The following is a 139,510-nucleotide window of genomic DNA, read 5'->3' as shown; positions in this document are numbered from 1 at the left end:
CAGTTAAATTATGATAAACATTTTACAACTCTAAGCTTGTTATAGACATTTCTGTAATCAGTTGTGTTAGGCTCAATAATGCAGTTGTCAATAAATACTGTATATATTTCAAGGACCACACCCAAGTTTAATCAAAATCATCAGCAACCATATCTTCTTCACAGAAATTAATAAGAACCTAATGAAGAACCTACCTAGCCTAAATTGCCAATAAGTACCCCAAAATACAAGAACCTGTTTTTTCAGACTTCCAAAAATGTAGGTTCTTACATACGGTTTTAACTGTATCTAACATTAACAATAATAATTGTTGTCTAGCATTATATATTAATATTTAATAGCTTATGTGACTAACCTACATAAACAACAAAAAATTAAAAGAACACACAAAATTAAGTTGTAAACATAGGTTCAATTTTTGTGCTCTTGCAAGACTTGACTTATTTACTTAAGTTTACATTTAATGCTAATCTGGATCCAACTTACAGTAAGTTTGCTTTCTGACACACATAACTCTGTCAGGTTTGGTAAACAGTCAAGATTCTCCAGTACTGCAATCTGCTGTCCCATCAGTGTCAGGCTTTGGAGGTTTGGAAAGTACTCCATGCCGATAATCTTAGGGAACCCGGAGAAGAACATCTCCAACTTGGTGACATTCTTTCCGGATCCTTTCTGCAGCTTGTCAAACTTCACTCCATTTATTGTGCACTGGCAAAAGAACAAGGAAAATACCAAATGAATGATTTAAATTGTAATTATAATCAAACCTGATATGATAACAAATAAGACATCATCTACGTGGATTTATGACAAGTGCTGCTATCTCTTGTGGTATAAGGTGAGCATGGATCTGAACAGCTTAATATGTTTTTCTACCAGATAATCTGGGATTCTCACAAACATGGAATGTACAGTGTAACTGACTCTAAGAAATAAATATGTTCCATAACATTAATTTCATGTGGCATGTTTTCAAAGTGAAACATACCACCTTTGAAACAATGTGCACTTCCAGAAAATGTCCATTCCCAATCCATGGAGGGTCAATAAAAATTCCAAGTGGGTGGGTGTTTAAAATGGCAACGTTTCTCAAGGCAAGTACATGTATGAAGCTAGACTGGGATTTCAAGAGGTGTGGAGGAACGACATTCAAACCAAAAAACTGATGGAAGGATATTTTCTGGATCAAGATGATGATGATAATAATAATAATAATAATAATAATAATAATAATAATAATAATGAAATTTATAGAGCCATTTCCCAATGGTTCAATGGCGCTTCACAAGAACGTTTTTACTGAATAAACCACTATATGAGATTTTTTTTTTTCCTTTTAAAATTAAAAAAACAAAAACATGCTAGATGTAAGATCAAGATAACATTTCTATAAAACCCCTTAGGAATTTTCCATTTAAATGCTTGTTAAGGCATGGCATTTCAAAACAAGTCATACATACCATGGACCATATGGTGAACCACTGTTGCACTGAAGCAATTTTTGAACACTGAGACATGTCTTACGATACATGTAAGACTCAGTCATGTAAAATTATACAGTTTTGATCTATTTTTAGACAACAAGCTTGCATTTGAGAGTAGCACATAGAGTAAACACAATGTAAAGACAAATGATAGGCAATCAAATTTTTCTTGCCTCTTCAGCCATGCAGTTGTTTAGCAGAAAATTGATGATCAAAAACATTATCTTGCAATCAAAACATTTGTACAATGTTACACAGTGTTCCGATACTGATACAAAGATATGGAATAAAACTACAAACCAGCTTAAGATAACTCACTGTGAATTATTAAAGAACTATTGTAAGGGAACAAAAGTGATTCTTTTCAAATGGCTTCTGAAGACAAAACAATTTTTTTGTATGGAAAAATAAAGACTTTTTGAATGGCTTTCTCTCTAAGCCACATGCAGAGCAAGGTATCTAAACAACAAAACTATTAAACATTATTTTGATAACAAACTTCAATAGAAGCAATAATTTGTAGATACATATGCATATCGGCAAAAGCTTGTACACAAAAACATAAACATCCATACTATTTGTATGTGGATTATATTTTGTTTTTGATTGAAGTTTTTTCAAACTTGTGTGATTGTTATTTTCCTTTTGTGATAATAACATTATTATAACTTGAGACAAAAGAAATCAAATTACATTTATTTAATACTGGTTTCAGTCATTTAACCCAAAGAAAAATGTACACCACCAGATATGATCATTTTTATGAGGCATTTAACATTTGAATAAATATGTTACAAATGAAAGTACAGATCTCTATTTAATTATAACTAATTATACAAATTAAAACTAATAATAGCATTAAAACTAATTAAAAATTATAACTAATCAAAAATTATAACTAATTAAAGATTGAATTTATTTTTGAAAATACAAGAATAAGTATCAATGATAATTATTATGACATTGAACAAACAAATCTTGTACATGTACAAGGCTTCGTGTTACCAAAATAAAGTGCAGAAAAAAAAAATTGGTGAAAGAAAACAGTGAAAACAAATACAATGCAAACTGTTTTTGATCTGTACCAGTCCACCATAAACTTTCACTGATATTGATTTACACATGTGATGTGAACATAAATTTATCACAACCTTTTACAAGCTGTCTGCAATTCTTCTTTTCTTCATATAGTCATAGAATACAAATAAATATTTATTTCAGCATGACTGTGCACGGTGTTACCACAAACAAAATTGTTACCAGTTCAGCAAGGGAACTTTTCTTTTTGATCCTTTTTGCTCCTCTATTAGAAGACTGAACTGCTTGTTTCTTCGTGTCCCAAAACAGAACAAAACAAAAGCAAAAATGCAAAAATAATAAGAAAAATAAATTTAAAAAAATAACACATAGCTGCAACCATTGAAGCAAACTAAAGCAAAGTAACCATTGTACCATTACAAGAATCTTAGTTACTGTCAGTAATGTGCTTTGATAAATCAGTTGGTTAACCTTTCTAATTCCTGACTTAAATTTCCCACATTATGCATTTGTACAAACTGGCTTGAGTGCCAGGTCATAAGGCAACGTTTAAAGTTATATACCAGTGGCTAGTTTGAAAACTGATTAGTTTTCAACACTCGCATTAAGTTGCAATTTTGGACCCTGTATTAGAATTGAACCCACACAGTCTCAAACAGTATCATGAGAGTAGGCATCTCATACCTCACATGTAGGTCCTACACAAGTGTCTCCGGCTAATAATTTATTTATTATTATTCCAATGCCCAGGGATGACAATTAACTTTTCCAACTTTATGTCATTACTGTTGGAAAAAGCCAACACATCCAACTTCTGTGAATATGACTTGAATGCTTGCAAATACAGTCGAACCTCTACGAACAGCCACCTCTCCACAAAGGGCACCTCTCCATAATGGCTCCTTTTTTGTCCCAGCGGATGGTCTTTACATTCACTTTTATTTTAACCCCTCTACAATGGCCACCTCTCCACAATAGTAACCGCCACAAAAACACATACCAACTGTCAAAAAAACCTCTTGATTATGACCAGTTCATCAACAACAGATGAATGGTGGTGTATACAAAACCCTATTTTTGTGGAAAATGGCCATGAAACTTGAGCAGTGCCAAGCCGTTTTGGTCTCTGTTTGTTTGTTGGAATGATACCGGTTTCGCCCCATGGCGAGTTCGCCCCCACTGAGTTTGCCCCCACTATAAAATTTCTATTTTGAGTTCGCCCCCAACTTTTAGTGTTCGTGTTTATGTAGTTGTCATCGAGTTATTGAACGTTTTCGAAGAACCATTTCAGTCTATGTATGTTTGATAAGCTGAGATGATTGTTCGCCTGTTCGTGAGCGCATAGCAACAAAGTCCAACAGTTATCGGTCATCTCGCCACCAGGGAGTCTTGCCACCAATGAACTCTCCACCATGCGAAGTCACCTCACCACCAGTAATCTAATGAGGCAGTGGATAAAAGAACAAGGAATGATTCCTATATACGACTTGATCTGGTTGGGGGCGAACTTGATCAAGTTGAGTTGATGTGGAGGCGAACTCGGTGGGGGCGAACTCGCCATGGGGTGAAATCGGCAGCTACCGTTTATTGATATATTTTGATCGTGTTACATACTTATATGTATATGCTACATAAGCATTTTTTTAAGACAAAAATGTTACACTCCCTGAAAAATGACAGGTGTCATATTACACTCCTACCTCCCCATAACGACCACCTCTCCACAACAGCCACTTCCTCCCCAAGGTGGCCGTCTTATAGAGGTTTGACTGCAGCTAGTCATGACCTCAAATAAAGAGAAACTATATGACCCTTAGTGATTTTTTAAGGAGAACAACTTCAGTCATAATGTACGCTGTACACTCCAGCACTGAGCATTATTAGAAAAGAGAACAGTTCATATTTTCTTTATTAGATCACTGAAAACGTATTGTAAACATTGTGCAGCTGAAGGTTAAAATATAAGCTCAAAATTATATGTGCTGCTGTTGATCTTTACAAGTTAATTTTTAATGCGTTGTCAATAATATTTACTGTTCATTAATCTTTCAATCGGCCATAACATGATAGGAACACAAGGGAACCCACAGCAAAAACGATCACAAAAGCTACTCAAGCATTACAACAAGGTCCCACAGTGAACTTGACCACAGACAAAACATCTGGGAAAATTTATACAAAATTTCGCGTGCACGTTGAAAGCTTACCAGCTCCCTCAAAGATTCCTCGTCTTCCCCCGAGGAAAACTCGTCCGATTTTCCTTCTTTAGGGCCCGTCATTTGTTCATCTCATTCGCATTCGTTCTTAGAAAGATAAAGTTGTTTGTGAACAGTTCTTCTAGTTGGAAGTGAAATGGGGCCAGGTAACTGAGACGACGTCGCCATGTTTTCTCGAAGACTCATGATCGAACAATCTGATTGGATAACAGTTGCTCTTAGAAACTTACTCGTCCCAGGTTTGGGCCAAGTATTTTGAGGGTCTAAAGAGGGGCTGATCTTTGTTGCAAAATGGCGCTTTCTCTTTTTGCACGTCGAATTCGACCACAGGCTGTCAAGATTCCTTCTCTGGTAGCCTCTTCCAGAAGATTGAACAGCACTTTGGTCGAGACTGATCAAGATGGCAAAATATTTTTCGTTTCGATCGCACGGCCAGAGAAGCGCAACGCGGTCAATGCAAAAACCGCGGAGCTACTTGCAGAAGCGTTTCGCAATTTCGAGATCGACGATGAATGCGCGGTGGCCGTGTTATACGGGAAAGGAGATACGTTTTGTGCTGGATATGACTTGGAAGAATTATCTCAAAGGGGCCCAGATGAGTATCTTAAATCAATCGCACCACCTGGGGAAGGAGATGCACCCATGGTGAGATATTTTGCGTTGTTTATCTTGGAAATAAAACAAGAAAAACAAGTGTTTGCTCGAAATTAAATTAAGTTTTACTCACAGAAGGATTTCTTTATTATGAAAAATACTTTCGCTTTGGTATTTCCAGTTGGTTATGGCTGTGTTCTTATAATGTTTACATGATCGCCATAGCGTGATCGTGTGCACGAGCTTTGCATAATCATATGTACGAACGTGCCATGTTGGCTCGGCGGGAAGCTTGAAACCAACTAGTGTCGATTGATTGCTTGGCTCTTATTCCTCTGTTTTCTGGTAAAAATCGGTTGTTTATTTCGCCATCTCGTGATCTCGTGCACGATGTACTGCAATTTGTGTGTTCCCAGTAAACTCCTGCAGCAAGAATAAATAACCTTGTATAAATATCACGTCGACGATTAGCGCGTCTAATGAGCTTGTTCGGTCGACTTCGCGCGAAAATCCATTTAAGCAATCAGGCTACTCTTAACTTTTCCAGTGTTGTGACTGAAAAATAACTTCATTTGTCTATTTTTTGGTAATTTGTGGGCATTCAGGTTGCAAAGGTGCAAGTCGTTCTGTACAACATGCGCACTACATGTAGTAATCTACAGAAAATCGAATTATTTCAAGTACATTTGATTGACCCATTTGTCACAGGTAATTTCAAGATATATATAAACAATAGCCTCCAATTGGTACAAAAATGTGCTCGGATACTTGTCTGTGGGCATTATCTGTTCCGAGAAGCAAACAGTTTTCCAAGAGAGTAACTCGAGGAAAATTGTGAGCTTTAAGGAACAGATAATGTCCAAGAACAAACATCCGTGCATATTGTGGCACCAAGTAGAGGCTATTGTGTTTAATGTTAAGTCTGCATATGAGCCAAGGAGCCCACCAGGGCGGAGCTTATCCCGGTTTCTGTAGTATGAAGCAACTAGGAATATTTCTACTCCCCCCCCCTGGATGGGATGCTAGTCCATCGCACGGTTACCCCCAGCATTAAATTAACTGGTACCCAGCGATGAAAGTCATCTGTCTTGCCAGCAAATATTTTCTTGTGACCACCTTTATGCCAAATGTTGTTGTGAGTCACTGTGTATGTCTATCTACAAATTCAAAATACATGTAGCTAAAAGGAACTGCATAATAAATTTAATACATTTTTGCATAGTTTTTTGTTGTTGTTGTTCTTTGTAGGGCCCATCTCGACTTAAGCTCAGTAAACCAGTGATTGGTGCCATTGAAGGATATGCAGTTGCTGGAGGAATGGAGTTAGCTTTGATGTGTGACCTCAGGGTTGTTGCAGAAGATACAGTTATGGGAATATTTAACAGGAGATTTGGTAAAGTACTGGTGTCATTCCAGGGAGGGGAACTTCCATGTGGAAAGGTTGGGGATACTCTTTGTCTCCCTTAGGATGTTCAGGACAAAATATTTTTAGTGGTCAAGGTATCCTTTAGGGTTGCACCGGGAGCATTTCTCTGATGAGCATTTTTCTGATGAGCATTTCCGACCTTTTCTCCTGGGAGTTCTCCCCACCCCTCCCTAACCTCCCGAGTGACATTTCAGTGTTCAGCCATCTTGACCAAACAAGCTTGTGATTAAATAAGAGAGTTGTTATATGGCATAAAGAACATCATTTTCATGAAGGACGGAAACGTGGGCAAGACACACCAGCCTGTCTGCTCGGTAGCCAATTGCAGACCAGGATTAGGTTCATCTTTCCTTCCCATTGAGCTAGCCATGTAATAATAACCAGTCTTACTAACCAAACATGAGGGTTGTACTGGGGAATATTGGCCCGAGGTCTGTACAAAAATGATCGAGGGCCCATGTTCCCAGTGCGGCTCAAGTTAGTTAGGTTAGTGAGTAGCTTATCAATTGCTCTGCTCCTTTTCTAAGAAGCAATTAACAGGTTAAGCTTGGATTTACCTCAAGTCTACCTTGCCGTGTAATAAAAATCATTATTTCATTTTTAAGAAGATTACGACATTTTTTAATTTATAAGACATGTTTTGATGTTGCAAACATCATCGTCAGTTACAGAATATTTGAAAAACTGTTAGGACTATATAACAACTAGGCAAAACATGCATAATTAATTGAGTCGTCTGACTATCTAAGGTCAAAATAACATGGAACATATATACAAGAGTGTGTTACACTGTTGTTTAGTCTTATAACAGTTGTCTATAATAAATCTTTAGTACACTGGTATACAGACAATACCTGTGCAGACATCATAGTTTTCCTTGTACCATTTACTTCATTTCTGACAAATTTTAAGCAACATGTAAAATATCTGAGTGTTAACAATTAATATCTAAAATGGTGTATTTTATATAAATGTTATTATAAATTATATAAATATATCATCATCATCATCATCATTCATTTAACTTCAGGTGTTCCTCTTCTGGATGGCGGTACTGTAAGGTTGCCATACATTGTCGGCCTATCACGTGCATTAGACCTGATAATGACAGGCCGAGCAGTGGATGCTAAAGAAGCTTATAGCATGGGCTTAGTGAACAGAATTGTTCCTAAGGGAAAAGCAGTTGAAGAGGCTATCAAGCTTGCTAAACTAATTGCTCGTTTCCCAACAGAGGCGCTCACTGCTGAACGCAAGGCTGTGTTCTACTCTATGTTCAATGCAGAGTCTTTTAATGATGCCTTGACATACGAGCACGCAAAGGGAGTGAAGCTGAAAACCATGAAAGATGCCATTGAAGGGGCTAAGGATTTTTTAAAAGGAAAGGGACGTAAAGGGTCTTTTGAAGATTATCTTGATTAAAATCTTTCTGACCAAATTATAGATATTTACACAGACTGAGGGGTTGTTAATTACACTGCATCATTGATTGTGTAGTTACTAGCACAAGTATGACGTGACATTTCAGTGTTTACAACCTTTAGTTAGGTGTGATAGGGGCTCCAAACGGTAAGACCCAAGACTTGCTAAGACAGCAAAATCCTTGTCTGAGCTTGAAAGACTTAATTAAAAGTTTTAGACTCAGGGACGGAAAGAAACATAAAGTCAAGACTGAGGGATTGTTAATTACACTGTGTCCTTGATTGTGTAGCTACTAGCACGAATATGAGGTGACATTTCAGTGTGACTCGTTTACAACCTTTAGTAATTAGGTGTTATTAATGGGTTACAAATGGTAGGGTCCAAGACTTGCCAAGATGGTAAGATCCTTGTTTGAAATTCCAGGACTACGACTTAACACAGTTTAATCCCAGTAACAGAAAGAAAAACAAAAACGAGACTTTTGTGACTCATCACAAAGGACTGCGAGACATGTATGAGATTGGATCAAAAATTTTCAAAACCTGCAAGATTTTCTATACCATTTGTGGTGAACAGTAAATTCAAGATTTTGCAGGAGGTCAAGATTACCAAAAACATCTTTTCTGCAAATCTAAGAAATTAGTCTTTAAGAAGAACTGAAGACTTGCAAATGTGGTTTTGTGAAAGAAAAAAAAACAAAAAAAAAAACAAAAAAAACCCAGTAAGAATGCAACAGTAAGAACCGTGAAAGTAAACTAAAATTCTGTAGGCTTTTTTTTCGTATTCCCCCTACGGTCAATATTTCTTATCAAATTGGTTGACAATTGGCTGCCAAAGTTGACTGTTGATTGTTACTAATAATTATCATATTGAAAAAATATTATTTTAATGACATTACTAATTAAAATCAGAAATTATATTGCAGTATTTTTCACTTCATTGTTACATGAAGCTTAAGGAAGCTTAAAACCATACCGTAATAAAGATAAGTACAAAGTTAATGTAATAAAAAGTTTACTGTGTAAAATAACTGTAGTATTGCTTCATACGTAGTATGTAACATGGAATTACGATCTAGCGAACATCAGTATCATTCTTAGCAATAGAGCAATAGCTACTATTATTAACGCCTTTTCAAGTTACCAGCATTAGCTTTCCCCTTCACTTCCATGGCAGTTATATGTTTGTTTTTCTTGATGTGTTGATAATCTCGTAATTTATGTATTTATAATTATCTTGTACAGGCTCTCGATTGGCCTCTAGTCCTATCGTAGTTTATTTCGAAGATTGTAATTATAGAATGAATCATTTTCCGTGCTGTTCAGTGTGTGTGTAGGATTGAAATAAACTGCCTGATCCCAAACACGCGGTTCGAGGATGAGTTCCTGTGATACATACTACTTCCGCAACGGTCGCTATATGTAACATGCAATATTCGTTAGATTTAGAACAATTAAGATTACAGAAAATGGATATAAGAGGATGTGCTCTAGTGATGGTTTGGAGATCAGGTGCTTTTCCCTTGTCAACTCTCAGAGAGTTCACACGTATTTTATCGCGCTCCGCTATTTTGTGTTTTAGTCGGTTTTCAATTCGTTAACAATGGCTCTTGCAAACAAGAATTCATCATCAATTGCATCTTCGGCTAGTCGACTCAACTACTTGGACACAAAGGATCAATTCAATTCAGTGGTATGGGGAATTTAAAGATTTGATATGTCTGGTCAAGACATCACTCGAGTTTACGAGAAGATCCAGGCGATAAAATGTTCTACTACAATAGGTATTATGAAGTTACAGTCCACTGTGACATTTCTTAACTTAACCAGAGAACGGCATTTGTGAATGAACGCTAGTAGATTTATACTAATGGCTGATAGTAGATGAGTAGCTCAGCCAATCAGGTTGCAGCACTTGCATTAGTAGACTAGTAGAGTCCCACTAATCGTTGTTAGTATAAATCTACTAGCGTACTATCATGAACGCCGTTCTCTGATTGGCTGCGCTACTCACTATCTATTCTGTGATAGTAGCGTAGCAGTGTCCCCTTGTTATCAATAACGGCCGCTTCTTTGCGTTTTCGAGGTGTCTGTGAAGAGGATTTAGACAAAGTTTTGAACGACTAGTGGATTTATACTAAAACAACCAGATTATTCGCTCTCGATTTCTATACGTGATAGTTGACTCGGGCTGCGCCCCGCGATAAAAATCTCGAGCTCATAATCTAATTGTTTATTAGAATGCAGTGACTGTCAGTTGTCAACGAAATGTTGGCGTTTTCCGACTTGTCCGTCAGTCTTGTGTGAAAGGATTTCTCCAGCCAACTGTGAAATGATGATGATGAAATAAAAATATACAGAGAGAATAATCACTGAGGCTTTCTTTTTATGTATGAAACCTTTGATATCTCTTTCCCGAAGCTTTGAAACCTGAGGTAAACATCAAAATATCAATTCTCATAATCAGTTCTGACAATTAGAAAGTACATCAAGACAATATAAGCTCCAATATATTGAGCCGTGTCGTTATTCTCACTATTTTAATAACAACATGAAAATCTATTAAAACTGTAAGGTGTTGATCACTTGTTAAAAAAAGTTCACAAAGACGAACTCAAGCTATTATAAGCCAGGTTAACTGGTGTAATTCTTAAAGGACCTAGTCAATCTCCGCCATTTTTGATGTTATCGAAATTATTGATATTGCATGGTGAAGCGAAATCTTGTTGCTTCACTGTGAGTTGTGTTCCTGAAAGTATGTTTAATTATATTTAGTAGTTTCACAGTGACTTCCTTCGTTTCGACATGCTCCGAATAAAATATAATAGCCAAACTCTTGTATGTAAACAAAGACAAAGGTGTAGCTGACTAGGGTCCTTTAATCTAAGTTGTAAAACATATTATGTACAATTGCAGATTCAAACTAATATAAAAATAATTATAATGGTATAAAACGTTTGTTATAACTAACACTTACAGACACCTGCTGGCTCACAGCCCCAAGAAACAAGCAGCAAGCTAAAACATATTTTACACAAAACGTTACAAAGATCTGGAAAGTTAATCTGGAAAGTTAATACTGGAAAAGATAAAAAGTCAATCACCATTATGTGAATCAGTCGGATTGAACTAAGCCATCAAGCCATGTAATAGTGTGAATTTCACAGCCAGCTGCCGAAGTTGCTTACACAGTAAGAACACAAGGTGGAAGGAATGAGTGAACGTTTTTGACAATAGGCCACTTCCGAGTTGCCTTTTACCTGTGTCAAAACGAGGCTTCGTGCCAAACCAGTCATATGAAAATGTGTAGCCCGTACAGGTTTTCTTTTTCATGCAAATCAACCTCATTTTCTTATGAAAGATTTTGCACGAAGACTAGTTTTGAAACAACGGCACAAGGTAACTCGGAAATGATACTAGTATATTAGGATATTCTTCTAACTACACTTCTAACCATCATTACCTAAAACAGTTGTGAGTGACAGCCACGTTATTTTCACGAAGAGAACGGAACTCTCTCACTGACCTCTCCAGGTAATTGCCAGGCTTCTTGCTGCGCAAGCTAAGTTTTTTGTTTGGATCAGACGAAGAAACTGGTGTCTTGCCTTTTGGAAAAAAGCTTTGCGTAGTTGTTGTCTCCGTGGTTGACAGTTGTTTTTCTCTTCTGGAAGATGGTTTAAAAGGCAAAGTGTTGGTCCCAACGGAACATACCCGCGCTTTCTCCTCCTTATTCGACCCTGCGGATGCTTGATCAGAGAGGGAATTTTGTTCCATGGCTAGACTAGATTTCTCTTTAAAATGATCACAAATAGTACCACTTGTGCTACTGACGGTGGTGATTTGTAAATCCCTGGTCTTAGCGCTCGTTGAAAACTGATGGAAATCACAGTAAATTTTCGGATTGCAGCATTCAAGGAAACACTTCATACCAAACTTGTCATTGCCAACAGGACAGGGCTTCTTCACGACGTTCGTAATAATGCAGGAATCGTCATCACTGTCAACACCATTTTGCTTGCTGTCTGAAACTGGCAAATTGACTTCTGATCCTGGCTCTGTACCTTCTTCGACCTTGACAGAAAAAGCACTTGAATCTGCCTCTACAACATCTATGCCTCTCTTTTCTGTTGTTGTAGATAGACCTTGTTTTCGTTCGCTAGGGCTTTCACTACTTGCCACACTAACTGACGTTTCAGAGCTGGTATAGTTTTCTGATTTGATCTTTTTCTCACGTTTAGCAATGGGTCTTCTTTTCAAGTCCAGCAGCTCTGGTTTTCTCTCGGTCTTAATCAGCTCTACGCTGGCTTCTGATGCTGTATCCGAGTCTATGGAAATTGTTTCACTTTCCTTCGAACTTGTACTTGTCTGTGTCCATTGCTTTATGTCACCAGACCCTTGACTTGTAACTGCAACTCCACTAAAAATAGTGTCAGATATGGCAAATAGCAACTGAGGTGTCATATCTTTAAATTGAGTACCACTACAGGTTGGAGTATCTAGTGATGTTTTTGAGTGGCCTTCTTTGTTACTGCCGGAACTTGGAGATTTACCACCAGTGCACTCCAGGGAAAGTCGGCGACGTTTCCTCATGGGTGATGCCCCCTCTTTAACAAGCTTCTCAACACTGCCCTCACCCCTAAGGGTGTGTCTTGTACCAACAGCATCGCAGTCCCTGACTGTCTCATAAGAAATTTCATCATCGGACACAGAACACACATTGACATCAAGGTCCTCAGCCGACGAGCTCTCGTCATCATCATCAATGCAGGAAAGATCCATTGAGCGATCACCGATCTTTCTCTGTCGGGTACAGGAGAAGGGATTAATGTCTCCACATACGTCACAGTACCACTCTCCTGGTGATCTCCTCCAGTGTTGGCATTTCACGTGTGTTCCAGCCTGGCCACAGATGTCACATAAACGTATATGCCATTCTCTGAAACAAGAAAAAGTTAAAGTCTGTATACGAGCCAAGTGGCCCATCAGGCCAGCGCTTATCTCCAGTTTTAACCCTTTGAATGTCAAATTTCGCCAAAAAAAATACCGTCTTTAACCGTTTAGTCAGGTTTTTTGGCCGCCATGATGCTAAATAAGCCTAAGTTTTGCTAAGCGAGCTTTTATTACCAAAAGGAGAGATTTTTCGAGGATTAAGTACAAAATTGAACAATATTTCAATTCTGGGCATGCGCATAAGCCAAAATTTGGACTTCTTAAAGTTTTTTTGGCCATTACCCGTTCTAAATTTTGTTTGTTGCCCCTTTCCTTTCTCTTTTTTCTCAGCCCTTTCACTCTGGCTACCTTTTGCGTTGCATGTTCTTTCTGGCTGCCGCGAAAAGTTGGATGTTAATTACTGGCGAAGCCTAGAAATGGACCTTGATCAATCATAGGCGTAGTGGACCATTTTACCACCGTTTTTGCACCAAAACTGATAACGTTGTTTTTCGATTTGCGACGTCGGAATGTCGTCGAGATCTAAACCTGACCATTGTAGGGAAAGGCCTAGCCTAGTACTACTATCTACTTATCAAGAATATCTGATGACATTTAAATTGATGTCGTCACAAGTGGTACAAAGAGCGCAACCATTAATTACATATATATGCGTAATTGGTATTCAAAGGGTCAATAGCATGAAGTGACTAAGAGTATTTCTACTCCCTCCTGGATGGGATGCTAGTCCATCTCAGGGTTACCCAAAGCAATAAATTTGCCCCATACCCATTTTTATACCTGGGTGGAGAGAGGCACTTGTGAGAGTAAAGTGTCTTGCCCAAGAATACAACACGATGTCCCCAGCCAGGACTCGAACTCGTACCGCTCGGTCCTGAGGCGAGTGCACTAACCTTGACGCCACCGTGCCTCCCTTTGAATGAGAGGATCAAGGAAAACATTGGCCAAAACTTACAGTTTACAGAGGCCTCACTTCCAGCTGGCAGACCAAGCTTTGATTCAAAGGAACTCTACCAAAGTTGTCCAGTGCTGTTTACTTGGCTCATATGAAGAGGCTCTAAGAGTCAGCCCAGGCCTTAAGCCAAATGGGTGTCCAAGCGTCCTGTGGACGGCCACTTTTTAAAGAAAATTGTTTTATTTTTCATGTTGCCTTATAAATTGTTCATTTGAGCAGGCTCTATAGCACATTTTGGACGCCCACTTTTCAAATCCTGGCAGAAAACCTGAGTCAACCACACAATTATTAATATTCAAGTAACTATACCCAGAAGTTTCGTTATGTTCCCTGCCATTTGGACAGATGCACCTCTTTGCATCACAGCGACTGTACTGTAAATGAAGGTCCGCAAATGCATCGCCTTTCTCCCAACTGGCATCTCTGCAAACAAGTTTAATGAAACATTCATCAAATGAACACCAGTGATGCAGTAAAAAAAAAAAACCTATTTCCAGGATATTAGAAAACAGCCCAAAGAAAGTTCGCACGCTAATTCTAATAACGATTTCCTCGTGCTACTTTATTTCAATTAGAAATCTAAGTCAGAGCTTAGGCCAAGTTGAGCCAAACAGAGAAAGTGTATACTGGTTTTTTATGCCGAAAGCAACTGAAGGATACAGATGATTCCTCAGGGGTGTTACCCTTACTCACTTGACTCAGTGATTTCAATTTGAAAATACACTGGAATCTCAATTTTTTGAAACCTCCTTGGGGAGCGGAAATTGTTTCGAAAAATCCGTAGGTCCAAAACATTGAGGGTAAATTAACCCCTAATACTTTTGCAAGGGGAACAAAAGTTGCTTTGAGTATTTGGGAGGTTTGAAATTTAATTGGGATTCCACTGTATGCACATCTTTCACTCAACTGTTCTGGAATGAAGATGCCCATTCGCTTCATTTCCTCTTGAAATTCATCCATGTTTTTACAAATTGGACAACGGAAATAATACAAGCCACTTGACTGTGCATGTTTCTGTAATTATAAAATAAATTGAACAGATTTTTGAATAAACATTGTGTGGTTACAGAAAATACACATACCCACCCCAAGGAGGGTTATTGAAAATTCCGAGGGGGTGGGGGACAGAGTGTGAAAGAGCCAAAATTGTTAATTAAAGGACAGTATGAACCAGGAATGTTAAATTTCCAGAGGGATGGGAAGCTTCAAACAAAAAAAATCCTCATTAATAATAATTATTACCACAAGTTTACAAGTATAATTAATCATTATAACTACAATAATTCTAATTGTTTAAATTAATCTTTAGGTTGTCCTAGCATTTACAAATGTCTGTAACTAATATAATCTTGACAATATTGAAGACACTTATTCAACCCTTCACAATATTGTAAATGCTTAATATTGTAAGAATGTAAAAACCAAAAATTCCAACCTAGGTGAAGAGAAAATAGTGCTTCAGAAAAGAAATCCTTGTTACCTGAAGGCAACTGCTGTGGAACCAGGTCTTTTTACAGCAGGGTGTTACAAGTGGAATATCATTGACTGGCGTCTTACTGTTCCATTCTATTTTGCAGAAGCAGATTGGACAAGTTTGGTTTGAATTTAACTCCAACTTTACTCCCTGGGTGGGACGATGCACCAGGCAAAAAGAACTGCAATAATGCATGGAAAGAATCATTAGTTCAGCTGGCTGTTGGTTTAACTTCAGAGATGAGGAAGAAACATTGTCATAACATTGTCTGGCTGTTAACGCTCAACAGTGATTTATCTAACAATTATTAGTGTCATCGACATTTTACTCAAACATGTTCATGAAATCAAATGAGATTATCAATAAATCATTGCTGTCAGCCAGTGGGTGATTGCCGGATGCATGTGTATTTCAGTCATTGCCAGATAGATTTGCCCCCACTCCTGATTTTACCTTGAGTAGCTAGGCCGCTTTATGCCTGTGGGTCCCCCCCCCCCCCCCCCCCCGCCCACCTGCCTCTTGGTTCCTGGAAGGTCACATGTTCAGGTAAGTTCTCTATCTTCCTTTTTCTCCACTGAAAGATCAGCAGGGGGAGGAAACCTGTCAGTGGTTGCCATGTTTACCTCCTTTATTTGCATTTTGCAACATTCTAAATTGACTGCGTTGAAAGTGCCCTTGTTACAGGTATACCATAAGTGACTTTTGGAAAACGTTGAGGTAACCGCATTGAAATTCCTCCCACCAATTCATACAGTTTACTCTTGTCCTCATTATTGTCTGAAAAGAACTAGTTAAGTAATCACTTTTTGAGACAATAACTAAAACCAGAGTAAGCTGTGAAAATTGCTGGCAGGTATTTCAATGCTCATCACCTCAAAATTATCGACAAGTTAAACATGTATCACTGAGGATCAAAGATTTTTAAAAGCCTTTGCAGATGTGCCGTTGATTTAGACAGTTATTGTGTAGTAATTGGCATGCTCAATCTGATTGGAATCATGTTCAAGATTGGTCTGTACACTCAAATTTCACACTGACCAAGATAAGGCATTTGGCAGGAAAAACACTGTAAAATTCTGATAATTTAATAGTCCCCCCAAAAATTAATAAGCCACATTAATCTTAGAGTCAAAAATCCTTCAAATAATCAGTCTTCCTAAATATACGTCTGCATTTAACTCCGCAGACTGCAAGAACAATAAAATTTGTTCAAACACAATGCCTTCAATTGCAGGGACTGCACATGTCTATATTTTTACAAGCTGACACAGTTTATCAAAAACTTTTTATGTTCATCTGATGATGATTGTCATCTAACTTGAAAAGCAGTAGTAAAAAGTCTGCATACGAGCCATGTGGCCCATCTAAGAGTAAACTACAGAATTTCTACTCCCCATTGGATGGTATGCTAGTCCATCACAAGGTTACCCCGTAGCATTGAATTCGCAGGTACCCATTTATACACCTGGGTGGAGAGAGGCACTGTGCAAGTTTAGTGTCTTGCCCAAGAACACAACAGAATGCCGCTGGCCAGAGCTCAAACCTGGACTGCTCAATCTGGAGACGAGTGCACTAACCATGAGGCCACTGCGCCTCTCACCAAAATGCAGTAGCATGGAGGTGTAATTGTAAGGAGAATTTTCATGTTGATACAGTCAAGAGCTTGTACTTACTTGAAGCTATCAAAGAACTGAAATAAGCCTCCTTTTTGTCTTCCACATTTGTAGTGAAAAGTTTGGGGACATCCTTTATCACAACAGCCAATTGTTGCACCAGGCTTTCTGCAGAAATTGCATCTCTACCAAAAATATAATGAACATACAAACTGTCAAGTTGGAAGACCTGGGGCCAAAATTCTCCCATGATGGCCCTTGTGCCTTGTTAATTTTCAACAAGTCATCTTTTTTATTTTGTAAATATTTATACGAGGCCGGAGGGCCATTGGTTTTTCAGTTATTACTTTTGTGTGCTACCCTCAGTAAATAAAGTTGATGATGATGATGATGATTATTATTACTATTATTACTATTATCATCATCATCATCATCATCATCATCATTATTATTATTAATAAGATACTTATAACACTATATACTGATAGTAAGGAAGACTTCAATAACAGTAACTAATTTGACTGACCAGCCTTCTTGATCTTGATATTTCCTTTTTGATGTCGTGAATTAAAAATCCATCAAATCCTTCATCATCTTCCCCTTTCTGAGCTAACCCTGAGGCAAAAAACTAAAACAAGACAGCTTCATCAACACTGACCCTTGCTGGGTAAAGTCTGCATATGAGCCAAGTGGCCCATCAGGCCGGTGCTTATCCCTGTTTCTGTAGCATGACGCGACTCTAGAGGAGTATTTCTAATCTTCCCTGGATGGGATGCTAGTCCTTCACAAGGTTACCGCCAGCACTAAATTCACCAGTACCCATTTATACACCTGGGTGCAGAGAGGCAATATGAGAGTTACGTGACTTGCCCAAGAACTTAACATAATGTCCCCAGCCAGGGCTTGGACCTGGACCACTCAATCCAGTCGCGTGCACTAACCATGAGGCCACCACACCTCCCTTCCACTGAACCTACATGCAGCTAAATAGAGCAGAATAAAATCAGCAGGGGTTTCATTACGCACTGTACACCAGGCAAATTGACCGGCTGTGAGGATGAATTTACCTAGACCTAGTTTGACCATCTAGAGGAAAGCTTTTCTTATGAAGAAGTTCCGTTCAAAAAGTTTTGGTGCAGAAATTCTGGCCCTGATTGTACATTTGATGCCACCCTATGGATTAATATGCACTACAGGGTAAATAAGCCAAACAAAATTTGTTTTGATAGTTAACACTCATGTGTACACTGTACATCCTGGGTAGTGATTAAATTAACTGTGCATAGCATCAGACAGCCTTTGAGCAACAGGTCCACATGGTTTGAAAAAACCTGAATTCCAGCTTGCCCTTGGGACAAGTATCTCTCAAATTTTGCTTGTCCTGGGCAAGTCTTAGTTTGCTCTTTTAATGATTTAGTTGACAGATGACTTGCCCGATCCCTTGCCCATTGGGCAAGTGAGAATGAAAAGTTACTTGCCGAAAAGGAAAATCTACTCGTCCCAGATGACCATATGGCACTTTTTTTGAACCCTGGTCCAGAGGCGAAGTATACTCTCTCTGTTAGTTAACATATATAATGAAGGTAGAGTGGGAGCCATGTAAGGTGTTGGCCTACATGTACCGGTTAGCACACTTGGGCAGGTTGTTCAAAGCCCGAGCTAACCCAGGATTAGTGAGAATTTTGATTTCAGTTTTGTTAATTCTCGGTAAGTTTGTCATTTTATATTGTATGTCCTTCTGTTTTGAGTTTAAAAAATTTCAAACTTTACAAAACATAAGCAGTGAGAAACATTTTTATACAAGAAAAAATAATACTTTCGTTATTGTGGGTTAGCGTTAACTAACTTTTGAACAACCCGGCCCTGGACTCTGGGGTCATTGCACTGTTTTCTCAGTGCCTTTCCTCTCCCATTTTCTTCTCATTCTCAATGCTTCTCATATCTTCAGGAACTCCAAGATGTCTGGGTTACATAGGATTTTTTGGTTAATTTCATTCTTCCAAGGCTAAAGAAAGAATTATTATTAATAGTGTATTGTTATGACCTCTTACCATGCAATACTGGTGCACTGAAAAACCACTGCTTTCATCCACAAAAAATTTCCCAAACAATTCTTCATCTGGCCCTTCTTGGCAGAGCTTGCAAACATTTCGATCTGTTTAGGAATCAAAATACTCATAAGTACAGTAAATCTCACAGTAAATTAAGGTTTCTGTAGGATTTAGACCAAGTTTTTCCTTGTCAATTTATGTACAGGTCAAGTTAAGCCTCAATTTTTCAAATTCATTTGCAATCTGTGTCAATCTTCTCCATCCTTAGCCATCCTTGTTCCTTTATGGTTTATCACTATCTCTTTGGTGTTTTTCTATCTTATTGAACTGTTACTTTCAGGTTTCCTGCCATTGAAAGGTAATTTTGTATGTGGCCAAAATAACTCAAAATACTGTGACTGAGCTCCTTTAAATTTGCAGGTTAAAATGAAGATCCATATATTACAGTATGGAACAAGAAAATGAAGTTAATCCCTCCCTCTCTTTCCACTGTTTCATCAGTGTGATGGGTGTCTGTTTTCTCCCCTCTGCACAGGGATCCAAGACTGGGTTGTCAGGATTTGTCACCCATAGGAGCAGTCTTCAATGATGAATACCTCAGGGCTCTCACCAACAGATAATTTTTTTCAGGCCTAAAATTTTACTGCTGCTTAAGTTGTGTTTATAACTGCAATGATCAATGATGTCTTCACATCTTTCTCTGCAGTTCACATGTATGATATTTCATATGTTCATTTGCATCCTTCATCATTTACAGGTATTTGTTTCATACTTACTGAGATTTTCAGATAGAATCAATCACATGAAAAACTCATATGGAAATTTCTTCATCCAATCACAATCGCGAAACGACTTTCTCAGATGTGGAAAAAGTGTTTAATCCAATCAGAAATCAGCTATCAAAATGAATCAGTCAGTTCTCAATGCGTTCATGTTGTTGTTGGCACCTTTTGAATCTTCATTCACAGAAGTTCGTAGAGTTTCCACAAGTTTACTCCAGTTTTCTCTACAAACCACAGACAATGGCGGAAAGTTCAAACAGGTTTATTGCTTCAGATAAACCCATCAAAAAGAACATCCAGGAACAACAGAACAAAAAGACTCAAGGTCCTCAAACAGAAGGAAGAGGCAAGAAAAGTTTTAAAGAAGGCAAATATGTCGTAAGCATTATCGACGACAAAGAGTTTTACCAAGCAAGGAAATGTCTGGAAGCTTGAAGCAAACGACTTAAAAAAAAGCAAGGCAAGGGAAGCAAATCAAACGCAGCTGAAGCGTTGACTGATGACGAGGTAAACATTCTGTACAAAAAATATTTACACTAGGTTTTTGAAGAAGTGACAAAGTGCTTGCACTCAGATGGAAAAGAAACATAACTTGACATTTGTTCCGCCAAATAAACGGTGAAAATCTGGTTGAGGGTGAAAATCTTAGTAAGTATCGAATAAACAAATTACAGCATGGAAAGTGCTTTGTACGGTATTTACGCACTCGTTGTTTTTGTATCAGAAAACTTGTGCGTAAATACTGTACGCACGCACTTTCCATGAATTAATATATATATTACGAACTCACAAAGCGACCAGCTCCCAGTTGGCTTGATACAATATACCTCAGTTGGATGTGCACTGCACCAGTATCACAGAGTTCATGGGTTCATATCCCATTCAAGCCTGAATTTTTTTCGGGCTTTAATTTCACAGCTACCATAAGTAGTGTTTATAACTGCGATGATCATTGATGTCTTCTAACATGGTACTGTTGAACACCTCTTAGGCAGCCACCCTTGGAGAAATGGGAGGTGGCCCTTTAATAGGGGTTTTTAGAAAACAGTCCTAAGCAAATACGCATGCTGATTGGATAAAAATTGTGTTTCTATAACTTGATAGAAACACAGAACTAGCACGAGCTGTTGACGTAATGATGGCACAAGGAAAGAGAATTTACACTTTGATGATCAAAGTTAACAAGTTGTTTTCCCTTTTTTTGTCGCCGTGTTTTCTAAAAGAAATAGAAAACATGTTCTCTGTGTTTCTATCGAGTTATAGAAATAACTCATAAAAGTTTGGGAGAACTCAAAAAAGCTGTGGAAACACTCGCCTGCGGCTTGTGTTCCCACAGCATTTCTCGTTCTCCCAAACTTCTACTCATGTTTCTATAACTCGATACATGTAGAAACACGGTACATGTTTTCTATTTCTTAAATGTACTTTGATAAATGTGTTCAAAGTTGTTTTCAGTTGCCAGCCACTTCACAGAGCTGGCCGCTTACTTCAGGGCTCACCTCATAAAAATTTAAATCACCATAATAAAATTTTTCAGTTCTTTTACTGTGTAACTTGCCACTCATTTCAATTACTTTGCGCTGATTTACAACATATGATCAGATTTGCGATTTGGCCCCGTTAACGTTATCCCACAGCCGGGTCACGAATTTGAATCAGTCATGTACATCTACACGAAGAGACTGGAAAATCTCCGTAGCAAGATCTTTTTAACATTCGAAAAAGATTGTAACCCATATTATCAGATAAGGAGGTTAGACGATTCCTGAAGCAAACGCAAAAAGAAAGCTCAAACCTGCATAAATCAAGCTTCCGTTCATTGAAGGTGATCTTAATGTCAGCGTGTAAAGTGCGATCGATTTCGTGAAACATTTCGCCTCTTTGCTTAATTAATCAAATGCCTTACCTTCTATCGCATGTCCTTTTAATCGTTTACGAGGACGTCGATACATTCTTGTGAATAACTAACTACAAACACAACTCATTCCACAGTGCAAATTTAATGGCGGTGCAAGAACTCCCTTCATGTTTCATGCATTCAAATGCAACGGCTTTTTTTCGCCCCAGGCCTCCGCTACTAAACAACTGTATAGCCACATCTGCGTGCAAACAATTCAAATCGAAGTGGCTTTGAGCCTCTTAAATTGGAATATGGATCGTCGGTAAGCAGTGGCAATTTTGATGCCACTTAACCTAAAGCAAAAAGCGAAGAGCGGAGAGCGAAAAGTAATTTTCAATTTTTTTTTCTCTTGTGTTAGATTTAGCTTCCCAGGTTATTTTTTTCTCGGCAGTGGTAGTGTGCATAAATCTTTTTTTGGACAAGTATGCTTGCAGGATATTTCTTCAAAATCCCCCCCCCCCCCCCCCCCCCTCCACCGGCCTTAAAAGTCGCTTATTAAAGGTCAAATGGTCTATCCGAAACAAAGTCGTATCCAACAGTGGGCTCATAGAATAATTGTTAACCAATCGTCTAGGAATAAGAAGTCTAGGATAAATTATTTCGCCAGCAACCATAAAACTGGTGGTTACAGGAGACAAAAGGAATTATTACCAGTGAATTATAAAGAGGGTCTCAATGGGGTGGCGACTTGAACGGTAAACAGAAACGTTAGAAATTAAATATCACTGTTTAAAAGGGACACTGTCACCATTTTTAACATGATTTTGGGAATCTCAAAAACATATCGATCCTTGGAAGCTGAACAATAATGGTTTTATTTTGTAGGGCAGTACTCGACAAATGATTAAACCCATTAGGAAGTGAGGATGGCTAACCATGGCGAGGATGGAAACGGATTACGATATGGATTTTTGAAAAAGTGTCAGGAAATTGCTTTAAATCATTTAGTTAGGGCTAATTAAGTTCTTATCAAATAAATTTAGGGACGATTTCGTGAATTTATAACAGTTTTAAGCAAATATATCGTGAAAGTGTCCCTTTAAAAAGTTCAAAACTAACTTTCATTGTTCACAAAAGTTAAAAACGTATTTTGATTACCGTTAAAACATATTTTAAGTCTTAGGACCATTTCGGGCCGGAATCATAAGACTTGCGGATTAATATAGCTTAAAAGCCACAAGACAAAACACAAAAATGTCTTGAGTCTTAACAAGATCAGACATGTCCAGACTCCCTTACGTGACTAAATTTGTTTTTACCGTCAATAATTTTTACAGCCAACGGTTAAAATTTTTCAATTTTTTACGCCTGACGGTTTTACGGTTAACGGTTAACCCCATTGAGACCTTCTACAAATTAATATCCTACTTCGCTAATCCTTAGTACAACAGTTTACTGAAGTTTCTTTTAATCATCAGGTATTATTTCATTCGATATCTTACGTTAATTAACCTTTACCTGGAACTTCCAAAAAAAAAAAAAAAATGAAAATCATTAATGCCACAAGAAAGTAATGCTAATTAGCATTTATTTGAAGGGTTACACGCCAAGAGTTTTATCCACAGACTAAAAAATTTGTAACATTAAGAATGATTTGAAAGGAGGCATAAATAGTTTAATGTCACAACAGTAGTTTTTACTCTCAGTCCTTCCAACGATTAAAAACATTTTCCACTGCCACGAGAGTGAAATTACACATAGCAATGTATCCAGTGTTATATCCATTACAACATATCCAGTTTCTGCGGAATAGTCTGAACAGTATAATAAACCGTTAAATTAGTTTCGTTCTTAGTTATTCACTTGTTGTTATTCAGAAGGTTAATTCCGGTCAGCGGTCTTTATTGCTTTTGTCACGTCACTAACACGCGTGGAAAATCACCTTTTTCGCTCTCGATGACCGCCAATGATGTATTAAATATAGTCGAGTTTCTCGTTCAGTTGTAATTGCTTCATCACAGTTTCTTCCCAATCAGCCTTAACGTTCTTAGTTTAGATATTGTCAGTGTTTATCTTCAGTTCAGTTTCAGTCGCTTCGCATTATTGATCTCTGCACTTGCTCCTTTGTGCTCCAACTTGTAAATCCAGTTCTTGTTCTCTTCTGTCGAGTCTGTCTTGGCCGCCATCTCCTTGTGTTTTGTGCTCTTGGCGGTGTTCCGGCAGAACAAGATGAGCAGCAAAGACCAAATATGGGCATAAAAGTACAAGGACCTGTAAAACAGAGAAGACATTGCAATAAGTTTAGCTCGCCTTTCGCCTAACTGTCGATAGTCATTAATATTTGGACGCTGGTTTGTTTGATTGTTTTATTTTTGTTTGCTGTTTCAAGCAAGGTTGCTACTTGCCCTGTTACTGTTGCTACTTGCTCTAGCTGGGCAATCAGATTGAATTTTTGACCGATCCGGCGCGAAACCTAAACATCATTGGGTTGGCTTCCAGGCGTTTTCCTGCTTTTGGCAACCCTTCCCCACTCCTCTTCCGCCATCATTCCCACTAAAGGATACATAGGAGCAGAAATGAACAGGAGAAGTAAACAGGAGAAGTAAATTAAGAAAACAAAACTACAAAGCAATGTACGTATGCGAGAGAATAATCTCCCCATAAACGTTGAATTTGACGTCGACGTCGACTTGAACAGAACCACAACTGAGTGTCCGCTAAGGAAACCAGGCGTCCGCTTAATCGCTTATTAAATGTAATTAGTCTCTTTTTTTGTAGCCATTTTCAATCTTTAGCACGCGGGTTCACTAAGAGCAAGAAAAGATATCTGTAGTATTCGCATGTGGTCGGCCACTTCTTAGTTAACAAGGGAAATGGTTATGAAACCTGGCAAAGTTCTTTGTTGTATGTTTTTGTTGGCTATTTCCAGTGGGTTGACCCTGCACAAAACCTGGCAAACTACAAAAGGTGGTTATGAGTGCTCATACAACCAAGCAATAGAAGCATTGCGATTATGTAATTCATGCATAGTCTATAAACATAAAGCAAAAGATGTGCAGGGCCAAGGACCTACCAACATAAATCTTAGCCTGTTTGTTTGCTTCTTTGATGTTTACTGGGCTTCTTTACCCTTTCCCTTATTAACTATGGTCAATTAAACTAATGCGTCTTTTACAATGACATGCCGATAACACTCAGTCCACTCACTTCCAGTAATCAAGGCTGAGGCGCAGCTCTAAGAGCTGGAAAGGAACTCCGCCTTCAGAGATGGACAGAGCGGTCGCAATGTATGTGATGACGTCATACGTGAACGCCAGAGCGCGTGTTTTTTGAAAGTATGGCCTGATGACTCGGCGACCCTGAAAAGATAAAAGAAGAAACAATGTAGTATTACTTAAACGCAGGCTATCTACTTACATTTTAAACAAACATCAGGCTAGGTCACATGGCATTTTTATATCGATCGAAATATAGGTAGTCTAGTTTTGGGTTTATGCATATTAGTTTTGCAACGGTTTCGAGGCTAGGTCACATGGCATTTTTTTATCGATCGAAATATAGGTAGTCTAGTTTTGGGTTTATGCATATTAGTTTTGCAACGGTTTCGAGTGATATACTTCGGAATGTCCCACGAGTTACTTGTATTTTCGCGGAATATATACGAGCCTTCGTGGGATATTCCATGGTATGCCACGAGAGAGCATTGCATAACTATTTTATACCATGCCATAGAAACATACAGTGTCCAACAGAATCAATGCGGTATACGCGCGGTGCATGATGGGAAGGTTGGGTGTAATACAACTGCTTTCCTGTATTCTGAGTGGCTCTATTTTCTATGGCGAGGTACAAAGTATAATATGCAGTCATAACTTTTGCGTATTTGAGGAAAAATGTTAGGTATATTACTCTCTTTTTTCAATATATCCTGGTATACCCTCAATTGTGAAATAAAACGCCACAAGCTCATGTCTGAGAGGAATTCTATGTTGGGTAAAAGACTGTGAGCGCTGACACTCGATAACGTGGATCTCACATCAATTCCTGACCAGTTTTACTCGTTGTCAACGATTTTCTTGGCCATTCCTGTTTTTGTTAAGAATTGTTCTCAATATATAACGGTTATTACTGGGTTTCTTGTGCTTGAGATATTCTTTGAGGTTCAAATTACGTCAAACAGGCGGTTTAAGTGTCTAATCAAAGTTTTAAAGAAATTAAATAGACTTGCCATCCTTCCCGCCTCTATCATAAGTCCAAATGACAGCAGCATCATGTAATAACCGGGGTAAAACCCGTGCCAGATGGAAGAAATGACAAACACCGCCAAGGTTCTGTGCCGAGGGCTTCGTTCGTACACTGTTCTAAAAGGGAACATAGAGAAATACAACTGAGCATCAAGAAACCTGGATTATCGCCGAACTATAGTACTACGCGCTACTGATAAAAGTTGGTAGAGTTATTTAAAACTAACTGGTTATCCCGCGCCATTTTCTTTAAAGTTGTTCTTTCGATCACTGACTAGCCAGTGAACTAACTAGTGATGTTTTTTGCTCACCTTTAGGTTGTGCATGATTTGTTTGGTGGACAACAGTTTGTGCAAGATTTTTTTTTTTAAGTCAAATTCAGGACCTGGTAGGTAGAGAGCACTTGCTCGATTTTTTTCCCCATCGCTTCTCTTGCACGTGTTCTTTTTAGCAGTTTTTGTTGTGCAGGAATTCTTTTTCCCAATTGCCCAACCCCCCCTTCAAAAAAAACTAATGGTCCGTCTCTTAACTTCACGACAGTTGTATGTCAAGAAACCATTATAAATTTCATCCGCCTTTTAAAATCTTAACTGTCTTGTTTTGAAAAAGAAGAGAAATCATCTGATGTTCCCAACCTTTTTAACCAGAGAGCGGTAGAAATGTTCCAGTTGTCACAGACCATCTTCGTGCTTGTAGCAAACTGAAGAGAAAGAGAGGAAAAAAAACCATTCCAGTTAAATAAAACGAAAGATAAGTCTAGGAAATAAAATTAACCCTCAAATGAAAAAAAAAAAAAAAAAAAATGTAAAATAGTACCTCGACTTTTAAAATATTGACATTAGTAACTCGGTTCCACTTGGCTTTTCCACTCTCGTCATAACCATTAAACCCCAGTCCACACATGTTGTTAACGGCCTCAGCTGAAACCAACAAAAGATTACAAGACATAACGAATTCTCACTCTGGTATGTCAAGTTGAGTGTTGTCAAGTCCACACTACGCCGGATAAATTTGAAAACGCAGCTTTATTTCTACGGTTAAGCCTACCGTCCAGACTAATCCGTCACGAAAACAGAGCTTTTCGAAAACGCTTCTCAAACTGGAAGAATTTGAAAACGCCGGCTTTGCGTTTTAGTGCGGAAGAAAACACTTTGAAAACGGAGCTTTTTGAAAGCAATGACGTCATGATAATCATGTGACTTTTTCCCTGCCCCAGTTTTCCTCAAGCACACATTCGCGATCTCCGCATTTCAAGTCCGGTGCCCTAACCACACGACCACGCCTACCTCAAAATGGTTGGTAATTGTTGCGTTTTCAAATTTTTCCGGCGTATTGTGGACGGGAACTAAAAGCATTGGGGTGCATGCAAAGAGAGAATAAATGAATCGAACAAAACAAGTGAGGTTGACTTACCGATTTTGAATGCAAAGTAGTATCGTAGCTTAGCCACTGTAGCGCTGATCCACCCGTATATAACTCTCCAGTAAAAAGGCTCTGATGCAATAAACTTGGGATCTAGCGAGAAAAGACAAAAAACAAAAGTATATGGCACGGTTCCTAATGGGGATTAGAATAAACAAATTATGAACACTAAAATTTTTGCAAATTTCAAAAGGAAAAATGTACAAAAGAACGTAAAAATAAGTAAACTATGGTAAATAACAGTTTTTGGAGGGCCACCCTAATTAGATCTGAGCAGTTCAAACGGTGTAACTCCCGTTAGACAATGCAAGAGATTCTGATCATATTCTCTTGACAATGTTACTATCATTATTTATTATACGGCAAGTTCCGTGAGCGGGCAAGATGAACCAAATCCTGCCCCGTGATTGGCTACCCGAGTGGGCAAGATGGCGCTATCTTGACCGCTCGGGACTACCCGCTATGTCCCACAAGAAAAATTTCCCCGAAAGTCATATAACAAATCCGTTATTGGACAAACTTGTTTAGCTCTTGTTCGGTGAAGATGGCTGGCTATTGGCCTAGCTCGTTTTTTTTCTTTTTGCGAGTTTATGGACCTCAACTCTGTCTCGGTCCATAAACACACAAAATAGAACGAGACCAATATCCAGCCATCTTAACCTCCCGCTTGGTAAATAACTCATATTTCTTAATTATGAACATCCGAAGTATTTTGTGATCTAAGTTCATGTTTTCTTTCCTCTATTCGTGTTTCTCGTTCCACACTTTGTGTTGTATATACCGTGGTCTGTGCTTTGTTTTCTTAATCAGATTCACTTGCCTGCATTTCTGGGTATCGGGTAGTCCGCATCTGTCAAAAATGAGATGTACATACACAAAAATGCGGATGACATCTTCCTAATAACATCCATCTGTTGCGGTAAAACGAAACCAGAAATTTATTAGTACAGTTCTTTAAGTTTTGTAAATTGCAAATCAAAACATAAATCGTCTTACCAAAGGTGAAGGTTCTTTCTCGCCAGGTTTCTAGGAAATAGGAAAACATTAAAAAAGCTCAGTCACGGTATTTTTAGCTATTTTGGCCTCGTTCAAAATTACCTTTAAATTGAAGAAACCCGAAAATAATAGTTTTCTAAGATGGAAAGAAACCAAAGAGATAAATATAGACCATAAAGGGCCAAGGATGGTTAAGGATGGAGAAGATTAACACGGAATACAAACGAAGAACTTGAAAAATTTAGGCGTAACTTTTCAAGACGCAAAAACCGTGACGTAGTTCCTTTAAGAGCGGTTTTAATTGGCTTTCAGAGGCAAACATATCTTTTTGTGTTTTTTATTTCTTTTTGATTCCATGACTGGTTCAGCTCAATGAACCTTTTGTTTCTCAGCCAATCATATTTGGTGCCATGATCTGGCTCAAACCACTTTTTCCACCCGCTACATATTTCCCGTACTTTGTCATGGATTAAATACTTTCCCGAGTAGTACACATGCATTAGCAGGCTTGACTCTTGCGTGATAAGTACCTTTGGTCTGATGTCTGATCCATCAATAAAATCATTAAATTCCCGGAAGGTACAAACAGGTCCTGCTAGTATCGTACTGTAGTGGAACAAGTAACTGAAGTATTCCAACAGAGATGGGACTTTCCTGAATTAAAAACAAAAATAGTTTGGAAAAGGTAATGGTCAGGAAAGGCACAAATTACGCAGTAGATGCAAAATCTAAACGAAAATTCTAAAAGACAGCTGTTTTAAGAAAGGTTTCCGGAATAAAGCGTAAAAGTACAAGCGATAACCCTTGAAAGTTAGTATGGGTAGAAGTAGATAGCTGCAACACGCGCGGAATACTTAAATCAGATATAACAACATGACAAACGTGAAAGAAAAGCTACAGAAAAACGGTCTTATGAGTGGAAAATCTAATGTATGCTTTCTAATACTTCACGTGCAAAAATATAAATTCGTATTTCCTCTACACCGATATGCACAATTCCAATGAATACCTAGAGTAGCATTCGGTCTTGACGAGTCGGCTTGACGCCTTCATCAACAACCTTTCTCGAAATAGCTGTATTTACAAAAGCCAAGAAACTGAACTACAACTTGCGAATCGATTAAAACAATTTTATCAGCCAGAGAGAATAAATTGCGTTTTTGGCGGCAAATCTTCTTAGAAGCGTCCAACACGTACTCGTATATACTCAGTAGCCAGTCAGAAAGGGGCGCGAAAACTCGGGCGTCAGGTCAGCATTTCCCTCGGTCCATTATCTCGGGTGTGATTTTGTCCAAAAATGAAGAAGTAAAGAAATAAAGAGAAGCAATGAATATCCCACCTGAGTTTCTCTCTTCTCTGCTCATCTGTTAACTTGCTTTCCTCTCTCGCAATACCTGTTAAACGAGTTAGCGACAGGTCAATTATAAGGAAAATGGCAGAATAGTTTTTACACTGCAGATGGTAAGTTAAAAATAAAACACATTTGCTTTCTAGACATCTTTTACTGACAAGTCTGAACAGGGGATTCGGGCCGCTAGTTTGTAAACACTAGATTGATATTTATCAACTTACCATCATGTAGATTAAATGCTATGTAGATAACTTTTTGAACGATCAACATCAGTGGTCTAAAAAACAAAATTAGATGAACATAAGCATAAAATGAATTCTCTTCTCCAGAGCATGCGCTATTATTATAGTTCTACACCGCTGACCAAAGTAACAGCTGACCATAATAAAATATGTGCGTGTTTTTTTATTTGTCATGTATGGAGGTGTTTGAGAGCTGTTCCAAAACCCAGTGTTTTGTGTTATGTAGTTTCTCCATTTTCTAATGGGGTATGTCTTTCTGTAAAGATTTTGAAAGGCCGTAATTTACGGAGAAAGTTCACAACAGACTTCGCTAGAATAATCGAAAATAAGTAATTCAATCGATCAGTCTTACTTACCCAGAGAAATCCACTGCATGTTTACCATAGTTAGTTATTTGTCTGTAAATATGTGCTACCGATAACGTCCCCATTGCCGCGATGAACACAAATCTGACACACGTTAAAAATGAAAAAAAAAATTATATTTCTGATCCAGGGACTTCATGGCCAGTTTATTGCAAGAATATCCTCAGCTTATCAATGTACACGAATTTAGAGACAACGCCGGATACGAAAACACTTCCCGGAAATCACCGGCGGTGCCGCCAACTCTGCTGGGGGAGGTGGTGAGGACGGGGGGGGGGGGGTGGTGGGAAAGGTGAAAGGAAACAAAGGATCCCTAAGAGTAAATATCTAAACATTTACGCTACAAAATTTTGGTGATCAAGGCAAGGGCTGACCTAGATTGATTACTGAAATTTCTGCCTGTTCAGTGGTGCTACATCGTCAGAAATACCATACCTGTGCACTACTGTAGGACTTACAACAGCGGTAATGATATAACAAACAGTGTTCAACCCAACAAGAATTAAATTTTCCCTGCAAGTTAAACGGAAAAAAAAAAACTTATGATTACGACAAGCTAGTACGTAACCTAGAGACAAGACGCTGGTATAACAGAAGGACCTTTTAAAAAATGCACAGCTACACCTAGTTAGATAGAATAAAAAATAAATAACTAAATTCACAATATTTAGAGAGGAAGAAATCGTTTGCAAAGAACTGGGGCTGCTATATACATCAGGTCGTCACGGAAGAGACATTGCGTGACAGTCTATAGATCGTTTGCACTGGTGTAGTAATCAGAGATTACAGCAGTGGCCGTGCGTTCACAATTCGATTGTTCAGTTCCTTTACAAATATTGGCTGTTGAAAACATGTTCTTTGATGCTTATTACGTGACCTTTTTCATGTGTGAAAGCGCACAAAAATCCGAGAGATTTTATGAAATGAAGTGACATTCAAAACTTTTGCATGTTTTGTTTGATTGAATAACAGATAACTGAACGATCTGCACGTGAAGTTGAACTAGCAATGAATAGATTTAAAACTTGAAAAACTATAAACTTGTAAGAAACTATAAACTTCCAGGAGAAGCATTTCTTTAAACTTTTTTTGTCGAAACTGAACGTTCAATTTCAATTTCAATTTCAATTTATTTTCATATTTTGGGTTTCCCTTTCATTCCATGATATGCAATCTGCAATCTATAGTCCACATGCCACGATTATGAACACCTCCAAAGCAGTAGGGAGAAGACATAGAGGAGATGTACCTCTTCTTAACTGAGTCGCTAAAAATTATCGGACGTGTTCCAGTTAAACTAGTTGCGTTCACGTGGTGTAACGCAATCCTAATCCAGTGCGTTCAAAATTTTTTGGGAAGACCGTGTTCACCGATTTGTCCTCCCTGCAGGGGCAAATAACAACATGAGTGCGTGCACGCAGTCACGAGTTAGATCCGATGGCAGCGCGTATGAATAACGCAAAGCGCTAGCTACAGTTTGGCGCTGTGATTTTCGACTACAAGTAACTGAGCATGAATGTTTTGTAGCTCGGCGTTCAGAAAATATATACATAGTCCGCGCCTGAAGTTTCGAGCCTCACCTCACGCGTTTGATAAAACCACTCGGATTTTTCTTCGCTTTCACAAATGAAAAAGGTAATATGATGAGCCTGAAAGAACATAAGCTCAACAGCCAATATTTGTAAAGGAACTGAACAATGGAATCATGAACGGACAGCCACTGCTGTAATCTTTGATTACTACACCAGTAAATAGCTTCAGTGTGATGCCTATGTCATAATCGTGATGAAATGATCTTACAACGATGTCATAATGACGTAATAATAACATTACTGACATTTTTTGAAGTAATCTCACTCATGGTCACCCGTGGTGACTCGTGGTGACTCGTGGTCACCCGAGGTCACCCGTGGTCACTCGTGGTCATCCGTGGTCACTCGTGGTCACTCGTGGTCACCCGTGGTCACTCGAGGTCACTCGTGGTCATTCGAGGTCACTCGTAAGTACTTTTAGACCCTATCCATTTATGTGTGATATTATCATTTTAGAGAAGAATCTCGAAACGGCGAAAAAAAAATGGCACTGATTACATGTAAAAAAAACAATAAAACAAACACTGAGGGAAAAACGAAGCCGCCCTAAACGCTATTTCCTTCTAAACTATCGTACGTGACTTTGACTTTGTTCATCAAGAGCAAGGCGAGATGGAGGATGGAGTTGATAACGTGATAACAACATCTAAGTTACGATGCCAACGGTTTGTTTTGTTTTATCCAGCAATTATCTATAAATTCGCTGTCGAAGTTTGTCCATCCAACGGGGTCTTTCTGCACTGGTAATTACAAATATTTGCTCGTAATATTCGTTAAGACGGCAGTAGATTTGAATTACGTAACCACCAGTGATTCGCGATCTGCCCTTGTCAGTCACAACGCAGCAAGAAGGACTACACCTTGAGAACGTCTACATTGTGCAATATCTATAAGCTTACCAGCCATAACAAAAGAACGCTATTGAAATACCCCAGACGACGCCAACTGATCTTCTTGTGGTCGTGGAAACACGGCTTGGATGAAAAACGATCCGAAACAGCAGTCCAAGTGGAAGACATAATAACATACAAAATACAAAGCTAATCTAAAAAGAAGACAAAAATTAACAAGACAGTCAATACGAAACTCCGTACTTATTACTGTTGATATTATTCACACGTTATTTCGTACATGTCAATACGTTATTCGCACCTTGTCGATAGAGAAGCTGGTCGTTCGGGAGACCTCTAATAAGAAATTATTGATGGCTTGCATGATGGATAAATTCGAAGCGCCTTTCTCTGTTTTTAAAACCGTAACAACTCTTCAGAAACGTCGCTTGTTGACCTTTGGATGTGTCGTGACAGCACTGTCACACTGATTGGCATCCAGACTCCATGGTAATGACATGTTGTTTGAACGAATATCAGCTAATTTTACGCTCAGCCAAGCACGGTAAGTACAAGTTCTTGCATTACTGTACGATTTCTCCAGAGGAAGTCAAATTTGCTAGATTAGAACTGTTTAAGTCACAAAGGTTTGCTTAATAGTGACGTCTTGAGCGTGCACCGCGAGCGTCCAATGTTGACCCTTTTTTTGCGCACGAACTGTTTTTTTTTTTTGTGCATTAAGTGATATCCCACTAGGCCCTTTTGAATATGTACGATATGGACAGAGAAGATAATCAATCCATATTTTGTACATATCTGATTGGTGGGAACTATAAAGCCCAAATGCAAATTTAACAGCATGATTGAGCATGATTCAGCCAAATTTTGACCTCTGGATCGAAAAATTTGACGGTTAAAGTGCACAGGAATAGTTACCGCATTTTTTTTTTTCGACTGCTCTGTGCGAAAGCGCAACTTACGATTTCGTAAACACTCTGTTTATTTTTGGGTGATTTTAACTTCAGTAGGAATAAAAGGCACACTGGGGGGGGGGGGGGGGGGGGAATATGAAAAAACTAACCCAGTTTTTTAGACAATGGCAGGTCTAGAAGCCACGATTTTAATTTTGTCTCAAGTTATTTTGTGTCGTAAGATCCACAATTTTTGGAGTTTCAGTTTTCCCCAAAACTGTCAGTCTTGAGCTGAGTATTTTGTTTCGGTACAAGACATGTTTCCTTAGCAACCGTTTCTGTGCCTCTGCGCACGCTCAGCATCTAAGCTCAGGCTGCTATCAAATCTACAGTAGATCCTCGAATTAGCGTCCGAGGCGCTTATTGCAGATTAAGGAGAAGACTTTGTTGTCTCATTACTCGTCCACGAAACGAGGGGAGGGGAGGGGGCGCTTATTTTAAATTTTGACAAATAGGAGGGGCGTTTATCCTGAAGGGGGCGTTTATTCGAGGGGGGCGGGGGACGCTAATTCGAGGATTTACGGTATATAGAAAACAGCCCTAAGAAAATACGTGCGCCGATAACTCGATAGAAACACTGAACTAGCATGAGCTGTTGACGTAACGAGGATGCGAGCAAAGAGAATTTACATCTTGATGATCAAAGTAAACAAACTGTTTTCTTTTTTTCGTCGCGAAGTTTCTAAAAGAAATAGAAAACATGTTCTCCGTGTTTCTATCGAGTTATAGCAACACTCGTGGAAGTTTGGGAGAGCTCGAAACACTCGCCTGCGGCTCGTGTTCCCACAGCATTTCTTGTTCTCCAAACCTTCCACTCGTGCTTCTATAACTCGATAGAAACAAGGTACACGTTTTCTATTTCTTAAATATTATATTCATTAATCATAAAAATTACAATTTCCTCGATTGTGATTGGTTAAAAAAACTCCTATTTTCCACTAATTAATTCACTTGCCAAATAAACTCTTGGTCTTCGGCCATCGTGGCTTGATTAAAAATATAAAACAAACAGCGGTAATAAACATTTTAAAACCATACATTTTATGAACTTGACGTTTCGTATGCTAGTTGTTATCGAACAGTTTGTTATTGGACAGTTCAATAAGCTAATCACGTTCAAAGTTGTAGTTTAAATCAACCAATCACATTCAAAGTTGTAGTTACGTGCGTGCGTCCGCGCGCTTGCTTTTGTGTTTTTGGCGCCTAATTGCCGGTAGGAGGCGGGGTGGCCTTAGAATGTTTACATCTCCTTTGTGGGTATTTTTATGCAAATTTTCTCTTTCTTTCATAACTTGGCTATTCTTCTTTTCTCGGAAATTGTAATTTTTATGATTAATTGGTAAAAAGACTTCGTGTCGTCCAATTCGGTCTGTTATCGTACTCGTGATAAACCGTTCACTCTTATGATAACAGACCGAACTGGACTCCACTCAGTCCTATTACCATTACTTATAACTACAATCATGGTCACATTGTATTGAAAAATGCCAAAATCATGAAATCAAAATCGTAATACCTAGAGAATCGTGTTAGTGTACAACGTTTTGAAACTTATTATATGAAAAACTCTATTTCTCACAGAGGATCCATTGTTTGGAAAATTTAGAACCATCCGCTGCCAGCGCTAGGGACTACGCCAAAAGGGTAAAAAAGTCTCACGCCCTCAGAAACTTGAACTTTAATGAAGAGACACCGCAAATGGGCCGTCCCCAAATTGACAGTGATTTCGTCTTTTATTAAATTTATTCATATCTTTTATTGTACATATCTTAATTTTTATTGTCTACATTCAGTTTTATAATTTTTTAATAATTCTTAATTTTTTATTATTTTATTAACATTTTTTAAACGGCCCCATAAGTTGTATTAGCTTTAAAACCCACGTGTTTAAATAAAAGATGTTGTTGTTGTTGTTGATGAGTGTCAACAACCCCATTCCCCAATTCAATGTTGGAAAATGGTAAAATGCAAACTTGTGTTAGATGAAAGTGTTTTGTCAACATTGCTCAGGGGAGGGGAGGAGCAAAATGTGTATAGAATGATTTGTTCCAACCCTTGTGACCAAGGTTGTAGCAGTAATCAAAGATGATGAGTGCGTTCGACGCCTTAATTATAATAGCTTAGATAATTGGATTTCATTGGCTTTCAGCTCCTGTCTGTCATTTTCATTTCCTTATAACAACAACCAAAAAGTTTTTCCGACAGACATAACATAATGACAAAGTCCAGTATGTTTTCCTGTGGATTTGATTTCCTTGTTTAATGGTAACAAGAGGTCCAAAAAAAAAACCCTGAAAAAAACCTAGACTGGCGGCCAATTTGGAGTCTTCACACAAACTTCCTCGGCGGCAGACAGACCGTAAGGAAATTAGAATGCGTTCTTATTCCCTTTATCGGTTGATATGTAAGTAAGTAAGTAACAACTTTATTTACAGAGGGTACACATAACAGTAAAAAACGGACGAACCAGTGGCCCTCTACCTTAAGTTAAATATGGAACCTCGTTCTTTGGGGCTTTCATCCAGTCCTGCCCTGCCAGTAGGGCGGGAAGACGGGAGACCCTGGAAACGAGGTTGCAAAAAATGTAGTTTATTTCAGATCTGACAACCGAGCTTGTAAAACGGAGCATCCCCCACTCCACCCCCCACTGATCCTACTCCCTACTGAAGAACAAATGAGCGGAAAAAGTTTAATGTATGCTAAGGTATGATAATGTATGATAAGGAATTGCACAAAAATCACAAAACAATTTCAGCATCAAACCGGCGGGTAGCTGTGATTTATTTTTCATAACAGTCCTGTTAATTTAATTACAATTAGTCTTGTAACAATCCATGCCGCCGACTATTTTTTGGTATCTGAGTTCTCGCGTCCGAATGTCCGACCTTTTTTGAGACATTTAGAAAATAACTCAGTATTTAGAAATATTCTATATGTATGCTGAAAAAAAACAAAAAAGCGATGTTTCATTAATCCAATCGAACCTTGGTAAAGCCGAGCGGAAAAAAACTGTCAGCTTACAGGCAGAACAATATTGGATATTATCTAAGAAAAAAATCGGGATGTTGAGAGATTTTGACGGGATATTAAGAACGTTTTTGCGGAATTTCCGGAAATGTATTTAAATGATATTACATGATATTTGTGTCTAGTAGCGGGTCTCTTTATATCACGTGTTTTTTTTTATTGAGAAGTCACGTCACTCAAACTTGTGCTGCTTTCCTTTACCGTTGATTTCATTAGCGGTGAAGAAATTTCAATATCCGTATCATTCTACATGATGATCAACTGCACCTGCAAGAAGAAAGTCTGTGATGAGTGTTTCAAAGTAAAATAATCGTTTTATGTTATACTAACCCAGTGTATTCATGATCTTTCCTAAACCTTCCGTTTCCAGTTCCTGGACTCTCCCAAAAGGGTTGAATCCCAGTGGGAGAAGAGAAGAGAGTCCAGATTCATCGTTACTAGGATCACGTGACCAAAAGAAGCGCAGGCTCTGGGAACGAAAATGGTCCCGGATAACTTGGAAGCGCGTTCTCAGAACTTCGCCAAATTCGATCCTATAGCCACTTCGTGTTATGAATACCGGAGATAAATGCCAACACGTAACGGCGAACTATATGTGTGACCCATCTCTAGGATTTAAACTGATTTTTACCTCACAATGCCAGGGTAGTGCTTTAACTGCAAAACGTCTCCAACAAGACTAGTTCGTTGGCTCATCAAGCCGGTCTTAAATTTATAACTTCGGTTTCCAGTTTAAATAGTTTGCATTACAGCCAACAGGATAAAAAGCTAGTTTTTTTTTTTGTCATGGTGGTCTCACAATTCACCCGGATCTATTTATTCTCCAGGGTGGAGAGACGCCTTGCTCAAGAATACAAGATCACGGTCAGCGCTCGAACTAGAACCCCTCGATCAGGTTTCTAGCGTGCTAACCGCCGCCCCTCACATTATGGGTGTAAGTCGGTTTTTCCATTTTCTATCACCATCTTACCTGTTCTGACAAGCTCGTCGTCTATTGTTAGTAACCTTGTTAGTAACAGTCAGATTCGCCAAGCAGCAAGACTCCAGGTCTGAACGGGCGTGGTCTGTTAAACTTGCACTTCTCAAACTGTACGGTACATTTTGGGAAGCCGAACAGCCCGGGGAGATTACATTGAGGTAATGAACCAATACACTGGATGCCGCAGTCTCAAATAAAAAGCAAAAAAGCAAGTCAAATTACACGCTTGGGTACACGCTTCAGCAGTCGTGGAGTTCAAAAGAGCATGGCCAGACAATATCCGCGTTACCAGAGTTTGTATTCATCATAGACCGCGCCATCGCTTGATTCCCTAGTCTACAGTCTTTACAAACCACCCAACGGTTGCGTTCACATCATGCGCTCGATCACGCGCGCTCGCTTGCTTACAACTAAGACAAATAAGAAGACGATTGTAGACCGGCTATTTATTCTCTTGAATGGTTCGTTCCGCCCGGCTTTACTTGTGGGCCTCTTGTTAACTGACTAGTAACGCCTGATGAATATATGAAAACAAACTCTTAAAAACAATCATACGTTCTGCGTAAAGCTAACAAAGCGTGCCTATATAAACATACAATATATATTTCTTGGCTTTACTCTCTTCATCACTACTGGAATGAATTCACCTACGTGACCGCGTAACTTTTGAAGACGTTGGATCATAGCACAACATAAAAAAACACAAATATAAGTCATTTACTGACGGAATTCTCGTGCTGTACAATGATACAGCTAATCAGATTGACAACTAATTTTCCAGGTCATAAATTTCCCTCAGTGGGGTGATTTCGTGCAGAAGTTTAAATCCTAACATAGGCAAACATGAAGCCCTACCTGGTGACACGGGTCGTCCACCCGTAAAGCTAAACAACATGGAAATCAATACCAGCAAGTTGTAGATCCCTTTCATTCTAACACAGGCTAACCACACAGGCTTTTCAAGTCTTTCCAGAGGTGGGAAACAAGCATAAATAAAATGGAGGGTGAACAATTCATATATTTTACAGGGCCACACCTTAGTTGTGTCATCGTTTGAGTTACTCTGTTCTCTTGATGATATGTTTTCATGACATTTTTCACTTGCAATTATTGGTCACTTTAAGACAGTTACGGACTGATGCAGAAAAAAAGTGTTGCTCAAGAACTGTCATTGTTTTAGAGACCATATCGCTGTAATTTCTTGCACTATTTGTCCTCAGTAAATTAAATTTGTTTCAGTGGTAATCGGACAAAATTCCATCCCGCCCTCTGGTGATATATTGAAACATATGAAAGATCACTGTACGGCCTTGCAAGAAACCAATTAACCAGTACAAAAGACAAAAACTGCACCAAAAAATTACAGCTTCTTGATGTTTTACGAAATCTCTATTGCCTTAGAGAAGGAACGATGCAATCCGTTCGCCGTATTTAACAACAATTCTAACAAAACGTCCTCCGGCAGCAGCGAATTATCCGCTGCACATGTAAGCAGACAACCCACCCGATGGCATTCTTGCCAAAACAGTTCCCGCCATAGTTTCATACCAATCTACGTTCTGTAAAACGGCCGTGTTTTTACCCTTTTACACCTGTCTTTCAAAAAACTGTTTTCTTGTAAATCTCGCTTTTGTTGTACAAACAACCATTGTCAAGTTATTGATGTATACATGTACCCAGTCTGGTTATTTGGGACGCGTTTCGTTAAAAATTCATTATCCACCGAAACACGCATGCCTGTTCACAAGTTGAATCGAGTTAGGGAAGCGTAAAACGTCAATATCTTCATTTTTCTTGTCGAAAATCCCCTTAAACAAGGACACTAAGGCAGCCTTGCCTCCATTCCTGCCTTTGAATCGTCTGTGTCACAAATGAGTTGAGATATGAGGGATTCACGGCGTTTCGTGTTTGTTGTGACCATTTTATTTGTCATAGTGCAGTCGACATGGGGAATTCGACACGACACTTTCTGGGGAGAGAAAGGTAAAGTATTTCTTGATTCTTTCATTTGTCCGAGCCACAGCCTTGTCCTGAGAGAAGCGCAGATTATGATGAGGATATAAGCCGGAATGACATCAGTGAGATTTCGTGTCTGGTGACTACGTCGTCTTACCGTGTTTCACAATGGGGTACATGTCAATAGTAGCTGAAACCGGTCGCATTTTGGAATTAACATAATTTCCAGTTATTTCAGTTCAGTCTCTCTTAGACTGCAATTTCAACTGATAATTAACCAATCAGTTAACCTGGAATCTTAAAAAAACAGCTGCTGTTTAGAAAGTTTTATAAATTAGCCATTTTATTCTCAGTTTTATTCCTAATTATGGTTGCTCACCACATGTTGTCGATAGTTTTTCAAAAGCTATAGCTGTGATTTCTATTAATTTATTGTCTTGATGCGTTGGGGGTAACATGAATGTGTCACAAAAACAATTCGATTAAGACATTTTCTTATATGATCACGGAGCCTTCATCTTCCCAGTTTCTAGCGGGCTTGACTTTCGTGTTCGAATTCAATCCCAGAAGACCGCAGGAGCTGACATTCTTCGTTTCCATTCCGTCAAGTCCCTAACCGGAGAACCTGGGTCGGGTTATTTAAAGTCCGATTAAACTAACCCAGGATTAGCGAGAATTTTGATTTCAGTTTTGTAACTATTCGGAGAGGTTTTCTGTTTATATCGTTTGCACTTCACTTTTGACTGAATTTGAATAGTGTCAAACTAAACAAAAAATAAGAAGCAAAAAACATTTATATACAAGAAAAATTAATACTTCGGTTAACTTTTAATCCTGGGTTAGCGTTATCAGTCCAGCTTTCGAAAAAGCCAGCCCAGCTGATTAATGAGAGACTTATTACACCACTACTGGTTGAAAAATATCAGAGGAAAATGAACTGAAAGGTAAAAAAAAAAACAAGGCTGCGTCGGGCCAGAGGCCCACAAAACCGAAATTTATCCCGGTTTCACTTTTTCACCCTGGGAACGAGGTTGGTTTTCTGTAGCACTAAGCGACTAGAAGTATTTCTACTCCCCCTGGATGGGGTGCTAAAGTCCATCGCGGGGTTACCCCCAGCAATAAATTTACCAATATACATTTATACACCTCTGTGGAGAGAGGCACTGAGAGTAAAGTGTCTTGCGCAAGAACACAACACAATATCCCCTACCAGGGCTCGAACCCAGGATTCCACCGCTCCTCCAAACAAGAATTATAAGTGTCTGTAATTTATGACCAAATTATCTTCCGTATAAAAACGTGTTCTGAAATAATAATGAACACTATTGCCATACATGCGGATGGTTGATTTCTTTGTTGTGTGATAGGAGCCGGGTTACACGGACCTCTGACAAAATTAACCAATCAATCGAAACTAAAGAAGAAGTTTAAGTTAAATTAAATGTGCAACGTTCACGGTAAGAAAGAAAATAAAAGATCTTCAGTGACAAACCAATATTAAACAGATTACAAGCTTTCAAGTTGCAGAACTGGTTGATAGTAAATAAATGATAAATATTAAATAACCCGCCACCATCTGTAATGGTTTTAAAATTTGTTACTGTTCATGATTATTGCTGTTTCAGCACCTCCTGGTTGTGAGCCCTGTCCCAAGAACAATGAGGGTCTTTTTGACACTCCAATATGCGGCATGAATGGTATCGCTTACAAGAACTTCTGCTATCTTACACTAAGGAACTGCATCGCCAAGATTTTGAAGAAGAAACCAGTCTTTCCCTCAAAGGACCCTAAAACTTGCGGGTAAGTTTTACAGTAGAGCAATTCTGCGATCTGTGGAAGAACAGGGATGGTCTGGAACTTTTTCTTGCTTTCCCCCACCCTTTCTTTGTTATTTTCCTATTAAAAACTCTCACTAATCTCTCACTTGGATGTGAGTTTGTCCCTATCGTAATCAATTTTTTTCCTCGCAATCCGTTTAAGTGTGCACCTTCCTCACTTTCTAATGTATTTTCTTAGCAACTGTTTACCAAATAAACCAGGTTTCGTATCGCGTCGGTATGTTTGTAAGCTCACTGAACTCGTGCTAACAGCTATTTTGTATCTTTCATACAGGTTGCAAATGAAGATGTACAACACATTCTCCGACAAACCATTCAAAAGAAGAAGGAGAGCAATAAAACTGTTAGAAAAGACTGTAACAGAAAACGGAGGTTACTAAGATGAGCAACGAACTACAGTACTTGTACATGATTTTATAGCTGGAATGAAAGTCAAGAAGACACAGGGGGAGGGGGCAGCCACAAGGGGGGTCTGGGACCGAGAAATAATAATTTTACAACTTACAAAGCAGTCAGTTTAGGAGTCAGCTTATGTTATAGTCTAACATATATGTATTAGGGGAATCGGCCATCCCTCCTAAAGGCACGTTGTTTAATTTAAAGGAGCTCAGTTACGGTATTTTGAGTGATTTTGGCCACGTCCAAAACTACAGTTAAATTGAAAGAACATGAAAATAATAGTTTACTAATATAGAAAAGCACCAAAGAGATAATAATAAAACATAAAGCAACAAGGATGATTAAGAATGGATAAGATTAATATGGATTACAAACGACGAACTTAACAAATTTAGGTTAAACTTTTCAAGATGATGCACTGAACTGTGACGTAGCTTTTTTAACGGGTCTGTTGGGTCAATCTGCATGCATCTGACTCTTTAACCAATCAAAGAATGTGTTGTATTTTCCGCCAATCAGGTGCTGCAGAAGTGAAGCCAATCAACTAAATTTTCCCATGCTTGCCAATAGGAACATGTTGATCAGTTGTTCGCGTTCTGATTGGTTAATCAGCATATTTTCTGACGGTGCGTCACATGACTAATTTACTCAATCCAGATGGCAGAAAATTATTTCTTGACTACTTTGGTTTTATGGCTTGCATTAGATAACTGCTCCATACAACTTAAAAAAAATTGATTCGAGCCTAACTTATGATTAATTAGTGTAAATGAGAAAGTGAGAAATCTCTTAGACTTTGTAATGGCCAAGGTATATGACTATTTTTCCAGTTGAAAACTGTACATAGCTTCATATAGATTATGTTGGGAAAGGCGAAGAAAATAGATAAAAAGAGGCAATGGATTTTTTATTCTTAATTTTATTTTCGAGCGGCTTAGAGCGAAGTATTATAGAAAACTATGTTAGGCTAAAGTAGAAATTGAGGCAAATTAAGACTCCAATAATCAGGATATTTCACCAACAGGAGGCGATAACTGTTTTATTGCCTGTTTTCATCATATTAAATGGCGGGAAACGTCGATGCAAGTAGCCCGTGATAAATCACTGAATGCATGGACATGGATTTCCTTCACGGTATGGCATCATCTGTCAAGGTCACTCTGATTGCCGTGTCGCTCTTGTTGATAGATACTTTTTTCATGTCAACTGATCTATATTTTTAGTAGGGGAAAAAAAATTCCCAGCTACCATAACCCTGATAACTAAAGTAAATAGATAAGCAATCTGCGAATAACTTGGCAGAGTTGAATTAATACTACTGTAACTCTGTATCTAATAAGCTAATAAACAGTGAATTAGTAAATAAATGTAGGGTTCAGACTGGTCATAGTACGGGGGGGGGGGTACCCCCAGAAAAATTGAGCAGGAGTGTGCGGCCCGCTTCCCGAAACCCTTACCCTATTTATGACCAAAATCTGTGATGTTCCCTACCCTATTTATGACCTGACCAAAGATTTGATACCCTATTTATGACCATTGCGGCTGGCACAGTTGCTCTAAACATAATTTACGAAGGGCTTTTGTCGATGGTCTTATCGATAATTATGAAAAAGTAGCTTCTTCTAAAAAACATACCCAGTTCAAAGACAAGAGTGCAAAAACCATACCCTATTGATGACCAAAATGGCCAAAATCGAAACCCTATTTATGACCAAAACGGCCGAGAAATGATGCCCTTTAGGGCGGCACATACCTGTATACCTATCATATTCATCCTTCAAGTGGACAAGTTCCTTTCCCTGAAAGAAGCTCGGTGGGTGATATTTATACTTAATCGTATCTTTTTGGTACGCTTCGGTGGCATATCAAGCGAGTTTGGTGGAGCCATGGCTGGTATTTTGACTATTTTGTCGAGACGTACGTACCCAAATTCGCCTAGTGATCGAACCTGGTGCCATAGGGCCAATTTCCGCCGCTCACTTGAGTTTGGGGAAGGAGCGAGGAACACCGGCTGGTAATCGAGCCTAATGATATCGCAGTCGTATCAGGTCAGTGACTTGATACCGCGGGATATCGGAACAGAAGATAAGGCTTCTGATTGGCTAGTTGCGAATTGAAATGAACGGAATCCTAATGTGTTGGATAACTCCATACGCAACCTTCTCATAAACATCGTGATTATAAACGTAAGAAAGCACCTGTACGGTAAATCATCATTTTTTTTGCGAATAACGCTGCCTAAAGAGTGTCGTTCTATAAAGGGAAAAATGGCATATTTTGTCTGGAAGAGAGTAGATCGAGGTCCTAACCTCTAGCTCACGAACACAGACGGATTTCCGGCTTCCCGTGTGTGTTTCCAGGCTCCCAGGCCAGGCTACCTAATCACAGTTTTGACCTTTGGTTTAAAAGTGGAGGATTTCGGAAATTTGAGACATTTACAAGTGTTAGTTTAGGCTGGAGCCTCACGTGAACTACGTGGGAGGCCAAGCACGAAAACCGGAACTATTGTTACATCTTCGCGTTTTGACGCAGAAAGATTTCGTGACCCTTTTCTTTATGTCACGCACATTAAAGCGTGCGGTTGAACATGTACATACATATGCGTACAATATCTAACAAGATGAAGCTGTGATCGCTCGGTTATATTGGCGAGAGATCGAGGACATGATATTTAAATTATTAGCCGCTGTTTGTTACAGTGATGCTCTTGTTTGTCAGCTTTCACTACATGTGTCTTGAAGCTTGTTGACAATGGGAAGTGCTATTTTGACTGCTCTATAAAATTATATATGGCGCGGATGGCAACCCGCCTTTCTCAGGCGGTATTGAATACCTTAATGGGCGCTGACATAATACCTACATTTTGTCGCGGATTTTGTTAATCCTGCCCAAATGTTCAACAAAAACCTCCCTATTTTGTTGTTAAACCATGCATTGGGAAATCGACATCAATTGACCTTCTCACGCGGCTGAGTATTCTTTGAATTCAGGTGACACCTTGAGCGAACCTCAGGTATCAATGGATATTTCACCTCTTTCAGTTACATTTTCAGCTGATTTATTTTTTAAATTTAATAATTTTAATCCCGTGGCCCTGACATGCAACAAACTGTCCATGCACTGGTCTCGTGCAGTTTGGGAGCATGCCAAATTAAATGTACAAGTTCATTCAAGGTCGCGGAGCACTGGAACTAAACCGTCATCTTTGTCGCTTCCTTTGTCATGCGAAACATGTAAATCTACACTGCATTTATCTGTATCGCACTTTTGTAATATATTTTTTTTCCACAATAGCGCAGCTAGTATGTCAAGTTTAGAGAAATTGCTCCAAGAAATCGGCCGGTTAACAAACTTTTCGCCCGACCAGGTAAGTACGATGTCGGTAACGTTTTTCTGGTTTCACTTCATTAGCCATAATTTATGTGTCTAAACAGCTGGGACATAAAATTGAGCTTAAGCGTAAATCAGTCTGGCTGTTTTACTCTTCATTGCAATTTCTGAGCTGTTAATTTACCGTCAAGTGTAATAAATTTTCGTTTCAGGTGAATTTTGTATTTTGTATGTTGTTATGTTTTCCACTTGGCACTGCGTTCCGAGTCGTTTTGCATCCCAGCCGCGTTTCTGCCATCACAAGACGTGCTGCAGGCCTTGTGTGGGGATTAGCTATAACGTGGTTTTGTTTTGAACGGTAAGATGTAATTATCAGCTAGCTAACAATATTTTCAGCGGAAAAAAATCTTTATTTGCTAAGTTTCGCTTATACAAAGCAAAGTGATTAATATTTAATTCTATATATTTCAAATGGCTGGTGGATTAAATTATTTGTTGACTTCTCCCTGAAATGCTAAATTATAGCCTGCGAGAGTTCGAACATACGCCTATCTCGGCTTAGTCAGGCTACCTACATTAGAGCTGAAGCCATTTTTTCGCTTGCTCTCTTACACATTAAACGAGCGAAACAGAATATAAACGGTTATTATTTTTAGTAACTTAAAATAAAATACACGTAATTAAAATTTCCGGTGGACTTGGAGGTGGGGGGGAGGGGGGGAGGGTGTATTTAACTCTATTGCTTCCGGTGGACTGAGGGGAAGGGGATCGTTTCCCCACCCTCCTCCCTGAAGAGAAAACACTCCCCTCTGATGTAAACAATTCTCAACTGTGGTGATTCTGAACTTTTCCTAGAGATACAAAAAAAATTTTGTCTATACCCCTAACCCAAAGCTCTAAGCAGATTTAATTTTGCGCGAGAATGAGACAATGAGAAAAGTGAGCTTGTGAGATGTAATGAAATTGAGCAGCTCTGAAAACCCCCAATTAAAGTACTAATGTTTGTTTCATTTGTCTTATGGCAGGCAAATTTTGATATTAATCAGTTTCAGTGCGGTTTGTTATTTTCTCACATGGCTGTTGAACCCTTCAGTTGTTCACAGGTAAGATGAATTTGCTCTTTTTTCAAATTTGATAGGTAGCATAGTATTAGTCATCTGGGAGGTGGGGTGGCCCAGTGATTAGTATGATGGACCCCAGGTTTGAGCCTGGCCAGGAACATTTTGTTGTGTTCGTAGACAAGACACTTTACTCTCACAGTGCCTCTCTCCACCCAGGTGTATTATGGGTACTGGCAAATTTCATGCTGGGGGTAACCCTGCGATGGACTAGCATCCCATTCAGGGAGGAGTAGAAATACTCCTAGTCACTGCATGCTGCAGAAACCAGGGTAAGCTCAGGCTGTATGGGTACTGGCCTGATGCAGACTTTACCTTACGGTATCCCATGGCTAGATCTATCTAAAATCATTACACAGTTGAAGGGCATGGTGGTAGGGGTATCATCTCATTGGGTTTCTGGGCAAGACATTTCCCCTCAAAGAGCCTTTGTGACCCAGTGGTATCATTGGGTGGTTTAGTATGTGATAGACCTGGAGAAGCAACATATGAATACACTAAACAGGGAGCAAAAGATTCATTCTCCATAACTGAATGGTTTAGCAATCTATTTAATGTCAGTTGGGAGAATTTGGTGCTAGATAAATGTACTGTTAACTTGATGATTTTTTGTTCTTGAAGGGATTACGTGACAAAAATTGTATCATTTATCCATAGACCTTTTGCAACAATTGGACACGTGACTTGCTTTTCAAGAACACACTGATTTAGTCATTGGTAATGCATAATGTTAATTATCAGAAATGGAAAGAACATTTACAAATAAGCTTACACGCAAATTTTCAGGTTTATATTCTTTAAGAGGGATCTTTTGTATGGATGCTGGAAATTAGAAGGATTTGTATGGGAAGAAGGTGCGTAGCCCTCATGTCATGCTCCACTGATTTTCCAGACAAATCCTTGGAATTTTGCAACTTTTTAAACTGCCATAAGATATTTATCTTTCGGTTTAAGAGCCTAGAATTTTCCATCCTATCTAATTTTTTACCCCTCTTTCTTTTTCTAATTGATTTGTTTCAGCAGCTTCTTTTTGTAGTGATAGATAACAGAAAAGCTTTCTGGAGGGCAAAGCTTCCTCACTTCCATGCAAAACCTTCTAATTTTTGCAAATATTCAAATCATCATAAATCTCAACCTTATGTGGCACTGATCTGAAAATTGGTGTTCTGGCTATTTAAAACATGCTCTTTCCAGTTCTGAAATTCATATAAAACTATGTAGTAAAAAGTTTAGAAATTAGCAGTCACATGACTGGTCATGCAAAAGGCCTACTGGGATTGCAGTGTTAAATTAAGCTGCACTGCACAGCTTTGTTTGAGATTTCTTGCCTATATATATTTAATGTAAAATTTTCTTTTAAAATATTCTTTCAAAGATATGTATTGGCAGTGTCCATGGGATTCCTGTCTGTCGCTCATCTCCACAGACAAATTACTGACTATGGAGGCTACACTTTGGATTTTACTGGGTAAGTAATTCTGTCAGTAAATTATATCACAGTATTGTAGTTTTCAAAATATTCCTATACTTACAGGCCGGTTCTATTTGGCACTCTCCTGGAGAAGAAAAAAAAAGTAAAACCCACAACTCCTTGTTTTTGTAACGTACCGCTCCCACACATGGGGGAGGAGAGTACATGTTTGATGAACACAAAAATCATCTGCGTGGAAGGCTAATGCCATTCTGTACATCAGTTGGTATCTCTGACCACTGCCCTACAGGAAGCTTGATTTTAGTTGAGCAGCATGCACAAGTCTCCCATCTGCTTAGTGGTTTGAGCATGGGACCAGTATAGGTCATAAAATTATCCTACTCCCATCATTGTTCCTCTGTACGTGGCATCCCTATAATAAGTAATGTCAAGTGCAAAGTCTGGTGCCTTATTTCCAGTTTCTGTCACACAGAACACCTTGAAGTATTCCAGAATTTACTCCCTCTTCCTCCTAGATGCAATGCTAATCCATCACAGTACTTAAGTGTTACAGCCCAACGTTAAATTTACTAGTACTGGTTTATGCGTCCGGAATAAAGTGTCTGCCCAAGAACACAACACAATGGCCCTGAACTGAGCATGAGACTCCTTGATCTGGAGTCCACCACTATAAGCACTGCTCCTCCCAATGATGGTCGGCATGATAAGGCACATGCATTGTGATCCTTAAAAAGATATAAATTAACATGAAATCCCAATTGACTCCTAATTGTTTTATTTTTCTTTCATGGCAGCCCACTGATGGTCTTGGTACAAAGAACTGCTTATGTGGCTTTCAGTGTCCATGATGGTGAGAACAAGCTTTTTAACTGATCTGCAAGCAGATGTTCCAACCATGTTCATGAAATAACATAGTTATATAAATTTCAGTACTCCAATTTTTTTACCATTTTATATTTGTTGGTTTGATTATTTTATTTTTTAGTCATTTCAATTGTGCTTGCCTGATCATATAGGCTTGGCAAGGGATGAAAGCAAGCTTACAGAGGAACAAAGAAGAGAAAGGCTCAAGTTAGTTGTTAAACCTCAGTTCTGAATCTTTTGGCTTTGCATGTTTATATTCACACAAATTAATACCAAAACAATCTGTGTTTATACAGACAGTTGTTTCCGGTAGTCTTGAATGGCCTTTTGTTTTATAACAAAATGAGCCAAAATCAGAAGGCAGGCCCTTGGATCCCACATTGGGAGTTTAAGCAAACTTGACGGAAACATCGAGAACAACTTTGGTTAAAAATAATTTAGAAAACTTTTCGAAACTTTATGACCCTTGACCGTGTCTGGTGTTTTGGGCGATCGGCCAGTGTGATATCCGGAGCCAAAAATTACGCGGAGTCTGGGATTTGCAGATTCTCGGAAGATGCGATCGCTCTCCGAGCATAATGGAACTGCGAGCGACTTTGAGCGTCGCCCCGAGCAGTTTCGGAGGAAATTTTCGGTTCCGCATCTTGGTCCACCCCAGATCTTGCACTGACTGACGGCGTATTTAAAATTCAAAATGGCCTGGACAAAACACAAGAGGAGAGGTTATCTTTTATTCATATTCTAAGCGGCTTTTGCATTGTCACAAGTTCGATGCCACAACACTCGCTTGCACTTAAATTCTACATACAGGTATTCTAGTACTACTCAAAATATTCTCAACTGGTAATTTTGTAATTTTACTATTTTCCTGTGCAGAAAAGTCCCCTCTCTGTTGGAATATTTCAGCTACTTGTTCCACTACAGTACGATACTAGCAGGACCTGTTTGTACCTTCAGGGAATTTAATGATTTTATTGATGGATCAGACATCAGACCAAAGGTGATTTATTTAATACTGAGTGGCATCATGTAAAGGTTTAATAACAGTTACACTGTTTACTATCTTAATTTTTGTTTTAAAACCGAAGTTCCCAGATTTTGCTCCAAACGACAAGCCACCCTTACCACATTTTCAAGGTTCTCCAATCCTCAGCCCAAAATCTGTACAATCTTTGATTTTCGAACAGCCTCATCTGAGAGACTTCGGCCTGCAATCCGTAGATCTTGAAACAGTAGCCTGCTGAACAGGCGAATTAGCGGAGCAGACCGTGAAGCGTGATACACGAGCGTGAAGCAGGCTATTGAAACAGAGTCGCAGTGTAAATTGAAGGACGTTTTTGTGTGATTATCATGAAGTAAAATGATATCATTTTATACGCATTTTTATCGCATGCCGCGATTGATGCAGCCAATCAGAAAAGTGGAAAGCCGTTGCATATTTGACGATACCCCATAGGTTGAAAGTCATGGTTCAGTTTCCCGCCGTAATCATCTGGGGCCGGTTGTTCGAAGGGTGGATAACGCTAAGTTAAGTTAAGTGTGTTGTTAAGTGTGACAAAACAAACCAGGATATTTATTGGATACTGATTTATCCAGTGGATAGCGTTATCCACCCTTTGAATAACCAGGGCCTGTTGTGTGGCGTTCACATCAACATCTGAAGTTGCTGCTTCCCGCCAAGATCAGTTTCAGTGTATGCAATAATTAATTTTGTGGTATATACCGTGACGACCGTGAGGCGGTAACTAGGGATTTTTTGCTAAGGCCACGTCCACACTGCCGGAGGAATTTGAAAACGGAGGTATCACTTTGAAAACGCAACAAATGTTTTCCGTCCACACTACGCCGTAGGCGCAATAATCCGACTGGTCATTTTGGTTTTGTGTTTGAGGAAAAATCGGTCGGGGAAATCACATGATTGCCGTGACCACATCGTTTTCGTAAAGCTCCGTTTTAAAACAAATATTTTCCGCCCACACGAAAACGAAAAGCCGGCGTTTACAAATTCATCCAATTTGAAGAGCGTTTTCGAAAATCTCCGTTTTCGTGACGTATTGGTGTGGACGGCAGGCCTAACCGTAGAAATTAAATTCCTCCGTTGTAGTGTAGGCGGGGCCTAAGCCAGCGTGATAGCCTAGTAGCTCGGAGTCTTTTTAAACTCAATTGTCATGAAAGATTTTTAAAATTTAGCTACAATTGACAAGCTTAAATTTTCAGTTAGTAACAATGTAATTTTATTTCATAGGACCCAGGCCAGAAAGAACCATCGCCAATGGTGAGTTTTTTAAAAATATATTCACAACTATCATTGTGCTGTGTGTTTTTGCGCTGACTTGAAAGGACGCTGCTGACAAGACGATCGGTCTTGTTCGGAAAAGACGGTCGGTCTTTTTCGGAAAAGACGGTCGATCTTGTTCGGAAAAGACGGTCGGTCTTTTTCGGAAAAGACGGTCGATCTTGTTCGGAAAAGACGGTCGATCTTGTTCGGAAAAGACGGTCGGTCTTTTTCGGAAAAGATGATCAGTCTTATTCGGATAAGACGATCGGTCTTGTTCGGAAAAGACGGTCGATCTTGTTCGGAAAAGACGGTCGATCTTGTTCGGAAAAGACAGTCGGTCTTCTTCGGAAAAGATGATCAGTCTTGTTCGGATAAGACGATCGGTCTTGTTCGGAAAAGACGGTCGGTCTTGTTCTCGGAAAACAAAGTCCTCAGTACACACCTCGCACTGCATTTATTGTGGATGAGAGTGTAAAATGAGATCACATGATTACTTTGGTTTGATTTCTCTATTTTACAGCCAGTTTTCAGAATTGCGTTCCCACGGTGCTGTGAAAAAAAACAACCCGTTCTTGTCCTTGGATTCAGAAGAGTTTCACTAACTGTTAAAGTAACATGGCTTTTCTGTTTTGGGTTTACATAGAGTGATGTACTAAGGAAAATAATGGTCAGCTTGGTGTGTGTAACCGTTATTCTACTCACTGGATCAAATTATCCTATTGCCAGAAATGGAGGTACTGGAAAGTGATTTTTTGAATTCTTACTTTTTTCAGTCTTTTGCGACTAAATCGAGCAGTTTGTCATATGTATTTTATTTTTTGTCATCATCTCTTATTGGTATTAATTTTCTGTAAAGTATAGCAGATATAAAAAGAGATGTCCGTCTTTGTTTTTATTTTGATCAATGTTGTAATGCGTACAATTGCGACAAAAGCCCTCAAAAGCCCTCAAAAGCCCAGTGGCATAACCCCATAATTTTTTCTTCAATTGTAACAACCCCAATCGTTTGCTAAATCCAGGACTCATTTTCTTGCGGAACTTTGCGATACATTTTTCGCGACGCCATGACGAAATTTTCACGATTTTTTTCTCAATATCGACCGAGCTAAGAATAAATTAGGTAGTTTAGTATCTTTCCTCTTTCCTTTTATTGTACAGTTCACTTTTAAACTCAGTGCCTCGTGGTCTTTCCTCGCAGATCCAGAATTCATCAGGTCCCACCATTTTCTTTGGAGAGTTTTGTATTCCTGGATCTCCATACTTTCCGTTAGAATGAGATATTACTTCGCTTTTACGTTGGGTAAGAAGCAATTTTTGTGAACCCTGATTTCGTTTTGTTTAACGCTTACTAGCAGTAGTCGTAGTTGTTGTTGCTGTTGTATGGCATGATATAAAATAGTTATGCAACCTCTCTCTCGTGGTTTACATAATTATATCTTATTAGATGTTTTGGTGTGTAGTATCGCTGTATATTTTTACGAGTTGTGCCGTATTTTGACAAGCCCGTACAAACGAGTAAAAATATATAAAAGCGATACTACACACCAAATCATCTAAAAAGATACATGTATTTTCGAAAAATACACGCAACCTGCTGATGCCTGTCTTGTAAATTTTTTTTTTTTGGTTTCAGCTGAGGCCGTTAACAACATGTGTGGACTGGGGTTTAATGGTTATGACGAGAATGGAAAAGACAAGTGGAACCGAGTTACTAATGTCGATATTCTCAAACTTGAGGTACGTTTATCCCTTTCACGTATGTAGTTGTATGTACGTAATGTGTTTCTTTGGAAATGCCTCGAATTTTATCCACAGTGTCACAATTTTCTGATTTCTTTGTCTTGTCTCACACAGTTTGCAACAAACATGAAGCAAGTGTTGGACAACTGGAATATTTGCACAGTGTTGTGGTTAAGAAGGTGAGTTCACTGTTTTTTCTTAAATAACGTATGGTTACGTCAAAAGGTGGCAAATTTACCGTAGACCAAGGCAGGGGGTAAAATGGAATATACAGTTAATTCTTGTTCTCGTAAATAAGCTCGTCCCTTTCCCCCCGGTTTTTTCCCGGGTAACCTTGCCCTCCTTTTCTTCAGGTTAGCGCATCCTCTCCCTTAGATTAGTTGGTTGTCTTATCCCCAGACTAGCTCGGTATAAAGAACGAAAATAAACGCAGAACGAAAACGGCAAACTGAATTTCTTACTGTACAGAAGATCCCAAATTATTCTGTTACTGTACTTATCAGTTTTCGCTGGGACGCGCGGTGGCCTCATGTAACGATCATAGTTAGTGCGTCCGACTCTGCATCGAGCGGTCCCGGTTCGAGCCCTGGCCGGGGACACTGTGTTTCTCTCACAGTGCCTCTCTCCGTACCCAGGTGTATAAATGGCTAACGGCGATTTTCGTTAATGCTAAGGGTAACCCTTCGATGGACTAGCATCCCTTCCACGGGGAAGTAGAAATACTGCTAGTCGTTTCATGCTACACAAACCGGAGCCTGAAGTGCCGGCCTGATGGGCCGCTTGGCTCGTATGCAGACTTTACTTTTCAGCTTCCAGTTTTGTTATCAACTAAGGTCATTTTTACCATGAGACCGGGTTAGCCAAAAAATCTTTATTCGCAAGTTTATATTTGAAATATATGATTGTTTTATCCTCTTTCAGAATAGTGTATGAGCGAGTCCCACACCACCGCACTCTAGCTGTGTTCGTAATGTCAGCTTTCTGGCATGGGTTTTACCCAGGATACTACATGGCCTTCGCTACATGTGGACTGATGGTTGAAGCTGCGAGAAAGGTGAGCCCGTAATCATATAATTTACACTGACAACTGTAAAATAGCAAGCAAACAAAAAGTGCAAAGAAAGAATAACGAATAAAGTTCAAGAAGAGGTCTGATTTGACGAAATTATTAGGACAGGAATTTTAAAAGTTTATTTACAACTCACTGCAAATGCAAATGCAAATGTGCAATTTGAAGCAACCGGAGAAAAACGCGGCAAAGTAAGCTATTGGTTTCCCGCGGGAAAGGGTGGGAAAGTTGGCGCAAAGACACGTCAAGATTGATGTTGGGCGTGTTAGCATGACCGAAAAGACCATAATTTTAATTTAACTGACTGAGCATATTGGGCGAATGTCCTAAGCCAATGAAAGGATGCCTGGGCCTTTAACAGCTCTATCAATTCCAAGTTCATGATTGAGTGACCATTTTACGTTCCTCAGGTTCGTCGAACTTGCAGGCCTTCTTTCCAGAGATCACGTGTCGCTTCTCGTGTTTATGATGTTTTGACATGCGCAGTGACCATCTCTTGTTTGACGTTCACCACCATCCCATTTGTAGCTTTGGAATTGAGCATTGGCCTGGACTACTGGCGGTAATTGCTCTTATTTGTTTTCAATTTTGTCGGTGAAACTAATTGAGAAGCACGTTAGTAGTCGATTTACTGTTGTCGTTACCATATGACTGTGATATGAACTTCGAAATGAGTTTTGAGAATTGTTCAGGTGAGTAGGTTATCGTTAGAGTCTTGTGATTCAAGTACCCGCAAGGCCGCAGACATAGACTTTGTCTCAAAGTTGTTTGTCTTTGTCCATTAATAGTTCCTAATCCTAGAACAATAGCCCCCATCGGTGATCATGTTTGGGTTTGTCTACTGACCTTGCTTAGGCCGGCCCTCCACTAAAGTTCCTGTTTTGGCGTCAGTTCTCAAAGTTTGGTTGTTGTACTAGTGGTATCAAGTGCTTTGCTATTCATTTGTGGAAGTCGCGTGAAATTGTTTGGGTCAGTGTTCTACAGAGATGTTTGACTGGCTGTAAGGTCGGTTAGCCCGGCTACCCACAAATGCCTATTGATCGATTTATGTTCTTGAGAAAGACAAAAACTTTACTTCAGTAATTTTCTCCAACAAGTAACCTGACAAAACGCTGAGGGGAGGGGGGAAGGGGTGGTTAGAGTTTAACTAAGATAGACTACCGACCTATCGGGGGAGGGTAGGCAATACTTTGGCATTGCTGCAATACGCTAAATGTTAAATGAACTACCTTGAAAAGTTTAGCTTAAATTTTTTCAAGTTCATCGTTTATAATCCGTGTCAATCTTCTCCATCCTCAGCCATCCTCGTTGTTTTATGTTTTATTATTATCTCTTTGGTGTTTTTCTGTCCTAGAAAACTAATAGTTTTAGGTTTCCTTCAATTGAAAAGTATTTTTTTAATAACTAAAAGTAACGAGACTGAACTCCTTCTAGGGAACTGGAGTGAAGCGCTGACCTTTAGAGACTGCACGTTTTCGTATAGAAGAACATATTTTTTTTATCCGTATTCTAAGTGCTAACGATAATCCTGATTCTTGTTCTACAGTTCTATGTATTACTTCGGACACGTTTGGTGCTTTGTAGCACTTCTTTTTCTGCCTGGCGGTAAACCCAAGACTCATCCCAAAGTTGAGGACAACACACAAGCAACAGCAGAGGAGAAAGATGAGCAGAACAACTCAACTACAGACGAGTTCATCGAGCTTCGCCACAGAGTCAACAAGAAACTTGAAGCGCAAAATAGGCAAGAGAGACTGCTCTACGCCGGCGCACGCAATTCCTTGCTGAAAGAGAACTTGATGTGGGGCCTGCGACTGCTAAGAACGAGATAAAATGTGTTAGAGGTCGTAATCAAGGACACATCAAGCGGCCGACATGAAGAAAAAGTGTACATTGAGCGGCCAAGATATGGCAAGAAGGCTTACGGCTGGTTTTCATTTGATCGCTACTGCGATTGTGTTGGTTAGCGGTTTCTCGTATGACTGTTGGTAGCACGTTGTTTTAGTCCGCCATGTTGGATCGCCTAGCGAATAGAGTGTAGTTAAACTAAAACCAAACCAATTTCTTACCAGTTAGACTACTAAGCCATAGTCTCAAACCGTAGTAAAACCACAACCAAAACCAAAGTAATTGCCTGATTACTTTCGACACTCAATTAAAAAACGCTCTAAAGGATTGTTCTGTTGTTAATTCTGACCACTAGACCATCGTAGAAATGGTTTTTTTTTTTACAGCGATCGAAGCGTTTATCTGGAAACGAGCCTTTAGAGAACCCTGAATGCAGTTTCCCGTCCTTAGTTAAAAAAAAAAAAAAAAAAAAAAAAAAAATTACAAAATTCTCGTGTTCGTAGCACATTTCTGCTGACGAAAAAGTAGCAGCGGTACATTTTGTTAATGACGAGAAATGAGTAGCTACATAACCAAGGGTTTTACTAAGTTTCAACATGTTTTGAGAAGTAATCTCGTTACGATTTTTTCTACAACAAATAATATTGTTTAACAGAACGGGACCAGTGTTAAGGGCGGTCATATTTAATTTATATTATAACTTGGTCAGCTGATATTAATATATTGTCAATTAAGTAACTTATTTTATATCATGTAAGTAGTCCGATTTGTAAAGGAAAATATGCAGTGTACCATTAGCCAAACAAAAGTTTTTCAGCATGGTTGGATTAAAAGAAAATATACAACATTAGATGCAGTTTTGTACCTGTCATCGATCATGGCTTCCATTTGCCAGTACAACTGTCCGCTCAGTGACCTGGCCTTTGAATGGCAGCGAGGCTTGAGGTGACCTTGCTTTGATATAGACCTTGCTGTTTTTGTTGTGTAAATCAAGTTGTTCTTATGCTAACTTGTTTGCATTTAGATGAGAAAAGCAGAAAGGTGTGTATCAAAGCAAGGTCATCTCCAACCTCGTTTGCATTCATAGACCAGGTAACTGGGCACACAACTGAAAAATAACGTATTATTTTTTTTTGTACTTTTTTTTTTCTAAATAACCTACTCTATTGCTGGTTTTCACTCTCATGACATCAAAAATAAGGCCGAAGGCCACTCAATAAATTAAGTCAAGAGTCTGAGATATGATTGATATATAAACAACCTCGCCAAGAATAAGGTCTCACGGTTTTTAATACTTGATTTCTTCAGAAAAATATTTAACCCAAACTTATAGAGCTTTGTATGAAGACGCCATGTTGGTGACCCTCGGAAAGGGGTGTGGGGGGGGGGGGGGGGCACTTGTATGACGGCCGAAAATTTAAATAGATTTTGCACTTAAAGAAAAGCAGTGCAATTTTCAATTATAATTAATACAAACTTTGCAAAAGGAAAGCAAACTAACTTTAGTTATTTTAATTTGCGATTATCGCGATGTAAAGCATTGTTGTTCGCCGCGCTGGGCAGAGGAACATTAGTGTGGATCTCAGGTTTGCTTGAGTGCTGTGACGTCACTGACACGTCAGCATTTTTAGCTTCATGGGATGGCTTTGGTCTCTCGACGCTAAAGATAATGAGGCCGCCAATCAGAAGAATGTGGCCAATAAAGTACGTTGACCTGGTAAAGAGGATTTAGTTGGATTAATACACCGCATATATCCTTACATGGTCAATTAATTGCCTAACAAATATTTAACAATTTGATTATGAGCTCGAAATTTCTGTCGCGTGAACCCATCACGTGATAGTTGACGAGGGCGCAGCCCGGGTGTTGCAGCTATCACGCATAAAAAACGAGAGCGAAAAATCGATCTAATTGTTTTAGTATGATTATGCTAATCGTTTAAAACTTTGTGTAAATTCTCTGCACAGACACTTCGAACACGTAAAGAAGTGGCCACTATTTTGTTAACAAGGGCACACTGCTAGGCTACTCACTATCTCCTCAACAATTAAATTATGAGCTCGAGATTTCTATGAGGTGATAGTTGATGAGGCCGAAGACCGAATCAACTATCACCTCATAAAAATCGAGAGCGAATAATCTAATTGTTTCAGTAGAATTCTTACTAAAATTTACTTCAAATAACGGTTTCGAATTATTTCTTGACGTATTATTCAACTCTGCGCCTGAAAAAGGTCGCTCGGATTGAATTGTCATTTAAAATTGTAGCTGTGTGCGCGCACACATCAGTTTTTTTTTCAATAATTTCAACTTTTTTTGATAAATGTCAAGAAACCGAAAATGTCCTTCATTTTGACTTCTCAGGAATTTAATTATCGATTTATATAAAAATTTTCCTCCAAAACTTTGGAAAAACGAAAAGAAAACGCCATCTCCTAGACGACCTCCAGCCACTGCACACTAATTGCTGACAGTGTTCAATGGTTCAGCCAATCAGATTACAGCATATGCATTAGTATACTAGTAGAATTCCACTAAAACAGAATAGATAGTGAGTAGCGTAGCCAATAAGAGAACGGCATTCATGATAGAACGCTAGTAGATTTAAACTAAACACCATTAACGCGCAATTGGATAGAGCTATGAATCAACCTCGTTCTCAGTGCTTTCCCTTAGATATTGGGAGGGGCAAAAAAGTCCTGGGAACGAGGTTGAGCCACGAATCAATAGCATGCAATCAGCTTACCTGTAGAAAGTGAACGCGAGATCCAATCGTAGAAACACAAACGACACAAAGCAGTACGTGATTAAGAATGCGTTACAAACGAGCCATAAAAGAAAATCAAACAAGCGCGTCTTGATTGGAGACATGTCACGAAACACGTGACCGTAAGTACGCCTTGCCTGTAACAAAAGAAGCAAATTCAGTCACCTTAAAGGGCTATTAGTAAAGTGATTGGAGGGTTGGGATTTCTTGAGCTGCAAGCATTTTTCTCGGTGAAATTTCAAGGTGATTTTAACGTAATATATCAAACACTCGAGACAGTTTTTCATCGAGATATCCAGTCACCGAGAAGAGGGATAAAAATACGGCGCGCAGCGGAATACATTTGACGAAATTCGAGGTGTTTGGATATCCCGATGAAAAACTGTCTCGAGTGTTTGATATATCTTCTCAATCGAAACAAAAACTAAGGAGTAAAATGAGAAGTAAAATCGTCAAAATTTGAAAATTTGGTATTACTTCAAGACGATATCCAAAATAGATGTTTTCTATATTATCATCACTTGTGTGCTTGCCAATGTGTTGACACTGTAAGGAGAAATGAGCTGTTGATCCTGGTATAAGATTTTTGTTACATTACTACAGCTGTTAGGAGTGAGACTTACTTTTTTCGATACAACCATCAACATCCCAGCCGATGTAACTGTAAGGAGATAGCCAGGATATATTCCGTGCCATATGCATGACGCAGCTAATGTGAAGAAAGTCTTTTGATAAGGAACTCGCTCGTAAATAAGCCTGGTAAAAGAAAAGCCAACAAGATTACAAGAAAAGACATGACAGTGTAAATTCTGTTCTTTACAGCGGTCAGAAGTATGGCGCGCGCACAGTTCAGTTGAGTGCGCTCGCTGGCCAAAATATTCCTGCATCGCAGGCTATTGCGACTGTTAATCGTGCTATCTCCTCTTAATATTCAGAGCTAATATTTTAGCAGGTCTATCAGAAACTGAATGCTAATCAAGCAAATATTGCAAACAAATATTCCTCTATTCCCCTGGACGGGATGCTTGTCCTTTCCAGGCTCCCTCCCCTCCCTGAAGATTCGTCAGGTTGCCCCCCTCCCCATCAGCTCCTTTCTTCAGTTATAAACGTTTTCCCAGTTTAATCTCTTCTCGACTTCCTGATATTATCTCGCCTTGAATTATTGACTCAAAAGGGCGAGAAAGAAGCTTACCTCTTTAGCCAAATGTTGGTTTGTATGTTCCAGTTGTTGACCATGTGCCTGATACTTGTTGCTTTCTGGTAAAAAGTAAAACAAGAAACAAGCTCAAAGATGATCACCAGTCCATAATATACATACTCTGCATGATGTTCAGTTTTGTGTGATTCCACCATGGAATTTTAGGTCCCGTTTACACAACAACGGAGGAATTTGAACACGCAGCTTTATTTCTACGGTTAGACCTACCAAACGCACTAATCCGTCATGAAAAGAGATCTTTTCGAAAATGCTCTTCAAACCGGGGGAATTTGAAAACGCCGGGTTTGCGTTTTCTTGTGGACGGAGAACATTTTGAAATCGGAGCTTTTCGAAAACGATGACCTCACGATGATCATATGATTTCCCTAACCGAGTTTTCCTCAAACACAAATCCAAAATGACCAGTGATTGTTGCGCTATTAGGGAGCTTAAGCAATGACGTCGGCAACGCCAAGGACGACGGCTGGAAAAAAATGGACTTAAATTTTATTAAAATTATCTAGAACTGTTCTGCAAGCCAAGCGGTCTAAATTCTAGAAGAAAATACGAAAAATTAGCCGTAGTGGATCACGTTCTTCAAAATACCCAAAACTTGGTCATTTCACGTTGTTGTTTTGCAGAGGACGGCAATGAAATGTACAAAGATTTACTAATAACGCAGGTGCACAGCTATTGTTTTGCTCATTAAACCTCTTGTTTGACGACGTTTTCGTTGCCGTTACCCTCGTGGTTTGCTTAAGCTCCCTTTGAAATTCTTCCGGTGGGTGTAATGAGGACAGAGCCTTGGTCGCCAGATTATGAACTTCATTGGTCATTTAACTCATAGTTAACCAGAGAAACGTGTTGGTTACATGCATAGCGTATGAGCGCAAAACAAAAGGTTGTGCACGGTCGTGGACGCAACGCTTTTCCCCCGATCTTGCCACTTAACGCTTTTTCCCAATCTCGCAACGTAATGCTTTCCCCATCTCGCCACGTAACGATTCCCCCCAATCTCGCCACGTAACGCTTTCCCCAATCTCGATCCTTGTGCGGAGCAACAACTTTAGCAGACCCAAAAAGCACAGACACTGTTGACAATATTGTAAAATAGACCATTTTACAGTTGTCTGCTCAGTACCGGCCTTTGACAGTGAGGTTTAAAGTTTGCATTTAAATTAGAAAATAAGAGAGGTCTGTCTCAAAGCAAGGTCACCTCCGGCCTCGCATTTATAGGCCACGTAACTGAGCACACAGCTGTAAGATGGCCTACTGTTCTTTACTTATTAGTTTTCTCTTTTTTCACATCATTAGAAATCGTTATTCTAAGGAGAAATGAAAAATGATCTTCACTGACCTCAACCTCCAGAGCATTGACATTAGTTATTCGGTTCCAGAGCTCTCTCCCATTTGAATCATAGCCGTTGAATCCTAGCCCGCATGCGTTATTACCTGCATCCGCTGTAGAGGACAAGTCGTAACACCGTGAAAATTTTAAAGAGAAAAATTATGAATAGGCCATTTTCGATATTTTGAAATTCAAACTTGGCTCCAAGGCTCAGAAGAATAAAACAAAGGAAATGTTAATAAATTAGTCATCTCTCAAACTCGGTGCGATTTCTTTTGTTTTATTCCCCTAAGTTTAGAAATCACGTTACAATTTAAAGAAATTTCGAGATTGGTCTATCGTGTTCAACGCTTTTGACATGGCGAGAATCTCATTTATATGGCTAGCTCCGATGCCCCAAATCCTGCGCTGTCATTGGCTACCCGCGTGGGCAAGATGGCGCTATCTTACCTACTCGGGATTACCCGCTGTGTCACGCAAGAAAATAGTGTTCTTTTTCCATACAATAAATCCTTTATTCACCGAGTTTTTTCGGCCAAGATGGCTGGATATTGGCCTCGTTCTTTTTTTGTGTGTTCATGGACCTCAATTTCACCAGTCTCGGTCCATGAAAACACAGAAAATAACTTGGCCAATATCCAGCCATATTGACCTCACGCTTGGTAAATAACCCACATATCTTACCGACTGTCCAGGCAAAATAGAACTTCAATCTTACGACCATCATAGATAAAGACACGAATGCTATTCTCCATAAGAAAGAGCTATTGGCGATGAAATAGGGATCTGAAAAATATATGACATGAAAAATAAACCCTTACGCAATGGCTAAGTCGATTATCGTGAAGACGAATCGTGCAGTCAGCAATGATTAGGGCCCACATTAAAGTCATTTAGATAAAATCTTATAATTTTAACGTGTTTGGCGCTTCTGGCAGTATTTTTTAAAAGCTGCTGCTGATTTCAGATTGCTGAGATAATGTTCTAACTGAAGTTTTTAAAATTAGAACTGGTGCAGATACCATTTCTGTTTGTTAATTTCGACACTGGCAACAATGTATCAAAGAAAAACACTTTCAAGGGTGAACATATCTAAAGGTAAATCTAACTCTCTGATTACCGCCTGTTAGAGCTGCTATTTTAGGTAATAAGTACATATTTTCTTTTGTGAAACCAATACAAGTTAGTCCTAAACTTTTATCGACTATGGTCCTAAACTCACTTGGTCGAAGTTGTTGCTGTGCCCGGGATGATGGGGGTACTCCCTTATATGGGTTATGTAGGTACGTGGCGTCCGAAAGGGTATGGTGTTTGACCATTTTGGTCTGAAGGGTATGTCTTTTACTCTGGCTTGGCATTGGGCATTTTGTTTATAAGAAACTACTTTCCCCACATCAACACTGGCAATTTTGTAGCCCTTCTCAAATGTTTACGTAAATGGAAGCCATTTCTGGTTAGGTGGGGTCATACATAAAAGTCGTGTACTAATCTTAGGTGTCTGAAATGGGGTATCGATTTATTGCTTTGGTCTGAAATAGGGTATAGAAAACCAGATTTTAGTCTGAAATAGGGATTTGGTTTCAAGGTTTGGGCCAAAAAACCCCACCACCACCCCGACCCACTCCCACCCTTGGGGAGTACCACCCCCAGGGTTTCTGTAGGGGCGTTTACCTGCATTGAGATAGAAAGGAAGTATTTTTGACAAAAAGGCGAAAAGAACCATGCACAGGAGACTGAAGGAGAGCTTGGTTAACACAGCATTCTGAAAAGAAAGCGGAATTGATATATTGTTAACATTAACACACGAGATAAAGAACATCGTCAGGGCCGGGTTGTCACGGAAGGCCGGTCAACGCTAACCCAGGATTACATGTAAAAGTTAACCGAAGAATGAATGAATTTTCTTGTGTAAATTTTTTTTCACTGACTATGTTTTGTGAAGTTTGAGATTATTTAAACTCAAAACAGAAGGCCAAACAATATCAACAGTGAAACCTCACCGAAAAGTTGCAAAACTGAAATAAAAATTCTCGCAAATCCTGGGTTAGCTTAATCAGGCTTTGAACAACCCGGAGGGATTTCAAAGTCGGCTTAACTTACCACAGGGGAAGGTTCCTGTCTCATTTTCTAATAACAAAAGAAAATACAAGGAGAAAACGAGTCATTATTACGATAAAGACTGTGACTCAAGAATTAAAACCATGTTGAAGCCATGTTTAAGCTATGTTAAAACCTCGTATCAGAACAAATATTAATGAAGCGACACTGCCAATTTTTCAACAGGAGGTTTTGAGAATCTCCAAAAGATATTCAAATTATATATGTTCAGGGATTATTGTCTCACTTTGAAGAACAGTTTTAGACACGTGACAGCAGCTCATTAAGAACGGAGGATGGCTAGCGATGAGGATAACAGACATGGATCACAATCCTCCGTAGGAAAAAAGATGGCGGCTGTACAAGCTTTCAGCTTTAATCTTCACCGTGTTCAAATAAATTGTATTGTATTGTATTTAACCACAATACCATGCGAGCCTAACAGATCCCATAAAGTACAAGGAAAACCAAATTTTTGCAATATTTGTCCCTGCGCTATCATTGTGTATTTTAGGTTTGAAGATGTTACAACTTTTCTACACGTTTTAATGAGCGTTGTTTAAGGTTTTGAGCACTAATATAAGAATTATGCGTAAATGTACCAGTCGCCATCTCTTTTTCCTACGTACGGAGAGTTGATATGGACATACTTTAAAACGTAAGGTTCAGATGTACTTTTTGTTCACAAAAATCGCTTTCGACGGTTGAGAGACACTCAATGCCCGATCTCGTTTAAGTTACAATGATGTGAGTAGACTTTGGCAATTTTGAGCTGAAAATGTACTCAATAGACCATTTCCGAGTGACCTTGTACCTCTGTTTTAAACAAGTCCTCGTGCAAAACCTTTCATATGGAAAGGAGTTTGATTTGCATGAAAATGAACCTGTAGGCGAACTCATTTCATTATTTGAATGGTTTCGCACGAAGACTCGTTTTGAGACAGAGGCAAAAGCCAACTCGGAAATAGCCTATTAAAGAGACATGCTGCTGACCTGTTCTGTAGCACGTGCGATATCGCGACCTTCTATGAAGTCTATGTAATCATTGAAGGTACATGCAGGACCTGCTAACAGCATGCTGTGATGAAACGTATAACCAAAGTATTCCAGCAGTGAAGGTACGCGCCTGTCAAAACAAGTGGAGGTATTTAGCCCTTGTTTCCTCATCTCTCTGAATTTCAGAGACTGCTCTTCGAATGCTGCAACAAAATCGGTCAGGGAAAAAAGTGCAGAATCCAGACTAATTCAAAACAAAAGCTATACGTAGGCGTACGGTCACGCTAAGGGATGAAGGCGCGCGGTGACCTTCTTGCTCGACAACCTCCACCCCACCCCCCCGAACACACAAAAAAATACACAATGCTCGAATGGCCAAGTGGTTTTGGTTTTACTTCTGATTGGATGATTAAGTGGCGCGATTTTTAGCCAACTGCGCTGCGCATGCATACTAATGCGAAACCAAAGTGAATGCGAATTACTTTCGATACTCAAGTGAAAACCACTCTGGTTGAAGTTAATCGTAAAAACGGAGTTAGGTTTATTGCTGGTAAGCATCAATTTTTAAGGGTTGAGGTCAGTTTAGGTTGGGGTTTGTCTGTCTGCAGTGCGCAATGCGCTACTTCACAAGGAATACTACGAAAATCTGTCGAAACCTATCCTGGTTGCCCTCAATGCGAGAACTGGGGTGAGCTGAGGTTTTTTTTTTTTTGTCAAATGAAACAGAAAAAAAAAGAACACTTACTTAATGCTTTGTTCCTTTTGATCCTTAGTAAGTTCATCCTCTTTTCTTCCAAGACCTGAGATAGAAGATCACGTGAGTGAATCAACTGCCCGTATTTGTTTCCCGCACGGACGGAACAAGTTTGAAACCTTATCCGATTTCCGCGGGAATATGAAGAGCACACTCTATAAGAAACCGTTTTACAGTTCTGTGCTTAGTTACCTAGCCTATGAATGCAAGCGAGGCTAGAGGTGACTATGCTCTTGTACACACCTCTCTACTTATCTCATTTAAAAGCCAACTAGTTAGCATAAGAACAACTTGATTTACACAACAAAAACAGTGAGGTCTGTATCAAAACAGGGTCGCCTACAGCCTCGCTGCCATTCAAATGCCAGATCACTGACCAGGCAACTGTAAAACGGTCTATTGAATGATTAGTATCACCCAACTAGCGGACTAATGCAAATCCTGCATTTTAATTGGCTACGCTACTAGAGGACTATTAGCAATAGTCCTCGAGTAGCGAAATTGGCGCAATCGAGCGTGACGCTTTCTTTCGGTTTATTCCCACATAAATATTTCTTCAACTTGCATTTGCTAACCTTATTATTGCCTTTTCTGTCCGACTAGTTGGGTGATACTAAAACAATTAGACCCTTCGCCCTTAAGGGCCACGGGTCAATAGCCCATTCGGCTTCGCCTCATGGGCTATTGACCCGTAGTTCTAATTGTTAAATAGTACACTCTATAACTCAGCATGAAAAACACAAGAATATCCTGACCTGACTTTCATATTTACTTATTAATATTTTAGTATTTACTTATTAACTTTTTAATATATACTTATTCATTTTTACATTCATAATTTCTTTTTTTGTGTGTCCCCAATTAGCAGCAATGCTAAATACCCCAGACACGTTAACAAAGGTTTTTGTTGTTGTTGTTTGTTGTTGTTGTTGTTGTACCAGTAAACTTGAGAGGAGATGGTGATAAGGGCGAGACACTTTACCATACATAACCCTCGTGTTCACCCTGATCTAATCTCCCTGTGGTATTTCGCTGACATTTGGGGAATGATATCTTTAAACTCAGCAATGAAATCTTTTAAGCATTTTAAATTTCTCTTACCATCATGTACACTGAAGGCCAAGTACGTCACTTTCTGAGTGATGATCATCAACCGCCTGACAGAAATACAAGATTAAATTATTCTTATTCACAAAATACGAAGAACTCCTGAGTGTAAAACGACAAGATATCTTGTCAAATGAACCCGAAAAACTGCAGACACAGAACTCATTAAAAAGAAACCACGAAGGACCGTAATACTTATTATAAAAACTCTACGTATTGCGTTTCTTTTGTTTTGAGTGCGCAGTCATAAACACAGTGTCTTTGATCAAGGGTTCCTGGTCAAGCTAGAATGTTTTTCCTCATAAAAGGTTCAAAGCTTTCCTGTCATGCGCAATGCTGCCGTTCAATTTTTATATCCTTATGGCAACTTGTCGATGCGTTCTTCATGATTCGACCAATCAAAATCAAGCATATAAGCCGGGGGTTAGCCTACGTTGTTCAAACCGCGGTTAATCATCCTGTGACGTCACTAGGTACTACGTATTACGATATATTTTCGGCAACGCCCAGGTCAAAAGTCGAACTTCATGTGAGACGACTAACTTGCAATTTGAGTCGATCCAAACGGGTAAAGCTCGACCGTTGGATCAAACGTCGAACTGAATTTGAACAGTTTAGATCGACCAACACATTCCATCCGTCTGCTTCAGACGGATTGAACACAGTTGAGTCAAACGTCTTGCTAGCTTATCATGAACTTAATTCACTCAGTTTAGTTCGTCTCGTGCCAAGTTCGACGTTCGACCTGGGCCAAGATTCAAGACTAAGGATAGGCGTTGACCAAGACCTGAAACAACAGTTAAAAGAATTTGTCTCTGCACTCGGTTTAACCAAGAACTGTTGTTATCTTACCCGGTGTAGTCAAATTTGTTATCTCCGTATTCCATGATCATCCGGGCTATTTGTGCCACCAACAAAAGGGAGAACGACACTACAAACACCACCCTGGACAGAGAAAATATGATATAAATGAATACCTTTCTATTTTTTCTGTCATTTATTTATCTATTTATTTATTTATTTATTTATTTATTTCGGTATTTCATTCATTCATTCATTCATTCATTCATTCATTCATTCATTCATTCATTCAGTCAGTCAGTCAGTCAGTCAGTCAGTCAGTCAGTCAGTCAGTCAGTCATTCATTCATTCATTCATTCATTCATTCATTCAGTTTTCCTGTAAGACACTGCATATAAACAGAAAAACAAGCACAGCATTATTGTTGACATTGAATACAAAAGATAACTGCGCGTGTGTGATTTCTTTAGACATGTCACATTTAACTGGAGACTAAACTCTTACCACCCTGCTCCCAAAGGTTCTCTCTCTGCTAATGAAGTGAAAAGCCCGTCACAGCGGTCAAAACGAGCGAGACAAGAAACCCTGGTTCAATTTTCTCACAAGTCGCTTCGAGAGTCATTTCCGCCGTTTCGCGGCTCACATGTAACGGAAAAGTTAAAAAAGAAAACCTCCAAAAAACCTCTTAAAACTCTACAAGAACTGAGTAATACGTACTTGTGAACTTCCTTTGGGTTTACGCTCCATGTTAACCCATAACAAAGTGTACTCACTACGATCAGTATTATCAGCTCGCTGAAAAAAAGGAAAGAGCAAGTGACTATTATGGTTTGGCTCATGCAGTTAGGCACTGAACGGGCTGGTTTGGCGAATTATCACGATTGATTACGACAATCATTAATTAAAGTCGCTACAAAAATCTTCGATCCCGCATCCCGTCTCACTCAGAATGTATATCTAGATCCTTACTGGTTATGGTCGCAGTTCTCTGCTTCACGTCCGTAACCTGTCATTTTCTGTTTTTCATCGCGCATCCATGCCGTCAATTTTAAAACTATCCCGCATACCGCCTGACAAAATGAGCAAATCCCGCTCCCGTCGAAGTATTTTTATCGCGCGTCCTGCCACAAAATTTCTGTCATCCCGCATCCCGCCTCTATTTTCACTCCTATCCCGCATCCCGCATCCCGCCAAACTTGTGTTGGATCCAAAACAAGTCTTAAAAGGGAGCTAATGAAGATCATTTCAGAAATGATAGATCTAAGACCCCATCCACACGACGCCGGAGAAACTTGACAGCGCAGCTTTATTTCTACAGTTAGGCCTACCGTCCGCACTAATCCGTCACAAAAACGGAGCTTTTCGAAACGCTCTTTAAACCGGAGGAATTTGTAAACGCCGGCTTTGCGTTTTAGTGCGGATGGAAAACATTTTGAAAACGGAGTTTTTTTAAAACGATGACATCACGATTATCATATGATTTTCCTGCCCGAGTTTTCCTGAAACACAAATCCAAAATGACCGGTGATTGTTGCATTTTCAAATTTCCCCGGCATAGTGTGGACGGAAAACATTTGATGCGTTTTCATAGTGAACATGCCGTTTTCAAATTTCTCCGGCTTAGTGTGGACGGGGCCTAACCCCGCTTCAAATCCAGGGCAAGAGCTCCCACAGGGAATCGACACAGAACAAGTAAAATAATTTTGACACAGACAAAGAGGCCAATGTTATTGTCCTCTTTTCTTTCGAAAGACTAATCTCTACACCTCACAAAGACTGTTTAAAAAGCTTAAAAGTGAACTGAGACACCCTATCAAAAACAAAACTAACAAAACAAGTTAGTTACCCTGAAAACAAGCTTTAAAAATCAACACTACCCATGAATTTACTCCTTAATAATATTCCGTGGTAACACGAGTAATACTTGTGTAATTTATGCAACAAGTGTAGCGACAAGTGGAATAAATACATTCGGGATAAAAACAGCTTACCTTGCGAAACAGATCCACCCGATCAAAAGTCCCCAAACTAACGATACAACCAAACGTAGCTGTGGAGAAACTCTTTTTGGATGTAAGACAGCGCGATAAACAGCTCCCAGTGGAATGCACAATAACATGCAAAATATAAACCGAACCTAACAAGGAAGCACAATAATATCTCATTTGCAATCAACATATCGATTATAATCATTCTATGAAGTAGTCGCGGATTAAAACATAATTTTCGAAAGTGAAAATACCATTTTAAGGGGTTTATGATAGGTGTCTCGACGACGAAGAACGGAGTTTTTAAAGAGCAACGCGGAGAGAATGTTCTATGAATAAACCAGCAAACTTTTTCAAAGATTTCGTTCGACCGCTGCGCTCGGTTGTGGCTTAACTCAATTTAAGTCGACATGACCATGAAATTTGCTTCATTTTCTCATGCTCCTGCAATACACTATCGGTTTAGCAAACACAACGTAGACAGAAACTGTTAAAAATCGGACAAGAGCACGATCATGTTGGGTTTGAATTAAGTCTAATTCAAAAGAAGCACTAGTCTGAATTGAGCTTTCTACTACGGGTTACGTGTGATTGGGCAGCACTCACCTGATCCACAGGCACCTTAGTCAACGTTGAAGCCCGTAGAAATACTTCATGTAGTAGATAAAACATTATGGCCCTTCAGAGCTGTCCTTTTGATGCTTACAGCTGTTAAATCGAGTTGACCTTCTCCTCGTCTGTGAATGGACCGGTCAGCTCCGTAACGCACGTAACGCACTATTAATTCTATGAAATAAAATAATTTATTCGAATCGAGAAAGATTAAAGACCTGATTGGTTTTGTTGTATTTTCGTGTTGGACGCACATGTAATCCGTGACAACAATCTGTTCTTCTCGACAACCTTCAAGTACTGAAAGGAAAGTATAATTGTTCCGTTTGAACTGATGAAACTTGGCTTCTATCAGAAAGGATATTGCTTGATATTGTGCTGGCAGTGTTGAAGAAAGATCTTCTCTTTACCTTTCAGAGTCTAACTCTAGCGGACTGCTATGAGAATTTGAAATAGACGATAAGAATTGAAAAGTATGGACTTCTGCGAAATATGATCACAGAAATTATGTGGAAAAACATTAAGGTAAAAAATGATATATCAGAGAAAAAAAATTTCCATGCTTCATTTGGGAGTTAAGTGCTTATGACGTGAATACAAATCAAGGTTATATTTTGAAATCCTTTCGGCCTAGGCACCAGGTAACCCTCTTGCACGAAACAAGTTCACAAGTGACGCAATGCAAAGTATTGCAAGTGATGTTTGAAAGTTAATAAAAGCATTAAAAGCACTAAAACAACAACAATTTCACAATGCCCGAAATTAATTTTTATAATTTTTTGAGGTGATTTGTTTTTTTATGGGGTCACGCAACTCTTTTACAAATTATCCGCATGGCTTTTTTCTTTGTTTGTTGTTTTGTAAATCTGCCATTAAATTGTAATAAAATAAAAAAAAAAGAAGTAAATATGGTTTAGTGTTGAAATCGATATACAAACGCTTTTATAAATTGCAGTAAAAACAAAAACGTTGACTTCACAATTTTATTATTCCAAAAATAGTTATTTTCAAATCTGGCATACTCAATGACCTCAATCTACAGTTTTCTTGATATCTAGTAAAAAGGAAAAATTACTTCAAGAAAAATTTTAAAATGGTTCTTTGTGGAGCCGCTCAAAATGGCTCTTTTCTTTTCGCTTTGATTCTTTTGTCACTGTTTTGTTGATGGAAAATTGTGAATGGAATAAAAGCCATAATCGTGGATTTCCACGGTGCATATTTAAACTCAACCAAGATGTGGCTTTTCCAAACCACGATACGATCCCTCATATCATTAAGTCCGTTTTGGTTTGAAACCTCTTGGAATGTTTTCTTCCAAGCGCTGTTGCCCGAATCATGAGCATTAGCTAGCATTATGCCCGACAAATTTCACAATTTCTGTAACTGGGGGAACCATGAACGAGGAACCATGTAGTCAGCTGTAACATCTCGTTTTAATCTAGCCTGTGAACGTACACCTTTTTCAGTTAAAATTGCTGTGCTAAATTTCATTTACCTTCGGGTGTCTGGAAAACCCGAAAGGCGAATAGCGAATAGCGAATAGTCCCGAATAGTGAGAATAGTCTCGAATAGTGCGAATAGTGGCGACCAGTCGCGAAAAGTGGGGAATAGTGACGAATAGTCGTCAATAGTCACCGCTTTAAGGCCTGTCCAAACGGGAAATGTTTGGCGACCAAACACCATCAAACATTGTTTGGTGACCAAACATTTTACCGTTTGGCCACCTTGTTTGGTGATGTTTGATTGGGTTTGATCGTGTTTGGTCGTGTTTGAAAAAATTTGAAGGCCATCAAACATTCGATCAAACAACTTAAAACATTTCTTTTGTTCTCGTGTTTGATGGGAGATGTTTTGTTCGTTTGGACAGCCATATCAAATATGTTTGACGCGCGCGTGCGTCCCAAGCTTGCTCACCGGCTTGTATTCATAAGTTAATCTGTGTTTGATCAAACATGTTTTTACCGTTTGGCCACGCACTTCCACATCAGCATTGTTTGGTCACCAAACAATGTTTGATGATGTTTGCTCGCCAAACATTTACCGTTTGGGCAGGCCTTTAGATCTAATATCCTGCGTTAATTAATTATCCAAATAAGCAACAGAATTTCAGTGAATTTTATTAGCTTTTCTTCTCCGGACTCAGGCTAGGGCTGTCCATCGCCGGCATTAAGAAAACAAAAAACACAAGGATAACCTAATAAAGACGTATTTACGCTTTTGCAGTGGTTAAAGAAGAAGAAATTACGTTTAGAAACACCTTTTGTCCTGATAAGCGTCTGTGCTTTTTTAGCGGGAAAATCCTATCCTACGTTGCTGCGAGGTTGACTGCGAGATACTGGGAACTCTATTTGCACGATGTACCACCATTTGCCACTATTAATTTGCCACTATTCGCCACTATTCGAGACTGTTCGCCATTATTCGCACTATTCGTGCTATTCGCTATTCGCTATTCGGGACTATTCGCTGTTCGCTATTCGCGACTATTCGCAATTCCCTATTCGGGTTTTCCAGACACCCTTTACCTTCCACGTTTATCTTGCTCTTGTAGCTTGCCTTTGTTGATGTTAGCTGATGATTTCGTAAGCTACGCGTCTTCGTAACATCCTTTCTCGTTCTGATTCTCCAATGCTTGATTTGCTTTAACGGTTAAAAAACATCCACTCTGAATATTTCCACCAAGTCATGACATTTATAAACGTTTTGCCTGAAGGTCATTCCTTGAAAACATCACAAACTGGAACATTCTTACAGCCCGTCACGCACTCCTCGGAGGAAAGATTGCGTGACGAGCCCGAAGCACTACAGCTGCTCTACATTCTTTAGCTTTTAGTATACCGCTCCGTAGAAATGTGAGACTGATGACAGATAAATTGTACACATAAACGACACTCAGTTCTGAGGTTCTACTGTGAAGAAGCCTCCTTTGAACTCCATCTTACCTTTATTCCACAACAATAGAATATAAACAGGTCCTCTCTGTACGTGGCGCGCGGTATTTTCATGTTTCAGCATGTTTCAGGGTTTAATGTGCGTTGAATAGTTTTTCGTTCAAGTATAAGCCGGTTAGCAAGTCACTCTATTAATTATGGCAACATAAACAAGGACGTGAGCTTCACTTGAGGTACACATTAATTGGGGTATTCGATCCAATTTCTCTAGCCTTGCCTGCTACCAACGACCTGACATTAACAGTCACTTAACACAACTTACCAAGAAATCGATAATATACGTCGCTTGCTACTGTTGTCATCAAACAAACACAGACAGTCGTCTAATCTGACCTGCAGGTTCTTGTCATGGTTTCTCATTGGGAATCCCTCTGCGGGTAGACGAATGGTTCGTAAAGTGCAGAGTTAATTAGTTGCTCCGCACTATTAAAGACACAGAACTCCGGGTATTCCGATGGCAAAGAGATCGACCAAACGAATTCCTGAGTCACGGGGCGGGGGGGGGGGGGGGGGGGGGAGGGGGTCACGCAACTAATTGACTCGGCATTTGTTTTGGCTTAGCCTGCAGAACAGCGTGATCGTGATCGCGCTTCGCGCTCGTGTATCGCGTTTCGCTCACCGCCCCGCCAATCCATCTGTTCTGCAGGCTAGTTTTGGCCATGCCTTTTGCTGCTTTTGCTGTACACGTACCGTACGTAATTTGAAGACTGCCATCGCTCACAGAAACGAACGAGGACAGCGAACAACGAGTGTAGAGAAGGGATATACCTTGAGTCGGAAAGGTAATGTAGGTTACGGTAGTCTGATCAAAATTGTAGAATTCTATGTGTATGTACTTTTATGTGTCATCGCTCGTCACGTCACGGAGGAAGAATAAAAACTTGCTAAACAAAGTGAGTTTTAGCAACTCTAAGCGAGGTAGTCGTAGTCTATCATTGATAACAATCAGTATTTTTCTCAAAAGCTTGCTAACAGATTATTGCCACTGTGATCATACAACAGACACACGAATCGATGAGGGACAGAATCACTGTGACAAGGGACCAGGCGTAGTCAGTCGATAAAAATCGATATCGGAAATCAATCGATTTAATTGATGTCAATCGCCGGATATCAATCGCCGGATACTAATCGCCGATTGCTATCGATGATGATGCCTTTTATTACTCCGTCTCGGAACATAGGCCACAGATAAAGCGCCTCCACCCTCCTCTGTCTCTGGCCATCTGTTCATTCTGATTGGATTTGATTGCTATCGATTGAAGAGAAAAAATGTCTCAATCGATAACAATCGATCATTCCTGTCTGCAGTATGTAAAGCCCAAAATGTTTCTGCCAGTTGTTTCCGCTCTAGCCCGGGGTGGGGGGGGGAGGGGTACTCCCTTATATGGGCTATATAGGTATGTGCGGCGCCAAAGGGTAGGGGTTTTCAGCCGTTTTAGTCATAATAGGGTATCGATTTTAGCCTATTTTGAGGGCCATTTTGGTCATAAATAGGGTATGGTTTTTGCACTCTAGCCTTGATATGGGTGTGTTTTTAAAAAGAAGCCACTTTTTCATCATTGTCGGAAAGAAAATTAACAAAAGCCCTTCACAAATTATGTTAACGGTAATTTAACCTTCGTCTGAACTAGGGAACTTATTATAACGCAAGTCTCAAACAGGGTTTTGATTTAATGGTCAGGGGCCCGTTTCTCGAAAGCCCCGGAAACTTTTCGGGCCCGTAAAGCGATTTTTAGTTCATCTATATCTAAAAACGAAGAGGTGTATACGCCTGAAAATTCTCGTATGAAGGGAACACCTGTTCATATTAAGAATACGTGAATAAAACAGCTCTGTAATCGTAAGGTTCGAGATTTTACTATGGCTTTCCAGGTGCGTAAACTTTTCGGGACCTTCGAGAAATGGGCCCCCGGGTCACAAATAGGGTTTCAAATATTTGGTCAGGTCATAAATAGGGTAGGGAATATCGCAGATTTTGGTCATAAATAGGGCATGGGTTTTGGGAAGCGGACCGCACACCCCACCCAACTTTTCCAGGAGTACCCCCCCCCCCGGGCGCTTTAGTCTTGTTATTTTGTCAATGATTGTTAAAGTGCACCCAACCCCCAAATTTTTCGCTAAAACGAATCCACTTACTGTTTAAACTAATTCTGCGAAAAAATTTTTGAATTTGGTTGAATCCTCAATTTTCTATGGCCCGCCAAAGTCGTGCTCGAGATGTTTCACGACCGCGTTTTAGGGAGTCTGGGTCGAGCAAGGTTGTGACGTCTACCCAGGAACCGAATAGAAAAGCCCTCAGTCATTTCTCTTTGCTTTCTTTGGACGTCGTAGTGTAGAATACTCGCTTTTGTCTATTTTAGCTCTAAAACGCCCAAATTTTCGCCAGAAGATCAAGATGTTTTCCTCCTCAGAGTCGAAGAGATGAGTTTTTATTCAGATGACTCTGATATAAACTTCATACCTGAAGTGGAAATCTTCTGGCTTGAAGTGCACTGAACAGATGGCCGAGTTCTTCGAAGGCTCCCACTTCGCTCTCGTTTGCTTTACAAAGTCCACCCACTTTTTTCGTCTTTTTTTCGCTTGTGGCCGATCGTCACCAAAATATGGAATACAGTGAAGCGCTATTACATTTTCTAAGTCTGGGATGTTGCTGCAACCGCTTGCAACACACCTCGTAGGCATTTTAGCTACAAATTCTTCACGAGCAACACAGCCACTACAGTGAAACGACTAGCGGCGAAACACGTTTCGTTCCTGGGTAGACGTCACAACTGCCGCTGGACCCATTCCCCCCAGAACTCGGCCGTGAAACAAAATGGCGCCGATTTAAGGCGATTTTCGCGTTTTCGGCGGGCCATAGCAAATTGAGGATTCAACCAAGCTCAAAATTTTTTTCGCCGAATTAGTTTTAACAGTAAGTGGATTCATTTTAGCGAAAAACAATTTGGGGGTTAGGTGCACTTTAAAGCTACGTAGGCTATGATAAATCGACTCAATAAAACATTATAGACAAATTTTATCAAACATTTTATTAGTGTAACTAGTAAAAAGAGGAATGTAATTTCCGATAATAATCGATAATAATCGATACCAATCGATGAATCAATCGTTATCGATTACTCTCGGCAATCGATAACTCACAACTTTTTTCTTCATCGATTTTTATCGACTACTATGGGCAATCGATTAATATCGATTATCGGTTTATTGATTGACCACGCCTGGCAAGGGAGTATAAGGGACACAGATGCCGTGGCCGTATATCTTTCCAAAAAAGTTCTAATGTCAAAGCCACTCATAACTATGGTTACACAGGCAAAATTTACAGTCGAACTGACTCCACAGCGACCTCTTTGGGGAAGGAGGAAACTAAGTGGCCGTTGAGGAGAGGTGGCCGTTATGGGGAGGTAGGGATTTAATATGACACCTGTTTTTTTTCAAAGGGGCAACATTTATATTGCCCATTGTAACATGTAAATTTAATACGTACGTAACATCATCTCAATATATCAATAAAGCCTCTTCCAGGCGTTCAGTTAGTTACTTGATACGAAGCGAGAAAAATTGCGCATGGAAAAACACTGTAGGGGACTGAAGCGCCGCGCAAAGCCTATCTCCTTTATGTAGCTCCGCCATTTTTACGCGCTGCGCCTTAACCAGCTGAACGCCGGAAACAGAGACTAACGAGGCGCGTTACGGGTCAAGTTTCGTGATCTTTTACAATAAAAAATGAGATAAATTTATGTATACACCGATCGTCAGTCGTTGATTAACTGGCCGTTTTCGAGAGGTTATTTTGGCTTTTGGGACGCGCTTAGGTGGATGTTGCTGTTGTGGAGAGGCTAAAATAAAAGTAAATGTATGGACCGTCCGCCGAAACTCAAAAACAGTGGCCATGGTAGAGGTGGCCGTTAGTGGAAGTGCGGCTACAGGTAGTCTGACAAGATGTCAATTATATTGGTCAACCTTAACCCTTCTCTCTACGCCCTCCTCCCCAATAACGTCCACGCTACCAATGTAGGCCAAAAAATAAAAACAAAGAAACAGCCCGGTTTTCTTTCAACGTATTTTATTATCGCCATTACATACCATATTATTGTAGCAGATTAGTAAACATCTCTACTTGTTGTTAAACATTGTTTTTCAGTTGCCAAGAACACCGAGCCGTTATCTTCTTACTTTCTTCTCTATTTTAAGGTGCAAATTCTCTGAATATAATGTTGAGCTAATGAATAAATGAATCTGTAAAGAGAATTTTCCGTCTAATATATTAATTTAATTCAGAAGGACCAGTTCTTATTTCCCCTCCCTCCCTCTTTTCCGTACTGCTAACATAATATGAAACTTAGGCCCGATTCAAACGTCGAACTTAGCATGTGCGAGTAATACCCATTTATATGTATTTGAGTCGACATAAGGTTCGGCACATGCAAAAGTCGACTTTTGAACCGGGCCTAAATCAGTAAGGCACATACATTATGCTATAACACATATGCACTGAGAACTTTCGTTACTAACTACGACCCTCTTTGAGGGAACTAAACAAAATAAATGCTCTGAAACAAAGCTCAATAACATGCACTTCAGGAATCTCTCCCACACGAGTGCATCAGGCATTGTTAGGTTCGGCCCGGAAAATTTAAAATGACAGCCACACGGAAGTGTAAATTCAGTCGTCCGCTGTTTTTAAACCACTTAACTCTATGCTATAGCAGGAGGGCAGAATAGTGCAACTTGCCGCGAGATTGACAGTGCAAGAGACACGGGCGACTCACCACGACAGCGACTTAAAAAATGCATCTTTCTGACATATTTAGTAAAATACCGACTCTAAAACTTTAATTTTTCAATGTGAAATCTTTATCAAAGCAACAAAATCTTATAGATAAATTGGTTTTCTTCGCAGGGCTTTGGTCCTGCCAATGAGTCCATCTTTCATCCGAGTGAACGACGAACTGGATTTCGTCGACCGATCATTTGACGAAGATGCCCGAAGCTTTTCAGTCGACTGACTCCGAAGTCTGTCCAATGAAAACGGTCCTTTGGATGAATGCTTCGGCTTCTCTTCGGAAACCGATTGTTCAGTCGGGTACCGCGATGTGGGCGCTCCTACCTTGTCTACAGGTAGAGGTCGCATCCATTCGCTGGCAGACGATCCCTTCACCTTGTGAACTGTAAATGGCATTTTCGGTTTCTCGTCATTACAAGACTCAGCCGCCTTTCCAGTTGGCGATGGAAGCTTCTGTCTGTCCCTGGACTGAGACGCAGTTTTGACTTTTTCCACGTTAAACGGGCCGTGTGTACGGTTCTTACCTACGTCACCATTCATGCGTTTGGACGACGAAGACGTGTCATTACTGTTTTCATTTTGTTTACGGTAAACATAAGACACACGACTGTTATTGTTGTTGTTATTAGTTTTGTCATCAGATCCATCTCCTTCCTCTTTTCGCCTCATCCGCGGATGAATTTCAAACGGTCTCGATGGAGTCTTCAAGCTCTCCTGAGAATTTCGACTTGATCGTTTTTTCTTGTCACTTTTCTCAAACGAAGGAGTCCTTTTAACAAATGAAGGTACTTTCAAGTTTCCAGACTCCTTCATCTTTTCACGATGGCGAAGATAGCTAGACACGGAACTTTGCACAACTTCTCTTACTTGTTTATTATCTTCCGACGTTGTAACTTCGTGAAAAGCACAGTTAAGTTCAGTGGACAGATCATTTCCTTCTTCAAACTTCACTCGCCGAAAATGTTCCAGGTCACACTTGTTTGCAACAATCACCATGGCAACTGAATCCCCGTTTGGACTGTCCTTTATAAAACGTCCAATGCGTTTTGCTTCCTCAAAGCTTGCACGATCCGTGATAGAATACAAGATGAAGAAAATATCACCTTGACGACATATTAGGCTCAACTTCTCGGCTGTGTTCTGAAAATTCAAATAAACAGCATTCAAAATTCCAAGTGACATACTCATTTTAGGACGAACGATTTCTTTTCGCCAATTACAGGCAACAAATATGTGAACTACATCAATACGTTTCGCGATAAAGACTATAGCTACTGAAGCGTTTTCCCGCGAAAATAAACCAGCTGCTGACGTATTGTCCCGCATATACCACACGTCGTGTGTTTTCCCGCGCTCATCACTAGTGACGTATTTTTATACCCTTGTCATTGGTTGAATGCCCTCTCTGCCTTCCATTCTGATTGGTCTATTGGATCTTTGAAACGATGCCTTATGAGTAGGATCAAGTTAAGATAATCTGATGACAAATGTTCACCGACTGACAAACTTGGCTAAACCACATCACTAGACACTTAGTGTACGCTACTGGAAATGTGCCAATCTGATTGGTTCTTTCGTCGTTGTTTGTTCACCAATAGAACTTAATCGTATGTGTGATAAACGTTTGAGGGAAAACTACCATTGTTTTGGCTTAAAACTACCTGGATTTATAGTTTTATGACTGTTACTCTTCAGATATTGTCTACTAAAGCAATAAGTTAACGAGTTAGAGTTAAATATAACTTAGAAAACAAGGCGGAGTCCAAAGAAAACTCAGGCTCGTTATTACTGAATATTAAGGAGACCACCCAAAACAGACAAAATTTAACAAATAGATTCCATATTGTCGTGCGTCTGTTCAGTAATAGATCACAGACGACGTCAAAATGTGGTGAGATCAAAACTGTGGAACACAAGTCGGCAACATGGAATCTTTTCGTTTTTTGACAAAGAAACAAAAATTTGTGAATGACGTCATCTATGCATCTGTTCTCCAATAGATCGTAAGTAAGAACCAGTCAAACTACGAGAATAATTTGACATATTATATAACACAAAATAGCCCGACAAACAGCACCACACCTCTCCTGCAGTATCTGCGATCTCCAGTTCTACTTCCTCATTTTCCATTTCAACGTGAGATCTGTAAGTTCCCTCTGAAAAGGAAGTCAAGTGAAAGAGAGCATGAAATTCAAGACTGTCTTGTCAAATGACATTTAAAAGACAAGCGTTCTGTTCGCTGCGTTGAATTGCTGCTGATTAGGGCAATGAGCTGGCAAGAAAATCTTTAATCCGTGAATGTTCAAGGAGCCAAAAAACTAGATTTCTTAGGCCCCGTCCACATTACGCTGGAAAAATTTGAAAACGTGGCTTTTTTTCTAGGGTTAGGCCTACCGTCCACGCTAAATCCATCACGAAAACGGAGCTTTTTCGAAAACGCTTATCAAACCATTTTGAAAACGGAGCTTGTCGATATGTGATGATGACAGCACGATGATAATCAGATGATTTCCCTACCCGAGGTTTCCTCAAGCACAAATCCAAAATGAACGGTGATTGTTGCGTTTTCAGTTTTGTCCCGCATAGTGTGGAAGGAAAACATTTGGTGCTTTTACAGAGTGAAACCTCCGTTGTCAAATTCTTCAAGTGTAGTGTAGACGGGGCCTTAGGGTAACGGTTGTTGGAGCTGTTGTGGTTTGGTGGTAGTGATAGTGGTGTTGTAATTGTTATTATTACTACCTCATATAAAGGGATCTACGAGATTCATGGTTAGAAAACTTAGATATCGAGCATTGACTGGTGTCAGGGATTAGCAGCGACGAAAGAGCGCGCGCGCTAAAGAGCGAGTTATGAAAGAGCCTGGGGCGAGTTTGTGTTCACGCGAAAAGCTTGAGAATTAAATGGCTTGTAGAGTTGAACAACAGAAATCACCTACCAAGAGCTCGAGCGTATTCCCCAATAAACCGCCTGGTCATAAAGCGGACAATGAGAGCTGGTGAAAGAGAGAGTTCAACTATAAATGATTAATTAAACTGAAACTCTTGGGGAAGCGTGCATTCTGATTAAAGTTATCGCTTGGCAGAGGGTCTTTGTTTATAACAACACGAGAAAGATCTGGAAAGATTACAAAACGTTGTTCACCAATTTATTTTGTCGCACTTGCGAAAAATCAAGGGAAGTGCTGTCAGAATTAAAACGCAACCTGGTTCTCAGTGATTTTTAATTTGCAGTTCATAGCAAATTTTTCCTGAAATAATCGTATTTCCCACAGTAACTGAACGAACGTAAATCACATTTTAATGTATAATATTGTTCGGTTGCTTATTCACGCGCAGAAAGCTGCTCGTCAGTGTGATGAACAGCACTGCGAAAAGTTTTGATCGCTTAATTTCTAGAGACCAAGGAAATAACAATCAAATATTATGAAGGGCGCATCAACTGATTATTAATAGATCTTGGGATTACGTAATCAGTGTGTAATGAGAATAAACCTTTTGTGAATTGTACCACGAAAATGTAAGCTTGTTTAAAGATGATTGGAGCTTTAAAATGTTGTGTTTGTTTTATGACACGAAATGAAAAATGTAATCTTTTATAATCCGGGCAGAAAGACAATCGAGTTCAGTTCCAACCAAAATCACAGACTTGATACGCAACGTAAAAACTTGTTCAACGCGAATTAAGTTGTATTTAAGTTGTGTAATAACTGGACTTATTTGTTGGTTAACAGAACGGATTCCATGTTGGCAACAACTGAGCTAAACGAATACGGCCCTGCTTTGTTTCGTTATTGACTGAACGCCAATCAGTTCGTCATGTCTTATATCTTAGCACAAGCAGACTCGAAGTGATCGCCAACAAAACCGCATGCGAGTTTAACAACTCTTCAAACAGCAATTCATTCATTCATTCATTTAATTTGCTTTAAATGGAGACTGTTTATCGGTAGGGTTGTTATGATTTATCGCTTAAAAGAGACTTAAGAAATTCACCAACCTAACTTGAAAGCACAGTTTCCATTTCAAAGTAAATAGCAACCACCGACTAATAAGACACGGTGTCAATAATATCTGTTTTGCCTTCAAACATTGTCACACTTGAATGATTTCGAAGCAACCAGAGAGCTAAGTTTCTTGAGGTTTGAAAAGAAGGCTTCTATGCAATACCGACGATGAATGAAATTACGATTGCCCTGTTAGCTCCTTTGAAAAACATAGCGTTTAGAGGCACTTAAATCTAAGATGATTATTATGATACTTGTAACTTCTTAACAATGGGACATCATCGAAGTACTTTAAAACATTTTAACTTGGGGTGTTTTACCGTAGTTTAACTAACCTGACTTTCCGACACCTTCCTTGCCGAGTATGTAGGCCTTCGGTGGCTTCACCGTAATCTGATGTGGCCTCCGTCTTCTCATGATCTTAGCCTGGCTGTTCCAACTTGCACTCACTTAATTACAGCTTCTGAAAAGAACTGAAATACCACAGCAGTTAATTAGTCAATAGATCACCGAGCGCTAAAATTATGATCTGACAAGACACATAGCTTTAGCTCATATTCATTCACTGCAATCGTTTACATTACGTATTTTAATGAAAGAGACATACCACCACCTGGTTTGCTATAATTCCTCGGCTAATCTAGATTTCAATGGCCTTCGCTGAATTTACACCAGTACGGGATTACTTCAAGATTGCCCTCAGGGAATTTTTTCACAACTTAAACAAACCTTTATCAAAATACTTGTAATTTGTGTTGGAGACCGCAAAAAGTTGTGGTTTTACCCGACGGTTTTCAATTACCGCCTCCACTTAAGTTTTATCGTTAAAATAACATTTGACAAAACAATATAATATTAATTGATCATTCTTTGGATTTAACAAACGGTAAGAGTTCCGCTTTGGATTTGAGCTGTTGCTTAGTTGATATAAACACTGTGTGTGAATTGGCAACATAAAGCATTTTACACCTTAATACGCTCGCACTTTACAGAAACAAAACCTCTGCATTGCCCTTGATCGTGTTAATCCACTCCATGAGTGAAATGAACAAAATTAAAAGCACAAAAACACAACAACTGATTTAACAGTCAAACTTAAAACCCGTGACGCGCTTAGCATTTCTTACAAGGCTAATGAGTATAGCTAGAGTGCACATATAAACACAAAGGAAGACCTTACTAACCTACCGTCTCTTCATACCTTCGTATTCAAACTGTTTAGCGAATGAGTGTCTTCGAAGAGCGAACTACGGTGACCCACTTAATTATGTCCTGGAAGCTAATCATGTTGGATTCATCATATTTTCGCGTCGCAGTCTTTTAGTAATGAATCTCTTGATTAAATGAGAACAATTGAAGCCAATTCTTGTAGCATGGTGCCGTGACCTCTGCATGCAATACGTGTATTCATGTATAGCTTAGGAGCAATCAGAGCAAAATATCACTGATGCTGATGATAACAACCCTATTGCGACATAATTGAATACTTATAATAGCCACAATACTTTCACGTAATCTTTGGGTATCAGTTACTTAAAAAAGCTTAAAGGAATGATTTTTGTCGAATTCTTGGTTCTAGTGGTACAAATGTACCACTTCTGAAGCCGTTTTGGTTTTATTGAGGTTTAAGACGATGAAAGACCACCCAGCTGAATTGACAAACCCCAGTTGTCAATAATGAGAGAGTTTACGAATTAAACTATAGCAAACGGCAAAAAATGTCAATTTAACACAGACAGAAGTAGAAAAAAATTCCCTGATCACAGCAAAAATAAATGTTCTCAACGGTTATGTGCATATGGCTAAAGACAGATAGCAGAAGTTTAAATTTTGTCGTTTGCCATATGGCATGTAATCGCCAAACGTAACCTCTCCATTATCTCGCAATCTTCTTCTCGGTTGATCCCAGTTTCTGTGTACTGTCTTTGACAAGCGGGCGGTGGATACAACATAACAAAGAGTAACTTTTAAATCAGACACGAAGACGGAAAATTCAGACTAATCAACCGCAAACAAACTTAGTTCACAATTCACGCCTCTGCCCGGATAACTTCAAACCACAATGTTTATTCCTAGGAGGTCGACGAAACCACAGACACCGTACTGAAATAGCTTTGTAAGAGGATTAGGAAAGTTAATTCCCTCTAATCACAAGGAAATACAAATTAAATCTGAGCTTCCGATTCTTATACAAAGTTGAAAGATCACTTAAAATTGAAAGGTCTTCATGAAACAGACCGCTGTACAGAAAGCACGTTTAGAACTTGGTCGTCTTTGTACGAACGAGAAAAGTAAGCTCTTCAAAGCTGACCTTTGTTCCCAAAAGGCTGACTTCTAGATAGGCTTTCTCCATTATCCATTAATAGCCCTTTTCACGGTTACCTTTGCTCATTTGCATCACAATAAAATCTAGCATGTATGTGAGGCAATTTCGGGCTATTCTGTAGTTTTAGCCCGAAATTGCCTCGCATCCACGTTGGATTACATTGTCATGCAAATGAGAAAAATTAACCGGGAAAACGGCTATTGCTGACATAATGCGTACATCTTAAGAAAATTTGTGAATTTAGACCGTACTAATTCACTCTATCTAGCTAGCATAAAATTAAGTTGTTTTCAGTTTCATCACACTTAAATTACATCGCTCCCGAGCGCACATATGGAAGAGAGTGCAGGAAATTGAAAAACACAACCGCTATTTATGACCTTAATTTTTGAGGATGATTGAGCCAACTACACAGACTTCAAAACTAACCACGGAACTTATCACTTTTTTGCTGAAGAAAGGTCATTCGATCGAGGGATCAATAAAGATATTTGGACATTCTCCCATTTTGGAATTTACACCTTCCCCTCGGGGAAAATGGGCAGTGATATCACTATTTTATCACAGCTGGAATTTCATTTCATTAAAAACAAACCATTGCCACAAGCTCTGAATTAACTAAAGCTCGCGAAAGGTCGCTAACTTTTCCTTTTATCTTTCTCTCATTTTTTTTTTAGATATTTTAACTGCGGCATGAAAATCCTTTCTAAATTGCTTGACATTCTAATCTGTCAACTGTATACATTTCGTGGTAAGTGTTTTATGAACTATACTAAAACTGTTAATTTTTTACTATTTTTAACCTGATTATGTAATGAAATAGGTAATACATTCTTGCTTGGAACCGGTCCAAGCCCTAGATTACCCTTAATTATTTCCATATTCCCTCTAAGAATTTGTAAGTTATTAGAATATTCCAGAAACGTTTCTAGTACAATAAAATTATAAGTTGTTGCTGTTCTACTGCTGCGAAGTTGCATTTCTTTACTATAGACGTGGGAAAATTTCAGAGCAAAATTGGCGAATACCCCTTTCTTTCCTGACCAGAGACTTACAAAATCCTGTCTGGTTCAGCAGAGTTTATGAGTTTTATTATATAACTGAGAAAATTACTTCATTGTGATTGGCTGAGAGCAGACCAATTTATCGTTAATTTTTAATTTGTACTGTAGCGCAAGTTAACGAGCGCGCTTTCGTGATTTTCCCAGTCATATAATAAATAGCTAATAAATGAGTAATCGAATGAAGGCTCGAGTAATTAAGGATTTACACCACTCATGATATTTAAATGTCCTTTCAATCCTTAATTGCACTCGCATTCATGCGATTACTTATACTTATTGCATACGCTGTGACGGACACAAAAACCTCCGGAAGCCGGCGCGACGACGACATACTGATCTGAAGACTTTATGAATTGAAAAGAAAAAACCAAAAGAAAAAAAAAACCTATGAGTTGTGCTTCACATAGTTTGTCAGGTCCTACAACACACGACAAAAAGAAACATACCGTCTGCATATAATTATTTCGTCTACGGTATGAAAAGGACCAGTAATTTCTCGTATCAAACGCACTACGCCAATATTTAGAACTACTGATTACTTTGAACTCCTGTTATCCTGCTTCAACCTGCTACATAACATTAAAACATTAGGAAAATAACAAACTGATTGAAGAGCATAAAAAACCCTTAACAACTAGAAAACTGTACGATGAGATGTTTCCGTCACGGACAAAACTTTCGATGTCTATTAAGTTGACTCATAGTCACAACACTTCTACAAGTATTTCTAGTAGAGTGCCGTCAGCGGCGTAGCATTTGAAGGTTCGTGGCCCAACACACGCTCTTCAGTTCGGTGAAGAACAACTTGGAATCTGAAAAACACCGTCATGATCTGAGCGGAAGGAAAAGGCAACACCGGTTGACGTCAGAAATCAAAATTGAGATCAAAATCTGGTATTTCCGTTTTAAAAATAAAACTGAAAAAAAAGAGTCTGGTCGTTAACATCCACAGTTGAAGAGACAAGTTTGATGTCATCTCCAGAGCTCAACACAATGGGCCTAAGTGCAATTGATGGGTTTTTAGCACCGGGATTAGCGCAAATAAGCTTATATCTTCCTAGATATTCAGCTATTAATTAAAGTAAAGTCCTTAGCCCTGCTTAGCTTAGATAGCACGAATCGACAAGAACACTTGACGAACGATAAACTGTTTACAATATACATGGGACATATTAAAGACGATTTCGTAAACTGGACTGGGAGTCTCTTGATCATGTAAACACATTATAGGCACATCGGTGATTATTCCAATCAATTGCTGAGTTCTATCTACACAATATCGTGCTTTTGTAAAGAAAAAATTGTCTAGCCTTTGCAGTAAGTCTATTTAGGGGTTCTATCAAAATATTGTTTTAGTCTCAACAAAAACTATCGCGTCATTCATCGTGTGCAACTGAGCTCTTTCGACTGGCGTACCTTTGGACTGATCGGCGTTCAACCTTCTCAGTCTCGCAATTTTCTTTATAATAGGGACTCAACCGCAAGGTAATCAATACGAAACTTGACTTCAACAGTAACTACCTGGTTTTGTTTTCTCGCGTTCGCCAGACAATGTAGCCTTCGTTTGTCTCCTAGCTTCAGTGTTGCACTTTGTTCACCGGCCCTGCTTTTCTTCGCGTGGCGACTTACTCAGCAGGCTGACTGAAAAGAGGAAATATATGGTGGAATTCTGAAAGATTGTTTCGTTAATTGCTCAATGCTGACAGCCAAGATGGACAGGTTAGTCTTGTTACGGAGCTTGGTATCCGGATTGTGAACGGTTTGTCCTGGAGTGCAAAATAAGAAACGTGTTTTAAAAAGAGAAATATTGACACTTCTCAAACTATGCAAGAAATTCCACACGAGCCAGGAGAAAAATCTGGGCGAGACGCGCAGAAATCAATACCCACTTTAAGAGTTATCTGAAGCATTTTTGCTGGCACTACGGAAGGAAACTAGTTTATTCTTGTTCGGAAAAAGTGCATATTAAAAACGTTACAGTGAAAGTAGTGATGTCTTTCAGGTAGCGAGCTTTTATTTTCTTTCCCTACGTTGTGAAACATTCTTCTGTTAAGAGTTGAAGAAGGGTATGTAAAACACATTAAAAACCTTTTGAATGGCCTTGTTGTTTTTGTGGCAGTGATGCACGGATCAAAACACCTTCTTGCTATTTATTTTAAATTAAAGCCACCAGTGTGAAATAATGAAGAGGATTACTGTGTGATGAGATGGCCAGGCCTGATAGCCTTCTCATGTCCAATGCTTGATGTACATTCAACAACACACTCGGTAAAGAACTACGAAGTCTTAAGATTTTAAGCAACGTTTCAATTTCACTTAACAAATTCACGAGTCGGATCTTGTTGAGATATTCTAGTGCTCTAGCGACCTCTAGAGTATTTGTTCACGTTACATTCACATTGCCGCGGCAAAACTCAACCCCACAGCAATTAAAAAGGTTTTGATTGTCGGAATATCGAAACAAATAAAACCATTGTGTGCATTTGAACAAGATGATGAACTTCACTTACACTTGCTTAACAATTGGAAAATTCAGCCTATCTTCCAACGTTTGAGAACCGAAAATGATAAATAGTCTTTAAAGCCATAATCGAGTTTTGTCCATGAACTCAGAGCTTCTCAGTGTTACTCAAGGTCAGGCCATAAGAACGCCTCCGGCATTTTTCACTTATATTGATCTTTTTGAAGAATAAACATTAAAACCATCGTGTTGAAAACATTTTACCCCGTTTCAACTTTCAGTGTCTGTAGTGTCAGGATAAAACGGAGTAACAGCTGTTAGAACTGATCAAAAATTAACTTCGCTCTGGCTGCCGATAATTAAAAGGTTTTCAGCATTTCAGAAGTGAACTACGCGTAACTTAATAAGGGAGTCAGTTATTCCATTTCCACTCCGGTCATATTGTGAAATGTTAAAACAATTGAGTTCAAGAAATAGAGACGCTACAGTGTACTTACTTCGGTACAATTAATTGCTTCCTGTCTTTGAATCTCTCATAACCATAAAAGGCTTCTGTCCCGTGAAAACTGCTTATCGGATAACTTTCCTATAAGGCTAAAACCTTGAAATATTTACGCTATTGCACAGCAGAGATGACTTGAAACTGCTCATGACTTCAGCTCTCTTTGAGTTTCATTCTTTCTCAGCGTAATCCAATCGCCTTACTGACGTATTTTGTCGTCCACACGTCGCATGCGGTACAGGCGAATTGATTGTTTGAATAAAAAACATGGCAGAGTTTGTTGTTTCGCGCGCGAGGCTTGCCTCGATCGCAGTTTGAAACAGTGCGGAATGTAAAAACCCAACATAGTGCGGCGATTTGATCTCTTGTTCTGGAATACGGCGCGAAAAATGCTGGGGCGTAACTGGTAGCGTGCTTCGCCGAGATCTCTGCGATAGTGACAGTGATGAACACAAATGAGGGGATTTAAGTGTGTAGTAAATCTTAAATCTTGTATTTTGTTGGAAATTGGGATAAAGCTTTGTTGATTATCAGTTCTAAGTACTCCAGATTGTTTATTTTCGCTGCGGGAAATGTTTACTAAAGCGTCCCACAAACCTCCCCTTTGGGCATTTTACGAGTTGTTATCTACTTCTGCGTGATGTTTGCCTTGAGCCAAAACGATACTAACCGATGACAGAAGGTAAGCGATCAGGTAAAGTGAAGATAAAGGGGCAAGAAATATTTGCCCTGTCATCATTGTGCTGAAATTTGTTTGTCACCTGAAATAGGAAAATCCCTCAACCTGCCTAATTATAACGCAAATTGAGGTCACCATGTGTCGAAAACTGAGAACGACGCTCTCCTTAATTATGATTTCGCTTTTTCTTGTGGTTAGGAACAATTTTGCTCTAACTGGCGCGTTAATTAATCTCTTACGGCTCGGGCAGTGTGCTGTTTTCATGCAATATTGCACGCTCCGATTCTTTGATCTAGTGCCCAGATATCAGGCATGCCGAAGCACTGACCTAATTAATTAAGAAAACCGCGGAAGGGCACAAAACACGTGTTAAGTGTTTGCTCCATTCCAGTTTCATTTCACTTATCCTCACTCCACACTTTAACACAAACATTGCCAGGCGCGGGGAATGATGGAATTTTATTACGTTTTTGCAAGACCCCATAAGCCACTGGGCTTAAGGAGGTATGGTACCCTCAATATGGACCAAAAAGTTTGTTAAAATATGGTGAAGAAAGATCAATTGTGTGCTATTACACTCAAGAGGAGAAATTAAATTTCTAGAGTTTTACTCAAAATGGTTGCTATGGAAACCAACCACAGCCTTTTGAAGTAGTGTTTTATAGTATTGACGCCAACACTTCCTGCTCTTTTACAAAACAAGAATTGACTGTCAAATAAGCATATCATGTAAGTTTCTGTTTTCTTCTGTGACATGAACCTAAGTTTTGACAGTTAACTCTTGTTTTCAGTGCTTTTTACAGCTTTATTTGGAAATAACCTTATTTTTTACCACACTCAGTGGACAAATCATCTCATGTCACCTGATAGACCTTAAAATGTTACGACGTTTTTGGTTTATATCATCACGACACTATTGGTCTTTGATGAGCCAAAGTTTGAGAAATTCTACTTAAAAACCTTGCAAAGTAGAAATGTTGGCGCGAAGTCAGTCGGTACAAAAGTAAACTTTTGAGAAAAATGCACTTTAAGTTTCTTAGACGAAGTATTAAGCATTTAACGAGCCACAAATAGTGGGGGGGGGGGGGGTGCAGATTGGATCTCGGGGAAGGGGGTGCAATGGTTGTTCTATTTTGTAAAAAGTTACTGCAGTTGTGGGAAATATTCCTTGTCATAAGGGAAATGAATGAGCCTGTGATGGCAATTTGAGGTAAAGCTTTTCACAAATAATTATGCCAATCGAGTTGTGCATGTCTTAAAAGTTTTTTCTAAATAGTTTCGATCATATAAGTTAAATATAATCTATATTTTTGGTCACGTTCTTATAGTAAACAGTCGTTGCTATGGCCGTTGCCACGTGAAAAAACTTATACCACTGTGTACTTTCCTTAAATTTCACACTCACCTGGAAGGAAATTCGGCAAGATCGTTTCAAAATGTTTTTGACAAGTCCTCAAGGGTCTTAAGTCTTGTATTTCCAAGAAATTGAATTTTTCATGAACATCGCCATATTTTAGGGTACCATACCCCCTTAAATTATAAAGGTCGTCCGTCCGTCCGTCTGTCTGTCTGTAGGATGGGACCAAAGAAGGCAAACTGACCACAAAGATTCTCTTCCCTCCTTACATTATCCTCCTCTAAGTCTTGAAAACGTGACTTTTTTGGTGGGAATATAGACAGAAATCAAGGTAAAGGGTGACAGATTTATGTCCACAGGTAAACTATCCATCACATTGGACGATCTGTGACTTACCAAGCTGTCAAACAACTTCACGTTTTATTCCAGATTCAGAAAGTTTGGCAATAAAAGGTCTACAAATAAACGACCTAGTACATCTTTATTACTAATTCAAAATTGACTTTCACGTCACTTTCGCAACTGAAGTTTATACCCAGCCTGAACTGACTCTGCAACCCCGATATATTGAGATGGTTGATAGCCAACGTGGCGGTTAGCGCCGAGTTGGCTATAATCATCTCACATCCAGCAAGCGCGAGGGGATTAATTGTTTTATTAAAAACGCTCCCAAAATATAAAAAACTAAAACAAACAATAATAAAACCGTTCTACAAATTGCGCGCACTGACGCTAACCATGTTTGTAGAGCATGGTGTAATGGCCCATATTACGTGATGGCTAAGCCAATGGAAACTCTTGAATTGCATAATCCAATGATGCAGTTTTTAACAATAAAATTTACTCTAATTTGGCTCCAAGGCTTGAGAGAATTAAACGAAAGAAATCACATCGTGATTGAAGGATAAATAATTAATTGATTTATTTTGCTTTGTTCCCCAAGCCCCGCAGCCAAATTGGAATTCTAGTACAGTACATCGAAATGGCCTATTGCAAACATCTGTTCTGACGTCACTGCAGGTTCAAACATAATTAACACCAAAAACAGTTATCCAGGAATACACAATGCTTGAACTAAAGACAACTTAAGCTCGCGGAATTACATCTTTTGTTATTACAATGAGTACAGACAAAGCTTGTTTGTCTATAAACGCTAAATGATTTGATATGTGCAAAGAGCATCTGTACATTCATTTCCACAAAAACTCAAAGTTCAATGTTATGTGCATGATAATTGGTACAGTACGCGATTGATCTCCAGTGTCCACAGTGTGGGACATCTTTACGGTTCAAACGGAATGTTCTAGGGGTTGAATGTTTTGACAAAAAGAGGTTGAAGTTTATCAAAATAAGAGCTACAGCTTCAGGACCCTTCAGTGACATTTTGATATGTCGAACTACGATTACAACAAAGGTTATCGCTGGTTTCGCTTCCAGAAAGATTCAGCCATTGACTCGGCTCTTCCACCACTTACAAGTTATCGCTCTATGAGAGAACTCAACCCTATACTCTGGATGTCAAACGCCGAGCACGTTGCGAATAACGAACGAGGACATGTTCACAGCGACTCCGGCAGCGTTTTGAGCAAAACACACGATACTTCTTCGCTTCATCTGCCCATCATTCTGGCGGGTTCTATTTCGAATGCTTCTTACGCAGCTCCTAGTGTCCATGTACACGAGGCTGATATCGCTGATTGTAACACAGAGTATGGTAACAACAATACTTTGGCGTTCCCGTTGTACATACCTACACCTACAATGTTACTGGGCTCGGAAACGGGAGCTGCGAGTGAACAGTCCGTTGTGAAAAGAACTCCGGTGCGCAAGACGCGCACGAAACGTACACACACGCGGAAATCTACGAGAGAGCGTCCAAACCACGGAACACAAACTGATCTCCAGGACTGTTTGTTTATTCAGAACGGTATTCAACGTTTTCCTGCCAGTAGTAAGGGATTCTTGTCCGCGGAGAAAGAAATGGACATCAAAGAATGGATTAATGGATCAAAACCTGCCAAGTGATCAGGCTCCTGCATCTAAGAACCATTCATCAGGCACTAGTAACGCTGCGAGTTCTCTTACTGCGATATTCAGCTTTAATAAATTAGAATAGTAATATTTAGTTCTCTCCTTGTGAAGTGAGCTTACCTAGCTTGACCAAAGGAAAGATAATTAAGACAGAAGCAACCGAAGAGTTTCCGATGGCTATTATCAAATCCCAAATTGCACGAGGTACCCCGAAGTGCTCCGAAGATTGTCGCGTCATTCTGTCGGGTTACGTTATGTTACTTAGCAACAACTCTGCTGAGAAACCGCGGTTTTACACAATTCTACATTTCTCCGACTGCTATTAATGTCTTACGGTTTGCTGCGTTAAACGTCAGCGAAGAACACAGTGAAAGAAAAAAGGAAATAGACTACGTAGAATAAATTTTTTGTGATCGCAGTGCGTGAAAATGAGTAATAATACGCAAAAAAAATAAAGTAAGATGACGGTAAAACAGCCACATGGAACCTTCGTAAAGCTAAATTCCAATTGACCAAACTCAGGTATAGCTGTCTTGATGCTATCAAAATAACCATGAACACAAGGAATAAAACGTTGAAACTCAGCCATTTTTCATATTTATATTTTGTCAATAACTTTTACTGGCATCCTCACCCCACTCCTCCTGCTACCAATTCTTGCATGCTTTCCCCAGTCTCTCCTAATCAACCTCTCTTTTTATCGAGTTTGTCCTCTCTCCTAGTGGGTCCTAGCGTAATTTTTAACATAAAATTCATCCTTCTCCAGTACTTCTTGACTACCGTCTTATCATTCCTGTTCATATTTTGCACTTTACGTTTCTCTGCGTCATTTCATTTTACACTGCAGATATAAGACGTAATTGCTCATCAAAACAGATATTAAATGTGTCATTCTCTCCAGCGATGCCCACATTTGCAGCACTTGTAGAAGGTTGTCATGGGTTCATCCGCTGACCGAGTTTGAATCTGCATGAAGTACGCTCTGTCATGTTCACACTTCGGGCAACGCTCTGTTTCAAATACAACAAAAAAATGTTACTATCTACACACAACACAGACAGAACAAATGTAAGTTAAAAGCACACAAAGAAAATGAACAAATTAACTTGCATTGCCCTCCTGCGGAAGGAGTGCAGGGTCTTTTCCTGAGCAGTGACTGGCAACTTAGCCTTTCCAAGTATATGACTGTCCAGAAGGATAAAAGTTATACATTGGGGAACCAAGCAATGGTAGGTGATTTGTTTGAAGCTTAAAGAATTTTGGAGGGGGGAACTTGTATGGACATCAGCCATAAGAGATAAGTTATGGTGATATGGGGAACATTTAAGGAGGTGCTCTGTTAAAGATAGCTCAACACACAGGACACGATTGTCCTACCAATGAGGATAAAAGCTTGCTCAAAAAAGACCCTGGGGAATCCAGTGGTACATAAAATAGTCTCTGATATCAATATACAGCTTCTCCTCACTAGTCTAGTCATTATGACAGGAGTAAATGAAATCAGCTTTTTTTGTTATCAAGAGCTGTTTGATAGTAACATATGTCAAGCTTTACAGACCCAACGAAGTTCAACAGGGTTTGAAAGGGGAGCAAGGCCAAGTTAACTAGTTAGGGCAACCAGATTTGAGATTCAAATAAAAGATGTTGTTGTTGTTGTTGTTAGAGGTCATGGGTTCAAGGAGGTCATGGGGTTGACATCTCATGGAAGATCCAAGTTCAAACCCTTGGCCATGTTTTTAAACAGCCAACAGGTTTGCTTCCTGCCAGTTGGGTGGGGTCTTCAACCTTGTTATGTTAAATCTAAATTATTTGTTTTTGAAAGTTAACTACTCTGCCCCACTGGTTGTTGGTTACAAACACTGACCAAGGATAAATAAAGGTTATTAACTAATTCATTTTCTTTTATGCTATTCTAAAAAATATGTCCTTTGAGCAACACACTAGTCAAGGGTATGTGGAGTTTCCAGGGAGGGTAGAAAAAATTTTATAGAATCCCAGATTTGTGTACTAATCATTTTTAAAATACAAAATTTTAGCAATCCATTATTCCCAACATGACATTTATTAACTCAAGATTGTCGATTCCTGTACAACCAACACTCAACGTATATTCTCATAACAAGAAGGGATGGGAAGCAGGATGGTGCAGTGGTGAGAGCACTTGCATCCCACCAATGTGGCCCGGGTTTGATTCCAGCCTGGTGTCATATGTGGGTTGAGTTTGTTGTTGGTTCTTGCCTTGCTCCAAAGGTTTTTCTCTGGGTTCTCCAGTTTTCCTCCCTCCACAAAAACCAACATCTCCAAATTCTTATTTGACCAGGATAGATGACTTGCATGAAAACCAGCTAGGGCTGATGTGGCATCCTCTCTAAATTATTAATATTGCAATTTATTTATTTATTTTATTCACAATGTTACCTTCTGTGGAATCCACATTTTCCCAGGCTTCTTTTCCACCCAACACATCATCAACCTCTTTCAATTTAGGGTACTTCTTGCTGGAGATCTGTAGAAACAATGACAAATCAAGGGCCCTTTAGATGCCAGGGAGGTATTCAGGAATACTGCACATGTAAGATTCAGCAAAAATCTACAAGCGTTCTATCACAAATGCTGTTCTCTTATTGGCTACGCTACTTACTACCTATTCTGTACTAGTAAGTATAAATCTACTAGTGTTCTATCATGAATGCTGTTCTCTGATTAGCTAGGCTACTCACTATCTATTCTGTTGTATATAGTGAGTAGCCAGCAGTGTGCTCTTGTTAGCAAACAGGCAGCCTTGTCTTCATGGTTATTTTGAGTTTTCGAAGTTTTTGTGAAGAGGACCTAGATTAAGTTTTGAATGACAAGTAGATACATACTAAACAATTAGATTAATCGTTCTTGATTTCTACGCGTGATAGTTGACTCAGGCTGCACCCTCGTCAACTATCATGCTATAGAAATCTTGAGCTCAAAATCTAATTGTGTAGTTCCAGAAAATATCCATACCTCCCCTACCCAAGGGAATTTTTCAAAGTCCCCCCCCCCCCACCCCTTTGGAAATTCTGATGGAGCTTCATACATTTCTTTACATTTTTTGGTCTACAGAACCCCCCACCCCCCAGGAAATTCCAATCCCTTCTGTGGGGGGAGTATGGATATTTTCTGGAACTGAACAATTTTAAGTAGCCTAACAGTGTTAGAGTGAACAAAATGGCGGCGATGTCTTTGAATTTTCAAAGTGTCTATGAAGAAGTTTCAAAAAAATACATTTGAATGACTAGAAGACTGTTCTACTAGAACAATTAGACTATTTGGTCTTGATTTCTGTACATGATAGTTGACTTGAGCTGGGTGTTCATCAACTATCACTAATAAGTAGAATTCTACTACTACACTAATGCAAATACTGTAATCTGATTGGCTGAGCCATTGCACACTATCAGCCATTAGTGTGCAGTAGCTTGGTCTGGTCGACAAAATTGCAACGTTTCCTCTTTTCTCCAAAGTTTTGAAAGAATTATTTTAGAAACAAATGAATAAACAAAATATTTCCTGAGAAGACTACAAGGAGGGCATTTACGGTTTCTTGAATTCAAAAAGCTCAAAACTTTTGAAAGAAACCAATAAGCGTGCATACACAACTGCAAATGCAAATTGACAATTAATACAGTCTGTGCAAATTCTCTAAAGAATGAAGTTTAACACTATGACCAGAAATAATTGGAATCATTATTTCAAGGAATTTCAGTTAGAATTCTACTAACATAATTAGATTATTTGCTCTCGATTTCTATGAGGCAATAGTTGATTTGGCCTTTGCCCTCATCAACTATCACCTCATAGAAATCTCAAGCTCATAATCTAATTGTTAAGTAGAAACCTTGAGCTCATTATGCACTGGGTCCTTGGACTACCCTACGGATCTTTCAACAGACTCTCCCTAGAGACCCCCACAACAGACCACCCGTAAAATAGAATCAAAATAATGAACAAAGATTGCACTTATGGACTGTCTAATAGATCACTCGTGCTGACAAAATTTGAGTGTTACACTGTGTAAATGTAACAGACTTAGGTTCAGGCTCGGCTGCAAGTTATACATTGCACATTGCCATTTCTTTTGCTGTGGCTATATATGAAAGACCGAAAAGCCTCAAAATTTGCACTCATTGAATCTTTCCCTCTGCCATTTTGTTCAGCCCATTCTCCTGTGGGCTCGTGAACTTGTCCTGGACTTCAAAATTTGCTCAGGGAAATTACAGATACAAACAAGCTTAAACGACCTGAAAACACATTTTTTATAGCCAGATTCAGCCACGGATGGAAGGTAAGAAGGAAGGCGCACAAGTGATCTATTGTAAACCCGTAAGTGAAATCTTTCTTTATTATTTTTATTCCATTTTTGGGGTGGTCCTGGTCCATAGGGGTAGTCCATGGACTGGTCTGTAGAGTAGTCCATGGACCTTGTCTGTAGTGGTGGTCTGCAGACTGGACATCAGTGTTTTCCGGTTACCCCCAAGAGAGTAGTCTCCAGGAATTGAGATTTTGTCAATTTCAGATAGTGATCTCACTATTTGGATATTAATTAATAATCATAATTCTGTTAAATATCAGTCTTATAGCAAAGATATCAGTGACGTCACCTATTGTTATTAATATGCCAACCAGAGAACTATTGGCTGATGAAACAAAGGATTCTTTCGTTTAACGTTCTGAACATTTAAATAACAAAAACAATGTTTGTAAACAGATATCTTCCCTACGTATAGTTTCAAATGGACGTTAAAACTTACAAGTTACTTAAAGAGTTAAAAAATATCGCAATCCCTAGAACTAACAATACTCTTTAATTTACTTACTCTTTCGATCTGATTGCATGAATAGTCTTATCATGCATTTAACACTTAAAAACAAAATAAGCACAAAATTAAGCTTACTAGTAAAGTAATGGAGAACGTACGTAATAAACACAAGTTTACCTTTTTCGTGATATTATAAACATACGGGCACGTTTGACAGGCAAATCTATAACAAGAAGGTCCGGTACCTTCCTCGACAGTCAAAACATTAGAACAAGTTGGGCAAAATAACAACATTCTATCGACTGACTCCACATTTCCTTCACATGGTTCTCTTGCCTTCCTGTGTCTGTGTCATGTATGAGAAACGAGATGTGTCTTTTAGCCACGTCCGCTGACCATTGCCTGTCATAGGTCACTTTTCTCTCACATTTTCTTCTTTTGTTTCCCCTTCTTTTTCTTTCACAGAAGTAAAAGTAAAAAGTCGCTATAACTCTTATCTGCTATTTGTTTGGCTGTTTCTGGACTGCTGGCAGTCTATATTTTTCTCACAAATCAGGCAGGGAGTATGAAGTTTTAGACTACTCTGAGGGGATCCATACCGTGACAAGAAAGAACGAGAGGAAGGCTACGTTCGCGTTCACGAATATGGGATAAGCACTCTCCTGAGCTGACCCTAAGAGAATTTAAAAAGACCAGCTGCCTCTTCAGAATGGTGCTTTCTCGGCCAGGGGTTTATTCAGCTTTTCCGACTGACAAATAAAAATGTTAAACTTCTGCGAAGCGCGAAGTGAACTGGGAAGAATTTGTGTCAACTGAACTGATAAGTTTGGCTTTTGTGTGCATTATCATCAGAAATATCAATTCTGTTGCTGTGAGTTGTCATCGCTGTTTAATCAGCCTTCAGGCTTTCACCAGTGTTAAAGACATAATTTACTGCGCGGTCTGGTCACACTTTGTCAAGTTTACATTTGTTTTTACATTGCATGTTCTCAGGAAGAATTCAAAACGCGACATCGTCGGAGACCCAGGGGCGCTTAGCTGGATCGGAACGACCCTTTAACTCCGAGATAGGAAAATCAACGATTCAATATTATCTCAATTTTTTTTCCATATTGAAACGCCTACGAATGACTTGAGCAATTCAAAACGTTTCTCAAAACTTCTGCTTTTTCTCCTGAATATACACGTTTTGTATGTCACGTCAGTTATGTTCTCTACTGTTTTCCCAAGAAAAGTCCTCTGCGCGACATTATTGAAACAGATGTACGTACAAGATCGGCCACGTCAATATTTATCTGGCTAACCATTATTTCCAAAATAGCCTTCTAGCAAGTAGCATTGACGCCAGTAAAATTATCGACATTGCTATAGAAAAAACAATTTTGTTTTGTTGTTGTTTACAGACATAACACCATTTTCCAACCGATAACTCTTGCACTATTAAAAGGTTCAGCGGATCAAGAAGCTTATGTATGCTCGTTTGTTTGATAAAACCAAATGTTGACATCGTAGAACAAAAGGTTTCCTGGAGTTGAAGACGCTGTTTAAATGATAGAAGACCTGCAATCAGTTCAGTGTCTTCACATTGCTCTGCGCGACTCATAAAATGACAATTTTACATCGCGTGCGTACAATATTGAATTATCTTGACATAATAAAAGTAAACACAATATTCTTTATTTCTGAAAGCATCAAATCTGGACAGTTGGCTTATATGAAGCATTTAACCCGCCTTGATCGAGCTATATAACTGGTTATCATGATTAGCTTATAAACATTCCTTCTCAGTTCTATTGACAATAGCACTGCTTTTATGTTTCCGTAGGTCGAACATAACTTGTGTTGTTTACATCAAGCACAAAAAAAATAACAACGCGATCACACATACATGACAGGATCATCAAAACTACGTGGAAATTTGAGCTGTGAGTGAATTACTCCTATGGAAGTACTCAGCGCCGGGGAGTCTTTTATCAAGGAATCGTCGAGAAAAGCGTGGTTACTCGACACACACTACTTGACTAATTATCATTTGGAAAGCTCGTCCACTAAGCTCTAGCGAATTCGTAATTGCCTGTTCAGCCAAGATACGCATAATCAATCATAATAACAAGCTTGCGTCGACGAATGTCTTCGCTTGATCACTGAATAAGCAATTGTCGGGAAAGAGAATCCTGGCGGTGAAGATTTGCATTAAGACATAACGCATCTACTAGAAGCTACTAGACACATACACGCGGATTTCCTTGGGCAGTGGAGAATCTAGATGAGTAAACAAACTAAACAGTGATTTATGGCGTAATTGTAATCAATCGACGGTTCCTCTCATGGTAAGAAGTTGAAGTGCAGTTTGCGCCTGTACGATGATCGTTGCATGCGATGGCAGACCCTTGATCTTGAGATGTTTATCCAGCGCATGGGTTTTATCACCGCAAACTGCCCAGAGAAAGTACAGGTCAGTTGGGGCCGTATAATCGGCTTTTATTTGGTTTTTGTTTGCATTCCTAATTGCGCTTTTAAACTACCCTTTGGTTTTCTTGTTCGTTTTAGACCATTAAGTGAGCTAAGTCCTCCGGCTTTGCCACGAAAACACAAAAAAAAGCCCTCTGGTACCCAGCTAGGGTACTGAAACTTTTACCATATTCACCGGTTAGGATGTATCACTTGTAAACAAGTTACGGTGATTCCTTCTTTTCTTTTGTTTATAGCACATACAGTACTGCACTATTATTTAAGCTTAAGCGCTATATTTAGGCTGAATGTCCATCCATGTATATCCCTTAAAGAGAGTAACGATGATAGCCAAATATAAACAGCTTCGAGGCAGAACATCTCGTTCACCCCGTTATTTGGCCAACATGAGAATATGGAACCCGGGGCAGGTTTCTAGCAAGTGAAAACGCTCGTTGAAACGGTAAGATGTTAGAAACACGTTACAGTGTTTACACAGATACATATAACCGCCACCAAAAACAAATTGTTGATATGTGAAACTTACTAAAGATTTCCTAGCCGGGCAGTATACGTTCTTCAGAAATGATTAAAAATTAAGATTGTCAGAGGTTAATTAGGTAATTTTACGTTCAGCCCACCTTTCAATCGGCGGTTATGAAACTGAAATACAAGCCTTTCCGCCAACCTAAAGATATTTATAAATTAGAAGTGTTTTTTCCAACAGGTTTCCTGATTTCGTTTTATGGAAGTTCGATATTTGGGCTTACATGTAAAACTAGACCAAACTGTTACAATTGAATTACAGACGCCAACTTTACAAGCTTACAAGAGGAACTTGAAGTTTAATTTAAGATTGTTCTTCGAATAAGAATTGCTGCTTTTGATTTAAACAACTCGAAGTGTTGTAATCATAAATCACCTCGCAAAACCCTCTGTCGGGTGAAAGCGCAATCTGATTGGCTCCACAAGGGCCATCTAATGAGATCGATAGACAGCATCAGGAACTGATCAATCTTTGAAAATGGAGTATAGTGTTTTGTTTGATAAATTGGTCAGTAGGTAACCGTATTTTCCGATTAAGCTCCCCGGCGTTTATTTCAAACTTCAAGAGCTTCGTTGATCCGGCGGAGTATATTAGAGACTTTAATCATTAATTTTTAAAGCTAAATATAAACCTCTGTTTATTATGCCTCGAAAATGAATCCCTTGAAAGTCTTATTTAAAAATCTACAAGGGAAACCCGGCGTTAACATTTGGCACCCGGCGTTAAATCGAGAAAATACGGTATGCTAAGACGATTAAACTGTTCGGTGACAGTATATATCGCCTTTGATAGTTGCTCGCCGTCTTATTGTTCAATACTTGCCAGTTCTGTTATTGACAGTCGAATGCTTCACGACAAATGCATATCAATTGCTACCGATGATAATGATAATGATAATGATGATGACGGAAGACGATTCGGATGATTCGGACCGAGCACTGAGGCATTTGCCAATCTCTTGATTCTTTATGCTGAGTACCATTTTCTTTGCCGCTCACATACTGTCGAATTTGCCAGAGTTGACTTGCATGAAGCCTGCTTGCCTCTATGTTGGGCCTTTCCAAAAATATGCGGATATTTTATGGGATATTTAGAAGTTTCCGAGATATCAACTGTTTACTTATATTCGCTGTTTATACTTGAAACGAACACAGTTCAATGCCAGAACCAATCCAGTTGAGCAATTTTCCACTTGAAAAATGTATTCAATATCACTAATAACACTATAGAGGAGTAATTCTCCAAAATGGCGGGTGCTGGTAACATCGAAGCACCTAAATCGTCTTCCTCTACTCTTTCTACTACTGCAAGAAAATATTGCGTGGCCTAAGGGATTCAAAATCAATTTATTTTTGAAACAAAAAGAAGAGATATTGTTAAGAGGATTTTTCAAGATATTTATTAGAAAAACTTTTGTTATATTTAGAAATGTTTTGAGAATTTCGGGGAAAATATTAATTTAGACGATTTTACGTGATGTTTGTGGAAAGGCCTACTCCATGTCCACTCGTGCAATAGTTAGAGCTTGACATGATTTACACAAGACTTTGAAACCGTGCCAACATAGTAGATAATTTTTTAGGAAACTGGAGGGTTTCCAGAATGTGTGAAATTTGTAGCACTTAGAACCTGGTACAAACGTTTCAGACTGTGCAAATGCGTGCGAACTGTTTCGATATTTATTCTCAACGTGTAAACAGGGCGCTTCCCTTCTGTCGAATTCTGACTGGACGATCAAAAACCCGGCTCACGACCCATTAAATTGCGCGGGACTGGTCAAGCCATTTTTCATGTGGTGCTGTCTGAATACAAATTTAGATTTCGAGTAATCCTTTTTTAATTGCAGATTTTGACGTAAGAATTTCACAAATTCTACAAAAACAACATTTGCCAAGGATTTCGGCCAGCAATGCCTTTTGTTCAGGAATCTGCCGTTCTTCTTCGATTTGTGGTATCGCTAGGCATTTTCATCGTCGTTTGTACAACTAATAGTCATTCTCCAGACGACCCTCGCCGTTATGGCTCAGCTTCAACCAAGGTTCACTCTTCAGCATCTCGAGTGGCGAAGATTGATGGAGATGTATTCCTCGGCGGACTCGTTCCAGTCCACGCTAAAGGAAATGGCTCGACCATATGCGGTGAACTGAACGAACAAGTTGGAATTCATCGAGTGGAGGCGATGTTGTACGCTATGGACCAGGTAAAAGTCTTTAATCTTTATTTTCTTCTATTCTAACAGCATGTGTCTCTTCACGGATGTTATGTAAACAATTCCTCTCTTAATGGTGCTTTTTTCTTCCCACGTTCCATACATTTAATGCTGTGAACAATTTTAATCCGATCTCTAGTGGCCCTAAAAGATTATCCCGTTAAATCGTCTTCAAATTTGTTATGTTTCTTTTTTCAGAAGCTTCGCTTCAAAAATTCGAAAACGTGTTAATTCTACTGACTTAATTGAACTCTGATGGATGAAACAACAACTTGAAGCAAACCAATCGTGGATGTGTCAAAGGCGATTTTCTAACCTACTGCGGAATATAATCTGTCTGAGTGAACTTCAGCAAGCAGCAATTTAGTCACACTGTTCAACGACGCATTACACTCGGTTTTTTGTAGATAACATTTCTTAAAAAAAAATAAGTAAATAACGTGTTTTATTTTAAAACGCGTTTATTCCTTTATTTACTTCAGCGCCTTTATATCGCAATCAGTTAAAATCCAAAAGCAAAAGTAAAAAGATAACAACAATTAATGCAAATTTTGCTCGTGAAAAGCAAAACCAATCGCCATTTTCTGTTGTAATCACATATTTTGCGCTGGTAACGAGTTTTGCCGAAGATTTGCATTTTTACAATAAGAACCGCACAGTTGATTATCATCCATTTTTGAAGTGTTTGCGAATATTTCGTTTAGATCCTGAAACGTAATTAAGTGAAAAGGGCGACTCATAAATCATATCTCTATAAAACGCTGAAATTTAACATCTTTTGTGATCCTTTCCAGCTAAGGACATACAGTGCAACTGAATCTTTTCCAGTCAAGAAAATCTGTGTACATCTTAAATAAAAAGACCAGGATCGGAACAAACATTTTGTCGTTTCTGATGCTGTATCCAATAACTAGGTTATTACCCTGAAGGTCTTTAATTAATTGAATTTACTTTCTGTGACATTACAGCAGGTGTTTGTTGACATTGCAGTAATTTACAACTTTATATTTCTATAACTTGTCAATTTCTTTATAATACGCGTTTTCAAATATGATAAAAGGGCACTTTACATACACATAGCATAGTTATAGAAGTCATAACGTCAGATTCTCAAAATTGAAATAACCAAATATGAAATTTCTCTTCAAATTAATAATCCGCCTGCCAAAGTCTCATGCTGTTTCGAAATAAAAATATTTTCTTGCTCGATCGTTCGATGCTTCAGGTACAACGGAAACCACTGATTTGTCTTCTTTTCCCCACGCGAATGTTGCGGCTTCCTGATAGAATTGAAAATGAAATTCGTCAACACTGAAGCCCAGTCAGTCGCGGCAAACGTGTGTTCTGAGTTCATTTCCAGGGCTGTATACGAACCAAGTGGCCCTTAACCTTCAGGCCCGAGCATATCTCCAGTTTCTGTAGCATGAAGCGACTAGGAGTATTTCTACTCCCCCCTTGATGGGTTGCTAGTCCATCGCAGGGTTACCCCCAGCATTAAGTTCGCCGGTACCCATTTATACACCTGGGTGGAGAGAGGCAATGTGAGAGTAAAGTTTCTTACCCAAGGAAATAACACAATGTCCTCTGCCAGTGCCTGAACCCGGTCCGCTCGATTCGGAGGCGAGCGCGCTAACCATGAGGCCACAGCGCCTCCAAAACACAGCTGCATGAGATAGTTCTAACTTATTTTTTTGAATTGCAAATTTTGCTTTTTCCCTTAACAAGGTGAACAAAAACAGCAATCTTCTCCCTAACATCACGCTTGGCATGGAGATCCGTGACGACTGTGGAACGGTGAACACGGCCTTGGAGCAGTGTCTAAACTTTGTTCTCGGGACACTGACCAACAAGGAACAGATCTGTAGCTCCCTGCAGGCCTCGGACGCAGTGAAGAAAAAGACTACTCTGGTAGGGGTGGTAGGGCCTTCATACAGCACCACCACAGTACAGGTGAATGTCAAAATATCATAACCAAGAGACGGCGAAGAATGAGAGAATTAATCTCCCATATAGGCCTTATAATCAAGGTTATTTCTCTCAATTTATTTTTAGACATGGCACTTAGTTCGTTACCACGCGTTACCACGCGCGTTACGTGGATGTCATCGTGGAGGTTGAAAATACGTGCAAAGCCACTTAGGTGCAGAACTCGCGTCATAAAAATATCATATTAACCAAGTGCGAGGGCCGTACTGGGGGAATATCGGCCCGAGGTCTTGACGGTACGGACCGAGCGGAGCGAGGTCTATACAAAAAAGACCGAGGGCCGATATTATCCCAGTACGGTTCCGAGCAAGCTACGGTTGATAAAAGATTTATTACCTGACTGAAATTACCCGAAAATCTTCAAGAGTGATCGGGGGGTCATTCGGGGCAGTGTACGTTCCAATACTTAGAGAATATTGGACCGGCAATAGAACAGTCTGACTGGTTAATTTTAGTTATTGGCTCCCTGAACTGGGTATTTCTTGACTTTCCTGGGATTTCTGAAACTGGGATTTCTTTAAAAATAATTTAAGAGGGATTACCTTAGGATTAGGCCTATATGGGGGATGGACTTTTTTACTGTTCATCCTCTCTTGATCACAACCGCGACCGCGACCATTGTTTCGTCTCGCGTCTTCTTCTCTTCTCGTCCGAAGCCAAGCAACATATATCAGCTTCCAACTAAGTCAGCGTTCCCTTTGTAGGTCGCCAGTCTTCTACGACTCTTCGATGTGCCGCAAGTCAGCTACGCTGCGACAAGCGCTGAATTGAGCGACAAAGGCAGGTTTGAATACTTCGCTCGCACTGTCCCCCCGGATTCATTTCAAGCGAAAGCCATGGTGGATATCATTACCTACATGAACTGGACAGCGGTTTTCGCAGTTCATTCACGCGGCAGTTATGGTGAACAGGGCATGCAGATTCTTGAAAAGTTTTCGGCACAGTCAAACGTATGCATAGCTGATCACTGGCAATTAGAACCTGATTTCGCTTTGGAGGACTATGACAAGATCATAGAAAAGTTCCTGAAGGAAAAAGACATTCGCGTTGTGGTGATGTTTTGTAATTCTGAAGATCTACGCTCGATGCTGTTGGCCGCCAAAAGGGCGCAGACGAGAGGCGTGAAAAAGCGGTTTATTTGGCTGGCAAGTGATTTCTGGGGAACAAGATATCGCCATCTTGAAGGGCTAGAAGATATCGCCGACGGAGCCATTACTCTAGAGTTTCAAACCTTTGATGCGCAGCTCAAGCCGTTTTACGACTATTTTTCCAAACTTAATCCAGTGACTAATACGCGAAATCCTTGGTTTAGAGAATATTGGGAGAAGCGGTTTCATTGTAGCTTTGGAAACGATTCGTCGCCTGAACGCCACCCTTGTTATTCCCGAGAGAACTACGTGTCAGTTCTTGATAGATTCGATGCCAAAGTGCCTTTTGTCATTGATGCGGTCTTCTCGTTTGCACATGCGCTTCACAATATGCAAAGAAACGTGTGCAGAGCTGTCCCAGGCTTCTGCTCGGAGTTAAAAAATTTGGATCGCTCGACGCTTTTGTTTTATCTACGTAACGTGTCTTTCAATGGAACAACGGGACTGGTAAGATTTAATGAGAATGGTGATAGCGCTGGAAAATATGACGTTTATGTGTTCAGAAAGTCTCAAAGTTCTTCTTATAAAAGACTTGGCAGTTGGATTGAAGGAGAATTGAATTTCGACCCTAAAGAACTTTTCAATGGAAGTGCTTATCTTGAATCGCATTGTGGGAAACCTTGCGGGCCCCGAGCCATCAAGCGCATACGCGATACGGTCTGCTGCTGGACATGCGAATATTGTGACGCAGACTCGTACGTAGCTAACGAGTTCACGTGCCAGACATGTGATAAAGGAATGCAACGTAATGCCGAGTTTGACGGTTGTGAACCCTTACGTGAAGTACATCTCAGTGGTATCTGGATTGCTGTTGTTGTGACATTTTCTTCGCTCGGAATCCTGGCGACCTCCGTCGTTTGCGTGGTTTTTGTTAAATTCGCTAAAACGCCACTCATAAAGGCCTCCGGACACGAACTCTCCGTTCTTCTTCTTCTCGGAATAGTACTTTGCTACGGCTTCGCATTTATCATGGTCTCGTATCCTAGCAAAGTTGTTTGCGCTATTCAAAGATTTGGTATTGGTCTGTGTTTCTGTGTTTGTTACGCTTCCCTGTTAGTGCGTACAAATAGGATTGCGCGCATTTTTAGCGGAGTAAAAACGCCCTCGTTCATCAGCCCAAAGTCTCAACTTCTGATAACCGCTGTGATCATTGCGCCAGAACTCGCCATGGCGATTACAGAACTTTCAATCCGACCACCGAAAGCCGTGGCTTCGTATGAGCAAAAAGACTTCGTTCTCATCAAGTGTAACATTAGCACTGTAGCCATGGCCAGCCTGTTTGCATACAACGCTTTCCTTATCATCCTTTGTACATTTTACGCGTTCAGGACTCGTAAAACTCCATTGAACTTTAACGAAGCAAAGTTCATCGGTTTTTGCATGTACACGACTTGTGTGATATGGATTGCGTTCGTCCCGGTGTATTATGGTATTGGAGGCGGTTTTGAGGCTATAGCTCTCGCCTTCAGCTCCATAGTAAGTGCCACGACAATCTTGATTTTCATCTTTATGCCCAAAGTGTACATTGTGATATTTAAACCAGAGAAGAACATCAGGAGTAACTCAAGACTGCGCTCACGGACGAAGTCGCTGGATTTTAACATGCCAGAGTTGGAAAGCGATTGTAACGGTACGTATAACGGCATATGTAATCGTATCCATCAAATCTATTTTGCTCGCGCGCGATTGGTCTAAACGTGCCACGTGACTGACTATGCCCAGCTAAAACTGCGGAACATCCAAGTGATATTCCCCAGTTTTGAAATCTGCGCGTGTTGCGAAAAAATATTTGAAGGACAATAAACACAACAGCCTCTATTTGGCGCGAAAATATGCTCAGATATTTGTTCTTGGACATTACCTGTTCCTGCTCTTGCATTTTATCGGGGCAGAAAAGCAACAGCCGGAAATACGTACGTCTGCCTTCACAGGCTAGCCTCCAACTAGTTGGGATATTTAAAAAGTTTTCCGTCCTATTAATAACATTTCTTTCTTCATTTATAGTGTCCCCAATTCGCACTGAAGAGTTAAATACCACGACATTAAAATAAACTGATTTATCTTTATTTTACTTTTATCTATGATGCAAAGGAAACCTTTGAATTTTACCACTAAATCTTACCTTGCCTTTAGACGTGCACAACTGTTAATCTTGAGCAAAACCGTTTCAGTTCTTAGTTCCGTTCCTGAACACTCCCTTCGAAGCACTAAGGGTGAGTTCAGGAACCGAGTTAAACCCAGGTGAGGGGAGAGACAGAGTCCAGGTTAACTTGGATTGCACATACAAGAAAACAAATGGGTCTATTCGAAACCTGCCAAAAGGCTAAAAGACTGAATCCACCACCCCTTCCCCACCCCAGCGAAAAGCATCAAATAAATATGCGCAAAATACCAGCAATGGTGAAGTCAATGGCAAGCCATACTTTGTACATGCTATAATCCTGCAAGATTTTTCGGCAGCTGTTTTCCAGAAAAACACTTAAGGCTACTTGTAGGGTTCAGCCGTGCGCACGTTAAACATATATTATTCGGTTAAAATGAGGTCATGTCTGCTCAAGAAGAGACCCGAGTCTTGTCAGCGATGGAGGCGCGGTGGCCTCATGGTTAGTGCGCTCGACTCCGGATCGAGCAGTCCGGGTTTGAGCCCTGGCCGGGGACATTGTGTTGTCTTCTTGGACAAGACACTTCACTCTCATAATGCCTCTCTCCACCCACAGGTGTACAAATGGGTACCGGTGAATTTAATGCTGGGGGTAACCTTGCGTTGGATTAGCACCCCATCCAGGGGGGAGTGGAAATACTCCTAGTCGCATCATGCTACAAAATTTGGGATAAGCTCCGGCCTGATGGGTCACTTGGCTCGTATGCAGACGTAATCTTTTTACCTTGTTAGCAATAGATAGCTTCCGTTAATTGAAGATTTCTCTTTGGTGTGATCCCGTAGGTCTGTCTTACCGGACGTCCAGCAGCACACCTGCTACGCCAACCTTGATGATAAACAAGATGGTCAAGAACGGCGGGTCAGTGAAGCAAAATCAGATTCAGCTGCCTCGCTTCACAGCCATCTGACTTGACACTGAGCTGTTTATGTGTATTGGCTCAACTGAGTTCAAAACCAAAGTGATGACAGAGGCAGTCGTTACGATAAAAACCAATCACGAGTCGTACTAAATTCATGTTACCACTGAAAAGCGCGGGAAAATATTGAAACGGTGAAAAGCGCGGAAAAACATGTTGAAGATGAAAAGCGCGGGAAAGCATGCTAACTGCAAAAAGGCGCAGGAAAACATGGGTACTTTCCATTTTGCCAGACCGACCGGTCAGAGACCTGTGGGATACCTGAGGAAAAATGATCTAAAAATGGAACGACATTTTCCGATCAAACCGGGACAACCAAGAGGAATGGCTCTTACCGTTTTTTATTCCTTTACCGAATTCCCTATATAAGTGAAATCTGCTGAAGAGAAAAGTAGGACAATGAACTTGTTTATCTATATGGAACGGCAAATTTTGGTCCGACCGGTCCGACCGGTCAAAGTGGACCACCTCAAGGGGTTTTCCCGAATATTCTGGCGGGAATGAACCGAGACGGACCTTTTCATTTGACTTCCGACCGAAAATTCCGGAATCTTTGGCATAATGGAAGGCACCCCATCTTAAAGGGTTAAAAGTGCGAGGAAAAATTTAAACGGTGAATAGAGAGGAAAAACTTGTAAACAGTGAAAGGAGGGAGTGGAGAGGGGGAGGGGCAAACAAGTAAACGGTGAAAGGCGCGGGAAAAATGCAAACGGTGTAAAAGGCGGGAAAACCGTATGCTCCTACAAAACATTGCTGAAAACAGCACAGAACAGTATCATAGATGGCTGAACTTATGTTTTGACAGGGGAGGGGCTTGGGTACGTTTTGTCCTTGTATGTTAAGTAAAAACTGACTGGTTTTGAGAAACTATGGTTTAAAAAAATGCTGTAAAAATTATTCAATTATCAATTTTATCTTTTTTATTAGACTCGAAATTCGTTTTTAGATTTTTTTAAAAGAAAATCTGTATGTATGCTATCATCTTCAGTCTCCTGATTTTACCATACATTGTAATTATTCAATCTTTCTTAAAATGGTTGAGTTAGATAAAATAAAAGTGATCTATAACCCAGACAACTCCATATCAGTACTCTTTATAAAGATATCTGCAAAGAAAAATTTTAGTTTACACTGTAAACGTTAACAAGGCCTTCAGGGGTGGGGGCTACTTGCCAGAAAAATTGGGCAAGACCTGGAGCCATAATCGGGGACCCGATTATGGTTCCTGGTAAGACCACAATCTACGAATTTTTTGGTCACCTCGTTCATGAGATGCTTTTCATACTCAAACGCAAACCAGAACTGAAGGTGCAAACTGAATCAATCGGCGCTAAATTTTTTGTTTAGCAATTCAATTAGTATGTTAAATTTCAGCTGTAGCTAATTTAAATATTGGCTTTTTCTGATAAAGTTGAATGTCCCGGAAGCGACCACCCGAAATGTCAAGCCTAGGTGGTCGCCTAAGGGAGTTGGTCATTTACGAGAGCTTAGACCATATTGGTTCAAAATTTTGTCTCATTAGCATATGGTGACTCAAGAGACTTACCCCATGTTTTAAATGTTTTATCCGTGCGGAAGGTCAATTTCGAGAAATATGTAGTACTTCCCTTAGGAATATTTCTGTCTTTTGTACTACCTAGGAATGTGATAATGTTACAACACCTTATTATCCAATTTCTGCTCTATTATCTGTCAAGTGGTCGCTTACGGGAGGTTAAAAACAAAAGAAAATTTCAAACCGTTTAGTTCTAAAAGTGGTCGTGGTCACTTACAAGAGGTTCCAAATATAGTGATTTGACTTGGAAATTTTTTGGTATTTTGGAAAATAGTTCGCTGAGGAGGCAACCGGAAGTTCGATTGTACTTATTTTTTTTGATAACGGCTTCATGATGACTCTGAAACATCAAGTATTACATCTTTCACTTTTTTATGACCCGAGATGTCCTCATAATTTGTCGTGCTCTCATGGAGCCACAGACTCCCTGCTAATGTCTTACTGACAGTTGCCGTGGTAACCTGACTGAAGATCAGTTCTGGTAGGTAACATTCAGTGAACGTTTCATTCAACACAAGCCTGTGGTTGTCTCAAATTTTGTCGCATTTTTATTGCATTAAAATTGTATTAGCAAAGATAAATATTATTATAACGAGGGACGTTAATTAGGAACGCGTTAAATTCGTTAATTCTGGCGTTTATTTTGTCGGAAAATATTTGTTGTGTCGTCAACATAAAGTCACTGACCACTAATGCCGCCCGCATGCGAATTCCCGTATTACGGTTGCGCTGTTTGATACAAATTTCCTGGCTGGGAATCAAATTAATATCCTACATTGAAAAATAGAATGAAAATTATAAGCGCCCAAAAGCACGCGAATCTCTCGGGCTCATTTCAGCTAATCCATGCCAGATAAGTGTTTTTTTTTTCCTGAATTAGAAAACTATTCTCTGCCCAAAAGCTGTAATTTCCCGCTAGCCACATTATTTGATTTCTCGATGCCTGAAAGTTCTTAAATAGAACGATAAATAACGACAGTGATGTACCACCGACAAGCTTTGCCACTAGCTTCAGTTGTCCTTTGTTCTAATTGACAAATTTCTATCAAAGATCATTAAGTGGAAAACACCTGCACTGCCTCATAGATGAAACAATTAGAGTGTGGAGTTCTTTTAAACAGATAATCAGAAAATAAACTAAATCGAATAACGTTTGGCAACGTAAAATTCCCGAGAAAATTTTCCCTTACTCGTTCGAAACGAGCTGAGCAACGACGCAAGGGTATAATAATCTTGACAAATCTGTCATGCCGAGCGCGAAGCTTGTCAAACAATGACAGGCTCAATGGGATGCTATTATTTTGTTTTTCATTTCCCCTGTTTCCTTCGCGGGAACACAGGTGTCAACCAATCACACGCTTTGAAATATTTAGTTTCATGCCGCCCAAACTGGTGGCCATGAATTAAACATGCGTCTTCTTTCAAGAATAAACAACGTAGAAGCCGTGAAACTTTTGAGCTGAAAGTCATTTGAAGGATAAAAGTTCCTTTCATATTCGAGGTAAGAGGATTTTGCGAATCAAAATTATTTTGTTTGTTTTTTTCTTCTTCTTCTTCTGATATCCTTTTTGACGGTTGGTTAGTAAATGATTCAATTTAAACGACCTTGCTTGTCGGTTTAAATGCAAAATCTGCTAGGTTAAATTATCAGCCACAATTGAAATGCGAGAAATTAAGAGGAGGAACATTTTTGGCAAGAAATGCTCCAACTAGACAGACGAAGACTGTTGATTCATTTGCAAATTGTAGGAAAGATAAATATAATCCTCATTGCAGGGAAATTGGAGCTAACTGGATTAGCTTACGATTCAGCCCATTTGTGATTTCTATGCTGTAATCAGCTTTTAGTTTATATATCTTCGCAAATTGTTCTCAGAGTGTTTACCGCATACATTTCGATGGCTGAGCAGTAAAAAGACTATTCAGTGAGACTAATGTGACACAATGTAGTTGGAAAATACAGTATTTATTTACTTATAGTATTTTATGCGCGAGAACGTATTTACTTCGGGCAGTGTGTATTCAGAGATTTGCTCCGTATACGACGTTTTCCCTAAATTCTATAGCTTTAACAAAATCACGTGTAAACCGTTTGATCTATTTAGCCAGGATGCATTCTGTAGATTATTGCAACCACAGATATCTATGTGTATATTTGCCTAAGTTGTTTCCTAGGCTAGCGCAAGCATGGTTCATGGCATACGTATTACCCGCACGGACAGATATTTAAATGAGCAAAGATTGTAGACATAATATGTTCTCAATCGAGAATAAGACTCGATTTAATGGGGAAATCCCTCTTTGTTCTGTCTCCACATTGTTAACGCATCCGATTTTTTACTTTTTCATTCACTTTCTGTGTTTGATTTTCACACGCTCGATCGATGATTCAAACTTCTTCTGGACCCCATGCGTACAGTGAGAACATTGATTTATAACAAGTAGACTTAATTCAATAATGCACAAGGTCTCGCCGCACTGCGCAAACGTGTGCTGTACAATATACCTGCCTTTAATCAGATAAGCTAAGTGCTTCTTCGTTGCAGCAATTCTGATATGGAGAATTATTCTTTATTTGCCCATTAATTTACTCGTATTTACGGGGTATGACACGGGGGATAGGTGCCAGAACGGAGCCTTCATTCGAACGTCCAGAATAGAAAGATAACTGAACCATCGTCTAAAATAGATTCTCCCGCTTCGTTTGAGTTTAATTTCATTTCAACTCGCAGTTCTGGCGACATCTGAGCTGACTTGTATAGTAACTGATGAAAGTTTCTTGACATTCTAAACTCAACAGCAAGATTCAGTTGTAATTCTCTTTTTGTTTTGTCCTAACTCTTTCAATACCAAGAAAGGTTTGATCATAATACAAAGACAAGCAAAAGCTAATGGCAAAATATTCAATGACTTTTATCTTCGGGTTTCTCTTGACACCGCTTAAAGTTACATGTAAATAGACATATTCAAAGTTGTCTAAAATAATCATTTTAGCTTTTCAAACACGCTGATGAGTCACAGGAACTGCTTTGCACTAAATGAGTCTGACTGGACAATCGGAGGTGAAATCTTAGTTCACAATTCAGCACTCTGTGTAAAAGACAATGTAACTTCCTTTTTGCACTTCTTTAGAACAATGAACGGTTTTTCACGTTTGAGGAGGTAATAACAACAAATAATAACTTACGTTATTTATTTCTAGTGTCGGATAAAAATAGGAGTTTCCCGCTGAGCAAGGACAATATTAAAAGCAAAACACAATGCAAATATTATCTTCAATCATAAGCTCAATTTAAACTTAAATTTGAGCCCCTCCCCCGTCCTAAATTTCTGTGCAAAAATTGGTCTTCTGGAATAATTCGTCTTTGTGTCGGAAGAGTTCGCTAACGGAAAGGGAGTATAGCTCTGAGTGTAACTGATGCAAGTGACTAGGCTTAATCAACATATTTTGCATCAGACGGATTATTTTTAAATTTGTGAGCTTTGATGTCCTGTCAGTGACAGGTAACATACTGAACCGACAAGTAGCCTTGTCTTGCGCTTTCAGGCCTTCCTGCTAACAAACAGAAGTGCACTGTGATTGCCAGTTTCCTGGCCAACAGTTCATCATTGCTACAAAGTACAACAAACAAGTTTGATTGTCTATAACATGAAGTGTCCGTCATCAGCGCCTTTCAAAGTGCTAAGTATATTCCATTGATAATTGCTGACATCGACCAACAGCTTTCGTGTTTTCAATCTACATGTAAATTTAACAATGGCGACAAGGAGACCCCGAGACGTTCAATTTTTCCATTAGTCTCTGCAATTAGTTTACCGCTCCGGGAATTTATTGTTAAGCCATTAAGATTTTTATGCCTGATCAACTAGATTGAAGGTGATTAGGAAAGAATACAATCGTGTGCGAGCCCGCGTAGACTTACATTTCTTCCAGAAGAGAATATATCGAAGTAATTTTTCTCGTAGATTGAGCAATTTATATGTGTCGCCGATTGAAATAAAAATGAAATGTTGCTACAACTAAATCTATAGGCGTCGTTAGTCCCGCATCAATCGTACAATTGGTCATTCGAACCGGGTAACTGGAGACAGTAGGCAAAAGACAGACTTTTTAAGTACAGCATTAGAACACACGATTAAATTACAAACCGTCATTATACTTATAAAGGGCTTGCACGAGAAATGAATTCCGCTTTTTGTCTTCAGTTTACTGTATTGATCAGAGAACAGTTTTCTTGGATAGCAGGCTGTGAGCTTGACTTCGTTCAGGTTCGTGTGCTCTCGTGAGATCACGGGAGATTCCGAGACAAGCATAAACAAAACCAATGGTCATAATTTTGAAGCCGTGTGTCAATCACATTCACAAACGTATTATTTGTCCTGTTTAGACAGAAATCGATTCATATTCCTGTGGACAAAAAGTTCCGCTTTTGTGATATTAGTTTTTATTAGTTTTTTGTCCTAGTTTTGTTGGGGCTCACACAATTTTGTTTGAATCAAAATACTCTGAAAGTGCAAATATTCAAGTCTGGTACATACTCAATTAAGAAACCTTTCACCTGTTTAAAGATTTAAACAAAAACATTCGTTAGTCTAAATAAAGCATATTTTTTTCTCATCTGAACGACCCGAAAAAGTATACAAGTAATGTTCAAACAAAGTGAAATACTTTCATTGAGAAAAATGTTTTGAATTGTGTATTTATTCATTAATAAAGCTTAGTGTTGTTCCTTCTGGCGTTAATGTTCGGCCCGGTATTCCGTTTTTCTGTCACCTTTTGACTGAGTTGATATTCCACTTGTGAATATTTAATTCGGGCGGAATTTAACAATGATCTTGATTTCCAGTAAAGACGATTCCAAATGAGGAAATGTTTACATGGATTTTAAAGCCTCGTCCCAAGGTAACGCCCAGGCCATTAAAATTCATGTCCGTGGTTAATAGAGCCCGAACACTAAAACCCTTTAATTTTAACTTGCTTGATAATAAAGTCTAGTTTTTCCTAGTTTCTCAAGTAATTTGCTATATATGCACACCTTTTGTTTCGTTTCTGTGTTAAAAATTGAACTATAAATTATTGATCACTTTGCTCCGTAAAGAAAACGACCGCTAACCAAGGTTTCGTTTTCTACTATATTCTTTGCTTTTTGTGGAAGACAAAGCCCAATTGATTTGCGCTTTTTGTGCACTTTAGTCTCGCTAATTTTTTGCGGAGGAGTTTGCTTTTACTTATCTCCGCTCATTTGCAAAAATCGTGGGGAAAATTCGCGGTTTTCGTCTCGATTTACTTAATATTTGTCACAGCAGGATAGAACTGTACCAGGCATGGACGAGCTTCACAAGGAGCAACGATTTTAGATGGATTTCGGCGACAAATAATGGCAACATAAAAATTTACTTCAAGGCCTCATTTCGGAAGTAAAGCTATTCGACGGAGTTTGGTACTGAGGTTGGCAAGTCCTGATAAGTATATTTGATACTTTTTAACTCAACTTTTAAACGTTGCAGGTCCACACTTAATCAGTGAATTGTATCAGCCTTGTATTTTGACTGTTTACAAATTGTCTCTTGTCTTGGATTTTTATTGCAGCTTGACAATTTTATGTCCCCAACTGTTGGGCGCGCTGTCACGACGAAAAGGCATCGACATGTATGCATGAAAGATGCCTTGAAGGGCAGCTTTACAACCGGTTACCTCCAAAGAACCACAAAACGTACCTTCGTTCAGGATTTCACTCACTTCAAGGTAAGTTCATAATGTTCATTTCAAACGGACAAAACCTTACCTATATTTATGCTATCTCGTAAGTGTTGTACACTATTTCGGTTTATAAAGCTCTGTTATGTTCTTGAACTGCGCAATTATTACGACATACAACAGCTCGCTCAATAATCAAGTTCTAAGCTGATATTTTTATCAATTTCTCCTATGAAAACTTTCCAATTCTTTTCTTCTCCTGTACAAGTTAGTATCTCTTTCTTAGACTGCAAGTTCTTGTTAACTAATGCGTAATCAGTTTAAGAATACCGCATATTTCAACACACCGACACCCACGCGTTGGGCGTAAGGTTTGCTTTTTAGCTCGGTATAAAATTCTTCGCTTTAAAATAAATATCCTCTCTCAACCACGGTGATAACATTATAGCTGACTCATCTCGGTATACCGATTATTAAAATGCCTTTTGTAATCCACAGTGTTCAATATCGAATTTATTTCTTCGTTAGAACCTGATTTAAGCAAAGTTTCACCGTCAACTACAAGCCTTCGAGATTTATTCGAATACTCTAATTTCACATTTTTTTAGAACACGTACAAAAATGTTTACAACAATTGCAACAATAACATTTAAGAATCAGTGAATTGTTATTATGTTTAAGGTTACTCTTTTTTCCAGTCCGTTGAAACTTTTGACAAAAATTCGCAGTTGTTGTGTTGAATAGGAGTAAGTTGTTTATTATTGTTCGTGGCGTTTCTAGAAAAATCTTATTTAATATTTTATTCGTCTCCTTTGTCGGTTAACTTTGTTTTGTCAACAAAACTTAAAAGACAAAGCTGTTTTTGAATTAAGAATGTAAAAGCTGTTCACAAGACCGCAATTTCTAGTGAACTTTGGTCACGTAATGTGCTACTTCCTTGAGTACAATGAGAAAACACCCAAGGGGAGAGGGGGTGCATATTAAGTCTATAAGACCAGTCGTATTGTCTTGTTAGGCGAAAATCAGATTCCAAAGCTCCTAATTTTCTCCGCATAAGCAGAAGCATGTTCAAACAAGTACAACGACGAGTTATAGAGATACAACGCAATGAAAGTTTGACGGCTAATTATCAACGCAATCTTTAATAGATTATATCAAATTTTGTGGAATACTTGTGACGTAACTGTGGGTTTTTTTTTAATACTCCAACAGGAAGAATATAATTGTGACTAGATTTAATCAGTTTAATCTATGAAAGAAAGAGTCAGACGTTTCTAAACCGCGAATGAATTAGGTGCGTTAAATCAGTTTCATGACCTTGGTTTTCATTTGATTATTTTGTAATTGTCCATGTCTCTGCGGCCGGTAATTATTTTACTCAATGTTAATAATCATGAACTAAGAAGTTTGATGTTGCATACACGAAGTTCGTGGCAACTGAAACTTTGGAGTCTGGAGACGAGTAAGGAGTATGTGGCCAATCACAACGACGGATTTTTACTTCAAAATGAATGTGGCGGCTTTGAGCTGCTTTTAAATTCCTCTAGTTGACAATAAACTTCGCTTTTCTCTTCCGTTAAATGGTAAAAATACCGAAACAGCTAAAAAAATGTTCTTGCCTCGAGAATAGACCCTTTGCACGGTCCGGTCACATGGTACAAAATCAGCCTTGCTGGGACGCAAATTTCAAAACAAAGGCGAGTCAATCTGGACTGGTACAGGTTGCTTTGTTTTGGAAGTCCCACGTGTAACTTGCCAACGAACGAACGAACGAATGAATGGCGCTCGCTTTTTGAAGTCATTGTGCGAGTCAAAAAACCGCGAACACTTTCAGTCGATTCCGACAGGTCAATTTTTAAGTTCAGGACACGCGAGCAAACCTCAAAACCACAAACCAAGTACCCTTGATGGTTGCGGTTTAGTTTTCAGACACCTAATCCTCCGTTAAAAAAGAGATGGCGACTGGTACTTACTTACTTAACTGGTACATTTCCCCATAATTCTTAGCGCACAAAAACTTAAACAACGCTCATAAAAACGTTCAGAAAAGTTATTACAACTAACATCTCCAAACAATGGCGTTAGCACATACAGAGACGAATAACGCGAAAATATGGTCTGTCCTTGTACTTTATGGGCTGTGTAAGGCTCGCATGGTATCGTGACTATTGTGGTAAAATGTACCGCTGCCATCCTTTTTCCTACGGACTGGTGTTTTCCTCGCTACATAATAGCATTCCGTATATAAATACTTCTGGCGTTAACTGATTTCTGAGTTTCACAGTATAAGTCGATGCAAATAGAACAGGCTCAAGAAATAAGATAAGTCCCGAGTACGACGCGCAAAGCATTAGACAACCGTGTCTCTTACGGATTTTAGATGCTCAATTACACAGCTAATCAGCCCTAGATCCATGCAGCAAGTCGCAGTAGACACAGTTATGTGTGTTAGGCCTATTTTAGATTTGTATATCGCAGTGAAAAACGAAGAGTGATTTGTTGATTCTCACGGTCATGACTTTGTTGTTGTTTCTTGCAGACTGATCGTGAGATAATTAGCAGCTATGCATGCGATATCAGTGGCTGCATCATCACGTTCTGGCTATGAAACAGACCGCTATAGCAGAGGAGAAAGCCTAGAATACTACAGCCCGCAGACAGTAACGACAGCGGATACAGGAATAAGGGTTCGCATCAATGTCCGGGGACTGGTATTCGAGACCTACGAACAAACTCTGGCCCAGTACCCCCAAACACTGCTCGGCTCGCCCAGCAAGCGCGTGGAATATTATAACCCGTTGAGTAAGGAATACTGTTTTGATCGCGACAAAGCCGTGTTTGACTCGATACTGTTCTTCTACCAATCATGCGGGATTTTATCGTGTCCCGAACATATCCCGCGAGAAAACTTTCTGGAGGAGATCAAGTTTTTCCAACTCCACCAAGCTGATAAAAGATACAAGGAAGAAATTGAACCAGAGGAGTTAAAGGACGCCATGGATGAACTGCCCGAAAATCCCATAAAGCGGAAAATTTGGAAACTTTTCGAGTATCCTGATTCCTCTATATGGGCGAATTTGCTGGCAAAGTTCAGTTTACTTATTATAATTATTTCTACCGTTACGTTTTGTGTGGAGACCTTCCCGAGCTTTCGACGTCACACAATGTGTCGGGAGGTGACGTCAAACGTTTTAACAAATGATACAAACATTAATAACGAGTCAAATTTTCTGTCGAATAATTCACAAGTGATTGTGCTTGTAAATGAGCGTCACTGTGCAGTTATTGAACGGGGATCGTACTGGTCGACAATAGAAGCTGCTTATGTCGCCTGGTTTACTTTTGAATACATAATGCGAGTTATCTCTGCTCCGAGAAGAGTCAAATTTATCAAGTCTGCCTTGGGCTCGGTTGACTTTTTAGCCATTTTACCTTTTTACATCACTCTTATGTTCCAAGATGATGGGAACTTAGTGACGTCATTTCCTGTTTTGAGAATTATTCGCCTTGTGCGTGTGTTACGGGTATTGAAACTTTCTCGTTACAGCAAAGGGTTGAAAGTTCTCGCAAACACACTTTTAATAAGCGGGAAAGACCTGCCTTCGTTGTTCGCCGTTTTAATCATTAACGTGATTCTGTTTTCGAGTGTCATCTATTACGTGGAAAACGACATCAAAGACAATGACTTTGAGAGTATCCCAGACGCCTTTTGGTGGACGATAGTTACCATGACCGCAGTGGGTTACGGAGACAAGGTGCCGAAAGGTGCTTTGGGTAAATTAATCGGAGCTGTGTGCGCTGTGTCAGGGATAGTCGTTCTGTTCTGTTTCCCTACACCTGTGCTCCTTTCCCACTTCGAAGAGATGTACAAGCTGAAAGGGAGCGGTCCGGGCAAGAAAGCAAAAGAGAAAGAAAATCAACAGGACAGCAAAGAAGACGTGGGACAAAATCAAATGAAGGACACGGAGGTCCGAATGGTCGGAGAAAGAGAGCGCATTGAGATTTATATATAATTTTATGTTTCATTATAGTCAAGCGTGAAAGAGTTGAGGGTAAAACCTGAAGTTGAAAAGTTCCGTCAAGAACTAAGGGGAAACGGTCTTTCGCTAAAAGGCCGTTTGCATCGGAGGTGACACTTTAATGTGCCCTGCAAATGGCCTCTTAGTTTATTTTAGGTCTGAAAGGAAGAGTTTCGAAGCTATTTTGTTTTAAAAATATCTTCGCTTTGATTGAGAAGTTTCTCTGTGAAATTAACACATCTCAATGAACCTGTGTAGCGGAGTACGAGCGAAGAGCTTTGTCCGCATTCTGACCGCGTGAAAACTGGGGCGAGAACAAATAATCGACTCAGCAGTAAGTGGTGGGGCGTGGTGGCCCAACCCCACCTCCCCCGTTCGTCGATTTCTTTTGTCTCATCCCGTTGTCACGTAGGGAGAACTTGTCTTTCTATATCAATACTTTTTCTAAGAAATAATTCTCACCACCCACTCTATGGAGGTAAAGAGAGGTTATGAATGGATCAGTTCTTTTCAAAACGAAAGAGTTGGGTGTGAACGTGCTCGTGATCAATCTGAAGTAATTTGCGTCCTTAGAAGTAAACTTTAAAAGTTTTGACTGCAAATGGCACACAAAATAAAATCTAAATTTAGCATTCAGTTCAGAAGAGTATATTTTATTGTTTAGTAAAAATTGAAAAAAGCTAAGTAGAATACAATTTAAAGGCCCGTCAAGGTCTTCTTAAAGGAGATGGAGCAATAGATCAAACCTTTTAGATGCGTAATAAATTTTATTCAAACAACGATATTTATTTCATTAGTGTTTTATTCGGTGGTAATCAAGTTTTGATCAATGTTCTATCTACTTACTATTAATGGATCGTCTTCATCAAGAACTGTTTACTTTCGATTCCTTGCATCTCAGTAATATTGATACCATAAACCACAAATTTGCACAGTTCATTCTTCGAGGGTAGAGTCCAAGAAGTGGCAAGTTCATGCCACTTAAAGGGACGACGAGCACTCCCGTCCTTTTCATATGAGATTCCCTCTCAAGATACAAATCCTTCTCAGAGAAATTAATCCTCCGTACCGATGGTCTTACATTTCTTTGTTGCAAAAAATGAGATATTTGGTGGTACATAAGGATCAAGAGAGCGTTTCTTCGTTGAATAGTTCTTTACCCTCATCACTTAACTACACCTAACTGCACTGAAAAGTGTCTGAACCATTTACATGTCACAGCATTACTACCTAACACCTATAAAATGACATCGGCATTAGCAATTTATTACCAAAGTCAATTCTGTATCATTTTCGTCCTCAGAGGAAGCGCTCCTTTTGGTCGGCACTTAAAGAATTGGCCGGACGAGATTTTCTTAGCATGTGCAAAGAATTCGTATTCTCAGCCAATCAGATTTGTCAGACTTGACTCTGAGCATGCACAGAGTGACAGGAAGTCCGTGAATCGCAGACTTCCGGTGTTGGACCAGGCCAGAGGTCGCGATTCTTGGTGCTGACCAACAGGAGCGCGGCCTCTGGGGACGAGAATGGTTCTGTACCTTCAGAACTCAATCAGCAACGCATGCGCGTACATCAGCACCATGTTGTCTATTATGGCTCGTTGTCACTACCGGCCATTTTAAATAAGATAGTTGTATAAATTTTTTATGCTATTTGCATTGCTACAAAGTAGTGAATTACAGGCAAACATCGTTGATTAGAGTTCTTACAGCTCTTCGAGATTGACTAGCTGGCTGTTCGTAAAATCTTTTAAGGCCCACACTACGCCGGAGAAATTTGAAAACGCAGCTTTATTTCTACGGTAAGCCCACCGTCCACACTAATCCATTGCGAAAACGGAGCTTTTCGGAAATGGTCTTCAACCGGAGGAATTTGAAAACGCCAGCTTTGCGTTTTAGTGTGGACAGAAAACATTTTGAAAGCGAAGCCTTTCGAAAACGATGAGGTTACCATGCTCATGATATTTCCTGGCCCCAGTTTTGCTCAAACGCAAATCCAAAACGGCCGGTAATTGTTGAGTTTTCAAATTCCTCCGGCGTAGCGTGGAAACGGCCTAAGACGCCGAAATTACTAATTTAGTTTAATTTGATGATCATCCTGAAAGGAAAGAAGCATATGGTGGCTTGCTTCCTTTCAATGTCGACATCACAATGAATACTGCTGGACTTCAAACGTAGCAATTTTAAGGAAACATACTTCGTATATAATGCTTCCTGCAAATTTTATTCTCTACGGCTATGCGTAGCACAGATTATAATTGTAAAACTCAAGTCTAAAAATATTATCACGAAGGGTATTTCACTTCAATTAATTTACTATTTATTATCTTATGCCGATTTGCATGTTATCAAATGTTTCCTAATAATTTTTTTTAGCAATAATAAATTCAAAATTATTTTCTGTTAGACTTCATCGGACGGCAAATCCTCCTCTTTCTCGTCAGCTTTAGGTCCTCCGTCTGTCTTTGGCATCTAAGGATCGGGAAGGAAAACCCTTTAAGACGGAAGCAACTAGCACAAAAGTAACGCAATAATAATAATAATAAACAATAATAGTAATGATGATGATGATGATAATAATAAGTAAACATTTAAATGCAAGTTGTAAGCAGTGGTAAAATTATAGCCTGGGTTCTTAAACCGCCATGGTCCTGGTAATTACAACGTACAGTGAAGTTAAGACATTTATAGACAGATTGACCATTAAGCGAAACGCTACCTCTAAGGTACTGTTCTTTACATTGCGAGTAACCACAAGGGCCTTTGTAAGCGACCACAAAATGTCGGGGTTCCCTTTATTTCTGTCTTGAACTGAAAAGGACAAGACCCTACAGCAGTTCGCAGTTACACTGTATGGTATATACACTTGTGATCATCGGGTAATTTCTTCATTCATTGTCCATTCATGTCTAGCAAACAGATGAATAATCACTCAGAGATAGTATTTTCATGGTTTCACAGAGGGAAAATGTGTCGCGTTGGGTAATTAAACAGGAGTTTATGACTAAATATAAGACCCGGGGATACAACCACAACATTTGGATGGGGTTGTGGCCCGCTTCTCAAATCCCTTACCCTATTTATGACCAAAATCTGCGATTTTCTCTATCCAATTTATGACCTGACCAAAAATTCGATATCCTTTTTATGACCTAACACAGTTGCCATGCATGAGCAAAAAAATACCCAGTTCAAGACTAAAGTGCAAAAGCATACCCCATTTAAGACCAAAATGGCCAAAATCGATGCCTTTAAGGACCAAAACGGCTAAAAACCCATACCTTTTGGGGCTGCAAATATCTATTTAGCCCATATAAGGGAGAAGTTCCCCCCCCCCCCCCCCGGGTGTAAGACTGTAAAGAATCTTGAGCAGCAGAAAAAATATTGTTGCTTGCATGATTGTACAGTTGTACATATTTTTATTGTTATTCATGAACGTACCATTGGGGTGAATTCAACCGGCTCTGCGTCATTATTTTGATTCGTGTTGCCACGGTCGCAATACCTCCAACATGCGATCACGATTACCAACAAGATAAACAGGGCCACAGGAACAAGAATTTTAACTTGCAAAGACACTGAGTCTCCTGTAAACGTTAGTGTTGTGTTAGTATACATGAAGTGTACAAAAGTCTAATGACGATGATCATGGTAGTACTTATGCGTTAATTCTCCAGGGAAACCTATGTTAAATTCTCGCGAACAATATATCCTGAAATAAGTAAAAACACAAACGTTGGAAGCGATTAATTCAGATCTTCGCAGTTACGTATCAGTTTATTCAGATCAACAACAGAAAGCGTGAAAAATGGCTCCAACCAAAGTTTAACCAATGACATTTGATATTCCGTTAAATTATCTGTCAGACTTCCGTTTAAACGTTCTAGCCAAAGTGACCCACACCACCCCAGAAGTATGCCTTTTCCTCATCGGCGGGTTGCCAGTCTATATCAGTGTTATGCCTCCCCCCCCGTCCCCCCCGGCTTCCATGAGTACATAATTTGATATGCAACCGCGAAAATCTCATCTCTTTTCTGTTCTTTCCCCTGCAATTCGCATATGATTTTACATTGCAACAAATTACCTACAACTAGCCCATCTCTGTTATGAGAACAATCAGGTCATTTGACGCGCTCATATCTGTTCACTAAAAGGCCAGTAAGAAGAGCAAGAACGTTTGTGTCAGATGGTAACAAAACATTGTGGATTTAGCAGTGACAAAAGACCTTATATGTAACTCTATACCTTCTGATGATGTCGCAGCAGGATTAACGCTTGTCGCCGGTACTAAAAAAATTAGAAAGGAAAAATATAGAAATAAATTGATTTCTAAATAACGCTTCAACGAGTTAATGCTTCAGCGAATTGAGGTCTGTTTGGCAGAATAAATGAACGAGGCACGAACAAGTTATCAACAAATGAGTGCACGATTGAATGAAAGTACATTTTCTTATACAGAATTGAAACTTTATTTACCATTGGGTGTGGAGGAACTGGCAGTAGGACTTGACGGTGAAACTTTAATAAACGCTGTTGATGTATCTGCTGTTGATATAAACTTCGATGGTAGGTCAGAAGTATAACTAGCTGGTATAATTACTTTCTTTGGTGAGACTGATGTAACTGGTGTATATGTAGTTGATGTATCTACCACCTTTAGTGTATATGATGAGGTTACTATCTTTAGTGCAGTTGGTGTGGGTAGTACCCTTGGTGCAGTTGATGTTACTACTTCCTTTGGTACAATTGATGTTACTACCATTAATACAGTTGATGTAGATTCTACCACTGGTGCAGCTGATGTTGATGTAGTTGTCACCTTTGGTGAGGTCGTTGCAGGTACTGCCTCTGGTGTAACTGATGTAGTTTCTACCTTTGGTATGTTTGATGTGCTTATTTCCTTTGGTGCAGTTGATGTACTTTCTGCCATTAGTTCAGTAAATTTAGTTACTTTCTCTGGTATAGTTGATCTAGTTACTTCCTTTAGTGTAGTTGAAGTTGATGAAGTTGCCACCTTTAATGTAGTAGACGTAGTTGTTACCTTTGGTGTCAATGATGTAGATACTACCAATGGCGTCAAAGTAATTACTACCATCGGTGCAGTTGCTGCGCTTATTACATTTTGTGCAGTTGATGTAGTTACTATCCTTGAGGCAGTTGATGTCGCTACTTCCTTTGGTGCAGGTGATGTAGTTACTTCCTTTGGTGCTGTTGATGCAATTACTACTAACGGTGCAGGTGATGTAGTTACTTCCTTTGATGCTGTTGACGTAGTTACTACCAATGGTGTAGTTGATGTAGTTATTACCCTTGATGCAGTTGATGTCGCTACTTCCTTTGATGCAGTTGATGTGCTTACCTCGTTTGGTGTAGGTGATGTAGTTACTACTTTTACTGCATTTGATGTGGTTACTGCCTTTGATGAAGTTGACGTTGTTACTTCTTTTAGTGAAATTGTCCCAGTTACCAAGTTTGGTGCAAGTGATGTCGTTACTTCTTTTGGTGCTGTTAATGTAGTTTCTACCGATGGTGCTGTTGATGTAGTTACTAGCAATGGTGTAGTTGATATAGTTACTACTAATAGTGTAGTTGATGTAGTTACTTTCTTTGGTGCTGTTGATGTAGTTTCTACCGATGGTGCCGTTGATGTAGTTACTTGCAATGGTGCAGTTGATGTACTTACTATTAGTAGTGCGGTTGATGTAGTTACTGCCTTTCGCGCAGTTGATGTTGTTGCTTCCTTTGGTGTGGTTAATGTAGATTCGACCAATGATGTAGTTAATGGAGCTACTTTCTTTGGTGTAGTTGATGTAGTTACGTTCTTTGGTGTAGTTGACATTTCTACCAAAGGTGCAGTTGACTTAGTTACTGCCCTTGATGCAGTTAATGTTGTTACCTCCTTTAGTGAGGTTGATGTAGTTACTACCAATGGTGCAGTCGTAGTTGTTACTACCAATAGTGCTGTTGATGTAGTTACTACTAATGGTGCAGTTGATGTTGTTGCTTCCTTTAGTACTGTTGATGTAGTTACTGCCTTTGGTGTAGTTGATGCTGTCACTTCCCTTGGTGTAGTTGATGTTGTTACTTCCTTTGGTGAAATTGATGCAGTTACCAACTTTGGTGCAGGTGATGTTGTTACTTGCTTAGGTGCAGTTAATGTAGCTACTACCAATGGCACAGTTAATGTAGTTTCTTCTTTTGGTTCAGTTGATGTAGTTACTACCCTTTGTGCAGTTGATGTAGTTTCAACCTTTAGTGCCGTTGATTTAGTTGCTACGTTTGATGTTGTTGGTGCTACTACTCTTGGCACAGTGGATGTTTTTAATATCTTTAGTGCAGTTGATGTACTTACTTTCCTTTGTGCAGTTGATATAGTTACTACCAATGGTGCAGTTGATGTAGTTACTACCAATGGTGCAGTTGATGTAGTTACTACCAATGGTGCAGTTGATGTAGTTACTACCAATGGTGCAGTTGATGTAGTTACTACCAATGGTGCAGTTGATGTAGTTACTTTCTTTGGTGCAGTTGTTGTAGTTACTTCCTTTGGTGCAGTTGATGTTACTATTTCCTTTGGTGCAGTTGATGTTACTATTCCCTTTGGTGCAGTTGATGTAGCTACTACCAATGGTGCCGTTGATGATGTTGCTTCTTTTGGCGCAGTTGATGTTGTTACTTTCTTTGGTGCAATTGATGTTGTTACTTCCTTTGGTGCAGTTGATGTAGTTTCTACAAATGGTGCAGTTGATGCGGTTACTTTCTTTGGTGCAGTTGATGTACTTTCTGCCAATGGTGCAGCTGATGCTGTTGCTTCCTTTAGTGCTGTTGATGTAGTTACTGCCCTTGGTGTAGTTGATGTTGTTACTTCCTTTGGTGAAATTGACGCAGTTACTAACTTTGGTGTAGTTGATGTTGTTACTTCCTTTGGTGCAGTTGATGTAGTTTCTACCAATGATGCAGTTGATGTAGTTACTTTCTTTGGGGCAGTTGATGTAGTCTCAACCAATGGTGCATCTGATTTAGTTACTTCCCTTGATGCAGTTGATGTCATTATTCCCTTTGGTACAGTTGATGTAGTCTCTACCAATGGTGAAATTGATGTAGTTACTACCAATGGTGCAGTTGATGTTGTTGCTTCCTTTAGCACTGTTGATGTAGTTACTGCCCTTCGTGTAGTTGATGTTGTTACTTCTTTTTGTGAAATTGACGCAGTTACTAACTTTGGTGCAGTTGATGTAGTTTCTACCGATGATGCAGTTGATGTAGTTACGTTCCTTGGTGCAGTTGATGTAGTTTCTATCAATGGTGCAGTTGATTTAGTTACTTCCCTTGATGCAGTTGATGTTATTATTTCCTTTGTTAGAGTTGATGTAGTTTCTACCAATGGTGAAATTGATGTAGTTACTACCCTTGATGCAGTTGATGTTGTTGCTTCCTTTACTGAGGTTGATGTAGTTACTACCAATGGTGCAGTTGATGTAGTTACTGCCTTTGGTGTAGTTGATGCTGTTACTTCCCTTGGTGTAGTTGATGTTGTTACTTCCTTTGGTGAAATTGATGCAGTTACCAACTTTGGTACACGTGATGTTGTTACTACCAGTGGTGCAGTAGTTGTTGTTACTACCAATGGTGCAGTTGATGTTGTTGCTTCCTTTAGCACTGTTGATGTAGTTACTGCCCTTCGTGTAGTTGATGTTGTTACTTCTTTTTGTGAAATTGACGCAGTTACTAACTTTGGTGCAGTTGATGTAGTTTCTACCGATGATGCAGTTGATGTAGTTACGTTCCTTGGTGCAGTTGATGTAGTTTCTATCAATGGTGCAGTTGATTTAGTTACTTCCCTTGATGCAGTTGATGTTATTATTTCCTTTGTTAGAGTTGATGTAGTTTCTACCAATGGTGAAATTGATGTAGTTACTACCCTTGATGCAGTTGATGTTGTTGCTTCCTTTACTGAGGTTGATGTAGTTACTACCAATGGTGCAGTTGATGTAGTTACTGCCTTTGGTGTAGTTGATGCTGTTACTTTCCTTGGTGTAGTTGATGTTGTTACTTCCTTTGGTGAAATTGATGCAGTTACCAACTTTGGTACACGTGATGTTGTTACTACCAGTGGTGCAGTAGTTGTTGTTACTACCAATGGTGCAGTTGATGTAGTTACTTCCTTTGGTGTAGTTAACGTAGTTACTTCCTGTGGTGCATTTGATGTAGATACTACCAATGGTGTAGATGACGTAATTACTACCAATGGTGGGGTTGATGTAGCTACTTCCTTTGGTGTAGTTGATGTAGTTTCTTCCTTTGGTGCAGTTGATGTAGTTACTTCTTTTGGTGCAGTTGATGTAGATACTACCAGTGGTGCTGTTGATGTAGTTACTACCTTTGGGTTAGATGATGTAACTACTACCAATGGTGGGGTTGATGTACCTACTTCCTTTAATGCAGTTGAAGTAATTACTACAAATGGCGGAACTGATGTAGTTGCTTCCTTTGGTACTGTTAATGCAGTTACTACCAATGGTGCTGTTGATGTAGTCACTTCCTTTGGTGCTGTTGATACAGTTGCTGTGGTTGATGTAGTTTCTAGTTTTGGTGCAGTCGATGTAGTTACTTCCTTCAGTGTGATTGATGTAGTTACTACCAATGACGCAACTGATGCAGTTACTTCCTTTGGTGCTGATGATGTTGCTACTACCAATGGTGCCGTTGATGTAGTTTCTACTTTTGGTGCAGTCATTGTAGTTACTGCCTTTGGTGCGATTGATATAGTTACTACTAATGGTGCTGTTGATGCAGTTTCTACCTTTGGCGCAGTTGAAGTAGTTACTTCGTTTGGTGTTGCTGCTGTTACTACCTCTCGTGGCGCAGTGGATGTTCTTACTATATTTGGTGCAGTTGATGTTGTTACTTCCTTTGGTGCAGTTGATGTAGTTTCCCGCTTCGGTGCAGTTGATGTACGCAGGACCTTCGGTGAAATTGATGTTGTTACATTTGGTGTAGTTAACATAGTTGCTATCGTTGGTTTCGTTGAAGTTCCCGTGGCTGCAGTAGATTCAGCTGCTCTCTTTGACCTGGTGTGTGTTGTTGAAACAGTTCTCGTAGTGATTAAAGTTCCTTCACTTGCTAACATGTGACACAAAAAGAAAATAAATGACATGCAAAGGCAAGTTAAAATCGATAGAGTTCAAAACAAAAGTTTACTTTAGCAGCGTGTCTAAACAACTGTCGGGAAATTATGGTATAAAACTTTGGAACTACATTATTTTATATACATTTCTTCACTATTAAATTCAATTTTTTCAACACGTTTCAGTTGCTCTTGGAGAGAGGATAAAATGTAAATAGCAACCTTGGGCAACATTTAAGGCGAACACCGGGGGGGTAAACCCATAACAATTGGGTGGGAGTGTGCGGCCCGCTTCCCAAAACCCTTACCCTATTTATGACCAAAATCTGTGATTTTCTATTCCCTATTTACGACCTGACCAAAAATTTTATATCCTATTTATGACCGTTGCGACTGGCACAGTTTCCCTAAACATAGTTTATGAATGGCTTTTGTTGATGGTGTTATCGATAATAAAGAAAAAGGAGCTTAATTCTTCTAAAAAACATACCCAGATCAAGACAAGAGTGCAATAACCAGACCCTATTTGAGACCAAAATGGCCAAAATCGATACCCTATTTATGACCAAAACGGCTGAAAAACTTTGGGGCCGCACATACCTATATAGCCCAGATAAGGGAGTACACTCCGCTCCCCTCCCGGGTAGCGAACATAACAGATTTGGCAGTCTCAAAGGGACTGAAATGACAAGAAGCCGGACAACCTGCTGGGAACATACAACTTCCTCCACGATATATGTGCCGGTTGCAACAACAGCTCTCCTAACATGAAAGATAAACTTAAGGCGGGTGTACCCTCTTCTAACTTTTTTGTTATCCATTTATGGAAGATCATTGAAGAATTTTAGTTGTGGTGTAATGGCATCTTGCGATCTCGGAGTTACCTCGCCCGTGGATTGAACTCACGGGGTTAATAATGCCAGTTAGAAAATAACCCAAACAAAATACTCGCCAGCTGATTGGTTTAAAATCGTGTTTCTATTTAATAACTAGATTTTTCTTTCTCGATTTTTATCGCTTGATAGTTGACGAGGGCGCAGCGGATAATCTAATTGTTTTAGTATAAACCTACTAGTCGTTCAAAACTTTATCTAAACCTCCTCACAGACACCTCGAAAACGCAAAGAAGCGGCCGTCATTTCGTTCACAAGCGCACACTGCTACGCTTCTCACTAAATATCACAGAATAGATAGCGAGTAGCGTAGCCGATCAGGAAACGGCATTTGTGATAGACCTTAAGTAGATTTATACTAATTAACAATTATTCCATGAAACCGCGTTGGATATGAAGTGATAAATAACCAACGAGCGCGTAGCGCGAGTTGGTTATGATCACTTCATATCCAACAAGGTCGAATGGAATAATTGTTTTAGTATATTCTTAATCGGGTTTTTGCCGCCGATTTTTATTTCAACAATTTTACAGAGCGGAAAATTTTTAAACTTGGCGCACTGTTTTCCATATAAGGTAAAACTCCGACTAATGGCTCATAGTCGGAGTTTTTGAGCCAATCAGAGAGCTAGAAATGCAATAGTCGGAGCTGAGAATATACTAAAACATGATAGAAACACAGAATTAGCACGAGCTAGTGTTGACGTAATGATGGCGCGAGCAAAGAGAATATATACGTTTTGTCGCGGAATATACTAAAAGAAGTAGAAAACATGTTCTCCGTGTTGCTATGTATCGAGTTATAGAAACACCCTTGGAAGTTTGGGAGAACTCGAAAAAGCTGTGGAAACTTCGTGTTCGATCCCACAGCATCTCTCGTTTTCCCAAACTTCCAATCGTGTTTCTATAACTCGATGGAAACACGGAACATGTTTTGCTATTTCATAACTAGAATGTAAAGTTACTAAAAATATTTTTATGATTACCCTGGCCATACAATTCCACCCTCATGCATATCCATTGTCTATACTTCAGTGGACGAATTCGAATGAGAGTAGAATTTACGGGAGCTGGTAAAACATGTTTTGAGATTGTATCAGCGTCACCAATGTTTCCATCAAATTGCTGTGAAAATAAATACAAGACGTCACAATTAAGACCTTAATGTACCTTTCTATCGCACCAACACAGCGCAACGTTCCTCTCTATCATGCTCTTAAAACGTTTGCCTCCCTGAGCTAAACCCCAGAAATTCTACATCACTTATCAAGTTCAAGACGAAGGTAAAGAGGGAGGAGTGAAGTTTATGTAGTAATAGCCAGCAGTGGAAGCGTTTTCTGTGTGTTCACGAATTATAGCTGTATTAGCTCGCGATCGAGTAGATTCGCCGCCATGTTGGTTTAGAAAAAGTGGCCGGACTCCCTAGGACACCTTTTCGTCTCTCCCCAAGATAGCCCTCGCTTGGTCAAAATGCGCTCGATCTCTCGCCAAAATACGCCTGCATTGCAGGCTAATGTAGTAATGGTGTTTTATCATGTTGTGCAGAATTATTATTATTATTTATAGCGTAAGTATCGTGCTTGTTATCTTCAGTAATCTGGTCCGCATGTTCTTTGACGTTTGCTTCAAGTCCGGCAATTTGCTTTTTAGTAGCTTGTAGTATCCCAAGAACTGTATCGTACTTATCGGACTAGAACTGTATTGACTGTTCGATTTGACTGCATCGATCGGTTAGCACTTTGATGTTTGTGCTTAATGTCTCAAGCGTGCGGCCAACGCCAACTTATATCTGCATGACAGTGACCAACTCGAAAGCTCATTGGCTACTTTGGTCACTGTACACAATTAAATATTGTTTCTTCTAGTTAGTTTCTATCTGTATTTATTTTTCCTATATCATTGTAAACCATCTTACGTTAAGTTGGTTTTCTGTAAATAGTGTGCGTTAATAAAAAACTGAAACTGAAACTGTATTAAACATTTTAGGTAATTTGTAAGCACTTCATGTAATTTTAGACTGTATTTGAGAATATATAAACTAATTCAATTCTGAAAAGCCTAGTTGGGAGGAATTATTAATAAAATATTGTATTGAATAAACAAGCCATTAAGTCATTATATATGGGCTAAAAACTGAACAAGCTATCGCTTACTTCGCCTTTTCCTGTTAAGATAATTTTTCGAGCGTGTAACTTTTTTATTTTTTTATTATTTTTTTTTTATTGCAATGCACAAAACCATTTACACGAGTTTCGTTACAATACTTTACTACTTTACTAGACATAATAAACAGGACTTACGGTTTAAAATAACTAATTCACACTCACTCACGTACACACACTACGAACCAGTTTACATAGCAAAGTCACACCTATTTGAGCCTGACATATTCTAAGTTATTCAACTACTTCTAGTATTTATATTGCCCACTTCTTCCTAAACATATCTAAATTATTATTTTTTGTACAGATGTATTTTTCAGTCCCATACTTTAATTTGACTTTTGATTTAAAACCTCGTATACTTGGAAGTTCTTTATTCCTTCTACACGCCCATAAATAAATTTTTCCTATAATGATGATGAATAACTGTTTTAAATCTACTTTTTCAGAAAACAGATGAGTGAAACAAGAAAGGTGCAAATGGACCCAAGTAAAAACAACAAATTTACAGATATCGAAACTAGCTAAAATTGAAAATGGGAACTAAAAATTTTGAAGCTGTCTAAAAACCCCTTACCAAATAAACAATTTTTGGCTTTTCAAACTTACACTTAATTTATTTGCTAATTTAATAATACCTCATGTAAATACTTGCTAAAAATGATCACACCTTATTAAGTGAGTGGTGATTCCTTGGCTCGCTCAAACTCTCCCTCATGTTGTGATTATCGTTAATCAGTTTAACAAATAGATTCCATGTTGCCGTGCGTCTGTTCAGTAATAGATGACAGATGACGTCAAAATGTGGTAAGAACAAAAAAGTGGCACACGAGGCAATAGCCGAGTGTGTCACTGATGTTCTTACCACATTTTGACGTCTTCTGTCATCTATTACTGAACAGACGCACGGCAACATGGAATCTATTTGTTTTATATAATAACGAAACAAACTACTACCGATAAAGCTTTTTTAATTTCAAAATCTTTCAACATAACTCGAAAGCCGGCCTTTGCCCACTTTGGCGAACACGAAAAAAGCCATTTGTCGTAATCTATTGTCTATACAAATTGAAGCAATCTCACTGGTTGCTAAGCGTAGCAAAGAATTGTGATTGGTCCGGGAAAATCACGCCACTGTCAAACTTGACTCGAGCGTCGCTTCTCGTGGAATGAAAACTTACAGCGAAAGCAGAATTGAACTGTGAAATCTACAAATCTCAAAGAAATGCTGGATAAGTCAAGTCAGTTTTTGTCATCAGAGCAGCCCTGTGAGCCGAAAAGCATGGATGTTGCCTCGAATATTGCAGGAGTTGAAAAACTACACTCGGAAAACTTGCGGCTGCGGTCAACCTGGAGGCCATTCGATTCGAGTTTTGAATGAAAGGAGCGTTAGTGATGGTGGAAATTTGTGTCCTCTGTGGTTGGTGATTCTCAAATCAGTTTGAAATAGTGTCGGAGACACCTTTTAGCTGCGATACAGTTGGCCGTGAGCTGTAGTGAGCTATACTTTACTCGCTGCTGTGCCCTGAAACGGACTGGAACTTTCGCATCGGAAAGCAAGGTTATGTGTTTATTTTAACTGATTTTAAGAAGTGGTTTTGATGTTTCATTCCAGACAATCACTGTATCGACAATTATTTTGAGACTGAGAAAAGTTCAATGTTTTAAATGAATTAATCTCATAAACATTTTGTTTATTGGGTTTGTTAAATTCGAGACAAAGCAATGGTTCTCGGCTTACCAAGACTAATTTTGTGTTTGGTTTAGTCTCGCTCGACTGCCGACTGAGACTGCTCGAGTATTTTTTCTGAGTCATTGTCTAAAACAGAAACGGCTTTATCTTTCTTCTTCCTGCTAGAATATGCTTCTGGTACCTGTTCAATGCCTGGACAAGACTTTCTTGTACCTTATCTTTTGCCCAGTCATGTAAAATATTATCTAAATTCTCAAAACTTTCCGCCATTTTAAAACACAGAGGGAAAAACTTTGAAATGATGACGTCAATCGTGCGTCTGTCCTCTAATAGATCGTAGGCGAGAACCAATCAAAATGGGACAATAACTTGGTTTATTATATAACTGATCATAGTTACTGAATGAAATTGCCCGCGACCCACCTCTAATTCCCTGGCGTTTTTTGAAATATTTCTTCGCGAGCGAAAGCACAAAAATAAACCATATGTGCAGTAACCACAGACACAGGATCAGGTTTCAAGACATCGTTTATTTAAAGTTGAATAAATGAAGGGTCAAAATGTTAAAAAATATTAGCAAACAGAACTCAACCTAACGTGTAAAACTGATGAGAAAACAAGAAATTATATTATTTCTTTACCGCGCGACAAAATGTCCCACAGAAGCTGAGAAAATTGACTTTGCGAAAATGAGTCAATTATTGACTTTGGAGGACAAAAACGAAACCAAATACAACAGAATTGAATTTCTTGTACTATAACGGCTAACATTTGAGAAAACAACGAAAAATAAAAGCGGAGAACTCATGTAAAAATCAATCTGAAAACAAGAAATCAAGTAATTTCTTCGCCGCGCGACGAAAATATTACGGCCCTGCGAAAGAAAGATGAAAGTCGTAAATCAAAAAGACGACAAAAACAAGCGAATTATTTTGAGATCAGTCGTATTTCAACTGTGTTAAATCAGTGGCCATTTAGTTCTTTTCTCAGCGGTTCTGTAGTAGCTGAATAAGACTCCAAAAAATATTTGAACGGAGCGAATAAACTAAATAAACAAAGCGCCTAGAGGTTGCCGTGAATTAAATATGCAGAAATCCAGCGTGCAAGTTACTGTTCACTTTTAAAACCTAAAATTCCCAAATACAGGGAACCAAATGAAAGAGATGCGAAAGGAAGTTCAATAACAATAAATTTTCATTCAAGCTGAGACGAAGAAACCTATTTAAAAGCAAAAAATTGTTCAAAATTTCGCAGACGTGCTTCGCTGCATGACCGCATGGGTGGGGGAGTGTTCAAATTATTCTTCACGCTAACGCGAAAGCTTGAGTTTTTACCGACCGCTTTTGCGGTCATTTTAACGCCCGTGGCTGTACCAATCGTTCCAAAAGTTGAATTCAACTTCGAAGTAATAATGTACATTACCATTTTGTTTCTAAAATCCGAAAAGCCGCTTTAAACCTGCAATCTGTCGTCGAAACTTACTTGAAAGCGCTCCGATCTTCATGTTTTCTCGGCGGTTGTAGGAAGAAAAACTTCTTCACCAGAAAGTTTTGAGGAAGTTTTGAGGACTCTGTATTCCTTGATCCTCCATTCTGAGGCAACCTGAACATTGATTTGTATTTTTCCTTTCTAGTTTAAAGCCCAAAGCAGTAATTTATCCGTGTTAGGAATGAAAACAAGACCTTGGAAGTTTTTTAGATTTGGACCGCAACGCGCCATGTTACCTGCACTTTTCGAGCGCGCGATTTTAAGAAGAAAAACCGTCTTTCTAGAACCCCTAAAGTCCTCTGAAAATATGCTCAAAAAGTCCATTCTGATTGGTTTATTTGTCCTCAAGAACAATAGAACAAAAGGGGAACCAAAGAATCTTCAGGGAGGGTAGGAAAGGCAATTGTCTCCATGTGCTTTTTTTCGGGCGGTTATGGGCGGCACAGGGAAATGGAGGAGTTTTTCGCATGGGCGGTTACGGGCGGCACAGGCGTCAATGGGTTAATAGAGGGAAATGGTTAGGACACATGACAAAGTTCTTTGTTATATTTTTTGGGGCTATTTTGGGGGTTGACCAAGCTCAAAACCTGATTAAATACAAAAGGTGGTTGTGTGTGCTCATACAATTAACCATTACAAGCATTGCGATTATGTAATTCATGCATAGTCAATGCGCATAAAACCAAAGATGTACAGGGTCAAGGACCTTCAAACATAAATCTTAGCCTGTTTGTTTGCTTCTCTGATGTTTACCGGGTTTCTAAACCATTTCCCTCTATTAAGAATGGTTTGATCTGTTCAAGAAGGACTGACCCTCGAGACTGGGATCAAACATGAATGGCTCTTACCTTTTCAATGCTCTTCCATCGACCACCGTCAGAGTACTCCACATAGTATTTTGTCACAGAGTCGTTGGTGGTATGGTTAACGTGTTTAAAACCAGTCCCTTGAGTGGCAATCGCACAAATCGTTGCAGCCTGATATGGCAGCTGTATCTCCAAATATTCTACTGGTACGTTTGTCGTCTGTGAACACCAGGCGTGTTTTCCATTCAAGCGAGCCGATGAAGGAGGGTAACCTTTATAGAACGAAGACGCTGAGAAGCTAGATTTTGGTAAGTTATCTTCAACTCCTAAGGGTGTGTCTTCACAGGGACCTAATGATTAGATCGAACAAATGCAGCAGAATTAAATCACATCTGAACTTAAATCACATGTGCTGTAATTACAGGTTACCCAGCGCCCTTATGCCAACATTGGACCATTAATTCGGGATTTCATGAAGATATCACCAGCGATATCGATGGCCTTTCCAATGTTGTAATGCTATCCGGTCAAAGCGAATTTCGTTCTTCGCTAATTTAATTTGTCCCTCAGATTCCGGACCCAAAGCGCTAAGTAAACGTGTCTACTTTTTGCCACATTAAAATTCAGTGAAAAGGTATAGGACATTTTCGAAATAGGATTAAAAATTATGGAGTGATGGTACAAAACGTTCATATGTCAACCTAGCTAGCTACTGCAAATTTGATGGCAAACGGACAAATTCCCTTTGACTTGTAGCTTTCAAGGGTTGACTCGGGTGCTCACATTTAGAGGTCGTGAAAAATTAAACAATTCGATCAATAGCCAGCTTTACAAGCTTTAATTAGATATAGGGTTTTAGGTATCTGCAGTTTAAACCGGACGTGCACTACTTGTACATACATTTTTGTAGATTGATTGTATGTACACTTCTTTTTTTTTTACTTATTTAATTGTAAATAATTTCAACTTTTTTTGTTGTGTCCCCAATTAGTAGTTAATACTAAATACATTGACACTTCAATAAAGCTGTTACGCGCTACATCGCTTGAACGCGAGACACCTCTAAAAGTACGCGGTAATCTTAACTTCATATCATTCCTTTTGCTAGCAAGCCACCTTTTGGAGGTCCGGAATTCTGGCCAAGAGCAAGAACTTTCACTCATTGTTAATGTTTTTTTACAAGAAATATAGAATTCAACAGGAGATGCTAGCCAGCAAATTGAGGTACAGTATTGGACTGAGCCCAGTAAATAGTGCTCTTGAGTTAATGCAAGTATTTCACTATATGGCCATCAAAACAGAATAATCCAAGTTTATGTCACCTTGGTTTGTTTCTTGTTTGCTTTTGCCATTTATGTTTTAAAAAATTTAGTGTGTATGGCAAGGAAGCCCAGGGAAGCCAACAATGCGCAAAAGCAGAGGAAGACAAAAAAATAAACAAAAAAAAAAATCAAAAAAGCACACACACAAGCACACCAAGAAAAGCTAAGTAAAATATACTTGTGCCAAGGAAGAATGAAAGATGACTTAAAAACGTTCATCGTGTGCGAGCTTCCTTGACAAATGTTTCACTGAACAATTTTACTGTCCAGAGGAAGAGACTAACTTACTTTGAGAAGCACTTGAGTCACTGCTTGATGACACTACAAAGAAACCTGGGAAATTAGATAAAGAAAATAGGGCTGCCTGTACCATGAATTAATTAATACATGTTTTGCGCTCTCCGATGAGGCTATATCAGTTGAAATTAAGACGACGCGACATCAATTTTCAATGAGGCCCGGTCCACACTAAGCCGGAGAAATTTGAAAACGAAACAATCACCAGTCATTTTGGATTTGTGTTTGAGGAAAACTCGGACAAGGAAATTAAATCACCTGATTATCTTGATGTAATCGTTTTTAAAATGTTTTCCTTCCGCACTAAAACGCAAAGCCGGCGTTTTCAAATTTCTCCGGCTTAGTGTGAACGAACGGAAGTCTAAAATGACAGACACCAAAAGAACTAAATAATCTACCCACCAGAGTGTGGTGTGTCCATTCTCACCCACATAATTATTATAACGACCTAGCTCGTTTGAAAATTAGCCGATTAGCAAATGACATGATCGACAGTTATTGCAATAACTACATCTGCTCAGCAAGTTTTTATTAAAATATTTTGGATATAACAGCTTACCTTCCAAGAGGAAGACAAAACCAATTGTAAAAGATGCTGCGAAAGTCATGCTGTTTTCTTCCATCCACAATCAAGAAAACCTGTTAAAAAAATTCTTGTAAGAAAATTAGTGATTACGAGGTATTTTACTCATAGCTAAAGACGAACACTGAACGAGGCATTCTTCGTACAGTGACAACGCCGAGAGCGGAGTGTTTATCTACAACAAAGACTGGCTGCTATGAAATATATATTTTTCCAACGGAAAATGCTCACTGCGCAAATGCGCAAAATGTCGTTAATATGTTATTTGAGAAATAAAAAACGTTTCATCGCTTTGCGCTCTCTATGTCTGATGTATTGCTTTTGAATATGTATATAGCATACGGTAAACACTAGTAATTCTTATATCAGTTAGGTAATGCTTTTGTGAGTAAGTATGGAACAGCAGGGTCAACGGGACCAAGTGAGCGGCGAGGCCCTGGGTTTTACCGCTAGAGTGCAGTCTCTATCAGTTGAGTTAGTTTCCGATATCATGGATATTAATTCAACTCCCCCGGTCAGCATGACTGACAAATGATTGCTCACTGATTAGCCTCTTGCCTGCGTTAGATACTCAACTTAGCCGTTTCCTTCCCACACCCGTTCTCAACAAACATTACTTATGATCTTCATACACAAAACTTGCGTAAATAAATGTGCTCTACCTCTTTCTTTAAGTTGTTTGCTGCCTTAACGCTCTGGAGCGCAGTCCATGTTGATCAACGAGCTGCGCTTAGGCTGACGAAAACTAGACGCCCGCACACGGCACCTGGACGTCAAAACTTATGAATATTAACACTTTTACACAATCTGGAAATATAAATTCTCCCTACCATTTTCCACATATTTGTTCTCATATTTGTTCAGAGAATTTGTTAGTTCATCATTTAAGACAGTATTCACTAAATGATGAATTTTTACACAGTTATCGTCATCATGCTTGACAATTTAGGATGGGAAGTTAAAAAGTATGCCGTGAACATCATCTGCTGGCCATTAGCGGGTATACATCACATTTTCCACAGTTTAAATTTCATGGCAGCCATATGGCGGAAGATAAAATGTGAAGAAAGACTTAAATATTATACCGCTCTAGTCTCGGCATAAATGGTTTTCCCATAATCTCGTTTTCCACCAAAGTGGATTTTCAGTCTATCTGACATCATGTAACAACAGAGCTCAAAAATCGAGGCTCAAAGTCTGTTTTCCGGTAAAAAATGGTGATTATAATAATAATAATGATAATAATAGAATGCTGTATGTAGTTGAGGTAGTTTCCCTTTTTACAATACCGCAGCTGTTGAAAATTGAATTAATTACTTATTGCGGAATAATCTAAACAAAACTGGTAAAAAAATAATTGCAATGAATAAGCGCTGCACATGGTAACTTCAGACCAAAGATTGGACCTAAGGTATGTTAATAAAAATGTACCTGTTCTGCCATTTTGAAACTGGAGGAGGAGAGCTACTCGCATTTACAGCAGCTGCCAAAAACACGCGAACAAAATAGCACACTTTTCATAAATCGTAAGGGATTCTTACAGCGTTTAGCAAGTATAAAACGTGTTCTGAAGAAGTCGATGATAAGTACATATTTCCTCGAATAATAAGCTTCCCCTGCCACCTGAAATTGCGACTCCAGAATCATTCTATCAGATCACTGAAACTGTCGCGTGAGAATCTTGAAAAGGGAAGAAAACGCAGAGGAGTTTTTAAATGCGATATCAACGTTAAACACACGATCCTTTCTGTCAGAAAAAAAACCATCTTCTTGAATTCTCCTTTCTTTAAATTTTTTATAATGTTTATCTTAGAATTTTTGTTATCTTTGAATTACATATTTGTTTTGTCTTCCTCAGCAGTTGAATTCTTTACCGCGGGAAGCGTCACTTTGAAAAGGAAGTGAGCTCTATGTTTTGCAGACGAGCAATGCGTGGCTTGAAAACGAGTCTGAACGCTCACCGGAAGTGCGCAAGTCTGAAGTTGAAGATTAGTGGATTCGCGGCTGGGTTTAAATAGACAAAGGGAAGGAAAAGTCTTCGACAAGCAAAATACTAATCCTGTTCTCGATAATCGGAAGAATAGATACCCAT

The 139,510-nt window shown here is 39.3% G+C and overlaps 13 protein-coding genes and 1 long non-coding RNA gene across 31 annotated transcripts in view; 6 read left to right on the top strand and 8 right to left on the bottom strand.

The window, feature by feature from the left end:
* LOC110051387 (leucine-rich repeat-containing protein 9-like) overlaps nt 1–4,943 on the bottom strand; it is a 31,567-nt gene extending 26,624 nt beyond the window's left edge. Inside the window, exons 1-3 of one of the 2 annotated variants that reach the window (XM_089272188.1) lie at nt 4,730–4,943; nt 2,745–2,813; nt 487–708 (exon numbers count right to left, since the gene is read on the bottom strand). In XM_089272188.1, coding sequence (XP_089128314.1) covers nt 487–708; nt 2,745–2,813; nt 4,730–4,801 — 363 coding nt within the window. In that variant the 5' untranslated portion in view covers nt 4,802–4,943. The remainder of the gene's footprint in view (nt 1–486; nt 709–2,744; nt 2,814–4,729) is intronic. The other variant, XM_089272189.1, reaches the window with a different exon arrangement.
* A 38-nt stretch (nt 4,944–4,981) lies between these two features.
* Nucleotides 4,982–9,540, top strand: LOC110051058 (uncharacterized). Its single transcript, XM_020757030.2, has 3 exons — nt 4,982–5,383; nt 6,581–6,725; nt 7,789–9,540. Exons 1-3 carry the CDS (start codon nt 5,030–5,032, stop codon nt 8,175–8,177), a joined length of 888 nt encoding a protein of 295 aa, XP_020612689.1. The 5' UTR covers nt 4,982–5,029; the 3' UTR covers nt 8,178–9,540.
* A 1,161-nt stretch (nt 9,541–10,701) lies between these two features.
* Nucleotides 10,702–22,081, bottom strand: LOC110051409 (uncharacterized). The gene is made up of 8 exons (XM_089272190.1): nt 21,908–22,081; nt 19,220–19,323; nt 17,695–17,796; nt 17,229–17,353; nt 15,562–15,736; nt 14,989–15,095; nt 14,391–14,504; nt 10,702–13,112 (listed from the first exon to the last, which is right to left on the bottom strand). The coding sequence occupies exons 1-8, from the start codon at nt 21,951–21,953 to the stop codon at nt 11,636–11,638; spliced, it is 2,250 nt and encodes a 749-aa protein (XP_089128316.1). The 5' UTR covers nt 21,954–22,081; the 3' UTR covers nt 10,702–11,635.
* A 1,413-nt stretch (nt 22,082–23,494) lies between these two features.
* LOC110062410 (membrane-bound glycerophospholipid O-acyltransferase 2-like) lies at nt 23,495–33,370 on the bottom strand. Its single transcript, XM_089271906.1, has 15 exons — nt 33,206–33,370; nt 32,953–33,098; nt 30,897–30,974; nt 30,453–30,545; nt 30,076–30,131; nt 29,843–29,897; nt 29,034–29,157; nt 28,504–28,533; nt 28,328–28,418; nt 27,499–27,600; nt 26,902–27,005; nt 26,721–26,785; nt 26,070–26,202; nt 25,049–25,200; nt 23,495–24,112 (listed from the first exon to the last, which is right to left on the bottom strand). The coding sequence occupies exons 1-15, from the start codon at nt 33,266–33,268 to the stop codon at nt 23,917–23,919; spliced, it is 1,488 nt and encodes a 495-aa protein (XP_089128032.1). The 5' UTR covers nt 33,269–33,370; the 3' UTR covers nt 23,495–23,916.
* Nucleotides 33,371–36,603: 3,233 nt separating this feature from the next.
* LOC149104345 (uncharacterized) lies at nt 36,604–44,067 on the bottom strand. Of its 3 annotated transcripts, none has more exons than XR_016201515.1 (3): nt 43,807–44,067; nt 37,852–38,048; nt 36,604–37,148 (listed from the first exon to the last, which is right to left on the bottom strand). It is a non-coding gene; the product is annotated as an uncharacterized LOC149104345 (long non-coding RNA). The 3 variants fall into 3 exon arrangements; XR_016201516.1 differs by lacking the exon at nt 43,807–44,067 and adding an exon at nt 38,716–39,591; XR_016201514.1 differs by lacking the exon at nt 43,807–44,067 and adding an exon at nt 38,768–39,591.
* Nucleotides 39,600–43,420, top strand: LOC110062406 (uncharacterized). The gene is made up of 3 exons (XM_020769289.2): nt 39,600–39,843; nt 41,442–41,616; nt 41,929–43,420. Exons 1-3 carry the CDS (start codon nt 39,744–39,746, stop codon nt 42,032–42,034), a joined length of 381 nt encoding a protein of 126 aa, XP_020624948.1. The 5' UTR covers nt 39,600–39,743; the 3' UTR covers nt 42,035–43,420.
* A 785-nt stretch (nt 44,068–44,852) lies between the features above and the next one.
* On the top strand, nt 44,853–56,582 carry LOC110062419 (lysophospholipid acyltransferase 6-like). 3 transcript variants are annotated; one of them, XM_089270631.1, is made up of 16 exons: nt 44,853–45,066; nt 45,348–45,420; nt 45,596–45,741; nt 46,409–46,486; nt 47,877–47,969; nt 48,728–48,783; nt 48,950–49,004; nt 49,674–49,797; nt 51,043–51,072; nt 51,719–51,809; nt 52,274–52,375; nt 52,709–52,812; nt 52,930–52,994; nt 53,737–53,869; nt 54,295–54,446; nt 55,431–56,582. In XM_089270631.1, exons 2-16 carry the CDS (start codon nt 45,358–45,360, stop codon nt 55,714–55,716), a joined length of 1,578 nt encoding a protein of 525 aa, XP_089126757.1. In that variant the 5' UTR covers nt 44,853–45,066; nt 45,348–45,357; the 3' UTR covers nt 55,717–56,582. The 3 variants fall into 3 exon arrangements, with proteins under 3 accessions (XP_089126757.1, XP_020624972.2, XP_020624974.2); XM_020769313.2 differs by lacking the exon at nt 44,853–45,066 and having other exon boundaries at nt 45,175–45,420; XM_020769315.2 differs by lacking the exons at nt 44,853–45,066; nt 45,348–45,420; nt 45,596–45,741 and adding an exon at nt 47,159–47,218 and having other exon boundaries at nt 46,408–46,486.
* A 422-nt stretch (nt 56,583–57,004) lies between these two features.
* Nucleotides 57,005–72,827, bottom strand: LOC110062414 (membrane-bound glycerophospholipid O-acyltransferase 2-like). Of its 4 annotated transcripts, none has more exons than XM_020769303.2 (16): nt 71,927–72,827; nt 69,396–69,575; nt 68,793–68,938; nt 67,519–67,596; nt 66,853–66,945; nt 65,995–66,050; nt 64,885–64,939; nt 64,137–64,269; nt 63,147–63,173; nt 62,718–62,808; nt 61,731–61,832; nt 61,056–61,159; nt 59,693–59,757; nt 59,124–59,256; nt 58,480–58,637; nt 57,005–57,446 (listed from the first exon to the last, which is right to left on the bottom strand). In XM_020769303.2, the coding sequence occupies exons 2-16, from the start codon at nt 69,459–69,461 to the stop codon at nt 57,239–57,241; spliced, it is 1,515 nt and encodes a 504-aa protein (XP_020624962.2). In that variant the 5' UTR covers nt 69,462–69,575; nt 71,927–72,827; the 3' UTR covers nt 57,005–57,238. The 4 variants fall into 4 exon arrangements, with proteins under 4 accessions (XP_020624962.2, XP_089126759.1, XP_020624963.2 ...); XM_089270633.1 differs by having other exon boundaries at nt 69,396–72,041; nt 72,615–72,827; XM_020769304.2 differs by having other exon boundaries at nt 72,615–72,827.
* Nucleotides 72,828–76,407: 3,580 nt separating this feature from the next.
* Nucleotides 76,408–87,920, bottom strand: LOC110062412 (uncharacterized). Of its 7 annotated transcripts, none has more exons than XM_089271355.1 (7): nt 87,496–87,920; nt 86,059–86,303; nt 82,332–85,349; nt 81,483–81,620; nt 80,080–80,136; nt 79,227–79,300; nt 76,408–78,284 (listed from the first exon to the last, which is right to left on the bottom strand). In XM_089271355.1, exons 4-7 carry the CDS (start codon nt 81,562–81,564, stop codon nt 77,235–77,237), a joined length of 1,263 nt encoding a protein of 420 aa, XP_089127481.1. In that variant the 5' UTR covers nt 81,565–81,620; nt 82,332–85,349; nt 86,059–86,303; nt 87,496–87,920; the 3' UTR covers nt 76,408–77,234. The 7 variants fall into 7 exon arrangements, with proteins under 7 accessions (XP_089127481.1, XP_089127482.1, XP_089127483.1 ...); XM_089271356.1 differs by having other exon boundaries at nt 82,336–85,349; XM_089271357.1 differs by having other exon boundaries at nt 82,349–85,349.
* A 2,833-nt stretch (nt 87,921–90,753) lies between these two features.
* On the top strand, nt 90,754–92,151 carry LOC149104344 (uncharacterized). Its single transcript, XM_089271580.1, has one exon. It carries the CDS (start codon nt 90,926–90,928, stop codon nt 91,559–91,561), a length of 636 nt encoding a protein of 211 aa, XP_089127706.1. The 5' UTR covers nt 90,754–90,925; the 3' UTR covers nt 91,562–92,151.
* Nucleotides 92,151–96,704, bottom strand: LOC149104343 (DNA-directed RNA polymerase III subunit RPC10-like). The gene is made up of 3 exons (XM_089271581.1): nt 96,535–96,704; nt 93,986–94,073; nt 92,151–92,577 (listed from the first exon to the last, which is right to left on the bottom strand). The coding sequence occupies exons 1-3, from the start codon at nt 96,649–96,651 to the stop codon at nt 92,456–92,458; spliced, it is 327 nt and encodes a 108-aa protein (XP_089127707.1). The 5' UTR covers nt 96,652–96,704; the 3' UTR covers nt 92,151–92,455.
* Nucleotides 96,705–98,039: 1,335 nt separating this feature from the next.
* LOC110062418 (metabotropic glutamate receptor 3-like) lies at nt 98,040–108,853 on the top strand. Its single transcript, XM_020769310.2, has 5 exons — nt 98,040–98,812; nt 101,202–101,555; nt 103,290–103,514; nt 104,255–106,328; nt 107,643–108,853. The coding sequence occupies exons 2-5, from the start codon at nt 101,265–101,267 to the stop codon at nt 107,765–107,767; spliced, it is 2,715 nt and encodes a 904-aa protein (XP_020624969.2). The 5' UTR covers nt 98,040–98,812; nt 101,202–101,264; the 3' UTR covers nt 107,768–108,853.
* A 1,874-nt stretch (nt 108,854–110,727) lies between these two features.
* Nucleotides 110,728–119,832, top strand: LOC110062420 (potassium voltage-gated channel subfamily A member 2-like). 3 transcript variants are annotated; one of them, XM_020769317.2, is made up of 3 exons: nt 110,728–110,832; nt 114,922–115,077; nt 117,569–119,832. In XM_020769317.2, the coding sequence occupies exon 3, from the start codon at nt 117,594–117,596 to the stop codon at nt 119,040–119,042; it is 1,449 nt and encodes a 482-aa protein (XP_020624976.2). In that variant the 5' UTR covers nt 110,728–110,832; nt 114,922–115,077; nt 117,569–117,593; the 3' UTR covers nt 119,043–119,832. The 3 variants fall into 3 exon arrangements, with proteins under 3 accessions (XP_020624976.2, XP_089126894.1, XP_020624975.2); XM_089270768.1 differs by having other exon boundaries at nt 114,179–115,077; XM_020769316.2 differs by lacking the exon at nt 110,728–110,832 and having other exon boundaries at nt 112,186–115,077.
* On the bottom strand, nt 119,796–138,176 carry LOC110062409 (uncharacterized). Of its 2 annotated transcripts, none has more exons than XM_020769292.2 (9): nt 138,081–138,176; nt 137,395–137,474; nt 136,827–136,871; nt 135,259–135,566; nt 130,054–130,192; nt 123,524–128,170; nt 123,293–123,334; nt 122,489–122,634; nt 119,796–121,519 (listed from the first exon to the last, which is right to left on the bottom strand). In XM_020769292.2, exons 2-9 carry the CDS (start codon nt 137,456–137,458, stop codon nt 121,451–121,453), a joined length of 5,460 nt encoding a protein of 1,819 aa, XP_020624951.2. In that variant the 5' UTR covers nt 137,459–137,474; nt 138,081–138,176; the 3' UTR covers nt 119,796–121,450. The 2 variants fall into 2 exon arrangements, with proteins under 2 accessions (XP_020624951.2, XP_020624952.2); XM_020769293.2 differs by having other exon boundaries at nt 136,827–136,859.
* Nucleotides 138,177–139,510: the final 1,334 nt, after the last annotated feature.

This window comes from Orbicella faveolata, unplaced genomic scaffold (assembly GCF_042242905.1).
Source record: "Orbicella faveolata isolate gen_17 unplaced genomic scaffold, um_ofav_v1 contig_34, whole genome shotgun sequence".
NCBI lineage: Eukaryota > Metazoa > Cnidaria > Anthozoa > Scleractinia > Merulinidae > Orbicella > Orbicella faveolata.
Note: the sequence above shows the minus strand (reverse complement) of the source record. Positions and strands in the feature narration are given on the sequence as shown.

What these genes read in the sequence shown, in the direction of transcription:
- LOC110062420 (XM_020769317.2), top strand. Translation starts at nt 117,594, where the DNA reads ATGCATGCGATATCAGTGGCTGCATCATCACGTTCTGGCTATGAAACA.
- LOC149104344 (XM_089271580.1), top strand. Translation starts at nt 90,926, where the DNA reads ATGTCGAACTACGATTACAACAAAGGTTATCGCTGGTTTCGCTTCCAG.
- LOC110051058 (XM_020757030.2), top strand. Translation starts at nt 5,030, where the DNA reads ATGGCGCTTTCTCTTTTTGCACGTCGAATTCGACCACAGGCTGTCAAG. An exon ending in GGGAAGGAGATGCACCCATG is followed by an intron (nt 5,384 to 6,580) that starts GTGAGATATTTT and finishes TGTTCTTTGTAG; the next exon opens with GGCCCATCTCGACTTAAGCT. An exon ending in AATATTTAACAGGAGATTTG is followed by an intron (nt 6,726 to 7,788) that starts GTAAAGTACTGG and finishes ATTTAACTTCAG; the next exon opens with GTGTTCCTCTTCTGGATGGC.
- LOC110062410 (XM_089271906.1), bottom strand. Translation starts at nt 33,268, where the DNA reads ATGCAAGCCATCAATAATTTCTTATTAGAGGTCTCCCGAACGACCAGC. An exon ending in CAGAGAAGAGAGAAACTCAG is followed by an intron (nt 29,158 to 29,842) that starts GTGGGATATTCA and finishes TTTTTAATTCAG; the next exon opens with GAAAGTCCCATCTCTGTTGG. An exon ending in TCAATATTTTAAAAGTCGAG is followed by an intron (nt 26,786 to 26,901) that starts GTACTATTTTAC and finishes CTTTCTCTTCAG; the next exon opens with TTTGCTACAAGCACGAAGAT.
- LOC110051409 (XM_089272190.1), bottom strand. Translation starts at nt 21,953, where the DNA reads ATGTATCGACGTCCTCGTAAACGATTAAAAGGACATGCGATAGAAG. An exon ending in TATCAAGATCAAGAAGGCTG is followed by an intron (nt 17,354 to 17,694) that starts GTCAGTCAAATT and finishes TATTTTTGGTAG; the next exon opens with AGATGCAATTTCTGCAGAAA. An exon ending in CAGTTCTTTGATAGCTTCAA is followed by an intron (nt 15,737 to 17,228) that starts GTAAGTACAAGC and finishes GCATTATTGCAG; the next exon opens with TTCTTTTTGCCTGGTGCATC.
- LOC110062406 (XM_020769289.2), top strand. Translation starts at nt 39,744, where the DNA reads ATGAGGGATTCACGGCGTTTCGTGTTTGTTGTGACCATTTTATTTGTC. An exon ending in CACTTTCTGGGGAGAGAAAG is followed by an intron (nt 39,844 to 41,441) that starts GTAAAGTATTTC and finishes TTGCTGTTTCAG; the next exon opens with CACCTCCTGGTTGTGAGCCC. An exon ending in AAGGACCCTAAAACTTGCGG is followed by an intron (nt 41,617 to 41,928) that starts GTAAGTTTTACA and finishes TCTTTCATACAG; the next exon opens with GTTGCAAATGAAGATGTACA.
- LOC110062418 (XM_020769310.2), top strand. Translation starts at nt 101,265, where the DNA reads ATGCCTTTTGTTCAGGAATCTGCCGTTCTTCTTCGATTTGTGGTATCG. An exon ending in TGTTGTACGCTATGGACCAG is followed by an intron (nt 101,556 to 103,289) that starts GTAAAAGTCTTT and finishes TCCCTTAACAAG; the next exon opens with GTGAACAAAAACAGCAATCT. An exon ending in ACAGCACCACCACAGTACAG is followed by an intron (nt 103,515 to 104,254) that starts GTGAATGTCAAA and finishes TTCCCTTTGTAG; the next exon opens with GTCGCCAGTCTTCTACGACT.
- LOC110062414 (XM_089270632.1), bottom strand. Translation starts at nt 69,461, where the DNA reads ATGTTTTATCTACTACATGAAGTATTTCTACGGGCTTCAACGTTGACT. An exon ending in CTAAGGTGCCTGTGGATCAG is followed by an intron (nt 68,939 to 69,395) that starts GTGAGTGCTGCC and finishes CTTCCTTGTTAG; the next exon opens with GTTCGGTTTATATTTTGCAT. An exon ending in TCAATGCTCTGGAGGTTGAG is followed by an intron (nt 59,758 to 61,055) that starts GTCAGTGAAGAT and finishes ACTTTTTACCAG; the next exon opens with AAAGCAACAAGTATCAGGCA.
- LOC149104343 (XM_089271581.1), bottom strand. Translation starts at nt 96,651, where the DNA reads ATGTTGTTATTTTGCCCAACTTGTTCTAATGTTTTGACTGTCGAGGAA. An exon ending in TTTATAATATCACGAAAAAG is followed by an intron (nt 94,074 to 96,534) that starts GTAAACTTGTGT and finishes TTGTTTCTACAG; the next exon opens with ATCTCCAGCAAGAAGTACCC. An exon ending in AAATGTGGATTCCACAGAAG is followed by an intron (nt 92,578 to 93,985) that starts GTAACATTGTGA and finishes TATTTGAAACAG; the next exon opens with AGCGTTGCCCGAAGTGTGAA.
- LOC110062412 (XM_089271355.1), bottom strand. Translation starts at nt 81,564, where the DNA reads ATGAGAAGACGGAGGCCACATCAGATTACGGTGAAGCCACCGAAGGCC. An exon ending in GGAAGGTGTCGGAAAGTCAG is followed by an intron (nt 80,137 to 81,482) that starts GTTAGTTAAACT and finishes CTCTTTCACCAG; the next exon opens with CTCTCATTGTCCGCTTTATG. An exon ending in GGAATACGCTCGAGCTCTTG is followed by an intron (nt 79,301 to 80,079) that starts GTAGGTGATTTC and finishes CTTCCTTTTCAG; the next exon opens with AGGGAACTTACAGATCTCAC.
- LOC110062419 (XM_089270631.1), top strand. Translation starts at nt 45,358, where the DNA reads ATGTCAAGTTTAGAGAAATTGCTCCAAGAAATCGGCCGGTTAACAAAC. An exon ending in AGAAAGAACCATCGCCAATG is followed by an intron (nt 51,073 to 51,718) that starts GTGAGTTTTTTA and finishes GGGTTTACATAG; the next exon opens with AGTGATGTACTAAGGAAAAT. An exon ending in ACAGTGTTGTGGTTAAGAAG is followed by an intron (nt 52,995 to 53,736) that starts GTGAGTTCACTG and finishes ATCCTCTTTCAG; the next exon opens with AATAGTGTATGAGCGAGTCC.
- LOC110062409 (XM_020769292.2), bottom strand. Translation starts at nt 137,458, where the DNA reads ATGGAAGAAAACAGCATGACTTTCGCAGCATCTTTTACAATTGGTTTT. An exon ending in TGACTCAAGTGCTTCTCAAA is followed by an intron (nt 135,567 to 136,826) that starts GTAAGTTAGTCT and finishes TCTAATCATTAG; the next exon opens with GTCCCTGTGAAGACACACCC. An exon ending in CAGTTCCTCCACACCCAATG is followed by an intron (nt 123,335 to 123,523) that starts GTAAATAAAGTT and finishes TAATTTTTTTAG; the next exon opens with TACCGGCGACAAGCGTTAAT.